The 122,973-nt window shown below is 39.1% G+C and overlaps 4 protein-coding genes across 6 annotated transcripts; 2 read left to right on the plus strand and 2 right to left on the minus strand.

Moving 5' to 3' along the window:
* Positions 1 to 5,761: 5,761 nt before the first annotated feature.
* Cd80 (CD80 molecule) lies at positions 5,762 to 36,730 on the plus strand. The gene is made up of 7 exons (XM_078044166.1): positions 5,762 to 5,855; positions 6,936 to 7,267; positions 19,305 to 19,622; positions 23,400 to 23,681; positions 27,624 to 27,722; positions 29,342 to 29,451; positions 33,481 to 36,730. The coding sequence occupies exons 2-6, from the start codon at positions 7,183 to 7,185 to the stop codon at positions 29,407 to 29,409; spliced, it is 852 nt and encodes a 283-aa protein (XP_077900292.1). The 5' UTR covers positions 5,762 to 5,855; positions 6,936 to 7,182; the 3' UTR covers positions 29,410 to 29,451; positions 33,481 to 36,730.
* Positions 36,731 to 40,338: 3,608 nt separating this feature from the next.
* Timmdc1 (translocase of inner mitochondrial membrane domain containing 1) lies at positions 40,339 to 59,790 on the minus strand. The gene is made up of 7 exons (XM_078044167.1): positions 59,370 to 59,790; positions 58,203 to 58,368; positions 55,662 to 55,750; positions 54,547 to 54,614; positions 45,145 to 45,223; positions 42,610 to 42,720; positions 40,339 to 41,304 (listed from the first exon to the last, which is right to left on the minus strand). Exons 1-7 carry the CDS (start codon positions 59,561 to 59,563, stop codon positions 41,154 to 41,156), a joined length of 858 nt encoding a protein of 285 aa, XP_077900293.1. The 5' UTR covers positions 59,564 to 59,790; the 3' UTR covers positions 40,339 to 41,153.
* Positions 59,791 to 65,217: 5,427 nt separating this feature from the next.
* On the minus strand, positions 65,218 to 85,264 carry Poglut1 (protein O-glucosyltransferase 1). Of its 3 annotated transcripts, none has more exons than XM_005327620.3 (11): positions 84,833 to 85,264; positions 84,004 to 84,094; positions 82,374 to 82,517; positions 78,836 to 78,971; positions 76,426 to 76,547; positions 72,463 to 72,522; positions 71,044 to 71,143; positions 68,724 to 68,782; positions 67,391 to 67,558; positions 66,433 to 66,489; positions 65,218 to 65,758 (listed from the first exon to the last, which is right to left on the minus strand). In XM_005327620.3, the coding sequence occupies exons 1-11, from the start codon at positions 85,119 to 85,121 to the stop codon at positions 65,602 to 65,604; spliced, it is 1,383 nt and encodes a 460-aa protein (XP_005327677.2). In that variant the 5' UTR covers positions 85,122 to 85,264; the 3' UTR covers positions 65,218 to 65,601. The 3 variants fall into 3 exon arrangements, with proteins under 3 accessions (XP_005327677.2, XP_077900294.1, XP_040126243.2); XM_078044168.1 differs by having other exon boundaries at positions 85,097 to 85,260; XM_040270309.2 differs by lacking the exon at positions 84,833 to 85,264 and adding an exon at positions 84,579 to 84,768.
* A 185-nt stretch (positions 85,265 to 85,449) lies between these two features.
* On the plus strand, positions 85,450 to 116,364 carry Tmem39a (transmembrane protein 39A). The gene is made up of 9 exons (XM_078041174.1): positions 85,450 to 86,919; positions 90,743 to 90,885; positions 98,616 to 98,838; positions 101,725 to 101,766; positions 107,167 to 107,348; positions 109,505 to 109,853; positions 110,666 to 110,853; positions 112,798 to 112,918; positions 115,882 to 116,364. The coding sequence occupies exons 1-9, from the start codon at positions 86,908 to 86,910 to the stop codon at positions 116,113 to 116,115; spliced, it is 1,494 nt and encodes a 497-aa protein (XP_077897300.1). The 5' UTR covers positions 85,450 to 86,907; the 3' UTR covers positions 116,116 to 116,364.
* The last annotated feature ends 6,609 nt before the right edge of the window (positions 116,365 to 122,973 follow it).

Below are 122,973 nucleotides of genomic sequence, written 5' to 3' on the forward strand. Positions count from 1 at the left end.
TGCCTTTGAACTTGCCATCCTCCTGCCTCAGCCTCCGGAGCCACTGGGATTATAGAAGTGAACCACCATCTTCTTTTTTAAAAGCACCAAGGCAATAAAACTGCAACCTTCTTCTAAACATTGCCCTTTCCAGTTTCACTACAGAAAAAAAAAAAAAAAAAAAAGTCTTCCTTAAACTCAACGAAAATTTCTCCTGCTTGAATTTCGGCTGATTTTCTCCTGTTTGGTTGTCTGTTGCATTCTGAAAACAAAGCTCAAAAACAAACATCATCAGGCAATGGAGGCTCAATAGTAAACCATCTGGCAGGTCTAAAACATCTCAGCTCTCCTTTCCTCTATTCCCTGTCCGTTTTAGCATCCTCTTTGTTATTACTTGTTACTTTTCTCTGGAACCTCTCCATTTTCTACATATAGTTTGAAACTGGATGTAATATTTCATTAAGGATCTGGGCTCACACAGAAAGAACTGAACCCATAAAGATAATCCCTGGCCCTGCTAGGTCATATTTCCATTCATATTTCACGATGTTCTGTTGGCATTTTCGCCTTCACAGCAGACTCACATTCGGCTTATTGCCCTGGCCTTCATCTGCTGTTGCTCGGCCCCACAGCCCTTGGGATCCGTCCACCTGTGCTCATCTCTCCGGGTCTAGTCATCTTTGCATCAATACTGAGCACAGTTCCAGGCACACAGTAGGCACTCAACAGATTGGGGTGGAGGAGGAATGGATTGATATGCTAAATGAGTAGTAGTACAGACTTTAGGAGTTCAGAGAAGGGAAAGAGCACACAGGAAGGAGAGACTAGGAAAACTTCTTGAGGGTAGAGCATTTGGTCTGGTCCTTTAAGGAAGGAAGGTGTTTGGATGGGCAGAGAGCCAGGGAAAAGCCTGTCTAGAAAGTGGAAGGACAGTGTGTGGAGATTTACAGGCAGAGAGAGGGCAGATCCAAGTGGAGGAGGGGGAGTGAGCAGTGAGCCGTGTGAAGAGAGCCCTGATTTAAACAGGGTAGGCTCTGAATGTTCACTTCTTTTTTCACTTTAAGCATTTCGGTGATTTCCGTCTCAAAGAACCAGAAAGAGTGTGACAGTGTTTAAGAGGAAAAAGAGGTGACCAGTCTCACTGTCCACCAACTTCAGCCCACTGTGGCACTACTTGGAAGCACTGTGGACTTAAAGCCCAGGTCTGGCCGCCATGAGTTGGGTGAAGACTTTGTAGACATGGTTCTGAGAAGCTGAAGGTCATTGTGGTCATATTACACGGCAGAAATCAGGGTGCCGGTTGCCAGGCGTGTCTTGAAACAGTACCCAGAGAGCTTCTTGTGACTCTTCACCGCCAAGACTCTTCATACCCCCAAATGAACTTCTAGACCCCCTGGGAAGATCATGTTGAAAATGAAAAACAAAACTTCCCTGAAAATTTTTGTCACTGTAATAATGAGTTTTGTTTCCTTGGCAGCAGAGAACCTACAGTGGGAAAGGGGTTTTCCCCGGGCATCTAGTGGGACCCAGGATCTTAGACCCTGGGTAGTCAATATGCAAATAGTTGAAATTCACAGGAATTCCAAAGCCTCCCTGCCCCGGGAACTCTAGAAGGAAGAGTAAGAGGTCTGAGCTCAGCCTGGCATTATCAGTTGGAGGCAGTGAAACAGCTCTAAGGCCAAGAGAGGAAAGAGTGAATATCATTTCTAGAGAATTCATGTCATTCAGGGGACAGAGCCAGGATGAGGCTTGCCCACACATACCATCAGGTGTTTTCTAAATGGCAGGGCTGCATCTCCCTTCTAATTGTCCTTTCCTGGAGGGCTCTCTATCACACACCCAGTCTGTAACTGTCTTAATTTCTTTCTTTTTTTTTTTTTTTCCTTTTTTGGTATTAGGGATTGAACCCAGGAGTTATTAACAACTGAGCCACATCCCCAGCCCATTTTTATTTTTTATTTTAAGACAGAGGCTCACTAAGTTGCTGAAGCTGGCTTTGAACTTGTGATCCTCCTGCCCCAGCCTTTGGAAACCGTTGGGATTACAGGAGTGTGCCACCACATGCTGTGTAATTTCATTCTTGATATTTTTCATTGTATAAATATTTGTACTAGGATGAATTTTAATTTATATGCCTTTCTTTTTTCATGGCTTCTAGGTTTTGTGTCTTGCTCTTTCAACCCAGGATTATAAAAAAATACTTTCACAAATTTATACTTTAATTTTTTTCCTTAACAATTTAAAACATAATTTCTTTTGCTTTTTGCAAAGTAAAACTATGAATGGATTGAATATCAGTGGGGCTGAAGAACTTAACTGAGCAGCAACTGCAGGCCTGCTCCTAGAACAAACTCCTTTGAACTCTTTCAACTGATTTTTCCTTTTGATCATCCAGGAGCTCAGACTTTGGTTTTCTTTGTGTTGTCTCATACTCACCTCCATCCACTTTGCAGTCTCCAAAAATTTACTCTAGAAATCTTTGGTCCATAGATTATTCTATTCTCATTGTGATTATGGACATACTCTTTCTTGCTCAAATATTGTCAAATGAAATTTATAAAACTGTGAATTTCCTTACTCATTTAAAAGACATCTATAATTTTATATTATTTTAAATATCTACAAAAGATATAATTTCCCACGTGTTATGCCATTTTCCTTTTAGAGAAAAGTTTCATCGTTCTTAAACATAATGTGCAAAATCGAAAGTGGCACAAATTTGGCAAAAATCAGCAAAAAAAAAAAAAAGATCTGGATAAATGTTCAAGAGAATATAAAACACACACTTACCTCTGATATATACCCTTTACTTGAAAATGTACTGTTGCTCTCCTAGAGGTAAGGAAGAAGCTGTTACATCCTTCCTCCTGGTAATTATTCAAATATGCATCTGAGACACAGGCCAAGACCTGGGTGAATGAGAGTGCTCATCAGGCCCCGTCTTATAGAGAAGATGAATAATGCAGTGTGGTCCTTGCACCACAAGGTGTGCGGCCTTCTTTCCATAGCTTCAATATGCCAAACTGGAGGCAAATAGAGCAGTAGTCCTCAAAGTCCTGCCACACCCCCCCCTTTTTTTTTCTCTCTCCCTTCTCTCTGGGGGGTGGGGGGTGGGGGGTGGGGTGTTAGTTTCTGTGACTGTGCACAGGAAGTAGGAGAGATAAAGTTCATTGAATAAAAGCTGCCATTATCCTGCTATCCCAGTCTACAATACATCTATTTCCAATGCCATTTTCTACTTAGTAAAAATATGGACAAAACAGGAGGGACACAAAACCCTAACTTGGGCACATGCTATCTTGATTTAAGGAGACCAGATTGATTAAAACACTACATTTCAAATTGTGCCTTTACTTGACACACCCTGAAGTATTTTGTATTTTTTTCCCCCGAACATTTTACCACAATCAAATTCAAATTGGGTAAAGGATAAGCGTTTCTTTTTAAATAGGGAGAAGGCCAAAAAATCCTTCTTGCCGTAGGAAAATTTTAGGAAGGAATACATAAAGAAAGTGAAAATGTGGAAACTGGTTCTTTAAAAATTATTGAAACCCTATACCCTTTGAAAATGGTCAGGTGCCCCACAGGGTAGCAGTAACTCAGTTTGAAGACCCAGCCTTCCTTAACTCAAGTGAATGCCTCTTCTGGCAGGGAAGCACATGCACTGGTGGCTGCCAGCAGAAGGGATTCTTGGGAAGTGGACCTGTCAGATCACATCATATGAGCTGCCACTCATTCTGCAAAAGATTTGCCTTACATGCGGACAATGATTTGCAGAGGTGTGGGATGTATCCTTTTTAGAGAAGGTCCATGCTGGCCATCCCCAGGCCTGAACAGAGCCTAAGCCCAATCCCCATGTGGAAAAATCTTTATTCTTCCATCTTGAGGATATTTTCACATCTCCCTACCCTAGGCACATCTGTAGGCCTTACACCCCTGTTTTTTACTTAAAGAGATCTCAGTGCCTACGAAAATGCTGAAAACATAGAATGCATAACAGCTCAAACTGAATTTTTTTTTAAAAAAAGCTTGTTTTCTAATAGTTTTAAGTCAATAGTTCAGATGTTTCTGTATTATATTACCATGTTTGCCACATTTATGCACCATATCTACTATCATTTTCTTTTTTTCTTTCTCTAAATTCACCTTACTACATTTTTTTTTTTTTTTTTGGTACCAGGATTGAACCCAGGGGTGCTTAACCACTGAGCCACATCCCTGGCCATTTTTTAAATTCTTACATTTTTGAGATAGGGTCTCACTAAGTTGCTTCACTAAATTGCTTCACTCAGTTTTCTCACTAAATTCCTAAGGCTGGCTTTGAACTTTTTTTTTTAATAGTTTTCACTGTGGATGTGAAAACTATTAATTTATAGATTTCTTTTATTTATTTATATGTGGTGCAGAGAGTCGAATCCAATGCCTCACACACACTAGGCAATAGCTCTACCACTGAGCCACAACCCCAGCCTTGGCTTTGAACTTTTGATCCTCTTGCCTTAGCCTCCTGAGTCGCTGGGATCACAGATATGCACCACCACGCCCAGCTCACCAACACATCATACTACTTTTGCAATTTTACTTTAGAAGGAAAATTATGTTTCTCTAACATACCAAGTACCTGGTCTTAGCCTGGATTCTCTGGAAAGCAAAGCTAGAGAGAAAGTCCTGAGTAAAACAGTTTTTTTTTTTTTTTTTTTAAATTGAGCCCAGTGATGGAGGACAGAGAGCAAGACAGGGAAGGAGGGAAAGCCAGCAGAAGAAGCCTTGCCAGGTTGACCACCCTCAAAGCAACGGGTATTCAACCCACCTGGGCCTTCTGGGGAGTCTCATGAAACGTCTCTCAGATGCTCCACCTGGGAGCAGCTACTATCTGTTTCCAGCCCCCTTTGGTCAAGTGAAGGCCCTGGGCACTGACTTCCTCACGTTGGGTCCACATGCTTGAATGCAGAACCCCCAAGGGTCTCTCCATGCCAAGGCAACAGAGAAGGTCTTGGTGGAGCCAGAAATAGATTGAGAAAAAAGAACAGGCCCCTGCTGGGGGCTGTCAGGTTCTACCTGCAAAGAGGTTTGTGGTCCAGAATGATCAGCTGCTTGGTCCTGAATCCTCCAGAATCCTACATAGAGGGGCACAGGAGTAGTGGGCAGATGGAAATTGTGGTGGGGGCCGGGACGGGGGCTGGATAGGAACTGAAATCTTCCTCACCCCATCCCTTGGTGCTATCACTTTGCTCACCTGAGGCGCACTTAACCACGGTAAGAATAAATGGAAACACTGTCCAACTGGCTGCCAGGAGCCAACTCTGTGAAGATAGAAGGGACATGGGGGCAGAGGGCTGCAGTTAAGGGGGGGGTCTTGTGAGCTGAGCACTCTCCCCAAAGTGGCCACTGTGTATTGGGTAGATGACCATTCCTGCAGCGACCTAACACTAGTGACTAGGAAAGAGCAATTCTGACCATGGAAACAAAACTGGAGACCAGCACAGCCTTGTCCAGGCAAGTCTAGGCTGCTCCCTTCCTCAAAATGGTGCCTCTCCTCTCCTCATCCTCAAGCGCCCAGAACCTTTGGTGCTTAGGTTTGCTAGTTGGTGGTGGGGAGGGCAGCTGGGTGTCTTGCCCAGGCCACACCCTCCCAGGAGGCTGCTGAGAGAGCAGCAAAGCAGAGGAACCTTCCTAAAACACCCTCTCTAGCCCCAGCTTGACTTACGTAGTTATGAGTGAACTCAGTCCTCTTCAAATAAAGGGAAGTTGGGAGGGGGAAATGCCACCTCTGGTGACTTGCCATTACTTGTGAGACAGCAAGAAGAGAACTTCGCTGAAGCTGAGTGTCATCCTTTGACTTTTAACACAAAAGAGGATTTTTTTTCCTTCAGCAAGTAAGTACCTTTACTATTATCTTACTACAGGGTTAGCTTGGTAGAATAGGTTACCAACAACTTGACTGTTTCTGGAACAAACACACCACCATGACAGCCTCCAGGGCCCACGTTTGTCCCCAGAAGAGGCTTCTGGAGTCTCTCAGTCCCCAAAGAGTCTGTGGCTTCTCACCGCCTTTAGAGAATCACCTTCAGCAGTGTGGCCCATGACTCTTAAATTTCTTAGGTGGTAGCAAATATTTTTGTAAACTGGATTTGAGTTTTGCATATCAACAAAATCCTGGTGACTAAGTTCCTCCAGGCGGATCCTGGATAACATGGACTGTGGCTAATGAGACAATCTGGGATGGCGGGAATGCAAGAGGAAAGCCACATGCCCTCCGGTCCACAGGGGAGTGAGTTTCTGGGAAGAGACTGAGGGGTGACCGAGGAGCAGAGTAGACATTTTCATTTCTCAATTTTGATGCATTTACTGGGGGAAAAAAAAAAACCACCCCAGCCTGTTCAAGTTACACCACATGATACAAATAAGCAATGTTTGCACTGTGTCTCTTCTTTCCTCCCTTTTTACTGGTAGAGGTTTCTGTTGATGGCTTTTCTGCCCCTGCAGGAAACATTATCTGAGTGGTGTTCGAGAATCGAGACGCTCGCTTTTCTGTTAACATGTTGAGAAAGTAGTTTCAGGACTTATGACCGACCCCCTTGGATACACGCAGCCCTGCCGGTGGCTCTGTGTTCCTGGGTATGTCTGGAAGATGAGCTGAGCTTTCCAGGGTTGGTTAACAGCTTTTGAAGGTCCTTAGGGTGCTCTGGTGGGAACAAAGTTAACCACACCTAATAACTAGAAAGCCATTTCACAGAAGAGCTGTGGTTGGTTCTTAAAACCGTCAGGGTGACCGATTAAGGTCGCCTCCTCACAGAGTTCTCTCAACCTTTGTTTTCCCTTCATGCTCACGCCCAGGTTTTAGGGGTCACTCAAGTTAAGAGCTCTGACTTATTGTAGGTAGGCGACTGGAGGGTTTTCAAGCCACAGTAGACAGACTTTCTTCCCTGGGTGACTTGTACTATTTTCTGTTTCAGCTTCTGGAAATAAATCCACAATCTCTGGAGACTCAAGAGCACTATCCATCCTTGTCACTGTGTGTTAGAACCATCACCCTTGAACCCTCTAAGTGGAACAATTGAATCACCTTCTGCCTCTGCCTGGTGTGCACCACCCCGCCCGCTCTGCTGCCTTGTTTAACTCCCTTTTGTGTGCTAGGAGGTGCCCCAAACCTCTTGGTTCTGGATCACTGGCTTTGGTGGTCCATCCCGAGCCTCTGCAATCATGGATCCCATATTGATGTGGAAGACACTCCCCAAGCTCTCTTGGCTCATGGTGCTGCTGGCTGCTCTTTTCCACTTCTCTTCGGGTAAGCAACGTTCAGGAACTTAACTAAGTCTTCACTTAATACCTCTGGGGTTAAGAGAAAAGTAGAGCTCTTCTCTGTGCCACCGCTTCTGTCACCTTTGTGAGCTAAAATGGACACATTCAGGGTGTTCCACAATGATTTAGAGCTAAGAAACTGGTCCAGAGAGGTTGTTGGATTTATCTACGACCACACAGCAAGTGAGAGGCCAGATTAACTCAAGATTCCAGGCTTTCAAGAAAGAGGTGGGGAGTATGTGTTTTGTTGTTATTGTTGTTGTTTTTTAGGGGTTTTTTGGTGCCAGGAATTTAAACCAGGGGCACGTTCCACTGAGCCACATTTCACCGAGCCACATCCCCACCTCTTTTTTACACTTTATTTTGAGGTAGAGTCTCTCTAAGTTGCTTAGGGCCTCGCTAAATTGCAGAGGCTGGTTTTGAACCTGAGATCCTCCTGCCTCCCAAGATGTGTGGATTACAGGCATGCGCCACTGATTCCAAAGACTAGCTTAGAGCTGTGGCCTTTTCAATGAATACTAGGTATTCATTTGCATGTTGGGATGCTCCAAGGTGTTGGCCTTGACATTTGGTTTCCAAACTACATCTCTATGCTATAGCTCAGCTGATACGTTCTGCCTCAAAAATTGAACAATAATGATCCCTTCAACTGGCAGGGGGCAGGGAGAATGGTTGAGGAATATAATCTTCTTAAAATTCAATCTTTCTCTTAATATTTATTATTGTGCCTTGTGGGTTAATTGGCCTATGACATTAAGTAGTTTCTGAATTAGAACAAAATTATATTTTAGTTATTTTTATTTAAATTTTATTTTTATTTTGATACCAGAGATAGACCCCAGGACTCTTAACCAAGGAGCCACATCCCCAGCTTTTTTTAAATTTTTTTTATTTTGAAACAGGGTCTCACTAGGCTACTTTAGGCCTTGCTAAGTGGCTGAGGCTGAATTTGAACTTCTGATCCTCCAGCCTCAGCCTCCCAAGACGCTGGGATTAAAGGCATGGACCGCTGCATCTGGCTTTAGTTATTTTTAGTTGATGATATAAGTGCGGGGGAGGCTACGCCCTATTTCTCAAAAACAGAGAAGACCTGGGTGCCCTCATGGTTTGCCAGTCTGCAGAGCTCTATCAAAGGTCTTTGTCAGTTAAAGTCCTGCCAAGAATCCCTAAATTTGAAGGGTAGGGAGGGAAGAGGAGCCGGGCACACAGATGACCTGACTGCATTGGTGGTCATTTTAGGTTTTCTTCTCTGAGTTGCAAGTCTTGCTGTTTCATACCATCGCAAAACCAAGAAAACCATGTAAACATTTCACGGTTTACACATCAGATTTTGTATATATTTGATGGTTATATCATTTTTCCAAGAGGTGTAAAGTTACAGTTTTCTTCTGGGAAATTGGGGATGCATTCCCAATCTAGAATCTTAAACCCAGAAATAGGTGTGAGGAGGGAGAACATTAAAAAAGAGAAAGAGGATGGGAGTTCATAACCCACTGAATCAAATGTATGAAATATGATAAGTCAGGAGCTATGAAATGTTTTGAACAACTAATAAAAAAAAAAAAGAGAGAAAGAGGGTAGGGCTGGGACTCAGTGGTAGAGTTCTCGCCCAGCGCGTGTGAGGCCCTGGATTCAATCCTCAGCACCACATAAAAATAAATAAAATAAAACTATTGTGTCCAACTACAACTAAAAAATAATTTATTAAAAAGAGAGAGAGAAACACACAAGCAAAGCTATAAACCAAGTCTTTAGTAATTGTCTCAGAAAAATGAGTCAGAAGCAAACAAAAGAAGAGCTTTGAGTTTAAGAAGGTGCTCAGGAAAGTACCTTGTTCTCTACTTAACATCCAGATTTCGCGGTTGCCAAGTCAACAAACCAATCCGCTAGCATCTTAGGCCTGAACGCACACTTTGGGCCAGGTAGGCCATAAAAGATGAGCCTGGAATTCCTGTTCTCAAAGAGCTTTGCATATAATTGGGGAAAGCAAAACTAACCACAAAAAGCAAGCAAAGATCAGTGAGGTCCTGAGTCTTGACGGTGAAAATCTGGGAAGGAGGGTCCAGGGTGGCCTAGAGCAGCGGGAGCAGGCTTGTGTTGATGAAGGATGGTTGTTGGAGAGAGGATTCTGGGCAGCACAATAGCCTGATCAAAGCCATCAAGGTGAAGGGCACTGGTAGTACTATTCATTATTTTGTTTAATTATTTAATTCAGTAAACAGTGGGCATTTCCTATGTACAGGATTATTATCTTGGTCCTCCCAAGTCCTCCTCATATTGTGAGCAAAATGGTCATGACCCTTGCCATGACCATTTATGGCCATTGGGAAGAAGAAGAGGAGAAATGCACTGAATCACTGCACTCAATGTGTGACCACACAGAGATGAGTGCTTTGAAGGCAAGGTACAGGGCACTCTCAGAGGAAGTGCTGGTTTCCCCTGTGAAGGGAACTGCAGAGTGAGCAAGGACCTGCAAAGGGTTAGTGATGGAGCATGTCACAACTGGGAGGAGGTCAAGCCCAGGGCCCTTCAGGACTTGCAGACCACAATCAGGAATCAGAGTGTTATTTGCACAGCACCGGGAAACCATGGGAGAGTTTTAGGCAAGAGACTGGCATGGTCTATGTTGGTGCTGTTACTTGATTCATGCATATCAATCACCAGGGGGTCTTGTTAAAAGTGCAGTTTCTAGCACAGGGAATTTTTTAGAGAAGTGAAACTGATTTGCAAAATACTACAATGATGGTTATAAGTCGTTATACATTTTTTTTAAACCCATGACATAAATCACCAAGAATGAATTCTGAAATTAACTGTGGACTTTGGTGATAGTGATGGGTCAGCACAGCTTCTTTGACTCTACCTACTATTCCACTCTGGTCTAGGATGTCAATGGTAGGGGAGGCTATGAATGTATGGGGAGGGAGTCCATGGGAAACCTCTGTATTTTTCCACTCACTTTTTCTACGAACCTAAAACTGCTCTGAAATATGACATCCATTTTAAAATTTTATTCTAAGTGGTGTTTCTTTTTAGATGGATCTGGGAGGGGGGCCTGAGATTCTGTATTTCTGATAAGCACTCAGGTCATGCTACTGGATCATATATCTCTAATTCCAGTAGTAAGTCTGAAAATGACATTTTAAAAAAATAACCAGAATTTCTGAAGCATTAAAAAAAAAAAAAAGATGTGTCGGACAGCCAGAGTGATTGTGAAAACACGACTGGGCGGCTTTTTGAGTAGCACCCTTTAGTAGCTGACAGTACCTGATGATGATTTGGGGCATGGAGTCAGGGAAATGGATGGATGGATTGTGTACGATGTGAATTTGGTGAAGATTTACCCAACTGGAGCTTGGGTGTAAGTTGTCCACAGTCTGTGGCGATGAGATTAACTAGAGATGGTGTCAGTACAGGCCATGTCCACACTGGGCTTTCCTCTCCTGTCCTGGACAGAAGGCTACATTGTGGAAGGAGAGATCCCCCTCGAGACTGCCACCGTAGCCATCGACACTGAGGGCGAGTGAGCCTCTTTTCTGTACATGAGAGGACCTGGCTGGGCTCCTCTCCACCTCCAGGTTGTAGGCAAGCACTGTCTCTGGAGGCAGAAACATCTGACGGTGCACTCTGGAGACCGGGGGCTGTAAGGCAGAGGGTGCAGGATTAGGGCCACTATCAGAGGGGCCAACATGGGCAGCTTTCCCTTCAGAGCTGGGTCGCTTAGGGGAGGCTCAACTCCTTTAAGAGGTGGGGAAGGGCCTCCTCCAGGTGCAAGCCATGGATACAAGAAAAGCATTAGCCTGGAAATCAGTGCCATGAAGAACACTGTGCTACAGAAAAAGAGAATGACCCCAGGTGCCACCACTAATAGAATACCCTCACACCCATGTTGCTCTCACAGTGCTGCTGGCCAAGGGGTCCATGAGGAATGATTTTTGCCTTCTTTACCCTGATAATAATTGTTCAAGTTCCTGAGTATGTTAAGAAATATAAATATTATTTAGAGAGAGGAGGATTAAGGATTGGATTTTTACAGAGTGTATGAGCTGGGTCTAAGCAGGAGGGAAGGTCGGAGCAATGTAAAAATCAGGTGGAAAGTCTCAAATCTGCCAGGTTCTGGAGGCCAGATACAATTTGTCTTCCTTGTTGCTTGCACCCAGCCTAGGGATCACTCCAGCTCTGCTGATGCTCATTCACATAATCAGAAGCTTTGAAGTATCCAAAAATGTCATTTCCATAGGAAAGGGTCTACACAGAACCTCTTGAGTTGGTAGATAATGGGTTTCATCTATGTTTTCTGTTTCTTTCATTCTTTCTAAATTTAATGTGTGGCTTTTTTTTTAATAGACAGGGAAAATGTTTACTTAATAAGTACCCTTAAGTCTCAGTGAGATAATGTACATTACATCACTTGGTGAATTTAAAGATGCTATGTCGGGCTCTTGTTCCTCTTCTCTGTTAGGAGATGTGGTGAAATGGCACTCAGATCCCTGTCCAGGGGGTTGGCACTCAGACCCCTATCCAGAGGGTTGGGGCCAAGGCAGGCTTTCGATCTGCTGCTTTGCTTGAACTCCCAGAGGGGCACTGTGGTCCAGCCACAGAATCAGTCCTGTATTGAGGGGCTAAAGAAGACACAGATCTTTCTAGATTGGGTTCTTTATTCCTTCCTCTCTCTTTCGTTCTCTCTTTTTTTAAAGATATGCATTAATTATTTTATTATTATTATATCCCCTAATTTTCCCTGAAATTTTCTTGAGGACAAAATTCACCATTTTAAGATGAATGAGTCAGTGGATTTTAGCAATTCACAGTCTTATGACACCGTGACCACTATCTAATTCCAGAGCGTTTCTATTATCCTCAAAAGAAACCCTTTTCCCATCAGCAGCCATTCCCCATATCTGCCCTCCCTCATTTCCCGAAGATCACTAATCTACTTTCTATCTCAATGAATTTGCCTGTTCTGAATATTTCTTAGAAATGGAATCATATAGTATGTGGTGTCTGGCTTTTTTCACTTAACATTATGTCTTCAAATTTCATCCACGCTGTAGTCTATATCTGAACACTTGTTCTGATAGTTAATAATATTCTGTGGAAGACTAAATTTTAGAGGTGCATTATTTGTCTAAAACTGATGGTCTTTGAGTTTATTGGCCAACAGCTTTCTCACCTGGGGGATTAGAGGTCAGGAGTTGAAGTGTTCATCTCAGGAAGGTGACAAAAACAGGGACTGGAGGCTAACACTGTTGAGTGTCCCCAGGGTACCATACAGGAAGGCACTTTGCACACATTCACCAGGAAAGATGATCAGAGCTGCCTTCTATGTCTGCCTTCTCTCCCCTCACAGCCTCTGTTCCCATCTGACTGCTGCTGAGTACAAGTAATCAGATGGGTACCCCATGCCAGTCAGTTACCATGGGTCTGTCCTGGGTGTGGTTCAACAAAGCCAGCCCCTGTGCATGAGGAGAATGGACATCAATGCAGCATAGCTGGGCCTGTAATCCCAGCAGCTTGGGAGGCTGAGGCAGGAAGATCACAGGTTTGAAGCCGGCCTCAGCAACTTAGTGAGGACCTAGGCAACTTGGCAAGACCCTGTTTCAGAATAAAAAAATAAGAAGGGTTGGGCATGTGGTTCACTGGTTGAGCACCCTTGGGTTCAATTCCTGGTTCACAAAAACATAAACAAATAAACAAACAAACAAATGAATAAATAATAAGGTCTATGTAGCATCATCTTACAGCAGACAGAGTGCTTGCCATCTGGTGCCATGATCACTGTGATGATTATGTGAGGTGGGGAAGATAGTGTGCCCATTTTACAGAAAGAATACCCAAGACCCAAAGAGTTTAACAGCCTTGTTCATTGCCTAGCCATGCATTCGGGAAGTATTCTTGGAGCACATGGTAGGCCAGGCCCTGTTGTTAACATGACAGTTAATGACAATGAATGAAGCAAAGCCCCTGCTTTCATGGCCCATAGGTACTTACATGTCACATGTATATATACCTGTAAATAGATAGTCCTCATGCAAATAGACATCAGCTGGAGACAAACTTGAAAAGAAATCATTCAGAGCAGGAGACTAAAGAGTGGCAGGACTGATGGAGCCAGGGAGTACAGAGTTGTTAGGAAGACTCAGAGAAGGCCTCTCCCACAAGGGGACACCAGGGAAGATCTGAATACCGTCACCCCTGAGCCTTACGGATCTCAGGACAAGACTCTGTGTCCTAGAACATCTTGGGCACTATGAGAAGTTTTCCACCGAATGTTTCATTTAAATCCTCAGCCTGCTGTGTGGGGCGATGTTGAACACCTGATCGTGTACAATGACGTCCATGACATAGCGAGGTTTCAGTTACCTGACTTCCCTTCAGAGTCACCGATGCAAGCAAAACCCTTCGGAAACGTCTCAACCATTTTCTCATGACTCTGCGTGTATGTGGAGTGGAGCCCCTGAGCACAGGGTGCCAGGCTCCCGTGGGAATTTCCAAATTGCCCAGAAGATTTTCTTTGTTCCTCTTTTTAGTCTGGTTCTTCCTCAGACCGATGCTGGTGAGCAGAGGCCCTCGGCTGGGAATGTGGAGCTGCCCATTGAGGGTGCACCATGACCTTTTCATACCCACGCTTCTCCTCTGACGGCTGGACAAAAACTTCTTACAAACTATCATTGAAAGATGAAGGATTCACTTTCAGTTATGATTTCTCTTTTGCTCACGTTATCACATGAGAATTAGTTAGAAATACTGGATTCTTTGGGGGTGGGAACAAGAAGTTCAACGGGGAAAGATCCCATTATTGGGGGCCCAAATTGACTGAGCTGCTTTTCTGTTATGGTGTCAGTCTGACTCATAGCAAGACCAGAATCCTTTATATCTGACATGACCCCTGAGTGACAAAAAGAACCAGATGATTGAACTGGTTAAGAAGAGGGGGAGATTAAAAAAAAAAAAAAAAAAAGGAAACTCTTACAGAAGACCTTCTCTAAATGTCCTTGGGACTTTTCTATTTATAGCATTGAATCGAGTTAGATTTTACCATGATCCTGAGGGGTGGGTATCATGCCCACTTTCCACTTAAACAAGCAGATCAATCAGGAAGTGGCTGAGCTGGGACTAGTCAATGAGAATGCATAGCCCATACCCCTTCTACATGCTGTTTTGCTTCCCTTATGTCCCTAAGGGTGTCCGGGTATGTACCTTGACCTTTAACTATTACATCCTCATTATGAAATTGCTCCCCTTAAGTTTATCTCTTCATTTCCTCCCCTTTCAGTTATATTCCCTAAAGCAGGGACTGGCAGTGTTCAGGGAGTCACCAAAGTGGGGAGCCTTAGCTCCTTTTGAGTCACCTCACTTCCCTATGAAAATACCCACTGTCATAAAACCCTCTTCCTGTGATGGAGCCACATCCATCCAATCTGGTAGACGCCTGAGAGTGGCAGTGGTATGGAAAGGGGATAGGGCCCCACCGTCCTACTTCCTAAGGAAAAAGAAGAGCTGAAGATGCAGCCCCAAATGGCCTTCACACAAGCATCTGGGTGGCTCCGGGGCTCTAGGGCAAGGAAGGCCCCGAAAGACCCAAGACTATGTGACCGCTCTGGGTCAAGGGGGCTTGTTCCAAGAGCTTGGGCTCTAGAAGGACACTTTAGGTACTGCACAGTACAGGAAGAGTGATCATGTTTTCTGAACCAAAAATCAAAAACATAGACTGATAGGGAATTTTGTGCTATCCATGAGGGCCAGGAGCTAATGAGAGGATGGAGTTGGGACACTGGCATGTTGGTATTTCTAGCATATGCTAATGGGGAAGTGAGCAGAATATTTAAAATGGAGCCCTCAGAGCAAATGCAAGCTATAGGGTAACTGAATGCATGGATTGTAGACAGCCGAGAGCAGTAGCAACAGGAGAGGACCCGCTTAGGGTAGCTGAAGGGGGAAGAAACAGTCCCATGGGGGACTGGATCGTGTCTGGTGATGAGGACAGTCATCTCAGTCCAGAGCCATGGGGCCAACCTAAGCATGGAAAGAAAAGGGCTTTTTCTTAAAGCAAAACAGCTACAGCTAGGTGGCAGTGCCAGGGCAGGGTGGGGACAGTGTCAACTTACTCATTTTGAAACTCGGGCCTAAAACCGGGGAAATCAATAAAAAAGAGAGTGCCTTGAAAGGCTGGGGCCAGAAAGAAATAGATGTGTACATCCAGAGCCGTTTCATTTCCTGAGCTTCATTTTCTCATCTGTAAAACAGGGTCACCAGAATGAATAACTGTGGAAGTCCCTTCCAGATCTTGCATTGCTAATGGTGACTTCCCTGTCCCCTGGACAGAGCACGTTATTCAGTCCTTGTTGCACTTCTGTCCAGGTCTCCTAAAGTCTGTCTTCCTTCTAATAGGACCAGTAGACTACCTGCCTCACTGTGTGTTCCTGCTCCTGTCCCACACTCCTGCCATAGGTGGTCCTCTACGTACTTGAGAAGATGCCTTTCTATATTTCCGAATGCTCAAGATATGTCATCACATGGAGAGATAGGGAAAGGGAAGATTCTGGATAATTCTTTGCAGGTGACATCCCTGGAAAAGAGCTACCAGTTTGGTGGGATATTGGATTAGATGGCATGTACGGGTGGAAAAATAGGCAATTTATTTGTCCATATAGTCAATAGTATATCGAAGTTAGGAGGTGACTGCTAAAGTATTGAATTCAACTTTAAGCTGAATAAATAGGAGATAAGGGAGATGACAGCTCAGCTCTCCTAAACCAGTCACACAGCAGATGTCAGGTGCAGTCGCATTTCCTGTCTCAACCCCAACTGTATAAGGAGGAAAGTGAAAATACTCAACAACCAGGTCAGTATTGGACAGGTAGAGGAACTTGCAGGAGAACTGAGAGAGGAAATAACTATCCTCAGATATCTACAGTCTCATTACATAAGAAGAATGAGGTGTGTTTTGTAAACAGACTTCAACTCAGAGCAAAGCAAAGCCTCCTGGGTCCAACTGCCAAAGATGGAACTAGGATGAGAAGTTAGTAAATTCCCCTTGCCATGGAGAAAGGAAACAGGATTCATATTTGGTGATTGCCTAGGCACTGAATTGCTATTAAACCATCTCATCTAATCCTTGTGATTATGATTGAGAAAATTGAAATTCAGAGAGGTTAAGTAAATTGCTTAAGGTCACATAGCTACTGTAAAGTTTATTGAACACCAAAAAGCCCATGTCTTTTTCATACCTACTTACTTACGGACCTCTCTATGAGGATTATATTTATATCTACACTTAGGATTATATTTAAGCTCTTGCTCAGTCCTGAGAGCTTCAGATTCTAAATCAGGGTGACGTGTGGTGGTACACACTTGTAATGCCAGTGACTAGGGAGGCTGAAGCAGGAGGATCACAAGTTCAAAGCCAGCCTGAGCAACTTAGCAAGGCCCTAAGCAACTTAGTAAGACCCTTGTCTCAGCATAAAAAAATAAAATGGGCTGGGGGATGTAGTTCAGTGGTTAGGCACCCCCTAGGTTCAGTCCCTGGTATCATAAATAAATAAATAAATAAAACCAGTCAAGTGAAAAGAGGAAGAATCAAGGTGTGTGATAAGGTGACAGATGAAGGCTTTATTCCTAGATAAGACAATGAAGTCACATGAGACAGAGTCTTTAGCTCACCTAATCTGCATAAAAACTCTATCCTTGTTAGCTGGGTGACACACACCTGTAATCCCAGCAGCTCAGGAGGCTGAGACAGGAGCATCTTGAGTTCAAAGGCAGTTCTTAGCAAAAGGCGAGGCACTAAACAACCTCAGTGAGACCCTGTCTTTAAACAAAATACAAAATAGGGCTGGGGATGTGGCTCAGTGGTCAAGTGCCCCTCAGTTCAGTTCCAGGTACCCGCCCCCCCAAAAATCCTCCATCCTTGGATTCTCCCTTGGTTACAAGATTAAAAGATTGTGTGTTTATGTGTAAATGTGTGTGCAGCACTGTACCACATACAGTGGGAGGAGAGGGCGTGTAAAAGAAATGAGAGGGGAAAAGCAGGGACTCCAATGGTTCCGTTTTTAACAGAAAGAATATTCCTTGCTTCTCAGGGCAGTGGCATTTCAAAATTACCTAAGCAAGTGACCAGGGAACAGAGACAAGAAGAAGACCTTCTGCAAGTGGGCTTCTTGGTGTTTTATGTCTGGGTGCCGTGGCACACACCTGTAATCCCAGACACTTAGGAGCCTGAAACAGAAAGATCACAAGTTCAAGACTAGCCAGCCTCAGCAACTTAGTGAGACCCTGACTCATCAAAAAAAACTGAAAGGACAAAGGACTGGGAATACACCTCAGTGGTAAAGTTTCCCTGGGTTCAATCCCCAGTACCAAGAAGGAAAAGATAAAAGGATATCATTTATTCTAAAAAGATATGCTCCTTTGGCCCATAAAGAATGCTTTTTGTTATTATTTTCTGTGCTGGTGATTGAATCCAGGGCCTTTGCTTGATAATTGTGCATTCTACTACGAGTTATACCCCTAGCCCTCAAGAGTATACTTCTCTTCCTCCTCTCCCTCCTCCTCCTCCTCTCCCTCCTCCTCCTCCTCTCCCTCCTCCTCCTCCTCCTCCTCCTTCTCTTCCTCCTCCTCCTCCTTCTTCTTATTCAACTTAGGGTCTCACTATTTGGCCCATGCTGGCCTTAAACTCCTGGACTCAAGGGGGCCTCCTGGCTCAGCCTCATGAGTAGCTGGGACTGCAGGCACATGTCATCACACCTAGCAGATAGTATAAAGTAGGTAACGTGAATACCGTTGGTTCTCATTTTTTGCAGTAGTTATGTTCTACAAATTGCCATACCAGTGTGGGGATGTGGCTTAGTGGTAAGGTGTATTCCTAGCAAGCGCAAGGCCCTGGGTTCAATCTCTAGCACCAAAAAAAAAAAAAAAAAAAAAAAAAAAAAAAATTCCATGACCACTGCATTAGCAAATACTGACCTGAACCACTGCTCCCAGGGAAAATGCAGGGAGCCTATAGTAACAGCACAAGCATCAACTCATCAGCTCTTGTGTTATATGTGTTTCTTTGGAAGACCCCTTATTGAACAGATGCTGTTGGTTTACTAACACTGGACTCCCAGCCAACAGCGTTATTACCCAAGTCCAAGAGAAGCTTACTTCACATTTATTTTCTCTGTAAGGTGCAACACAGCCTCTTGGGCTTAGGAATACCAGATTGCACTTCCACACTGTTTTGGGACCATTTGGGGGAAAAGTGGAATTGGGGGTTGAACCCAGGGTGCTTTACCACTGAGCTACATCCCTAGCCCTTTTTGTTTTTTAATTTTGAGACAGAGTCTTGCTAAGTTACTGAGGGCCTGGCCAAGTATCTGAGGCTGATGACGGGGGATGTAGCTTTAGTGGTAAATCATCCCTGGGTTCAATCTCCAGTAAGGAAAAAAAAATAAAACTACTATATGATCCAGCAATTCTACTTTGGGTATGTATCCAAAAGAATTGGAAACAGGGTCTTGAAGAGACATTTGCACGCCCATTTTCATAATAGCACTATTCACAATAAATAGCCAAGAGGTGAAAGAAACTAGGTGTCCATTGACAGATAAATGGATTGAAAAAATGTGGTTTGTATATTTAGTGAGATATTATCTTCATTCCTTACAAGGGAATGAAGTCTTGTCATATGACATGACATGGATGAACCTTGAGGGCATTAGGCCAGCCAAAAGGACAAGCATTGTATGGTCCCACTTATATGAGCACATTAGTCAAATCCATAGAAACAACAGGAGAATGCTGGTTACCAGGGCCAAGGGAAAGGGGAAAGGATGATGGTGTTTAAGGGGGACAGAGATTACGATCTGCAAGATGAAACACTCTGCAAACAAACAACCAAACAAACAAACAAAAATCCCAAACTGGATTCTCTCATCATGTTTTCTCTTTAGATAACAATGATCTAAGTTCTGTTGCTGTCTGCCCCTGTAAGAATCTATATTTAGTAAAAATAAAACCTTGTTGTCTTTGTCTCTCCTTAGGCATTAGCCAGGTGACTAAGACAGTTCAAGGAATGGCAAAACTGTCCTGTAACTACAACATCTCTGTTGACGAGCTATCAAGAGTTCGCATTTACTGGCAAAAGGAAAACAAAATGGTGCTGAGTGTCATATCTGGGAGAGTACAGGTGTGGTCCCAGTACCAGAACCGGACCATCCCTGAAATCACTAACAACCTCTCCCTGGTGATCTTGGCCCTGCGCCTGTCAGACAGGGGCACATATACCTGTGTGGTTCAGAAGACTAAAAAAGGATCTTTCCAAGTGGAACACTTGACTTCTGTGATGCTGTCTATCAAAGGTAGGTGATTTGTTTTCTAATCTGATAGATCCTCCCCCGCCCCTGGTTTTTGTTTTGTTTTGTTTTTGTTTTTGTTTTTTAATTGGTACTCAACCAGATTCTTTTACAGTCTTTAAAAAAAAAAAAAAAAAGATTGATTGATTCTTAATGCCCTAAAAGACACTATGTCTATTGTTTCAATCGGAAATTTTACCCAAAAGGGATGTATCTTATTTCATTTTCTTCTTAGGGTCGGTCTGCAGTGTTCCAGTGCATCCTCACTGATTTCTCAAAATGGAAATATCTGTTAGTGTGCATTTCTTGTACTCTGACAACCCAAAGTCATGGCAATCATCCTGGGCAGTGTAATGGCTTGAGACGCCTTCTGAGTCTCAGGAGGGCGTCTTTGTTCTCCTGTAGCTGTGCTATTAACTCCACCTGAGCAGGCCATATGTGCCTGTAGTGCCTCATTGGAAAAGAGAAAAGAGCAATGCAGGCATGGTTTTCAGATTGTATCTGAACACCTCGTACAATGGCTATCTTACTATTATAATCTAACGTTTCCAGAATGATAACTTACTGAATATTTGAAACTCCCATCTAACAGCCCCTCCTGTGAAGTTAGAGAATTGGTTTGATGAGTCACTCCTGCCCCAGAAAGAAGCCCTATTTATACCCTTAGTGTGAAGGGCTAATATGGCTTATATTGGATAGGAAGGAATGTTCCTTGGTCACAGTTTCTACAAGACACTGATGCAGCCCACGTCCTTGTTGAGAAATGACAGCCTCAGCTATTTCCTCGCACTTGAAATTCAAACAATTCTTTTGCTTTCTGGGCACTTAAAGCTTTTGTGAAAACCAAACCTTATATTTACTAAAATGTAATGATGAATCTTGATCATAGATGACTTTGGCAGATTCTTAGTGAATTCCTCACTGTTCTTCCCCACTTCAGTCATTAGCTATGAATCTTTTTCTGTGGCAATCAGATTACACCTAAAGCTTAGGGGGTAAGCCAAAGGACATGGAATTATTTTACACCTCACTCTGTTTTTTCTGCTTGTTGTTGGAGTAAATGATTATATGATGATGTGGGCTGAGAAGGACTAAGAAGCTCTCCTCTTCCAAAATGCATTAATTCCTGAAATACTCATCTTTATAGTGCTCCTGAGAGTTTCACCATTTCTCCCAGAAAAGCTCAGTTAAAAGTGAAACTGTGTGACCTGTGGGAGGTGGCACCACAAACATATTAGCCTGCACTCTAGTTAATTACATTAGGCATAGGGTCCTCTAACAGAATGCTCAGAGAGAAGCAGAGTCGAAGAAAAGACAAAGAAGTCCGGGTGCAGTAGCTCACACCTGTAATCCCAGCTGCTCAGAAGGCAGAGGCATGAGGATCGTGAGTTCAAAGCCAGCCTCAGCAACTTAGCAAGACCCTCTTTCAAAAAAAAAAAAAAAAAAAGAACTAAGGATGTAGTGGATGTTGCACAGCAGTTAAGTGCCCATGGGTTCAATCTCTTGTACAAAAACAAAGACAAAAAAAAAAAAAAAAAAAGGAAAGAAAGCTGAGCATGGTGGTGCACACCTGTAATTCCAGCTACTGGGAGGCTGAGGCAGGAGGATGACAAGTTCCTGGCCAGCCTTGGCAACTTGAATTGGGACCCTGTCTCAAGATAAAATAAATTCTTGGAATGGAACCACCCTTTGACCCAGCTATCCCATTCCTCAGTTCATACCCAAAGGACTTAAAATCAGCATACTAGACCTGGTCGTGGTGGCGCACGTCTATAATCCCAGCAGCTCTGGAGACTGAGAGAAGAGGGTCATGAGTTCAAAGCCAGCTTTAGAAAAAAGTGAGGCACAAAACAATTCAGCAAGATCCTGTCTCTAAATAAAAAAATACAAAATTGAACTAGGGATGTGGCTCAGTGGTCGAGTATCCCTGAGTTCAGTCCCTGATACCAAAAGTAAAATAAAAAATCACCATACTACAGTGACTCAGCCACATCAATGTTTATAGCAGCTTAATTCACAATAGATAAATTATGGAACCAACCTAGATGCTCTTCAACAGATGAATGGATAAAGAAAATGTGATGTATATATATATACACACACACACACAATGGAATAGTATTTAGCTTTAAAGAAGAATGAAATTATGGCATTTGCAGGTAAATGGAGCTGGAGAATATTATGCTAAGTGAGATAAACCAAACTCCCAAAACCAAAGGCCAAATGTTCTCTCTGATAAGCAGATGCTGATCCATAATGTGGGGGCCGGGCAGAGTGGTGAAAGTAGGGAAGAATGGAGGAACTTTGGACTGGGGGAGGGGAGTGAGGGAAGGGGAAGACTGTGGGGGTGGGAAGGGTGGTGGAATGAGATGGACATTATTACCCTATACACATGTATGATTACACAACTGTTGTGACTCTGTACCATGTACAGCCAGAGGAATGAGAAGTTGTGCTCCATTCATGTATAATGTGTCAAAATGCATTCTACTGTCATGTACAACTAATTAGAACATTCTTTTTAAAGTAGAAAAAATAAAATTAAAAAGGCTGGGGATGTAGTTCAGTCCTTGCCTAGCATGTGAGAGGTCCTGGGTTCAATTACCAGCATCACATACACACATACAAAAAAAAAAAATCCAAGAAGAGGAAGAGAAAACCTTTTAGGGAGGGCTGGCTCTGGTGGCAGATTACAGTAGAAGACCAAGGACAGCTAAACATGAAATTAGTGGTGTCCTGGAATAGGGGATGGAGAGACATCAGTTAAAAGAAAACAAAAAGAGAAAAGTGACCTACTTCACCCAGAACCATTCTGAATTTTCTAAATTGTGTCCATTGAAGTGGTATTTCGCAAATGTTTATGTGTCTGTAAGCCATCTGACTTCGAATAATTTAGAATATGATTTATTTGATTTGTTATTCCAGGTTATAACCCATGTCATAATGATGTGAAAAGAAACAAATGTATGAAAGTAATGATTTGGTCTTATGGATAGATTAACAAGTAGGAAATAATAATAATGCCAACTAAAAATGGCTCAGGAGGGTGGTGGCTTTACCAAATAAACAGATCAAATAGAAGAGAGGTACTTTTTTACTTCAAGTGACAGCAAGGACAAAGCTCTGGTGTCAGGAAACCTGAATGCAGACCCCAGTTGTTACCTACCAGTTTTGATTTCTCCAGATCTCAGTTTATTATTTATAACATGGAAATTATATTAGGTTACATCTTATAAAGTTACTGACATTCAACCTTTTAATTATATATTTTTTAAGGGACAAGGTCTTGCTGCTTTGCCCAAGCTGGCTTCCAACTCCTGGGCTCAAGTGATCCCTCTGCCTCAGTTTCCAGGAACTGGGACTATAGGTGTGCACCACTGTGTATTTATTGCTTGATATCTGACCTTTTTTAATCTATATGTACCTTTTAGTGTTGCTGTGAAGACAAAATAAGATAATGTCCAGACCTAAGTGAATAGAGCTCAATAAATGTTTGCTATTTTTTCTGTTTGCCTCTAACAATCACAAGTACTCTGTCAACGTTTAGTCACATGAACCTATTTCTTTCTCTAAGTGCTTTCTGATCTCCATCAAAAGTGGTGAAAAAATGGATACAACCAATTCAAATTGAAGTCTTTGGATTATACACAGCTATTAATGACTTATGAGGAGTTGCAAATTATATCTCACTTTATCATTCTTAATAAAATGAAATAATTGACCAAGAATATAAAGCCATATGCCTAGATATCTGACTCTAGTTCTATCCTATTCTTTCTTTAGCTGACTTCCCTACCCCCAGCATAACAGACTCTGAACATCCATCTCCTGACCTTAGAAGGATAACATGCTCCACCTCTGGAGGATTTCCTAAGCCTTATCTCTTCTGGTTGGAAAATGGAGAAGAAGTAAAAGCTGTCAACACTACAGTTTACCAAGATCCTGAAACTGAGTTGTACACTGTTTACAGCAACCTGGATTTCAATGTCACCAGCAACCACAGCTTTGTGTGTCGCGTCAAGTATGGAGACTTATCAGTGTCACAGATATTCAACTGGGAAAAACGTAAGCCACCTTTTCCTGGGGATATTTTACTGCATGGAATCTGAAAAGAACTCAGCCAGATATGCTTTTAGATCAAACTTACTGATAGTAATTTTACAGTCATTTTGGACACACAAGTTAGGCTATTATGTCTTGTTAAGTTTATTGCACAAATGTGATGATAATGTTCCTAGAATAAATATTCTAAAATTTATATACTTAATAAGTGCTATTTATCAGGTAGTCATTGTAGGTGAGTTATTGTAATAATATTGTTTTTATTAAAAGCACTAAAATTTGCCTCAGCATGGTGGCACACACCTGTAATCCTATGACTGTGAGCCAAGAGGATCACAAGTTCAAGGCCAGCCTCAGCAACTTAGTGAGACCCTATGTCAAAATAAAAAAATAAAAAGGGCTGGGGAGTTAGCTTAGTGGTAAAGAGGCTTTGGGTTTAATACCCAGAACCAGAAATAAATAAATAAAGCAGTAACATTTGTATTTCTTTGGAATTTCCTTCAGGGTTCTGGCACTTTCTTTTAGAGCAGCCTACCTCAATGGGCCATGGTAAAAATCTTTGTCTTTTGTGACTGAATGTGCTTAATAGGAACTACTGGTTCATTCAGAACCAAGTCTGGTAAAAAAATGTGAATGATCAAAAATTTTGTGGGCAATACTATAGAATTCTCTTTCCCTAAGAAATGAGATCATCTGAAATTATAAAATGAAAAAATTGGGTTTAGAGGTATGTTAAACCCATGTAGGCTATCACAGGAGAACTCAGATACTTGAAATTCATTTTCTAACTCATATGGCTAACCATAACAGAGGACCATTGGGATCCTCCCCCAACCCCCAGCTCCACTCCCAAAGATACATTTTGTTGTCTGCTTAATAAGAAAGACTGTACCAAGCAAGATATTCAGTGGTTTGTAAATATGGAGCATAATACATGGTATGGCTTATGCCTTCTTGTTGTTGAGATATTTTAGATGGCATACTACTTCATTCTAGTGTATCTATTCTGGAGTTTTCAGTCTTGGGGTAGATTCTTAAACTATTTTCCTCAGTAGGTAATGAGATAAAATTTCCTGGGAAAATTAGTCCAATATAAACCAAAATTTGACATGGTTTCTTTCATCAATACTCCAAACTCCTCTTTCTCAATCATATTTATATATATTCTAAAAATTTATAAAAATAAGATTTGAATCATACAGTAATGAAGGTTTATTAATTCAGGGGTTTTTTTACTTTAGATATTTATCATTAGTCAGCCAATTTTAGATTATCCTGTATGTGGGAATTAGTAAGGGATTAATCAGTAACAATAGCTTGAATCCTGTTTTCCTTTGGACATTATTTATGTTTGGAAGATGGGTATATGTGACATTTTAGGACAAAGGTTGCCAAAAATTTTTATGAAAAGAGTCAGATAGTAAATATTTCAGACTTTACAGGTCACACAGTATCTTCTGCAATAGCTCAGTTCTGCTGCTGTACATGAAGCAGCATTGACATGTCAATGAGTGACATGTCTGCATTTGAATAAAACCTTTTTTAAAATAGGTGGTAGTCCAGATTTGGCCCAGGCACTGTTGCTAGCTAATGTGTAGGCTTTGTCTTTGAGGTTGGAGAACTGTAGAGTATAAACACTTCAAATCTCACTAACTGGGCTGCAGGCATCATTTAGAGTTGAGTCGAAAGTAAATAATGCATTTGTATGTGGTCAAGGGTGACCATATAAATATACATAGGTTAGGTGTGTATAGTTCATAAAAATGTTATGGGTTAATGTGAGTAAACCTTTGCTATAAGAATACCTGATCTGGCATACTGCATCGATGCAGCCAATTCAATGTTTATAGCAGCTCAATTCATAATAGCTAAACTGAGGAAACAGCCTAGATGCCCTTCACTAGATGGATGGATAAAGAAACTGTGGTATATATACACACCATGAAACACCACTCAGCCTTAAAGAAGAGTGAAATTATGGCATTTATGGGTAAATGGACAGAGTTGAAGAATATCATGCTAAGTGATATAAGCCAATCCCCAAAACCAAAGGCCAAATGTTTTATCTGATCAGTGGATGCTGATCAACAATGGGCAGGGGGCATGGAAAGAATGGAGGAACTTTGGATTGAGCAGAAGGGAGGGAAGGGAGGGAGAGGAGAGGAGAGGCGGAGTGTGTGGGGGAAGATGGTAGAATGAGATGAACATTATCGCCCCTATGAATGCGTATGATTGCAAGAATGGTATGACTCTATACCATGTACAATCAGAGAAATGAAAAGTTGTGCTCCATTTGGGTAAAAACATAATAATCAAAGTAATTAAAAAATATCTGATCTGGAAAAAAATCCAATAATTAATTAAACAGATTGGGTATATGATTTTTGTAGTCTAGACCTGCCAAATTTGTTAAACCTTGATAAATTGGAAAGAGGTAAACAGGGGACCCCCACTCATGGTGTCTAAGAAGCTTTAGGCTCAGGTGTCCCAGCTCAGTGTGCTCTGGCTTCTGAGTCTGCCCCTGTGGTGTGTCCTAGCATCCAGGCAGGGCCAGTAGACTGCTGGCAGGTATGGTTCCTTCTTTCCTTCACTCCCACAAGGTTCCTCAGGCTAAATGAAGCTCCCAGGTGGGTGTGAATGGCTTCTGAGAGGACTCCAGGTGTGAGCCAGAGGCTGTGAAATTCCAGAATCCCAGGATAACCGGATGGGCAGGTGAAGGCCTCTTTGTTATTTTGTGTGTCATTCTGGATGACGGAGGCCTACCTTGGTAATACCATGATGTCTCCTTGTAATGTGGTATTTAACCAAAAAAAAAAAAAAAAAAAAAGAGCCAACTTTCCCTAATCTGTCATTAGTAGGTACACTGTCATCAGAAACACATTCTAGAATAATGACTGTAGCAGCAATACGTAGGAATTGTTACAGCCTAACACACCTGAGGCAGAGACCAGTTTGGAGGATACTAAGTAGGAAATGAGAAAAGTCCAAACTAAAGCAGTCCCTGAGAAAGATTTGGGAAAAAGCAATCAGCACCAGAGGTACTGTGTATACAAAAGCCCATGGTAGGCTACTGGGAAGTGAATACCAAGAAAACATATCATGCATGGGGGTAACTAATGGTGGCACTCACTGCCCTGGTGAATACAGGTGGCAGATGTGCTTTTGGAAAGAATATAGTGAGTTCCGTTTTAATCAGGTGGAGAAGCCAACCTCCAACTATCTCGTCAGGCCCCAAAACTACAAAATCTGGAGCTTGGAAATCAGATCAGAAATATGATAACACATGGCATTTCAAGCCTTGGGAATGGATGAGATCATCCAGGAAGACTGCCATCCCAGACAGTAGTATGTGTGGGGAGAGAACATGCTAAGAGAAAGGTAGAAAGCAGGACAGAACTAGAGAAGGAAAAATAAAGTATATGTAGAATGGGACATCAGCTAAGTATTAGTAGGAAGACGTAGTGATGAAGACAAAATGCCTTTTACAGTATCTCCTCAGACTCTTTCCTTTTTTGTGGGGGATGGGGTACTAGGGATTGAAGCCAGGGGCACTTTATCACTGAGCTGCAAACTCAGCCCTTCTTACTTTTTATTTTTGAGACAGGATATCTCTAATGCCAAGGTTGGCTTCAAACTTGCCAACCTCCTGCCTCAGCCTCCCAAGTCGCTGGGATTACGGGAGTACGCCGCACCAGGCATTAGACTCTTTTGCTCAGCTCAGTAAATGCAAAAGTTCAAACGGTCCTTCTCATATTCAGTGACTGAGATCTGAAGATTAGTTGCCCTCAGTATGTGTCTGATTGAAGAATTATACAAGAAAGTTGTTAGCAGCTGTGTCTTGGTGAGGTGACGAGGCACAGAAGTGAATAATTCTCCTCATGTGTATATAGAAGAGGACAGGATGGAAATCAAGCTGTAGCTGACATTTTTCTTTTCCCTCCACAGCCAAGGAAGATCCTCCTGATGATCAGCTCTGGAAGAGAAAGATCCTAATCCCCGTGTGTGTAGGCATCGCTATAATACTTGGGACCTGTTTCATTTGCAGTAAGTACTACCTTTATATCATCGTGATGTCAATTCCTGGAAGCCCAAACTCTATTAGTGTGTTTCAGCATCTCTCTGTCATTTTAGCTTATTCTCTTCTTGTTATGGTTTGGATGTGAGGTTTCCCCCAGAAGCTCATATGTGAAAACATGCAAGAAGGTTCAGAGGAGAAATGATTGGGTTGTAAGAGTCTTAACTCAATCAGTCATTTAGTCCCTTGATAGGGATTAACTGAGTGGTAACTAAAGTGGTAGGGTGTGGCTGGAGGGGGTGGGAATTGGAGCGTGGCTTGGGGAGTCTGTCTCTGTTTCCTGAACATCACATGAGCTGCTTCCCTCTGCCACACTGTTCCTCCATGATGTTCTACTTCCTCTTGAGCCGCAAGGAATTGAGCCAGCCTTCTATGAACTAAGACCTCTGAAACCTTGAGCCCTCAAATAAACCTTTCCTCCTCTACAGTTGTTCTAGTCAGACCTTTTTAATCACAGCAGTGAAAAAGCTGACTAAAACACTTCTCATGTTTGAGCAAGTCTATGATAACTTCAATGTCTTTTTTAACTTGTCTCAATAAGTTCTTTTCATTCTCTGCACAAATATTTTTGATACCTACTATGTGCCTGGCACTTTCCTAGGTGCTGGAAGTTAACAAAGACAAGAAGTCAGTACCCTTAATATGCATTCTACCGTGGCCCTTTTATTTTCCCTAATTTTGTATTTTCTTGGAGATACTGAGGCTTGCTAACTAATTTGAAAACATCTCCAGTGCTAATTGATATTTTTAATGTTTGGTTTGGAGTTAGAGGAAAGGCAGAAAGAACATCAAGATTTCAAGGGCAAGAGTTATTTTCTTGAAGGACAACAAGATGCACTAATGAAGTTGAGAAACTACGTGGTCACAGTTGCTCACTGATGCTCAAGTCCTCAGAACACATTTTTGGATAAAAGATGAGGAAAAGTGGTTGATGAAAATACATTTAGGATATTTTACTCTAGGAATTTAAACTTGTGGCCTTTGACACATTCTGCCTTAGATCTCTGTGACTAAATGAAGAGGAACTGCTAGGCCAAAGCTATAGCTGTAATTACCAGGAAGGGTAATTCCTGGAGTTGAAATCACACACACTGAGGGCAGAAAATTAGAAGACCACCTTCTGCTGATTTTTCTAGCTTTCAGCACACTCACAAAAATGTCAGAGAAAGTCAAAAGTGACTGTTTTATGAGCAAATTACTCTATGGGTGGGACTCAAGAGTATTTCAAATACAAACTATTCAATCTTACCCTCTAATTCAGGGATCCTCATTCTGAGCACTATTAATATCCACATTTTGGGCCGAATAATTCTTTGTTTTAGAGTGCTGTTCTGTATCCTATAGGATGCTTAGAAACTTGCCTAGCCTCTACTCACTAGGTGCCAGGAGCACCTTTGCCCGGGGTTGTGACAACCAAATGTCTTTTTTGAAGTATTACCAAATGTCCTCTGGTGGGAGAGGATGGAAGTTCCCCCTGGTCTAAGAACCACTGCTCTAGATCTAAGGCAGTCTGAAGTCTTGCTGAAACACACAGCCATGATTTAAGGTAGACTTAATATCATTTTTATTGTTCATGTTTATCTCCAAGTTCTACACATGCGCATGCAGAGAAGGAATGAGGAAGGAGTAGAGATGAGGACGACCGCCCACATTTAAAGAGGACCTGCAGAAGCCTGAGGCTGAACATCATATGAAAAGGTAGCCTTCTCTAGCTCTTCTCTACCCCTGTGGGACATATGGGATGGTGCTGATCTGAGGCACTCTTTCTTCCTCTTAGGATCAAAAGTGAGCTCTTTTACTTACTACCTCACCTCAAAAACTTTATTCATATTACTCTAAACAGATTTCATTTAAAATGAAAAATAAAAGCCCCTCTCTCTTCCTTTGAAGGTGCTATTCTGCCATCTTGAATTTTTTTTTGTGTGTGTGTGTGGTGTTGAGGATTGAACCCAGGTGGGCCTTGTGCATGCAAGGAAAGCACCCTACCCACTGAGCTACATCTCCAGCCTGAAATCTTCTCCTCTTGTCAGCCAACTCAGTATCTTTATTTATAAAACTCCTGAGCTAACTTCTTATTCCAATCATTCATTTTCCCTATTTCTCTCACTTTTCGTGGACACAGATTGGGATCAGTTCATACTGACGTGATCACATCTTCCTTGATTTCTCTGCCTCTTCCTGACAGACTCATCCTTCTGAACAATCACTCAGCCAAATTACATCAAGAATTATTCTGCCATGTCCTTTGCTCACTTAAAAACTCAGAAGAGACCCCAATGCCTACAGGAAAAGTTTTGAAACTTTTAACTCTACATGCCAGCTGATCTCTTCAGTCTAAACATCCTCAGTCCTTACCAGTGTTCACATAGCCTCATTTCCAGGCACTAGATGCTAGTGAATGGAGTTCAAGACTTTTAGATCTGTCTTAGTGACTCTACACACAGGAGGAAATCACTGTCTAGGATCTGGAATATTTTTTTCTTTTAAAGGAAATTTAGCTTTTGTGAGAGTTACACTGTTGACTATCAATTTGCTATTCTCCTAAAAGACAATGGTCTTTATGTAAGAGAAACATTGGAACATTGAAATCTTTACTGATATCAGGTGTAAGGTATTTATAACACTCATGTTTAGCTTTAACTTATGAAGTTTCAGGTAACCCCTGCATGAGAAATGAGAACTTGTAGAATTTCCCTTAAAAATAAAGGAAAATGAAAAAAACCCTTAGGTTTTTCAAAAACACCATTTCTTTTTTTGGGGGGGCGGTGGGGCGGTAGTAGGGATTGAACCCAGAGGTGCTTTACCACTGAGCTACATCCCCACCTCTGCCCTGCACTTTTTTTTGAGAAGGGTCTTGCTAAGTTGCTCTGGGCCTCTCTAAATTGCTGAGGCTGACCTTGAACTTGCTATCCTCCTGCCTCAGCCTCTGGAGACATTGGGATTGCAGATGTGTGTTAACATGCCCAGCCTACCATGTCATCCTAGTCTTATAAAAATCTCTATGAGCTACTCAGGAGGCTGAGGCAGGAGGATCACAAGTTTGAGGCCAGCTTTAGCAACTTTGTGAGACTCTGTCTCAAAATGAAAAATAAAAATGACTAGGGATTCTTGTCCATGTCCCACATGGGCTGTGAAATTTGGGTTTTCTCTGTGTGGAGCAGGCTGGCTGCGAAATAATGCTAAGAAAAGAATTCGGCAAAAAAATCACCCTACACAGAAAGTAGTTTTGAAAAGTGAGGATATGATGGCTCTGCAACCCTAGGGGTCCTGCCTCCACACTGGAGAGAGAGAGAGAGAAGAGCCTACATTTGCTTTATTTATACAAGAGGGCTTCTTCAAAGGTTTTCCATGGAATGTTCTTTTGCCAAATAAGGTAGGAGGTGAGCTGTCCAAGCCCAGTGGGCATGCCAACTCCAGAGCTACAGAGCAACCTCCCTAGCCAACCAAAGACTGAGGTCACAAAGTGCTTTGCATGATCCATTAAGTGGGGGAAGCCTGTTGCAATGGGCAAAGGTGTGACATACGCAGTCGAGGGGAGAAATAAAGAATGTCTTTGTGCTAATGCCCTTTTCGATGCTTTTTTCACTCAAATTATTCAATACCATTTCACTCTATAGGTTCTTAATCAAGAAAACAACAATCCTTAATGCTGAGCCCTGCAATAGACATAATCAATCCAAAACAAATAATTCTAAGTCCATTCTAAGCACTGCAAACACTCTTAATCAGACAGACTCATGACACACATTCCCTCTGCATGCTAAGCTCAAGTGCCAGATCTAAAGTCTCAAGTCTTAGGCCTTAAGTCCAGCAGATGCACATTCGCTCAGAGCACTGTGATCAGGTCAGGAACCAATGGAGGCTCCTCCTGGGGTGGAGAGGATGACCCACTGAGGAGAGGGTTGTAAGGAGAAGTCTCTGTTCTCACCAGGGTCAAGATATGGCTGTAGAGTTTGAGAGTGGTGAGGATGATGCAGAGGATCAAGCAGATGATGAGAAGAGTTGGGATGTCAGTCCAGGTCCTCATCTGGCTCTCCAACATGTGGGCATCAGCGTTGGCTGACTAAATGTCTGTCCATTTGCTCCATCATTAATGCTAAATTTTGGGGCTTCTACCTGCCCTTTCATTCCATATCAGCCATTACCAGGTTTCTTAGTGATGTCTTTTATTCTAGGGTCAGGACATCTGATCTGGTGGTTTCTGCCCTGATCTCTCACCTCTCACTTTATCAGGGCGAAAGTAAATGACAGTGACTTCACTCTGAGTTTTATCAGGGTTGTGGAAGGTGACTTATCAGGCTATGCCTGATGACAACATTGGAGGGCTCTGAGGCTTGTGTAGTGGGGACTGCTGTTTTATTTTAAAATGGAGTTACTTAGGCTAAGGCCCTTCTTAGGTTAAGGTCATCCTTACAAAGCCACAAAATGACTTGCCATGCCAGACCAAAATCTCCTTGGTTCCAAGGCTGAGTGGAGGCTTTTCAAATAGCTCTGGGTGGCCCTACACAGGGGATTGTCACCAGCCGTTCTTATAGTCAGAGAAGTAGTTAGATTCAATCAAATCCATTTTATTAATGCTCATCACACTTCAACACACACATCCTAATTCTTAAGTCCTAACTGAGTCTATACCCAAGGGTCCCAGATGCTCACCTATGCTAGAACTCGACCCAGGCCAGAGGAATCTGGTGCAGGTGAGGTGGCGAAAGCAATGGAGGTATCTCAGTCCTGTCAGCCCCACCAGCTCACAGAATTCTAGGTTTTTAAAGCCCTCATTCAGCTGTGTCTCCAGATGTTAGCTGGGTGGCGTCTGGGGCGTACCTGGTTACACCCTGGGTGTATCCTCTTACATCACTAACTTAAGTCTAAGTTCTGCAGTTCACATTACATCATTGGCACACTGCTTACATCACTCAATATTTAATCAATAATCAGTATAGTTAATAATCAATTCTCATAATATTTCTGGTACTCATATCAGGGATAAAACTCAGTGGTAGAGCACTCCTGGGTTTTGTCTTCTGTATCACAAAATAAATAAATAAAATAAAATGTCTTTTAGCAATATCTTTCTATTTCTATTTTATGGGGAGAAACCCAAGACTCCCAGAGGTGAGTGATTTGGCTGAGATTATACAGAGAAGGAGCTAAAGCAGGGCTCAAACTGGACTTTAAGCTCCTTTCACTACACATTTCTTCAATCTTCCAAACACTTACCCTGTTTTCTTTTTATTTCAGTGTATTGCTCATTTCTTGATACTGAAATCTGTCCTTTCCCCCCAAGAAGACCCAATAACTACCACATGGTTTTGAGAATTTGGCCTCTGAAATTCTGTATAGCCCAGAATTTATTTTCATGTCTTATACCCTTTACAGACTTCTACCTATGGAAAAGGGCAACCATGTCTAATGCCTCTTTGCCCCCCACACAGGAGAGTCTTGATCAATAGCATTTGATTGTTTAGTGTAACTGCTTTAATAAACACTTGCTTGACCATATATTTCATGTGGAGAAAATTAGTCTAGTTATAAATTCTCTCATACTTCCAAACTTCCTTCATATTCTTTAGCTATTAAGATTTATATCTATAATATTACCTCAAGCTACCTTTGAGATTAAAATTAATAGTAATAATTACCTTGAGATTAAAAATGCACAATTTATTTTTTTTTCTCCCTTGCAAATTTAGGGCTTAGAAAACTCATTTATTTATTTTGTTTCCTCAGGTTCCACCTCCGTTTGGGTGAGGTAGCTCTGGTGATCTGGATGAGCTCAGCCTGAATTTTTTTTTTTTTTTTTTTTAATATTGAAGGCTGTACCACAAAACCTCGTCCCCAGAACACAGACATGTCATCTTTTTCTGTTTTCATTTTTGGGACAGAGTGCTGCTGAGTTGCCCAGGCTAAACTTGAACTTGTGATCTTCCTGTGTCAGCCTCCTGGGTAGCTGGGTACAGACAATAAGCCAATGAGGCTGGCTCATTTAATATTATTATTTTTTTTCCTTTTTGCTCTCCAACTTCCTCATCAGATTCAGAGAAAACAGAAATATCCAAAATTAATTTCCTCTGATGTATGAGTGCATATCTTTTGTACCTCAAAGCAATAACGAAGTTGGAGAGGGACAGTTTTAAGTCATAGTTTACTGGTTCATATTGGACTGATAAGGTTGGTAAATGACAATAGATGAGTTTGACCTCATTTATAAAATGTTTTTAGAAAGTTCTCATTTAAAATGAGATTTTTTAAAAAATAATAAGCTATCTTCTGAGGTAATAATAATAGCCTTAAAAGTTGTGTTCCTTCTTGGTGTTCCTGGAGCCTACAAACAATTGAAAAGAAGAAAGTAGTCAACTGTGTTCCTGTGTTACTTATAAGTCCTCTTTCCCTGAAACTGCCTTCCACTGGACCAGGAGTGGACCCAGCTAACACCGGGCCAGATATTCTCATCTGAAAACGGAACTGGAGAGCAAGATGACCAAGTTTCTCAAATGTGACTGGATTTAAGATGTTTCATCTTGGCAGCATTCTAATGGGGCCAGATTCTAGGAAACATGGGTACGCTTTTAAGTGGTTGCTTTCAGAACAATTCATTGAAAAAAATAAAGGTAGTGGGCTGACAAGAACTTAAGGTAAAGACTCAAACATCAAAAAATAAACAGTAAAACTAAAAACACCAGGAGCTGCTGCTGCATTTAAGGTTTATAATCCTTAAACAATACCTTAAGGAAACCTCAAGAAGAAATTTGTAATATTTCAAATATAAATAATATATAAGTTATATTAAATTATTATTGTTATACTTGATAACTGTATTAGCTCTGAAGGGTTATGGGAAATAATATGCCTACAAGACCAAGCTACACTGTCTTTCTGTTTTTCCCAGGGGCTGTCATGAAGGAATATTATTTTCCATAACTCTTCAAGCTCTAATTTTAAAAAGTTTTGCTTTACTTGTATTATTGTGATGTTTTTGTGATATGAATAAAAATATTTTTAAAAACAACTCTTTCCTTTTATAATTTCTACTTGAAAGATTTGATTTATATGTGACTGTGAATAAAACCACAACAGCTGGGAGCAGTGGTGCAGATCTATATTCCCAGCACCTCGGGAAGGCTGAGGCAGGAGAATCACAAATTCAAGGCCAGCTGCAGCAACTTAGCAGGACACTGCCTCAAAATAAAAAATAAAAAGGACTAGAATGTAGTTCAGTGATAAAACACCCCTGGGACCAATCCCCACGACTAAATAATAAGGATAATAATAAAATTAAACAATGAACAGATTGGCTAACTGCCCCTTTGTCAGCAATTTATAAATGGGATAATTAAGCATCAGATCCCACAGCTTAATGGCTGACCCTTCAAAACAAATAGGTTCCAGAACAGGGAATAAAATGGATAAACTGTCCGGCCTTAATTCATGATCTGTTACTAAATGTTTTCCTCCTCCTCCACTTTTTTTTTCTTTCTTTCTTTTCTCTTTTCTTTTTGCAATACAAAGTGTTTGAACCCGGGGGATCTCTACCACTGAGCTATATCCTCAACCTTTTGTATTTTTTTATTTTGAGACAGGGTCTCCCTAAATTGCTGAGGCTGGGATTGAAATGTTAATGCCTTTAGAGCTCTTCCTCCACCCTTATCAAAATAACCTGCCCCCTCCCAACCTGTTGCTAAGATAACCTGTCCTTGGAATTGTCCCTCTCCTACAGGGAGTTATGAAGTTGTTGATTAATACCTCCAGGGCTGCTTCCTGCCTGGATCACTCCATTTGGCTCTTACCACTGGGCCCATCTGCTTCTCACCCTTTGGCCATTCCACCTGGGCCATCTCCTGAGCCTAGTCTTATATGTAGAAAAAGAGAACTAAGAGGGAAGAGGCGGGAAGATAGGGATATAGCTCAGTTGCAGTGCTTGCAGTTGGTAGAGTGCTTGCACAAGGCTGTGGGCTCAATCCCCAGCACCACCACCAAAAAAAAAAAAAAAAAAAAAAAAGAAGGGAAGAAGGTAGGAGAACAAAGAAAGTCTAGGGTGTATAAAAGGGGCAGGACACCCTCATTTCTTGGTATACCAGGATACCAGCTCCCTCCTGGGAGAAACTGTGTTGCTCTCTTTTAAATAAACCCTGCTTTATATGCTTGCCTTGGTGTCTTCTCTAATATTCAAACTTCAACATGTGAGGAAGCAGTTTTGTCACCAATGCTGCGCCCCTCCCCTGACTCAGGCAATGGCAAGGCCCTACTGAGGTGGATGGCGCAAGGCGTCCATCCTCTGGAGGAGCGCAGTATGTTTCTGGGAATGGGCTGATTTGTTTTTGTATTCCTTTAATAAGAATAGTTTTGATTTCTCATATGACCATTAAGTATAAAGGAAAAATCATGACTTTCCCAATTAGTGTAACTACTTCTAAAGCATAGATCTGTTTGCTCTAAATGCAATGATTCAGCTGTGGAGTGTAAATTGTTAATGTCTAAAGAAAAACTCCCTGTATTCCTGTCAGGGAAGTTTTTGAGAAATTAAATTAAAATCTAGAGAAGAAAAATTAATGTTAAGAAGATAGATTAGTGCTTAGTACTGGGCAACTTGTTCTTGTTCCTGTGCACAATGGTTTGTGCTCTTACTTTTGTTTGATTAAAAGTAATAACAAGTCAACCCCTTGCCGTAACCATGGCACCGGTTCCAGTCAGTAAGTCAAGAAAGAATAGTCAAGGTATAGGCCAATAGTTTGGGACATTTGTAACTATTATTAAAAGTTAACTAAGCAGAAACTGCTCAAAGCAAAACGCGAACTGAAAGTACAAATGCTTGCTTATGCATAAGCCAAGATACATTCTTCTATTCTAATTGTAGCTATGTAATATTTTGTTTTGTTTGAATAATGATTCCTGTTTTGTAACCACAAAGTACTGTAAGCCTGCCAAAATTAAAAGTATATATGATCAACTTCACAAGTAAAGATTGGGATCAACACCTTCACTTTGGTGTCTGTGTTGTTTCTCCACCCCCTCTTTCGCCGACTCCTCACCATCCGTTCGTCTCCTGAGACCCCCTGTTGGAGCTGGTCTCCGACACACCAAAAACCGGCGCTATCAACATTACTATATCTGAGGTAATAATAGACTTCCATAGGGCTTCCTTAGATCCCTAAAGGTGGCTCTGCCTCCATGGTATTTCTGGACCCTTCTGAAATCAGCACAGAATTAAAAAGAAGGAAGTAGTCAACTTGTGTTCCTATGTTATTTATGACTCCTGTTCCACAAGTCTCTTCCACAAGAAAGAAACTTCTCAAGTAAGTTATCATAAAAGGATCAGACCCTAGTTGGGTGAGAGAGCACAAGCCTGTAATCCCAGCTATTTGGGAAGCTGAGGCAGGATGATTATGAGTTCAAGGCCAGCCTGGCCTCAAAATAAAAGGGCCAGGATGTAGATCAATGGAAGAAAGATTAACCCCCCACACTTCTCCCTCATTCAATCCACTGTACCACAAGACAAGAACAACAACAACAACAACAAAAAACCAAAAAACCCTGACTCTCCCAGCCCTAGTCACTCAATAAAAGGCTGGGCCATTCTTGTGTTCACAGGCAGTTTTGACTTCCCTTTCAATCTTGGCTGCGGGTTTCTGTTCTCGAGACTAAAAGGCTCAGGGGTCACTCTAGTTTAACTGGGCTGTATGAAATAACCACACAAGAGACACAAATACTTTTTTCTTTGGCCACACAAGAGACATAAATACCTTTTTCTTTGGGGTCGCTGTGACGGCTCCTCTGCCCTTAAGGGTCCACAGAAAGAGAGAGATCGAGAGCACGTGCTGACCCCTTTTATTGAGGAGAAGCTATTCAAATGAGGCAAGGGGTCAGGTTTCAGGGGGCTGAGTCTATCTTCATGATGTCCACTGTCAGCAGGTTGATTGACACCTGGGTAGGCCACACCCAAGGGCACAGTAAGAGGAGGGGACACACACAAGGCACTTCCATGGAAGATTCTATCCTAAACAGGCAAGGGGTTATATTACAAAGGAACAGGTGAGCACAGCTTCACCCATGAGGCTGTAGCAAGACACACCCATTTCTGTGACTGAGCGCCTCAGCACCCAGCTGGGGAGTGTAACTCAGTCACCCTTAAGGTTGGCCTCCCACACTTGGCTGTTCCCTTCAGCTGGAGGCAAAGGCCCTTCCTTCTCTGCCCCTGCCCCCAACGTTTTGCCTATATACTCCTGCTCACTTGAAATAATAAGATTGTGCCATTAATATAGACTGGACATATTTGTGACTTCCCACAGGGTCACAATTTATTGAATAACAACAAATTCACAAGCTGTATCACTTTTATAGGTTACAATTCTTCAAGTACTGAATGGGTCCCTTGGTAGGAACAAGTCAGGTTCCTTCATTCCAATCTTAATTACTAAGATCTAGAACATTCAAGTCACACATTGCACCTTACACACTGATAAGGTATATAGCTTGCAGAAAAGTGAAGAAGGGTTAAGGTGGTTAGAGTTCTAGGGGGCTGCTCTGAGAGTAAAGATAGACAGCAAATACAAATTCAAGAGATACTGCAAGTGGTCAGATTGGAATTACTAAACATCCCCAGAACTTCAGGATCCAGAGCAAGGAACTTATTCTAGGCCAGGGTCCAGACAGCAGGCAAGCAGTTTCAAAGTGGGCTGCATCAAACAGGAAGATCAAGCTGAGTGGAAACCTGGGGATTCTGATGGTCTGTTGGCAGGTTGGTAGGTGCCCCGTGGGCCCCCATAACCAGTCTTGGGATGCTTTTCCTTTTGTGAATTTCAGGTAAGGGGGTTGTATCTGGTGAGATAATAAGCTCATGGGTCTCAATTTCTTGATAAGCTCATGCATCCATGTGCTTCTGATTTAAATCAATACATTCACAGGTAGTCATTTTTATTAGCACTATTAATTTATCAGTTTGTGCCTTATGGTTATGCTGTGCAGATGGTGGGTTTTTTTTTTGTACACATCAGGTACGAACAAGGGATATTGTCATTCTATTTTAGCCCATTTACACTCAAAACAGAGCAATCCTGGCAAATTACTGCTTTCCAAAATGGAGTAGTTCAGAGGTAGGCAGGTCCTGAAAACTGCTGTTCTAGTCATCGTGGAGTAACTTAAGGCAGGGCACAGCCTGCTCTCCACATTACTTCACTCAGATTCCATTCTTACTAGCTGGCACTAAGACAAAAGTTCCCATCTCTGGTATCACCTTACAAGGGCTCCTACTTTAGATGCCAGTCGCCAGCCCTAGGTTGTTGCACCTGTGCTTCCTACTGACCAGCTATATAGTTGGGTTCCCATGACATCTCCTTAGGTTTAATTTACTAAAATAGCTTATAGAACACAAACACTTTACTGGTTTATTATAAATAGTATTACAAAGGAAACAGATGAAGAGATGCATAGAGTTCAGCAGGGAGAAGGGGCACAGACGTTCGGGCAGGCTACTCTCTAGGAACCTTCTCAGGTTCAGCTATCTGGAAGCTTTCCAATCCCTGTCCTTTGGGGATTTTATGGAGGATTTATTACATATGCCTGATTGATTAAATCCTTGGCCATTGGTGATCAACCTTAACCTTTGGTTCTTTTCCCCTTAACCAGAGTTTGTGGGGTGGGACTAAAAATGCTTGCCTCCACTTCTGCTTGGGTCTTTTGGGTGAACAGCCACATCCCCTCTGGAGATGGATGCTAGCCATCACTCAACTAATTCACATACAAAAAGACATGATCTCTTTGGAGATTCCAAGGATTTTAGGAGTTGTATGTCAAGGATAAAGACCAAATATATATTTCACAATATTATACTTGACCTAAATAATTTCACTTAGTATCCAATCTCAAGAAGATGCTATTTCTTGACAGGTTGAGAAATCTGAGAGGTAAAGTAAAATGGCTTTGCTGTGGTTCACATGGCTGAAATGGAGAGCCAGTGTTCTGCTTCTGGAGCCCATGACTGTAGCTACTATTTACCCAGCTCCGTAGACCTAACTCTTGGGGAACAACAGTATTCTTAAAGTAGGAGCAGAGAGGCCCAACACTAAAACAAAATACTAGCAGCTTTCCCCCCTTTATATAGTAGTTTCCCCCAGTTTGAGGGAGATACATTTCAAAACCCCCAATGGATGCTTGAAACTGTAGACAATTCAGAACTTTATATAGGTGTAGCTACTAGTGATGAATAAATGGGTAGAACATAGACATGCTGGAAAAAGGAATGATTCCTGTCCTGGGAGGCAAGGCATGAGAGTTTATCACTCTACTCAGGAAGGCACACAACTCAAAACTTATTGCTTATTTATTTCTGGAATTTTTCATTTAATATTTTCAGACCATAGTCTGAAAGTGGAACTTCCAAGGTGGGGAATGCTGAACACCTAGTCCAGTTTTGTTTCCTTCTCATTTACTAACTGCTGAAATCTGCAAGACAGCTTTCTTAGGCAGCAGCTCCAAGTGTAGGTATGGTGTCTCTCTTCTACACAGCTCCTGCAACAATACGCAACACTTTTTATCAGCAAGACTGAGAGGAAACAAAGTCAGACTGTTTCTTCAATAATGTGACTTACTTCCTTTTTAACTTTGTATTTTATTTCAAATGGCATAGAAGTCATCTTTGATTCTTATTAGAACAAAGCAAAACACTACTATACATTAGCCCACAATGGTTCAAGGGCCCAAGAGTTTTACAGACCACCTTCAATTACAGCCTGGTCCTGCTGGCTGGTTGTTTCTTTTCCTGCTGATACCTAGTTTTTGTTTGTTTGTTTGTTTGTTTTGTTTTGTTTTTTTGGTGGGAGGTGGTAACTGGGAATAGAATCTAGGAGTGCTTTACTATTGAGTTACATTCTAGCCACACACACCCCCACCCTCCCCCCCCTTTTTTTTTTTTTTAATTTTGAGACAGGATCTCAGTAAGTTGCTTAGGGCCTTGCTATGTTGCTGAGACTGGCCTCAAATTTGCAATCCTCCTGCCTTGGCCTCCCAAGTTGCTGGGATTATAGATGTGCACCAGCACACCAGGTTAAGGTACCCATCAAAGGACTACATGAGCAAATATACAGCCTATAGAATTCAACTTTAATATTTTGGGAATTTTTTTTTTTTACTTATATTTATAAAATCCAGGGTAAAGAAATATAAGCATACAAATGGGTCAAAAGATCAATACAGATATAAGTATGTATTTAAATTTAAGGATAAATAAAATGAGAATTGAGCAGCTCAATTCTTGATTTAAAAAAACAGAAAGAGAGGAGCAAGTCACTGCCACCACAGGAGCCAGTGGGTACATGTGTCAGCAGGCTGGTCCAATGCCAGAGGAGACGGGCACTGGCATTCATGGCTACAACAACATAGCTCCCATGAGTTTCAAGTCTGGAACATTCTCAATCCTTATCTTGTTTTTCTGGTGATGAAGGGTTTCTAGGAAGGTTTAGCAGGACTTCAATTTTCTTAGCATCCTCCTCAGACTGATTTTTCTGTAGGCTGTTTTCAATTTCCTGAGGGAGGAGCTCAGTAAGTTGCAGTCTGGCTTTCCTGTAATCAAAGAGTAAAAAGGATGTAAGTTATCCATTTCTTAGGTCTTACAGAGATTTAAAACAAAAATTATTTGTCTTACTTTCCTTGCTTTGGTAGGCAACTTATGAGCAAACACTATTCCTTGTGTTTCATATACAATGACTTTTCTCTCTCCTGACCTGAAACTCACAAGTCAATCACGCATGATTCCTACATTATCAAAACAGATGGTGTCATGGTGAAGGAAGCCATATGTACTCAGGAGTACTAGACAGCAGCTCATTATGCTCATCTTACATAGAATCTGCACAGAGTTTGCACTAAGTCTGAATACCCTACCTAGTAAATAGAGATTAGTGTACCCCAGGAAATGGCCAGGTGGGATACACAAAAATTTTCATGCTCCTTCCTCAGTGACATCCCATTCATTAACAGCCACTATATCTATTCAATTCCTCTGTGCCTACTGCAAGAAGGAAAAAAAAATTTTTTTTGGTACTGGAGATTGAACTCAGGGGCACTTGGCCAATGAGCCACATCCTTAGCCCTATTTTAGTATTTTATTTGGAGACAGGGTCTCACTGAATTGCTTAGTGCCTCGCTTTTGCTGAGGCTGGCTTTGAACTGGTGATCCTCCTGCCTCAGCTCCCAAGCTGCTTGGATTACAGGCATGCGTCACCATGCCTGGCTGATGTATAATTTTTCAATGTAGGAATTTAACATGTTTTGTATTCCTATAGATATAAACAACATAGGGGCTACCACTTTTTAAACAAGCCAAGTAAAGCCCCTTGATGTGTATTACTTTTAAGTAATTTCGTATGTAGTCAAGAACATAGGAAAAGAAAAATATGCAACCAAATGAAACTTTAGATTACAAAGTATCTAAAGAAAGATCCTCACCAAATTGAAATTAAAGTTAGTGCCTTTCATGTTTCTTTTCTTCTTAATTAAAGAGAATAAGACCAAGAAGAGTAAACTTTTCTTACCCGGGTATAATGACATGACATGCCTGTCATCCCAGCAACTTGGGAGGCTGAGGCAGGAGGACTGCAAGTTCAAAGCAAGCCTCAGCAAATTAGCAAGGCCCTAAGCAACTTAGTGAGACCCTGTTTTGAAATAAAAATAAAAATTGCTGGGGAAGTGGCTCAATAGTTAAGAGCCCCTGGGTTCAATCCCTAGTACCAACCCCACCCCCGCAAAAAACCAAAAAAAACCTTTTTTGTGTTGGGTGGCAAGTTAGAGTACTTGGGTCAGCAGAGCATCACCCACCAAACAGCTGCAATTGGAAAGCCAGATCCTCTAGTCTTAACATCTCCTTACCATTCTTCCTGTTTCAGCTCATAGAATGCCTTTCGATCCTTCTGTTTTCTCTCCTGAACAGTCTCACCATAGTACTTCTGAAGTGCCATCATCAGGCCTCCTACAGGAGTGCTGAGGGAAAGTGGAGAGAAAGCTTAGGGAAAGAGTCCTCAGACCCCATGACATGTGAGCAACTCTACTAAGTAATAGCACTGATCCACTTGTTCACTATCAGATAAAAGAACTTTGATAATTAAAGCATCTTTGTTAATGTACTTAACATCACTGAACAGTACACTTAAAAATGGTTAAGATTAGGCTGGGGTTGTGGCTCAGTGGTAGAGCATTTGCCTAGCACGCATGAGACACTGTGTTCGATTCCCAGCACCACATTAAAAAAAAAAAAAAAAAAAAAAACTAAATAAACAAAGGCATTGTGTCTATCTACAACTAAGAATATTTTTAGAAAATCGTTAAGATGGTAAAAACTATGTAATATGATTTTATAATAAAAAATTTGCAGTTAACTTCAATACTTTGCCCCTATAAGTCAAGCTGGTATATTACCACTACAACAAAAATAATGTCAACAGTGGATGTGGCATGTTGAATTTTTTTAATTAAAATTTTTAAAAAGAACTAAAAAATCTATAGTATTACCCTCCCTCCTGAAAAAGGGGTGGGAAAAGGAAGTAGATAGGAAGAGAAAAAGAGAGAAAGGAGAATGTTTTTTATTCATATGAATGTCAACTAATGAAAACAGAAGGATTAATAGAATTATCATAACAATAGTTTGTAAACATAGTCAATTACAGCATGGATCATTAATGGATCATAAAAGCCACTAGAGGAAAAAGTTGGACAGTAGGATATTAACATAGTCTTATTCTACAGACACTTAGTATTCATGACTGGAAGGGAATACCTTTGCAATGGATAAATTCAGTAGATACTGCCTTAGCAGAATTCTAAAATAGTCTCCCCAAATTTGCTTTCTTAATTCCTTCACTGTGAACAGGATGAGATATTATGCCTATAACTGCATTAAGTTACATGGCAAAATGGATTTTACAAATATAATTAAGGTGACTATTCAGTTAAATTTGAGTTCATCTGGCAGACAGAAGCAGAAGATTCAAAGTACAAGGAGTACAAGAAGGTTTCAAGGTGCTGCTGCTGTTTCAAACTGGAGGGGACCTGTGGAAGGAATGTGGGTGGCCTCAAGGAACAGAAAGCAGCATCTGCTTCATGGGAAGCAAGGAAACAGGGACCTTGGGCCTATCGACATGAAGAGCTGGATTCTTTCAACAGCTTGTATGAGCTTGAAAGCAGATTCTTCTCCAGAACCCTGAGATAAGAGCACAGCCTGGCTAACACCTTGATTTTTACCTTGTGAAACCCTAAGCAAATAAGCTCACCCAGGGCTGGGTTGTGGCTCAGTGATAGACCGCTTGCCTAGCATGCTTGAGGTATGATTCCCAGCACCACATTAAAAAACAAACAAACGAAAAACCTAAACAAAATAAAGGGTATTGTGTCCATCTACAACTAAAATAAATAAATAAATAAATAAATAAATAAGCAAGCTCACCGGGACTTCTGTTCTGTGGGATGATACGTGAGTATTGTTTTAAGGAGTTAGTTTGTGGTAATTTGTTACACAGCAATATAAAACCAATGCATCAAGTAATTAAAGTTAATATTACTTAAAGTGGGTGACATGTCTCTTGATGTGATACAAAGAGGGTACTGCTTTACCTATGCTGTATTCCCAAAAACATAACCTAAATCTAATCATAAGGGGACAATCAAATTTATTTGAGAAATAATCTGAGCATTATAGTGATAACTGAGGAATTTTGAATATGGATCCTATCTTAGTAGTATTAGAACAATGTTTATTGTAATAATTGTATTTTGATTTCATCCTAGGAGACACTGGTATATTTAGGGGTAAAGTATCATGAGGTCTCAAAAGCTTTATTCAAGGGAAAAAAAAAAGGAAATGAAAAAACATATCCCACACATATACAGAGATACAGAAAACAAATGTGGCAAGATGTTAAAAATTGGTGAAACTGGGTGAAAGGAATATACTAATTCATTCAACTTTTCTGCAGGTTTGAAATTGTTCAAAATTAAATGTTGGGAAAAAAATTAATCTATTAAGTTAAACCAAACCTAACCAAAAAAATTTCATAAAATGTGCTTATTAACTGTTTTATTCTTCCAGCTCCTTCTAACTACCTTCATTTAAGTTACAAATAATCTCAGGTATTAGTGATATATAAATAGTTTTTGTTCAGTGAAAAGGAATTTTGAATATAGACTCTATCTTAGATAGCTGTATTAAATCAATCTTAAATTATTTATTGTGATATGTAAAAACAATTAGGGTAGAATTAGAATTGGACAAAGTCACTGCCAATACAAAACTAACAATCCTTTATAGGCTCTCATTATTAAATATGTCCTTTGAAAATGAATGATAATTTTAATAGGCAAGGCATTAATAAAAGATGTACAAATTTAAAATACGATCATTTTAACACTTACCCCAACAAGCCTCCAATTATACCACCAGCCACCAGGCCTCGAATGCCTAAATTCATTCTGAAAAGACCTCCAGTGACAGCTATTTAAAAAGAATAAAGTTAACATTAAATAATCTTTGAATACAATAATTCCATTTTAAATTTTTCCTTCTATAATACAGTCCCCTAAGTGAGCTTCCTGAGCCTACTATTAACATACCACTATAAGAAAATATCCCATACATAACTTTCCATCTACTTTGCAGATTCAAAAGAAGAAATCTCTTTTACAAAAATAAACGCTAGGGACTAGGGTTGTGGCTCAGTGGAAGAGTGCTCGCCTGGCATGCATGAGGCACCGGGTTCGATCCTCAGAACCACATAAACGTAAAATAAAGATATTATGTCCACCTAAAATTAAAAAAATAAATATTTAAATAATAAATAAATAAATAAACGCTATTTTAATGGATCCAATCTCTTCTCATTTTGCTCGGTGTTGGTCTATTTACATTTTAAAATCTGCATTTTATTCACTTCCACCTCTTCTATTTCTTCCTTTTTCAGGGAAAGTTCACCCCCAATAAAAACAAAATCTTCAAGTAGCCCCAGTGGCTAATGCCTTTTCCCAGCCTCACCCAGTCTGCAGCTGCACTGCAGCTTAAATAGGCCTGCAAAGCAATGGCCTACAGTGCCCCCTGGTGGACGATGGAATGGTATGCACCTCTTTAATTTCCACTGGGATTGCATACATCTTATGTTCATTAATTTTCCTCTTTCAAGAAGCACAATGCAACTAATACCATTACGAATGGCAATATTTGAGGCTTATAATTTTATTTGAATATTCTATATTTATTCTTTACATTTCCTAAGTGAACAAGAACAAAAATCATCATTACCCAGAGATAGTAATTTGGTCTTATTTCCCTAGTCTCACAAACAAAATCTTTTTATAATGGGGCCACACTGTACATACTACACCTTTTATTTTCTTTGAACACATTATTAAATTTCATATCACTAAATTTTCTTCCACAATTCTATTCCATGGATGTACTACAAAGTATTGTCCATCATAGGTATTCTATTTATGGATGTTTTAAATAAAGGTGCAATAATTCCTGTACATAAATCTTTGTACATTAGAATAAACTCATAGAAATGGAATTCCTAGGACAAAAGACACAAATATTTTAAAGGCTCTTTTCTGGGGGAGGGTACCAGAGATTGAACTCAGGGGCACTCAACCACTGAGCCAGTCCTATTTTGTATTTTATTTAGAGACAGGGACTCACTGAATTGCTTAGCACCTTGCTGTTGCTGAGACTGGCTTTGAACTCTAGATCCTCCTGCTTCAGCCTCCCAAGCCACTGGGATTACAGGTGTGCACCACCATTCCCCACAAAGGCTTTTGACTTAAATTACTAGACTGCTATTCAAAAAAGTTGCACTGTTACTTCCCCATTAAAAATATGCAAATACCCTGTTTTGTGTTCTCTTATCTTTCCTACTTTAATAGACCAAAAGTGGTATCTAATTTAAGTCACATTTCCCAAGTAGCAGAGAAAGATAGTTGTTCTACCACAGGTTTACAAGTTATCTGTGTCATGTATTTGAAAGAACAAATTCATGTTCTTTTTCCTATTTCCAACTGAGATATCATTCTCTTTGATGTGTAAGAGATTTTACTGATTACCTGCTTACGTTATTTTGGGATTGTTTACATACTTTTGTAGTACTTGACATAGATAAGTTTAAAATTTTTATGTGGCTAAGTCTGCTAATAATTTCCTACTTAAATATGTATACATACACATATGTATATACATACATACATTAACATATATTCCCACTTAGAAATCAGACATACATCTACTTCTATTTGTCTCCAAATATTTTGTGCATTTTTTACATAACCATTTTAATGAATTTTAATTTGTTTTGTTGTAACGAATAGTTACAATTTTATTCCCTTCTAAACAGCTAATAATTGTTTCAGTCCATGATTCTTTCACCATCAGTCTGAACAATCACCTTTGCTCTAGTTTAGATGTTTGGGTGTGCTTCGTTTGTTCCTGATCTTTAAATTCTGTTTCACAGATCTGCCAATACTCCACTGTTTTTGTTGTAATTTTATTCACATTTTAATTTATGATAGTTGCAAGATCCCCTAATTATTCATGGAAATTTTTTGCTATGCTCACAGAATCTGAATTTTAAAGGCTTTAACACTGTATGAAGTTCTTTTTTAAAAAAAAATCTAATTTTGATTTAAATTATTTTCAATGAATACTGGGTTAACTGTATTAAATGTAACTCCATATTTATTATTATTTTATGATTTGTAATTTTCTTCATAGAGGTTGTACATTTATTAAATTTATTCCTTACGTTACACTTCTGTTACTATTATAAATATAATTATTTTTCAAAGCATCACTCTAGGAATCTATATTGTTTCTTCCTTTCTAAAGCATTGCCTTTGTCCCTTCGGTTAATATATTTTTGAATTTTACTGAGGCATAATTTGCATACCACAAAATTAATCTAAATGAACAATTCAATGATTTTTTAGTAAAAATATTTAATGGATTCAGTGTGCAAAGGTCAGCATATTTTAGAACATTTCCGTCCTCACAAAAAGATTTCTTGCGTCTGCTTGCAGTACTCCTGTTCCCAACTTCTTCTTAGGCAATCTATTCACTTGCTAGCTGATTGATTTTCCTGTTCTGGGCATGTCTCTTTTTCTTTTCTTTCCTTTTCTTTCCTTTTCTTCCCTTCCTTCCTTCCCTTCCTCCCCTTCCCCTTCCCTCCTTCCCTCCTTCCTTCCTTCCTTCCTTCCTTCCTTATTTATTTTTTAATGTGGTGTTGAGGATCGAACCCAGAGCCTCATGCGTGTAAGGCAAACGCTCTACCACTGAGCTACAACCCAGCCCCCTTTCTTTTTTTTGATACTGGGGATTAAACCCCGGTGTACCTATCCTCAGCCATATTTAATTTTTATTTTTGAAATAGGGTCTCATTAAGTTGCTCAGATTGGCCTCAAACTTGTGATCCTCCTGCCTCAACCTTCTGAATTGCTGGAATTATAAAGGTGTGCCTCCAGACCCAGTTCCATTTTCTTAATAATGCCTTCTTTTGAAATATAAAATTTTGATGAAATCCAATTTACATCAACTTTTTCTTAATTATGCTATCATATTTAAGTCTTTGCCTAATAAAATGTCACAAAGTTTTATTCTTGCATGTTCTTTCTAGTTTTATAGTTTTAGCTCCTACATTGAAGTCTTTGATCTCTTGAGTTAATTTTTGTGTATGGTATGAAGGAGCAAAGTTCACCCCTTGTACAAGGGACTATGCAATACTCCAACACTCCACATGCCTGCCACCATTGAATTAGTCTGGCATCTCTGGAAGCCAACTGACCAGAAATATAAGATACAGATTTCTGGACTCTCCATTCTGTTTCACTTACCTATCCTTAGGCCAATATAGTGCCTTGATTACTATAGTTTTATAGTAAGTTTTGAAATTGGAAAGTATACATCCTCCAGCTTTATTTTTTTCTTTTTCAAAATTGTTTTGCTTACTCTGTGTTCTTTGACTCTCCAAATAAATAAATAAATCAGCTTGTTAATTTCTGCAAAAGATATTTTAAGCTTATTGGGATTCTGACAGGGTTTTAACTTTAGATCAATCTGGGGAGAATCACCTTCTTAATAATCTTTAATCTTCACACCTAAAATCTGGATCAGATACCAAAATGCTAAAATTGCACTAATAGGATATTAAAAGGTTTATTACATACACAACGAAACTTAAGGAAGAAACCAAGGTAGGTTTCTAATTATAAAAATGATCCAAAAATGGCCTTAAAGAGGTAGCAGGGTGACTGGCCTGGGTTTTTATAGTGGTCGAAGGTAGGATTAGAGTGAAAGCTTTGTACAGACTGGAGCTTGCATGGTTTAAACCACCTGCTGGTACCAATAAAGGTGGCCCATAGTACTTGGGCTTTTTTATGGGAGGAGGAGGAGACAGTATTGGGATTTGAACCCAGTGGCACTCTATCACTGAGCTATAATCCCAATTCTTATTTATATTGAGACAGGGTCTCACTAAATTGCCCAGGCTGGCCTTGAACTTGTGATCCTCTTGCCTCATTCTCCAGAGATGCTGGGATTACCATGCCTGCTAGCACTTGGGCTTTCTTGTCTTTAATTTTTTTTTTTTTTTTTTTTTGGTCTTTTTTAAGAAGAGGAAAAGTTGGGCTGGGGCTGGGGTTCAGCAGTAGCACACTTGCCTGGCACTGGGTTTGATTCTCAGCACCACATATAAATAAATAAATAAAAAATAAAGATCTAGTGACAACCAAAAAAATTTTAAAAATTTTTAAAAAGAGGAAAAGTTTATTTTTGCTCATGGTTTTAGAAGTTTAGTCCGTGAATGGCCCAGTCCACTGCTTTGGGCCCAAGGTAAGGAAGAATAACATGGTGGAAGGTTGTAGTGGAAGAACTGTGTTCACTTCATGGTGGCCAGGAAGCAGAGAGCACTTGGGCTTTCTTATTGTCTTGTTAAGATGTGGGACACAAAGAAAGGGGACTTCCAGTTTTTGATGTGGTATAAGATTAGAATTTATCACTCCATTCTAATAAGTAAAAAGCTAAATAAATTGAAAACAACTACAACTCTTTTCTTAGATCTATCATAGATGTGAGGGGGGACCTCCAAGTATCCAAGAACTGTGGGAAAACTTCAAAAGGTTTAACATGAGTAGATGGAATGGAAGAAGAAAGAAAGAAACTCGGTAAATGTTTGAAACAAATGGAATCCCTCTACATTAATGTCAGAAAACAAACCAAATTTAGGAAGCTCAAGAAACACCAAGCAGGATAACTGGCCCCCAAATTACACATGGGCATACCATTTTCAAACTGTAGAAAATCCCAAGATAAAGAAAGGAATACTAGGCTGGAGATATAGTTCAATGGTAGGGTAACTTGCTTAGCATGTGTAAGACCCTGAGTTTAATCCTACACACATACTTTCTTAAGAAGCCAGAGAGGAATAGGGGGACACCTTCTTTACCTGCAAAGATATCTACATAAGACTTCTAGAAACCACACATGCAAAGTGAGAGTAGGGGGAAATATTTAGTGTTAAGAGAAAAAAAAAAATCACCGACAATGTTCAATCCATTCATGTAATATTATTACTGATATGGTTGGATTAAGGCCTGCCATTTTACAATTTCTTTTCTGTTTCTTCTTTAATTCCATTTTGATCTTTCTGATTTAAGCTTCACCCCCAGTCATTGTTATTTTCCGTTTTCAGACAGGGTCTTTTTTGAGTTGCCCAGGCTGGTCTCAAACTTGATGATCCTCCTGCTTCAGCTTCCTGGAGATTACAGGTGCTCAGGATGCCCATACTTCTAAAGTTACTGTCTTATTACTTTGTTCCAATGAAACACTACTCTTTTACCACTTTTGTGCTCTTGTTGTCCTATCTGTGGTGTATGTAGTTAAATTCAACAATACAATGTTACAATTATTGTTTCATACAACTTTATGTATTTTTAAGGTTAAGGATCAAATTAGTTTTACAATGTTTTATAATAACCTACCCATTTACCATTTCTAGTATTTCCATCTCCTCCTGTGGACTCAGGTGATAATTTGGTGTCATTCCCTTATTACAATATAACTGCACTCCTTCCCTCTCCTTTTTGCTACTATTGTTCCAGATATCATTAAATGTTATGTACCTGATGCTTTATTTTTATTAGTTTTGTCTGTTTTTTTTTAGAATCTCCATGTTGCCTTTAATAGTTACTTACATAACCACCTTTATCAATACTCTTAACTAACTCTTCATGTAAATTTAAGTTAATCTCTGATATCACTTCCATTTTTAAAGGCAGATTTGCAAGCAATGAATTGTCTTTATTTATCTGGCAATGTCTTTATTCTGCCTTTTTTGGGGGGCAGGGAGGGGTACTGTGGATTTAACCCAGGAGTGCTTAACCACTGAGTTATCAGCAGAACTTTTTCTGAGACAGGAGAGTCTTGCAAAGTTGCTCAGGGTGTCACTAAATTGCTGAGATTGGCCTCAAACTTGCAATTCTGCCTCAGTCTTCAGAGTTGCTGGCATTACGAGTGAGTGCCACCATTTCATTTTTTATTTTTTTACTTTTTAGTATTGGGGATTGAACTCAGGGGCGCTTAACAACTGAGCCACATCCCCATCCCTTTTTCTTTTTTGAGACAGGGTCTCATTAAATTGCTTAGGCCTCACTAAATTGCTGAGGCTGGCCTTGAGCTTGCCATCTTCCTGTCTTCAGAGTTGCTAGAATGCCTTGAGCCCAGGGAAGAATTGTTTTTCTTGCTGCTTTTAAGATTTTCCTTGTTTTTCAATAGTTTAAGTATGACATATCTAGGTACAAATCTGTTTTATGTTTTTCTTAGAGTTTGTTACATTTCTTGGATATGTAGATTAACGTTTCTCATCAAATTTGGGAGTCTGTGGCTATTATTTCTTCAAATACTTTTCCTATTTCCTTTCTCTCTTTCCATACTCCATCTGGTATTCCCATTCCGTATGTGTTGGAATGCTTGATGGCGTCCCATAGACCTCTGATGTTCCATTTGTCTATGTTCACTTTTTAAATCCTGTCCTTCAGAAGAGATCATCTATCTTCAAGTTCACTGAACTTTCTTCTGCTACCTCAAATCTATTGCTGAATTTTTCCTCTTCAGTAAATTTTAAATTTCTATTATTGTACTTATTACCTCCAGAATTTCTATTTAATTACTTTTATGATTTCTTTCTTTACCGATATCTATATGTTAACTCACTGTCCTCATACTTTTAAGAGCCATCATGTGAAGTCTTTTGTTAGTTATGTACACAGACAGGCCCCATCAGAGGAAATTCCCATTGCTTTTTTCCTAGTGTTTCAATGTGACTTTGTTGTGATTGTTGAAAACTGGGACATTTTAAGTTATATGCCATAGCAACTCTGGAGTTAGAACATGTCCCCTTTAGGGGCATGGCTGTGGTTCTTTATTTATGTGATAACTTGTCTAGACCAGATTTGTGGAGTCTATTTTGCTACAGAGTATAGCCACTGATTTCTGCTCTCAGTTTTTATTTTTATGTCTCCCATCCTAGGAATTGCACCAGCTTAGTTGTCAATGATTCATTAAAACAATAAGACTTGTATCCTATACAAGTGAATTTGTCTGTGGCTTAGGGAATACATTTAAAAGTTATTCAGTTTACATATCTTTTTTTTTTGGTTTTTACTTTTTGTGTTCACAAGGACTCGCATCTACCCAAAAAGTAGCTTGTTAGACCCCTAACCTGAGTATACTTGGAACCTTATCCATGTGCACAAGCTTCCAGGGCATATGGGGTAAATATGATCTCATTATGGCTCTTTTTGGCTTTCTCTCTTGAAGACAGGATCTCACTATATTTCCCAGGCTGGTCTTGAATTCCTGAGCTCAAGTGATCCCTCTGTCTCTGCCTCCCACACAAGGACTACAGGCATATCAATGCAACGCACCAAGCTGTTTCTTTGGTTTTACTGTTCCTAAGATCCTCATTAAAATTCTGCCTCATCCGCTGGTCTATGGCTTTTCCTGAAACAGTATCAAAATCTCAGGCTAGCTGTGTGATGTTTGAATTCCTTGATTGAAACTGCTTTCAGCAACCTCCCTACATTTTCTGTGCTCTGCTCCAAATGTCAGTAACAAAAACCCTCGAGTAACAAAACCCTCTCAGCCTACCCTTCCTTTGTGGGACTTTTGCACCACAGAGCTGGAGGCTCAGGATAAATCACCACAGACTCTTATTGCTCTTACCAAGATTCAGTAGACATTCTTGAATAAATGCTTCTCAATTTGTCAGGTGCCTTAGATCAATTTCCAGTATCTTTAAAAAGTTGTTTTTTTGATAATGTTGTTCAGTGTATTGGTTCTTTTTGGGAAGAGGGTTTTCCAAGATCCTCACTAAGATTTTGAGATAAGATCTTTTGAAGCTGCTGAGGCTAGGCTCAAAGATGGCAATGCCCCTGCCTTAGTCTCCAAGTCACTGAGATTACAGGCGTGTGCCACAATGCCCAGCTAATTTTGCAACTTTATGTAAGCTTGAAATTATTTCCAAATTAAAAAAGAAAATAGATCTATCTTTTAAAAAAAATTTTAGTTGCAGATGGACACAATACCTTTATTTTATTTACTTACTTTTATGTGGTGCTGAGGCTCACAGTGCTCTACCACTGAACTACAATCCCAGCCCCCAAATAAAAAAGTTTTAAATGTGGCATATGTATTTGTGTTTTTTTATGCGAGAGAATGTACGTGAGTTAGTGGACAATTGAGTGTATAAGACGTTTAGCTTCATTTATCATTCTGAAAACATTTTGATTTTTTTTCTTTTTTAATGTTTATTTTATACACACACACACACACACACACACACACATATACTTACACCTATGTATGTATAATATACATATATGTATTTTGAATTGACAAATAGAAATTATGTGTGTGTATGGTGTATGACATGATGTTCTGAAATATGAAGACACTAATAATGGCTAAATCAAGCTAATTAACATAAACATTGCCTCCCATATTCATTTTGTTTGCTAGTAAAAATACTTAAAAAAATCTTCTCTCTTATTAACTGTGAAATATACAATAGATCAATGTTAACTAGTCACTATGTTGTACAACAAATATCTTAAAACTTATTCCTCCTAACTGAAATTTTGTATCCTTTGACCAACATCTTTCCAATTCTCCCAAACTCCAATCCCTGGTAATCAACATTCTATTCTCCATTTTTAATGAACACTTAAAAGAGGTCTAGTAGAGGAAGAAGCTTTAAAAGAAAATCATAACTCTTACCACGAAAATATGGTTCTTGCTACTTCATATGACCAGTCTCATCCTAAGCTACTCTTCCCTTCACTATGTTTGAACCACATTAACCTGTTTCTAAGGAACTTTATTGCCATAGAGTCCTCCCCTTGATACTTCTGCTGCTCTTTTTTGCATTCTTCAGATGTCAGCTTAAATGTTAACTTTCTCAGAAAGGCATTCTCTGACCACCTACTTCACTTTAAATCCCCTTGTCCTATGTATTTGTTGCTTCCTATCACAGGAACCTGTTTTTTCCCATCCTCATGAGACTTTAAAATTCAATGAAAAAGAAAAGGATCTTATCTGTTTATTCATTAAGCATACCAAGGGCCAAACCCAAAGCTGTCCATAAACACGTTTGTATTGAATGTTGAATGAAGTACAATATGAAGCCAACCAAAGAACTCAGTACTTCTGATTTGAAAGTCCTTACATATTTTCTAAGCCATATTTAAGGTTGAAAAATGTAAGCAAGAACAAAAATGTCTTACCTCCTGCAATGACAAAATGGCTCATAGCATTTTTATTTCGGTACACAGTTAATCCAGTGTTCACTGAGCTGGGATGGAAGAAAAACATACAATTCAAAGCATATCCCATTTACCTTCTTGACTGCTGTTCTCATTAAAATGATAGGTATGACAAAACTGAATCTTTTTTTTTTTTTTTTTTTGAGGAAAAAAAAGCGTTCTGGTCTATTCAGCTAGAAATTAGCCATACTAAACTACTGTCACATCAAAAGAGATAAGGCCAAAAGGAAAAAGACAAAGAAATTTAAAACTTAAGCAGGTCAGAATAAATTATATTGAAATTCAAAAGAAAAATCACTGTCTTTCTTCAGTGATATTCTTCCTCCCTCAAACTCTTCCTGCCTCCAGAACAGATGTACCTATAGTTGTTAGATTAAGAAACATTTATTGCTGGGTGTGGTGGTGCACACCTATAATCTCAGTGGCTTGGGAGGCTGAGTTCAAAGTCAGCTCAGCAAAAGCAAGGAGCTAAGCAACTCAGTGAGACCCTTTCTCTAAGTAAAATACAAAATACGGCTGGGGATGTAGCTCAGTGGTAAAGTGCCTCTGAGTACAACATTAAAGGTGATTGTCTCATTTTTCAAACCATCCCTTTTTCTAAAAAATAAAATTCCATTTGATTTTAATAGTCTTATAGCCACCATCATCATCAATAAATGATGAAAATTTTTTCTTGAATATTCAGAAATAAAAACATAAAAAATTGAAACATAAAGGTTTTGAAATTTCTCTTTCTTAGGAACATTGTATTTTTTTTTAATATTCATTTTTTTAGTTTTCGGTGGACACAACATCTTTGTTTGTATGTGGTGCAGAGAATCGAACCTGGTCCTCACGCATGCCAGGTGAGCACGCTACCGCTTGAGCCACGTCCCCAGCCCCCTTGTATGTATTTTGATACTAGTTGGTAGACCTCTATCAGTTATACCCAAAACTACAATTAGTTAGACCAACCTCTTAGATAAACAAAAGTTCTTGAGAAAAAGGCATTATGAATCACTTCAACATGTTTTTATAATCTCAAAAGATGCACTACAAAAATATCAAGACTCTCTCTCAAAACTTAGATAACTTACTTGAATATAGTCACAAACACTGCAGTTCTCCAACTCCAGCGCCAGCCATATCGAATGAAGCCTCGTGTGGCAGCACGATGCGCACATTGCTAAAGTTTATAAAAAAGCTGTGAGATTCCAAAACACCTTGATGCTTTCCTTATTCTAAAAATTATGGGGCAGGAGGAATGCCAGCTATAAATTAGTCAGATAGAAATTGTTATGAGCCAGGCTATATGGGCAATGACCAAACAGACTCCATTTTACCCTGAGACTCCAAGACATATAAGAAATGCTTCTCCCATGGGAACACTCTGCCTCTAACAAGAGTTGCTTAGCAGAGCATGTTTGGCAACACAAAATGGCAATTCTCATACAATGTAAAATTGTTCTTTCTTTGGTTCCCATTTTTCTTGGGCAACGTACCCTGTCAGAGATTGATTGTCTAGATACCAGTAACCATTCTCTAACTCGTACTCAAGTAGGGTCATTTCGACCCATGTCCGTTGTGCTTGCTTGCTGCTATGCCAACCTAAAAGTCTCATGGGAAATACCAATGTACCCATTGCATTGTTATGCTAACTGCTGAATTCAGATTCTGTACCCCTGCTTGCTTGCAGTTTTTGCCTTTAAAGAATCTGAAATGCTCAGGCTTGATGCTGTTCCTTGAACAGATAGTTATGGGTCCTTCGGGGAGCAGTTGCAGGCCAGCCAGCTAAATAACGACTCTCCGATTCGGACAAAATGGACTTGATACATTTTCTGAGAGGTCTGTCCCATAACAGAAATAACATAAAAGTCTCTAGAATTATCATTCTTTAAGTACTAAGGTTTAAACAAGTCTCTTGTGCATCCTGTTTTATCAGGAGATGGAAAAGAAACAGAATTGCCAATGTCAATTGCAAGTAATCCATCAACTAAGAATCTAAAGCGAATCTATCTGGCAACCACCATGACAGACATAAATCAGTATTAGACATGTTCTTCATTAAAACAAAACAAAACAAAACAAATACTCCCAGTGGCACACACCAGTAATCCCAGCGGCTCGGGAAGCTGAGACAGGAGAATCTTGAGTTCAAAGCCAGCCTCAGCAAGAGCGAGGTGCTAAGCAACTCACTGAGATCCTAAAGTACAAAAAAAGGGCTGGGGATGTGGTTCAGTGGTCAAGTGCCCCTGAGTTCAATCCTTGGAACCAAAAAAAAAAAAAAAAAAAAAATCAACTAGGGGTTCATACACCCTTCACATCCTGAGTTCAAACCCCTAGCACCACACACACACACACACACACACACACACACACACACACAAAAAAAAGGATGATGAGATTAGAAAATGGTCATTTGGCAACCACCACAATAATAACTAGTTCAAGCAAGAATCATAATTGAATGCCAAAATTAGATTTAAAAAATTGGATATTTACTAATCTCAAAAAGTCTAACAAGTATCTATAAAATACTTTCTATTAGAGAGAGGAAAAAACAGTAATTTTATGGTGGCTAAACTTGGCAGATATCATCTTAAGCAAAGTAACTAAAGTAAAAATCACCAGTAAAAGGACAAATTGATATCATATGCTTCTGATCAACTGTGCTGAGAATACAGTATCAATTAATAATAAGTATCAATAGGGTAACCTGCCAAAAAAGTATAGCATGAGTCAAATTGAAGGGCATTCTACAAAATATATGGTCCACAGTCTTCAAAACTGTCAAGGTCAGAAAAGGCAAAGAGAGAGAAATAATTCCAGACTAAAAGAAACTAAAAAGTGGCATAAAAGACAAATTTAACATGTAATCTATAGCTCCTAGATCAAGTAAAAGTTTTTATTTATTTTTTAAATAAATGAGATAAGCTGAAGAGCTAGCAAAATTTACATAAGGTCCACATACAATAGTGGACCTTATGTAAATAGTGGTCCACCACAACAATATTAATTTCCTGAACTTGATCATTATAACTGTATTTGGTTTTATAAGAAATGGCCTTGGCTTTTGGAAATACACACTAAATTATTTATCATGTCTATAACTTACTTTCAAACAGTCTAGAAAAAAAATAGTATTTATTATACAGAGAGAATGACAAAACAAACATGGTAAAACATTAAATTTTACAGAATCTGGAAGAAAGGTATGTAGGGAATCTTGTGCTATTTTTTTGCAACTTTTCCTTAAGCCTGATGACTTCAAAATAAAAAGTTAAAAAAAGAAACTTTTCTTGGGACACAGTGATACATGCTTATGACAGCAACTATGGAGGCTGAGGCAGGAGGAATCAAGTCCAACGCCAGCCTCAGCAATCAAGCAATACCCTGTCTACAAATAAAAAATAAAAAGGGCTGGAGAAGTCAATCCCAGTCATAGTTGTGATCCTATATGCCTATTTTGAAGAAGTCTAATAAACAATGTATACACATTACACATCAGCATGAGGACTTCTGTTGTTATTTAGATTAATTTTTTAAAAACCCTCCTAAACTACAACCTAACAGAATGACTATGTGTAAATAGCTAAGTTTGTATGCCCCTAAATACTATTTAAATCACCAGTACTTACCACAGCATCAAACCGGTTATGATAAATTTCTGCTTGGCTCTGCTCAATGTAGCGTTGTTTAGCATGAACAAAAGCTGGTATTCCACCATATGCCCAGCCAATGATGCCTGCTGAAGCTGCTGCCCTATAGATATTCTCAAGTTCCTTTGAAATTCTCTGTTGTTCACTAAAACATCAAAAAGAAAACATGTTGAAACATTATCCAAAACACTATGAAGAACTATCCAAAATGCTACCAAGCCCAGTGGTGCATGCCTGTAATCCCAGCAACTCAGGGGGCTGAGGCAGGAGGATCACAAGTTGAGAGACAGCCTCAGCAACTCAGCAAGGCCCCAAGATGAAGCCTAAATAAAATAATTAAACACAAGTCTGTCAGTTCCCTTGCTACAACTATCTCAGCAATATTATAAAGCTTCAATTTTAATTTAACCCCTTGATAACAGCGTAGTGTAGTAAATTACTTCATGATAGGGTAATCTTTTCACAAGTGATTAATAAGTTAATGAATTAAGTGTTTTGAATTATTATAAATAAATTCAATCTAAAGGGTTATCTTCTATTTTAAAATCTAGTTATGATGAGAAATGGCAGAGGGTATAGCTAAACACTACGCTGGTATAGCTCAGTGTTACAATGCTTGCCTAGCAAGAATAAGGCTCTGAGCTCATTCCAAGCACAGAACAAAAACAACAACCCAATAGTTGATACTGTTTAATTCTTCCTTGGGCAAAATAAAAAACTGACAACCTTCTCTGGCCCTCTTCAATCTCCACTTGAGGGGCGGTGAAGGAACATTATTGGTCATGAAATACCAACAAGTCTGGGATCAAAAGAAATACAAAAAAGAATATTGGAGTAGATTTCTGCAGACATGGATGTCAGTGGTTTCTAGCTTGGCCCAAATTTTCTTACCTGTAAAATTAGGGCACTGATTTCAATAGGAATACATCCCTATGTACCTAAGTATCCATCCCTAGGAGCTCTTTCAGTGACCCTTAACATTAAAAACCTATCAATCAACTATCAAATGGCAAAATCAGGATACAACCTTCTTCCACAAATATTAGAACCTCTAACCTCACTTAAAAATAAACCACCACCCCTGGGTTCTTGGCCCCAGGCTAATTCTTTCGTGGCCCCTCCCCACAGACCCTGGGCATTTTTTACTCTCTGACAAACAGCTCCCGGAGGCGATCCCAACCGGATTCCGGGTAATAGGGTTCTTGGACTAAGGAAGGCAACTTCTGATTCTCCACCAGAGATTCCGAGTCGGCAGCCACAGCTCCGGCAGCAAAGACTCGGGAGGAAGGACGCCGTGCCCTGCAAAAGAAGCTCGGGGGAGCCGGTGGCGGCTCCTCCATGCCCTTTCTCCACCTGCGGACACACACTCTTGCGCACTCAGAACACCAAGGCCGCCTGAAAGCGCCTTTGGAGAGAGTGTGGATAACTGCACGAATCAGTGAGAACTACGGAAGCAGGCCCGAACTAATGCACTGCTTGATCCGCTGCCACAGGACGTAGACATTCTCCCTCTCAGCCCCAGTATCCCTTTGGAGGTCCCAGGGAACACGAAACAGGAAGTCCCGCCTCCGTCAGGACAGAGGCAAAAGACGGGGCTACTGCAGAGACTGCGCAGAAAATACTTCCTGTCGGGGCAGGACGGGCGGCCGAGGTGTTGGACCGCCCCGGAAGTGAGTTGGCAGTCAGTGGCTGCGTCCGCTTTCTGGGCTGCCTAGGCTTACGTACGTGGGTTTGGGGCAGGTTTTGGGTATTTGAAGGTGGTCACTTACTGAAGTAGGTTATCGTATTTAAAATACCAGAGCCGGGCACGGTGTCGCAGGCCTGGAATCCCAACCGCTCGGGAGGATAAGGCTGGAGAAACACAACTTTAAGACCAGCCTCTGCATCTGAGGTCCTAAGCAACTTAGTGACACCCTGTCTCAAAACATAAAAGGGGGCTGGGTTGATAGAGCGCTCGGCTAGCATGTGTGAGGCCCCGGGTTCGCTCCCCAGCACCACGTAAAAGTAAATATAAACAAAATAAAGGTGTAGTATCCATCTACAACTAAGATATTAAAAAATAAAAACATGAGTGTAGCTCAGTGGTTTTGGACCCCTGGGTTCAATCTCCAGTTTAAAAAAAAAAAAAAAAAGGTAAAAAATGCCAAAAATTCCATGTAAAAGAATCAAGTGCAATTTTGAGTGCAAGTGGAAAGGAGAGATTTGTTTAAAAACAAGTCATCTACACACACACCACCCCCGCATGGAGTCAAGAAACCACATGGACTGAGCATGATCCATTTCTACCCAGTCTGTTCTTTGTGTAAAGGATCCAGGAGCTGGGGGGTGGGTCCAATATTTGTTTGGAACTAGGAACTGAACTAACATCCCCAACCTTTTTTTTGAAAATTTGAGACAGGTCTCACTAAATTGCTGAGGCTGGCCTCAAACTTGCAATTTTGCCTCAAGGACCCGAGTTACAGGTGGGTGTGTGCTACTACTACCAGGGTCCAAGATTTTGAGATCGCTTTTTTTTTTTTTTCTTTCTTTCTTGAGTCAGCTTTGGGCATTTCTTCACAACGTGGATTTCATTCCCCTTAGTTCATAAGCTTCTCAGAGGGCAGGAGAATTTCTGGAACTTTTAGCAAGTGTTTTGAGAATCTGATTTCCTGTCACTATAGCCTCTGGGAACTTGTTCTTTTGAGGTATAGTTGTTATTAAAATGTATTAATTTTGTTGTGTGCCTGTAATCCCAGCTACTTGGAGGTTGAGGCAGGAGGACATAAGTGTGAGGCCATCCTGGCAACTGATCAAAATAAAAAGGGCTGAGGATAGGACTTGGTGATAAAGTACCCCTGGGTTAAAGTCCTATATTGCTAAATAAATAAAATTACTATACTTTTTAGTATGAATATGGTAAGTAGAATTCTAGGATTTGCTAGCTGGAATTCTATATATAAGACCCAGAGAAGTGTCTGGCTAGAGTGACTAGCTGAATTATGACAGTGCTATTAGGGGACAGACAGATGCAAATGGAACATGAAGTTATGGGAATAATTCTTTGAAACAAGCCCACTCTGTTGACTCCCCCACATCCTCCCATGCTTTCTTTTTACCTGACTTAAGCGGACAGGCACAACAAACTACCTGTTAACCGCAGGAGAAATGCAGACCCAAAATAATGTTGATGAGAGGAACCCAAGCTACTTGAAGGGGGAGACTTGTGTGCTTTTTCACAGACCAGATCCTGAAATTTAGGGAAATAAGGACAATTCCTCCTAATCATAAAATTTGTAAGAATTTAAAATTAAGAATCCAATTAGAATCAATCATCAGGGGCCAAAGTGACCTAGAGTTGTCATGGCAGTGGGGACTTGAAAGTGATGTCATTTTGCTGTCAGTCAAAAATCATGTTGGTGGGACTGCCTGGAAACTTCTCTGGGATCCCCAACAAAATTGGAATGCAGAAAGAGGCACACTGTCCCTTATCGTCTCTAAGAGGACCCACTCTCTCTCTTGACTGAGTGCTGCTTTCCCTTTTCCTATCTCTTCAATAAATTGATGCCTGTTACCCTGAAATCTTTCTGACTTGATTGTAAAGACAGTTTCCCAGAAGGCCCCAGCTCTATAACAGTGTTATGAAGATTCCTCTGGTGTTTTAAGAAAAAAAGTAGATTCATTGCTCATCATAGCACTTACTCCATTATGCCATTATTTTCTATTTGCTGATCTCTCTCAGTAAACTACTTTGGAGCTCAGAGACCATAGATACTTATCTCCATCTCCAGGACCTACCAGTATCTGACACGAAGTAGGTGTTCAGTAAATATTTGTTGAAGAATTCAGATTCCCTTACTCCTGGCACCAGGTTTCTGTTTATCCCTTGTTAAGTAGAGGTAGAAGTGGTACCAGCATAAGGTCCTGAGGTCTGAAAGTCCAAAAACAATGGCTGTGCAGCCTGTCTGCCTTCATGTAAAAAACAAAACTAAACTAAATGCTTAAAATAAACCCAGAATCATCCTGGAATGAAGATGGGGAATGGGGATAGGGTGGAGGTTGGGCAAATGCTGAAATCATTTACATATAACTCAAATATCCACAGGGGTCTCTAGCCTGTAACTACAAATGAGGTCATATTAACAGGCAAATTTCACTAATTCCATAGGTGCTTCCTTGCGTGGATAACTAGAGACCCTTGTAAGTCTCCCTTTGCCACCCAGTAACTTGCAAAAGTCCCCTGTCTATTGGCTACTGCTCACGCTAATGTTGTTCCACCTCAGCTCTCAGACTGTCACACTCCAGCATTTCCTATTTCCCCAAGCCCTTAGGGCTTACCTTCTTTTTAGTACTAGGGAAAATACTCTCCCTCCTCTGAGCTTATCTTTTTGAAAGGTCTCAGGGCAACTCTGTCCAAGCCAATAGATGTTAGAGGTTTAATTGGACCACACTGTAACACATAACTCTCTCATCAGAATATATATCTGCCAGCAGAAAAACTTATCAGGGAAGGATTTTAGTAGTCACCATTCTGTGTCTGGAACCATTGTCCTAATCCTCAGCCCTTGTTTCTGAGATCTGCTCATAGAACTCAGTAACTTCAGTGAATTTTCTCCCAGGGGTCAATAGGTTCCCTTTCTCAGCAAGGTTCATAGTCCTTGCCAGACACAGTAATCCCAGGAACTTGGGATGCTGAGGCAAGAGGATCACAAATCTGAGGCCAGCCCCAGAAATTTAGCAAGACTCTGTTTCAAAAAAAAGGATTGGGAATGAAACTCAATGGTAAAGTGCCCCTGGTTTCAATCCCAGTACTGCCCCTGAAATAAATAAATAAATAAACACACAGACACACACACACACACACACACACACACACACACACACACACACACACACACTCTCTCTCTCTCTCTCTCTCACACACACACACACACACATACACACACAATATATATATATATATATATATAATAAAATCCTTGCTACATATATTACATTTAGTTATATTACACACAACATAAGCCTTTTCCACAAATAGAGAAAATGAATTTTTGAAGAGGAAGAGGTAAGTTTGGGTCTGAGCTAGTATTAATGTCAACAAACTTTAAAAGTTGTGGGGATACAAATTATTTTCAAAACATACACTTTACACATTGTTATACATCATCCTTATACAATCAACACTGAGGTAAACAGATGAACAAGTATAAAATATGAGTAATTTGCTGTATGTAAAGACAAAGATGCCCTAGTTGACTCTTTGGAGGGCAAGTGAGGATTCATATGATCTAACTTTTAACAAATTTTATTCAATCCCCCTTGGAGCCAATGGCTGGGCAATCTATAAATAGAATCTAGTAAAGCCAAATGTCTCCATATCCACCATCCATCCATCCTTCAAACACTTCAGTATTTACTCTGTGTGAGGCACTGTGCTAGACAGTAGAGACATCAGGATGAGTAAAACATGATTTCCACCCATCAGTATCTCAGAACAAAAGGAGAAATAGTCAAGTAATTATAATACAATGTGATGTCATATAACACAGGCATAAGCAAAATATTATGGTAATCCTTGCCTAGAAGAATGAAAGGAAGGATTCAAAGAGAAGGTGTTTGAGCTGCAACTTGAAACAAAATGGAAGTGTTCCCAGAGAAATGAAGCTTTAGTTCCTATTCTAAAAGACAACAAGGCAGGTGTGGTGGCATACAACTGTAATTCCAACAAAACAGGAAGCTGAGACAGGTGTATCGTAAGTTCGAGGCCAGACTCAGCAACTTAGCAACTCTGTTTCAAAAATAAAATAAAAAGGGCTGGGGATATAGCTCAGAGGTAGACTGCCCCTGGGTTCAATCTCCAGTACCACAATAAATAAATAAAAACAGAAGAAAAATTTCTTCCTATTTTACTTATCTATTTTTGTGCGGTACTACAAATTGAAACCAGGCCACTCTACCACTGAGCTATATCCCTAACCCTTTAGTTTTTGAGACAGAGTCTCACAGAGTTGCTGATGCTGGCCTTGCATTTGTGTCCCTCCTGCTTTAGCCTACTGATTTGCTGGGATTATAGGCATTGTACCTGGCCCAAATGTCTTTTTCAAAAAAGGAAAAAAATAAGAATGGACTCCAACAATGATCTGCAGAACAAATATCTCCTATATAAGTAAATGTAAAAGGTGAATGCTCTGAATTACCAACATAATGATGTATTCCCATATGGAAACTCCTTGTAGTCTCTGCACAATGTTGATCAATAACCCTGATGCTGTCAATTTAAGAAGGAAAAACACTAAAGTGTGCAAAGGGTAAGATAAAAGTTGTTCAACTAAGCACATTTCCTTAAAGTGTGAGGACTACTTCCTAAATTTATTAGGAATTTTTTGTCTTTTTTTGTTCTTGTTGCTCTTTATTTTTTTTTTAATATTTATTTTTTAGTTTTCAGCAGACACAACATCTTTCTTTGTACGTGGTGCTGAGGATCGAACCTGGGCCGCACGCATGCCAGGCGAGCATGCTACCGCTTGAGCCACATCCCCAGCCCTCTTGTTGCTCTTTAAAGAGACAGTTAAGGGGGCTGGGGATGTGGCTCAAGCGGTAGCGCGCTCGCCTGGCATGCGTGTGGCCCGGGTTCGATCCTCAGCACCACATACCAACAAAGATGTTGTGTCTGCCGAGAACTAAAAAAAAATAAATAAATAAAAAAGAATTAAAAAAAAAAAAGAGACAGTTAAAAGGGATTAAAGGCACAAGATGGGAACTTAAAATCCAATTGCAATAATTACTCATGTGATTAGCCCCTTTTTATGTGGCATTATAGAAACCTCCTGAGTACCAGTTTATGCTTTTACAAAACAGAACTCCTATATCATTGCACAGCACAACTGCTGCTTCCTTGAACTTTCAGAAAATAATCCCCAGGTATTTCTCACAAATCCCATAGGGTTTCTACATTAAAATAAAGCAACAGTTATCAAGTCTAGAATAATATCAGAACTGCAGAAATGAGTTGTACTAGTTCCAAGTACTGAATTTTATGTTCCAAAAAAGTGGAACAAAGTGCATCTCTCCTGGACACAGTCATTTTCACAGTGATGAACATATACATGTAGATGATCTGAGGCACACGCTGTGATTGATCATAAGAAAATGAAAGTAGAATCAGATTCAAAATCCACATTCTGGGTCCTTATTCAGCCAGAGTTGAACTACTTCACATCTCTGTATTACACATATTTTAGATCTTTCTTAAGAGTAGCTCTGAGTGCAGCATGATAAGGAAAATCAGATGTTTGGCTTGATAAAAGGTGTTCAAGGTATAGGTGCCACACTCATAGTAAGCTTCTTACCACAGGATAGCAGATCTGCTGCCATAGGGAGGATTCTTGTCCTATGATGAGTACTACAGTTCAGTTTTCAAAATTTTGGGAACAATCTGGTCATAGCCTTTCCTTCTTGTTACATTATAGGACAGGAATTTAGAGTATTCAGTTAAGAGGTTTTCCCAGTAACAGGTGATGTCTTCCATCTGCAAGTGGTCCATAATAAACTGGCTTCCCCTAGAGGAAAGATTAACAAGAATATTTTGAAACACAGAACTTAACTTAATAATAGCCTACATGTTAATAAGCTATCTTATGCCAAAACTTATTCAGAGTACTTTACATGAATTTAATTAATTTGATCCTCAGAATCAACCCTTATAGCCATCATATCTATATATATTTGCATTTATCAATACAACATAACATTTCCCCCCCTAAAAACAAACACATTAATAGCTGGTGATCACAGCTAGGCAAAATGGTTCATGCCTATAATTCCAGCAACTCAGGAGGCCAAGGCAGGATCTAAAAGTTTGAGGCCAGCCTCAGCAGCTTGGTGAGACCCTGCCTCAAAAAAGAAAAAAAGAGCTGGGAATGTAGCTTGGTGATAAATTGTCCCTGGGTTCAATTTCCAGGACTGGGGAAAAAAAAGAAAGAAAAAGAAAAAGTCACTGGTCATAAAAAGTACTTATTGAAATATCTTAAAGATTCCAATCTATTTCTATAAAGTTTGGGGCATATTAGTGTGTGGATATGTTTTCCCCCTCCTCTGGAGAGTTTTAACTCTGCATTATCTCTGTACCATAGGGCTGACAGACAGACATCATATGGCGATAGTATTCGGATAACATTAGCTATGGCAAAATGGGGATGATAAAGTAAGAGAAGGGAAAATGAAAAGAATTTACCTTTCAGCAATTTCTTGAGCTATATCATCATTTGCTTTTACAAATTGCAACAGCTCCCTAAAAGGAAAATAATTATTTGAACTCAAAATGTACAGCAAACTTATTAGTACCCAGTCAGAAAAATCATAGCTTGATCTCTAGATATGTGGTTAGTGGAATATTTCTTTAAAGCAAGCCCACATACATATAAAAGGCAGCCTATTATAGATTTGGAACATAATAGAGAAAAAACAGAAATGTTCACAGATATAAATAAGAAATCAAAAGTGAAAACTTCCAACCTGTCTCCAAATTCTTCTTCTAGTCCCTAGGAGATAGAAGTGGGTCCACATTTCTGGCCCTTCTCCAATCTCATCCCATCAAGAGAAAATTTGCCTAAGCTTCACTGGGGTCAATTTTCATGCTATATCTGAAACAATGTTGATAATATAACAAGATCAAATATCCCTATCTTTAGCTTTTGAGAGATTAGAGCTTTTTTTACTTTGTACTGTCTACATGTTATACACTGGAACCAGGATTAAAGCACTTTTCAAATTTAAATCCCACTTACAGCATTCTTAGACACTATAACCACTATACAATATATGCAAACTAAATAAGAGGTGGGAAAAAGCTTTTACTGGAAAAATTCATCAAGGGTAAATTCCTTATGCCAAGCATAGTGATGCACACCTGTAATCCCAGTGACTCAGAAGGTTAAGACAGGAGGATTGCAAGTTTGAGATAGCCCCAGTAACTTAGTGACACCCTGTCTCAAAATAAATAAATTTTAAAAAGGGGCTAGGGATATAACTCAGTGGTGAAGTACCCCTGGGTTCAATTCCCAGCACCAAGAGATAAAAATAGAAGAGTAAATGCCTTGTAATCCCAGTGACTTGGGAGTCTGAGAGAGGAGGATCACAAGTTTGAGGCCAGCCTTGGCAACTTAGAAGCAAATGATAGGATAGCTGCTTACTGGACATTGGAGAGATCTGTTTTGACTGGGATATAGTGAACCCACGGCTTCAGTTGTGGATAGAAGAATTCTAGCCACTCATCACCAACATGGAAAACAAGTGAACCACAGAGGAAGAGGTGTTTGAACCGGAAACTTGCAGCTACGCCTCGAAAATTAAACAGATACCTACAGGGGAAAAAAAAAGCAAAATATATTTGATACTCTTTATGCTTGCTACCACAAATATGACCTTTTTCTTGTTCCCTCCTTCCCTTTTCTCCTTTTATGATTCTCTCCTTTCCCTTTTCATTTTCAGTTTTCAAGAACACATTATTAGTATGTTTCTGTAAGGTTTCCACAAACAGCCTGCTTTTCAGGCTTGGGACTACAGGTTGCTCTGAGAATATCAGGGTACAGGAAAAGGGAAAAATACCTTCTCCAGACAGAGCTAGATAGGTTCAGAAGCTTGGCTGATGGGTGGAAAGAATATAGGTTCAGAAGGAATTTTGAATACCTTTGAATGTAGATTTTGGACATATCTAAGAAAATACAGAAATGTTCAATGATACAATCAAAAATCAAGAGTGAAAAAAAAAAATCACATGCTTCTCTGTATGGGTATAATATCTCTATAGTCATGACCCCAAAGCCCTGTTTTTCCTTCAGTATACCCCCTCTGGTCAAAGGCACTCCCTGTTTCCTGGATGGTATCCTGAAGTTTAGGGAGAAGAACAAGTCTACCCTAATCCATCTTCAAAGAAACACTCCTTGGAAAACTGCTGTCACAGACTACAACACTTTTTTCTCAGCACTTTTCACATCTGCACTCCTGTCTCCAACCAGAGTTGCTCTTACACTATAGTTATCCTTGAGCATATAACCAGCATTTTTAACTTTGAGTACCCCAGTTATCCTCCTCTGAGCCTTTACTTGTTCAACTAATATCTAGTCCTAGAATTTCATTATATTAGTGATTGTTTAGTTGGTTGATTGTAGTGCTGGGAACCCAGGGCCTCACGCATGATAAGTACATACTCTATCACTGAGCTTCATCGCCAACCCCTCAATATTTATTACCCTGATAAATATTCAATCTAATGTCAACTATTGGGTCAGAGGGATATGGAGAGGTAAACCCATCACTTTAACTAACAGCAAGTTCTCTGGAAGCAGGAAACATGTTTCATTCCTCTCTACAGTCCCTGTAGAACTCAGGTCAGTGCACATAGGCCCTCAGGAAAAGGCAGCTAAATGAATCAATGCTAGATAGTAGTATTAAAATTCTTACCCAAAGTAAAGCTGTTTCAAAAGAAAAATGGAAACCAAGAGTCAGGAGTTTTAGAAGTCTTACTTGTATTTGCAGTGATCCACAAGATGGACATCCTTAGCAGCTGGCTTTCCCAAGGTATCCTTTATGTGAAAGGGAAGTTATTTGTATTAGTACGAATAGCATTTATGGGCAACCAATGTGCAGCAATCATTGTAAAACATTTCTTCAACATAATCTCACTTAAGCCTCATAATAAACATACTCAGGAGGTATTATTATCTCATTAAACAGATGAGGAAGCTAAGGTTTAAAGGAGTTGGGAGACTTGCTCAGGATCACTGGCCCTAAATAGAAATGCTAAGGTTTTAATCATGGCCTGTAGCACATTTCACTCTGTGTAAATTACACACACAGAAGATCACAAGCAATGGCTAGTAGACTTAGGGATATAGTCCATTCACAAATATTTTGGAGCATGGAATATATTTTTAAATAAATATTCAAACTGACTGGACATGGCAGTGCATGCCTATAATCTCAGCTATTCAGGAGGCAGAGGCAGAAACATCCCAAGTTTGAGCTCAGCCTGGGCAACTTTGTGATCATTTGTCTCAAAATAAAATTTTAAAAAGGCTTGAGGAATTAGCTCAGTGGCAGAGTGCCCCTAGAATCAATCCCAAATACCACAAAAATAATTTTTAAAAAATTGACACCATTTATAGTGGTAGGATACTTTTCACAAAAATCCAGATCTCCAACTTCTCTTAGAAAAAAATAAATAAAAAGGAGTATCTGGCAAACTGGACTCCCACTTCCACTTGGCAGCAATCAAATGGAGCTGTTAGTGCTCTCTCTGACTTCTTTACATCACCTGCTGGCCTTTCAGGGAATTTGATTTAGGACCCCCAATGTACATTCCATCCTTCTTAAAAGATAGTAAAATGAACGAGGGGAATAAGTCTGTGTGCTTTTGCTGCCCCCCACAGTAGATGCTAACAAACTGTGTTCGGAATACATTCTTTCATATTTTTATTATTTGACCAGATTTCTTAAATCTAATATTTCCTATTAATTGAAACTATATCAGATTGCCAGAGGTGGTAACCTATTCCTGTAATCCCAGCTATTAAGGAGATAGAAGCAAGAGGATTGCAAATTGGAGGCCATTATGGGTAATTTAGCAAGACTCAATACCAAAAAAAAAAAGGGGGGCAGGGGGTAGACTGGGGATGTAGTTCAATGGTACAACATTCCTGGGTTCAATTCCCAGTACTGAAAGAGAGAGAGAGAGAAAAAAACTGTGTCAAAAAATATATAACATCTTGAATACATTTGATTTTTTCTTAAGAAGTTTCAATTTTATTTATTTATTTTTGGTATTAGGGATTTAACCAGGAGGCAATTAACCTCTGAGCCACATCTCCAGCCTTTTTATTTTTTATTTTGAGACAGGGGTTCAAAAAGTTGCTGAGGCTGACTTCAAACTTGCAATCTTCCTGCCTTAGCCTCTGAGTCACTGGGATTACAGGTGTATGCCCATTCAATCTTTTTCTCAGAGCATCTTCATATAGTATGTGGAAATTTCAAGTGAGAAAATAATAGGATTTTCAGATCTTTAATTAAGGCAAGAAGTCATAGTTAAGAGGACACAGATGGACTCTAAACTAATAAAGTTCCAATGTCTGGCTTTGCCTTAGAATTATTTAAGAAATTTTAAAGAAATGAAGATTCCTAGACTCCCAAAGATTTTGATTCATTTGACTCATTGTTTAGGCCCTCTGGTTATACTATATAGTCACAGTAGCTAATCACTGGTTTAAACCAAGGGTTGGGAAACCTCAGCTGACAGCCCAAATCCAACCCACTACTTGGCTTTGTAGAACCCAGGGACAAAACATTTTTACATTTCAAGTGGTTGGAAAAAAACAAAAGAAAAATATTTTATGTGTCAGCTGTAGTGTTACACATCTATAATCCCAGCAATTTGGGAGGCTGAGGCAGAAGGATCATAATTTTGAGTTCAGTCTCAGCAATTTAGCAAGACTTTATCTCATTATAAAAAATAAAAAAGGTTGGGAATGTAGCTCAGTGGTAGAGAACAGAAACCATATGATCTATGAAGCTCAAAATATTTGCTATCTGGCCTTTTTCATAAGAAACTTCCAAACTCTGGTTTAAACCTTTAAAGTAGTGTAATATAATTATGCTATAATTTGGCCAGAAAAGCAAGGTGGGTTTGAAAAAGAAGAATTTATAGATATGCTAATATTGGTTCATGAAAGTTTCTCTACATTCATCTCACCACTGAGAGGAAACCTAATCTCAAATTCTACCCAGTTGACAATGTTCTTTAGGTGAGCACATTCACTGCTATAGTTTTATTCAGATGATTGCTGATTACTTTCATAGATTTCCAGGCCTGGTTTTTGGTATACTCTGCATCAACAAGTTTTGGATTTTTCCGAGATAGAAGGATAAGAGGATCCCGTTCTGGATTTGTCCTGTAAAAGAAACACAAGACATAAAACTATGTGCCATGGACCATAATACTGTCCCCAATATCTCAAAGGTAAGCAATATTAGAACCCATGCAAACAGTGTCTGCACAGATGGATAATTCACTGGTTTCTGTGACAGTAGGGAAGGGCATTCTGAGTACTGCAGCACCTATGTGGTCCAGGCTGTCCCCACTTTTTCCTTTAGGGATAGGAGGTATTTGGCCCTTCTTTGCTTACATCTGGTCTTTAAAGACATTCTGTTCTGGTCACTACAGCTACTTCCCAGGGAATGACTTCCCTTTCAGGAAGGTTCTCATAGCCTCTATAATTACTAGTATTCAGAGCTGTGTAACTAAGTAATCACCACTCACCAAAATAGCTACATGACTTTTGTTCTGTAGGCTCTATAAAGTCCAGGGCTTATGTAGTTTTTTGTATGTAGACTGTATGTAGAAAAAGTGTTAGTTGTGGTACAGGTAGCAGAGGGGCTTGACATATGAGGGGTCATGGATTCCCTGAGAATCTGAAAAATCACATATCTTTATATAATTTTAAGGAAGTCCTAAAATTCTTGGAGCCCAGATACAGTCTCCAAGTGAAGATTCTGTGTTCTTAAGAGCTGAGAACCAGAGAAATTGGTAAGAGACAGTAAGCAGTGAATAGTGGGCCCATCTGCGTACTGAAGTCCACTTCCAAAGCAAGGAGGAGAGTGGCTAAAGAACGATCTCTGATACACACCACATACACTACAAAACCTTTCTCCCTTCATGGTCTTCCCTATCGTCTGCATCACAGATATTTACTGTGTATCTATGAGCCAATTACTGTTCTTGGCACTGGAGATATGGAGCTGAACAAAGCTCCCTTTTCCATTTCTTTCTTCTCTCTACTTCCTTCTCCATTTTCTCCAGCCTCAGTCTATGATAGTAAACACTGTTTGGCAGCCACATGGTCTGACAAAAAGTAGGGAGACTTGACTCCTGCTCTTCATTAACCAGCAGAGTGATAGTGGCTACTCCCAGGAAACTGCAAACAAGAAGACATTCATCTTCTGTTCAATATCATATAATCAGTGTCCAACACAGCCTTAGCACTCTAAAAATATCTGTTGAATGACTACTGGAAGAACTTTACTTCTTTGAATTTCAGTTAAATGAAGAGTGATTTGGGCAAAAAATTCTCAATCTAAGATTCTAGGCTTGTACATTTATTTTTTAGTTATTTTAGCTTTCCCCTTTCCCTTGGGATCATGCCCTCAAGATTACTTAAATATCACACACTGCTAGGAGCAATTTTTATAAGAGATTAGAAAATATAATCACCTTGATCCTCGAAAATATGCTGTGGAATTTTTCTTTCTCCATGGCCACTGTGCTGCTGACCTAAAAACACAGTTTTTGATTAGTTTCTGTGCTTTTTTTCTCAACTCTATAAGAATATGTTTTAACCACGTCTAAAAATTAGTTCAGGGCTTTACATTTTTAAATAAATCTGATCAAGGGTACTCAAAAGAAAAATCTCACTGGACATGGTAGCACACATCTGTAATTCCAGCAGTTCAGGAGGCTAAGGCAGGGGGATCACAAGTTCAAGGACAGCCTCAGCAACTTATGGAGGCCCTAAGCAACTTAGCAAGACCCTGTCTCAAAATAAAAAATTTAAAAAAGGGCTGGAGATGTAGCTTAGGAGTTAAGCACCCTGAGTTCAATCCCTGGTAACAAAAATAAAACAAAAACAAAAAATAAAACAGAAGATAAAGAAAAAAGAAAAACTCCTGAATGATATTACCATCCCTTTTTTTATCATTTCACTCTTCTGGAGGGGCTCGCCAGGAATATCTACATGTCTACTGCCCTGTTAATAAGTAACAACATTAACTTGGTGGGAAAAAAAAGCTTCCAAACTCTGAATGGCATGTTGGGGGCTGTTTGACACAATGAGGATTTACTCTCTACTTTAACAATGCTATTGATAGAATTAACGTGAAGAAAACTGAGAAGAACATTCAAAACTGAATGAAAGGGAATTTACTCCCTGACTTCATGTTTTTTTTTTTTTAAATTGTTTTTTTTTTTTTAAGAGAGAGTGAGAGAGGACAGAGAGAGAGAGAGAGAGAGAGAGAATTTTTTAATATTTATTTTTTAGTTCTCGGTGGACACAACATCTTTGTTGGTATGTGGTGCTGAGGATCGAACCCGGGCCGCACGCATGCCAGGCGAGCGCGCTACCGCTTGAGCCACATCCCCAGCCCTGACTTCATGTTTTGGAGGTGTAGGTGTCAACAGATTTACTGACATTTGCAAAGCACCCTGGTATTATTACAGCTGTATGAAATGCTCTAGAAAGATAAAGTTCCTGAAACTCAGGTTTCAGTACACATTAGCATGACCAGCCTTCCTTGCTGAAATTGCTACTCAGCTGCATCATTTCTGACTTTGTTCATAGGAACTGTCCTTGCACAGAAGACTGCAGTACTTATCTCTGAAAAAGGAAAGGAAGGCTGAGTGAATGAGGGATTGGTGAACTATATTACTGGAATGGAGGAACACAGGATGTAGGTTCTTTTCTGATACCTAGTATCATGGAATTCACTTTTGCTCAGCTGAGAGCATTTCTCATTATTTCCCAGGTCCTCAGACCTCTAACCTCAGCTAATCTGGCTCATTTTCTAACCCTTTCTTTTTTCTTTTCTTCCTTTTCTTGGGGGGGGGAGTGGATGGGGGGGCATTAGCAGTTGAGCCCAGGGACACTCTACTACTAAGTAATATTCCCAAATCCCCAATCCTTTTCTTTTCTTTTGACACCAGGATTTAATCCAGGGGTGCTTAACCTCCCCAGTCCTTTTTTTCTTTCTTTTTATTTTGAGACAGGATCTTGCTAAATTGCTTAAGTTACTGTGGCTGGCCTCAAACCTGTGATGCTCCTGCTTCACCCTCCTGAGTCACATGGTGGTGTGTGCCACCATGTCCAGCTTCTCCTCTAGCTCTTTCTTGCTAGATCACCTTTATCTGATCCTCCAGTTCAATGCCAGAACTATCTCTTGTTTCTCCTCATACTTCTTCCCATCAAAATATGAACATCATAGCACTAGATTTTTTTTTATTGTGGAAAAATGACAGGTTCATTATATTAAATTCTAACTGAAAAAGATAAAAGTAAAAATTCATTTGGACTCTCTCTACCCACAGGTAAGAATATAAAGTTCTAGTGAAGAATTTCTTTTCAATCACACTTCTCTATATCAATGCTTTTCTTTCTCTTGCAGAGCTGCGGATTGAATCCAGGATCTTGTATGTTAGGTAAACCCTCAACCACTGAGCCACACCTGTTATTTGGAGTGATTTTATTTCTCCATCCTTACTCAGGGCCCACAGACATTTCTGATTATTACAACTGGAAGATTACTAGTGGCATTTAGTGAGTAGAGGCAAGAGATGCTGCTGAACATCCTATAAGGAATAGGACAGCTTCTCATAACAAAGAATTAAATTATCAAGTCCAAAATGTGAATAGTGACAAGACTGATAAACCTTACTTTGTATAACAAGTCATTTCATATATGATAAAATAATTATATAACCAAATTGCAGTTTTTTATTCTGTAATTTCTTTAGACATGTATATATATTTATATATAAAAATATATGATCAATAATTATATAACCAACACCTATTCTTCCTATGTCCTGGATACTGTTTTATGTATATGCTTTATGTATATCAAATCATTCCCACAACCTTATAACATGAGTTTAATTAACTAATTGTAGTACTGAGGATCCAACCCAGGGGCACTCTACCACTGTGCTACAACCTTTTTGTTTTTTATTTTGAAACAAGTTCTCCCTAAATTGCCCAAGCTGGCCTTGAATTAAACTGGGATTATAAACTGGGTGCAACTGCACCCAGTTAAAGTGGGTTTTATTACCCCTTTTTTACAGGCGAGCACCTTGAGAGGAACAACTTGACCAGAGTCACACAGCTAATCAGGACCAAGATTTGAATCCAGAGTCCTGGTTTTTAACTCCTTTTTCTACTCTGCCTTTCCATTCATTCATAGTATTCCATTTTAGAATCATGACATAATTCATGTCATCCCTTATTTATAGGTTTGAAAAGTTTCCAACTTTTTTTTTTTTTTTTGTATCAGGGATTGAATTCAGGAGTGCTTAATTACTGAGCCACATCCCCAGCCCTTTTTAATATTTTATTTAGAGACAGGGTCTCACTGAGTTGTTGAGGACCTCACTAAATTGCTGAGGCCGGCTTTGAACTTGCTATCCTCCTGCCTCAGCATCCCCAGCTGCTGGGATTATAGGCATGTGCAACCATACCCAGCGGTAGTTTCCAACTTTTTGCTCTAAGAAATATATGAGTAAACATCCTAGTATGTACATCTTTGCACACTTGTCATATTAGTTCCTCAGGAACTTATGCTAGCTGGGCATGGTGGTACACGCCCGTAATCCCTAGGACTTGAGAGGCTGAGGCAGAATGATTGCAAGTTCAAAGCCAGCCTGGGCAATTAAATGAGACCCTGTCTCAAAATTTTTAAAAAGGGCCAGGGATGTAGATTAGTGGTATAGTATCCCTTTGTTCAATCCTCAGTACTGCAAAAATAAATAAATAAAACATAATAAAATAAAAAACAAAGAAAAGGAAAAAAGCACCAACATTGAATCATTATTACTGTGAAATATAGCTGGGTAAGGAATAAAGGAATACCTATGGCTTGGATGATGAGATCATCTAAAAACCAAAACCATGGAAGGAAGATATCAACAGGCCAAAGTATGTTTAAGTCATGAACAGAGAGGATCTAGAATAAGCTTGCACTTGAGATACCTACAGGATAACTATGCTCCCACATACCTGCCTAAATTATCAAGTACATTTATACTCTTCCAAATATTTTCTGTGTTCTCCCATTACAATATGTTTATTCACTCTCTCTTATTATGAAAGTAATTTGCTCTTGAGATCTTTAAAGTACAGAAATATTTTAAAAGAAAATAAAAGGGTCCTGTAATCTCTCCCACAGAAGCACTGCTGACAGTTTAGGATAGATTCTTCTGAAATTTCTTTAGACATATATATTTTTATATGTACACAAAATTGCTTTTGCTATGAACAGTCTTATTTTTAACTTAAAAGTCAATCTTTTTAAAGTAAAAAACTTAGTTATACTATATTGTTTATAGCCATGTGCCACTACACTCTGCTCTACTGCTTATTTCAACAAAACCCACAAAGAGAAAAATACAAAACCTTTCTAAAGGACCTACCTTACTAGATCTTCTCTGAAGAGGTCCCACCGTCCAAGACCAGTAGGATAAATTGGCCAAACAGCAGGTCCCCCTTCCCAAAATGTCCAAGCGGGATACATGATATCATGGTACTCGGATGTCTTCAACAGAAACAGAAAGGCCATTCTAAGTAAGTCTTGGAACAGAGCAAGAAGAAGCAAACTGCATTCATGACATGAGATACAGACAAAGGCCCTGCTGTAGTGTCCACTTGCCAAAGATACATTTCCCCTAGTCTGCAAGGTCCACACTCTAGACATTACAAGGCAAAAGTGACCATGGGTTAAAATCCACAGGATCACCATAGCCCAGAATTTAGAATAATATTAAAGGTCAACTTCTTCAGTTCCCCAAACTTCTGTTTTTTGTAGAGGAGATATACATACTGTTAAGATTTTATTTTAAGGAAATAATCTACCCACTTCTGTCATCATTTTACTGCTATTACATTTGGAGTTTTCACGGCCTTACCAGTTCTTTGTTATTTTCCAGTGGGTCCTTTGAGAGTAAGAACCAGGAAATACAGTACAATGATTAAGAGTGTGGGCTCTTGGGACAGATTGTGAGAGTTTGCAGCCTCAACCGCTTTACAACTCTAGGCAAATTACTTAATCTCTCTCTGACTCAGTTTTATTTATCATTGTATTATGAAAATATTATCAATAATACTATTTTTAGGCTGATTTTGAATACAAAGTGTCTTAATACAAGCTTAGGGCAGTGTCCAGCACTTAGAAAGAATTTAATAAGTGTTGGCTAGTGGTTCCTGACACAGTTAAGCTCATATGGTTGGACAGTAAATCCTTAGCTATTTACTCACTGATCAGGGTGAGAAGTACCAATGGGCAGATAAGAGTATAATCACACATCTTTTGAAGAAAGTTTGAAACCACCTATTATTTTTCTTAACAATAATTTTTTTAGTTGTAGATGGACACATACCTTTATTTATTTATTTTTTATGTAATGTTGAGGATCAAAGCCAGTATTTCACACATGCTAGGCAAGTGGTCTACTACTTAGCTATAACTCCAGCCCTTCATTTGTTACTTCTTACGATTTCTCTGTTAATATCTGGTCACTGATAAACCTCTAATAACTATTTCTGCATTGGGATTACATGTGCAATATGCTGTTTAACTTCTCTTAAATACTTAAAAATATTAAGTAATTCATCAAGCATTTCCACATAACAGCTATTCAATGAAAGCTACATAATTAACTACAAAGTTAACATATTAAAATCCCTCCCTTTGAAACTACGAATCGGTTTTTAAAAAATAGAAGGGAGGAAAGATAAAAGGAAAGTTAGTATACTGATGGTCATACTTTATTATCCACAGAAATAACAGATAAAAATAATAGACACCAAGTCCTTACTGACTTACATGGGAGCCTCTATCTGTTCTTCTTGAAGAGTTTCACGACAAACAATGAGACCAAGCACTTTTGAGAAATGAGGCTAAACCATGGACAATGCAATACAAAATGTGGCCTCAGCCCACTTGCAACACAGGAAATAAATAAGTCTAGAGAGAAAGTAAACTGTGATAAAGAAAAAAAAGTGAGAATAAAAGGTCCTTCTGCTTTGGAAAAACCAAGTCAGAGATGATGTTCCTTTTTAAAAATCCATGGGGTTTTCCTAAATCCACTTTCCACTCTTCTCCCATACTATTATTTATTTATTTTGTACTGGGGATTCAACACAGGGGATACTTTACCTGTGAGCTACATCTGCAGTCCTTTTTTGTTTTTTATTTTGAGATAGAGTCTCACTAAATTGCTGAGGATCTCGCTACAGTGCTGAGGCTGGTCTCAAACCTATGGTTCTCCTACTTTAGCCTCCCAAGTGCTGGAATTATAAGCATGTGCCACTGTGCCCTGCTTTTTTTTTGGTGGGGGTGGGAGGTGGGGGCAGGAGGTGGTGGCACTAGAGATTGAACCCAAAGTCACTCTACCATTGAACTACATCCTCAACTCTTCTTTGCTTTTGAGACAGGATGTCACAAAGTTGCCAAGGCTGGCCTTGATCTTGAGATTCTCCTGCCTCAGCTTCCCATGTCACTGGGATTACAGGGTTGTGCCACCACGCCTGGCTCTCTGAGCCCTACTTCCAAAACCCTGTAGTTTCCTCAGGCCTCTTACTCCCTAGCCTCCATCCCTAGCACACAGACATGTAAGCAATCTTACATTATTTATGGATCCTCAACTCCATCTTCTCTGTCTTATTGCTCAACCACTGTGAACTTATGGGGACAGAGAACCCACTCCTGGACCTCAGAGGTCATCTTTACTATTACCCACTAGACTCTGCCACAAGACGATGATCTTTTCTCATATTCTAAAGGAACACCCTCCACCCTTCCCTTATGGCTCTTTTTGCGCTTACCTTACTGAAGGAGAAGACTGGGATGACAGGCTCCATCCATTTAGGAACCTGAGGATAGTCTCGTACATTGATTACCATCTCCATGTCAGGGAGGTGCCCAATAACTTCCAAAATAAAGTGCTCAACACCACTACATCTGTCAATGAGAAAAACTACAGTCACCAGAGTAGTGTCTGCAGAGTCTAGGATAAAGGGTCCCAGTCATACTTCAAAATGAGACAAGTCAGTGTTCAGATCATTAGCCTACTGCAAAGTGTCCTGAAAACAATGCTGCTGCTTCTTTTTTTTTTTTTTTAATATTTTTAAAGTTATTGACAGACTTTATTTTATTTATTTACATGCAGTACTGAGAATCAAACTCAGTGCCTCAAACATGCTAGGCAAGTGCTCTACCGCTGAGCAACAACCCCAGCCTGCTGAAAGCAATGCTTCTGAAGTACTTTACAAAGTTATATTGTGTAAATTATCATCCCTAGCTAAGCTATTCCAGCTTACAACATGTAATAAAATTTTCCAAATAAATAATATCTTTGAAGGGAATATGATTGCAACTTCTACTACTTTTACTCTATTTGTTCCCAGATTTTTCTTTATTTCCTTTTTATGGATTAGTTAAATATTAACTAAAGTTACAGATTCTGATAGGAACTAGAAGAGCTAATTTTCTAATTGTGTTCCTGAACTTTGCTTTTCACAAAGGCACTGCTATAGTTTGAATCTGGAAGGCCTCATGTGCTAAGCGCTTGGTCCTCAACTTGGCTCTATTGGGAGTTAGTGGAAAATTAAGAGAATTATAAGAAGTGGGGTACAGTGAGAGGTTTTAGGTCTTTGGGAGGTGTGCTCTTAAAAGAAACTGGAACACCATATCCATCTCTTTCTCTCTCTCTTTGCTTCCCAGACACATTAAGGCAAACTATTTGCTCCACTACACACTCTCTGCCATGATATACTGTCTTGCTACAGGCCCAAATGCATTGGGGCCAACTGATCATGGACTGAAATCTCTGAAATATAATATATTTAAGAGAGAGCAGCTTCCATTAAAGAAAGGGACACGCCATTCTTTCCTCTTTTTAAGTTAATTTTCTCAGGTATTCTATTACAGTCATGTAAAACTAACACGGACACCATGTTATTTCCACAATTGTCATAGTTTATGGGGAGAGAAAATCTCTCCTCATTATCTTCAACTTAAATACAGAACACTATTAAAATTAGTTTTTTAAATCAGAAAGATGTGTTTACATAATCACAAAGGCTGTAACATTACTTCCTGACTGAACTGTCTCAGGAAATCACAGAGGATTTCTTTAAAGAAAGAGAAGACACACAGACAGTTTAGTTTGTTTCCGCCCTATCCTTCAAGGTCCTGAACAGCACCACACTAGGGTAGCACTCCAAGCATTGGTCAAAATTTTCTGGCCACATGGAAATGACTGATTTAAGATAATTTTATATATAAGGAGATGACTACAAAAAAATACCAATAGTTCAAAAACAGAGGTAAAGATGCTCAATAGTACTAAAAATAAAATGCCATCCCCCCACTATGTACAACTATAATGCACCAATTTTAAAAAGTGAGGAAAGAAAATAAAATGTGACCTGGATGCAATGGCATATGCTTGTAATTCCAGTGAATTGTAAATTGAGGCAAGAGGATGACAAATTTGAGGCTAACCTCAGCAAGTTGGTGAGACCCTGTCCCAAAATAAAAAATAAAAAGGGTTGGGGATGTGACTCAGTAGTAGAGTGCCTCTGGGTTCAATACCTAGTACTGCAAAATAAAAGAAAGAAATGTCAAAAAATACATGCTGATTTTACCAATCAGATTGGCAAAGATCAAAAAGTCTAGTACACAATGTTGGTAAGGCTACAAGGTCTATTCAGAGCATGTGAAACAAGGACGGCAGAAATATGAACAGGTATCGCCATCTATCTATGCTGGCAACCTAACCCGGGTTCACAAAAATCTGACTATTCCAATAACTTAAGAAAATGGTGAAGGAAGCATGCAAACACACAGAAGCCCCTTTTCAAAATCCAGGGACGGCTCTGTGACCTTAGGAGTCCTGAAAGCAATGCTTCTAAAGTACTTTACAAAGTTAGGATAAAGTACTATCCTAACCTTTATATTGTGTAAATTATTATCCCTACAGAGCCAATGGAAGTCTTTATTCTTATAAATATATAAGATCAAAAATAAGATATGTATCTTATATAGGGTACATAAAAGGCGATGTTCCATGGAACATTCTATCCACAAAAGGGCAAAGAGGTAGGATTAGAAGGAACAGGTGGGTGTAATACAGTCCAATTGGATGACACCCACTCCTGGAGCAACATCTTCCTTATCTGAGTGGAGATAAAGCCCAATGTATTGCAGGATGCAATAACTGTTCAGTACCCCTTTACTCAGGACTTAAAGGTGTGCACATAGCTTCTGTTCAGAGTGACTCCTGACAATCAAGAACAACCTCTCTGAAGGACAATTTATTTTTTTATTTTTCATGATTTTAAAAACATATTAATTGACTTAGTTATTCCACTTCTAAAAACTTAGCTTACATATATATTTATAGAAATGCTCCAAGGTATAAGTACAAGAATATTCACTGCAGTGCTATTTCTGGTAGCCAAATATCACAGGGACAGGAGTATGATGAGAAATAATTTAAATGCTCTCTAGCAGAGGTCCCAATAAAGAAATCCATATATTAGATCATTATACAGCAGTGAAATGGTGAGCTGTTCTCTCTGTACCTGGTCCATAATAGACATTCAGTTAAATACCTATATTTTTCTTCCTCCTTCAGCCAAGCTCACCCCTGTTAGGTTCCATCAGCCTGTGTCCTGCAGCTACTCTAGCCAGGGACAGAAGAGACGAAAGGGCAAGGACAGTTTAGCCAATATATCCAGTGATGTGCCCAAACCTCATAAAGAGAAAGGAGATAGACTTCAATAGAGGAGCTGGAAGCTGAGCATGGTAATGTATGCCTGTAATCCCAATGATTCAGGAGGCTGAGGCAGGAGGATCCCAAGTTTGAGGCCAGCCTCAGCAACTTAGCAAGGCCCTAAGCATCTTAGCAAAGCTCTGTCTCAAAATAATATATAAATAAAAAAGGCTGGGGCTGGGATGTGGCTCAAGCGGTAGCGCACTCGCCTGGCATGTGTGCGGCTCGGGTTCGATCCTCAGCACCACATACAAATAAAGATGTTGTGTCCACCGAGAACTAAAAATAAATAAATAAATATTAAAATTCTCTCTCTCTCAAAAAAAAAGGCTGAGGATGTAGCTCAGTGGTAAAATACCCTGAGTTCAATCCCTAGTACAAATAAGGAAAAAAAAAAAAAAAAGGAGCTGGCAAGAAAAATTCCCAGACATGTGAAAGAGCTTATCAACTCACCCATGGTAGCAGTCTTCTGGAAATGTAAGGAGGGATTCACTTGTCAGGACCCTGAATGGGCTTCTAAAAGCAGTATCAAGTAGGCCTATGTGTAATAAGGTCAGAAGATGCATCTACCTCATAACTCTTACCTTGAGGGAAACATGCAGTCATATTCTCGGTATAATTTGTTCTTAATGATCTGATAATGGGTCCCTAGCTTTCGTCTGACTACTTCCGCCATCATCTTCTTGGAGATTCCTCCTCGGAAAGGAATCAGATCCTCTTCTATAACACTGGAAAGGAGTAAGAATTATGAAGGAAGGCAGGCTAGAAGCAGTACCATTCCATGAACTTCCCAAATGCATTTACATTTAGTACTAGAGAACACAGTAAACTGAGGCAAAGAGGGGTCAGGGACCGGAGAGTAGTTCAGAGGTAGTGCACTTGCTTAGCAAGTATGAGGCTCTGCATTTCATTCCTAAGCACCTTTAAAAAAAAAAAAAAAAAAAAAAGCAAAGAGCAAGAATGAGCAACTCTCTTCTCCAGAAGTACGATGGGTAATCAAAAAACATCAAACCTGCAGGGTATGGTGGCACAGCAATCTGGGAAGGCTGAGGCAGGAGGATCACAAGTTTAAGACCACCCTCAGCAACTTAATAAAACCCTGTCTCAAAATAAAACTTTTAAAAAGGCAGGGGGTGGGGGAAGGGCATTGGGGATGTAGAAGTAAATTGCTTCTGGATTCAATCGTCAGTTGAGGGCAGGCATCAAACACAACAAAAGTACAAAAAGTTAATAGTCAAGTAAATGTCTCTTCTTCTTTCCTCTATCTGGACTGCTTCTTCCTTGTTAAATTCACAGTCCTCTGTTTATGTCATGTCCAAGTCCAGACCTACTGACATATATCCCTTTGTCTGGACACCCACAAAAATTACAGTTCATGTTTCACAGTCTAGCAGTCTATCCCCCACTCTGCCCATACACATGCTCTAAAAACCTGACAGAAAATAAACTATTTTGTATCTCCCTGGAAGCTCAGTACATAGTAAATTTGCAATAAGTATCAGGTGAATATTTGAGGAGGTCAGAATAATACAATGAGAAGTCGCCCTGCTGATGACCAATCTGAGATCCAAAGAAATTAAATGTCTCTTTTAATGTAGTTATCTTTCTACCATACCAAGTTCCAGTCCTAATTTGCACACATTAAAGGTAACCAACAGGAAATTAATGATTGGATTCATTGATAAATATGTGCATTCTTTCAACAGTTTTTATCGAGTGTACTTACTGAGGTGCAACAAAAAATAAGACATAGACCCAGACATAAAGAAATTTTCAATCCATGGGATGAAATCATGATTCATGATTTCCACAGGATGTTCCACAGGATGAAGTAATGCTGAGACCACAGGGCCCATTCCAGAGCAAGGGCATTTGCATTCCTTAGAATTAAGAGAACCACCTCAGTCATCCTTTCTGCTCTGACTATAGGTTTGGCTCTCTGACTATTGCAACCAAAGTCTCTCAAGGATTATTCTTTTGTTCCTTACCAGGGATTGAACCCAGCGGTGCTCAACCACTAAGCTACATCCCCAGCCGTTTTTATTTTTTAAATTTTGAGACAAGAGTCTGGCTAAGTTGGTCTGGAATAAGTTCTCCTTCTGTCTCACCTACCAAGTCGCTGGGAATACAGGTATAAACCACTCCAGCTCAGCTCTCAGTAGGGTACAACCTTCGGACAAGAATTCAACTCAAAAGTCACATCAAAAAACTCACCCATGGTAGCAGCTGCAGTTTTGACTTGAACATGGTTCATAATTCTCCAAAGACCTGTTAATTTGGTCAATAAATATTTTCCACTTTGAACCTTCAAAAAGTGAAATGAGAGTCAACTAAATATCTCTGAGCTTTTTTTTTTTTTTTGCTTGCTGTATGCAGATAGGGCCAACAAAAGATCAACACTTTCAGAAATCCCCTTCCTATCCCACTCTTTGAAACAAAGCACCAGGAAGGATTCTGTAACTCGCCAGCGCTTTAGTCAGATCTGCTCCTTTATGGGGCCATTAGGAGTCCAAGAAATTGGAAAATCCACGAGGTTATAATGCTCAGCCTTCATTCAGAAGGCTATGGATAAACTGGATGGGACAGAGACTCTCATCTTCTAATCAAATTGAGTCCGATAAAAAAGGCTCAATCAAAAGTCATGGACATTAACCATCCCTTCTGACAACACACACACACACACACACACACACACACACACACACACACACACACACTCACACAGCCCACCCACCCGCTTCTCCCAGTGGGTTCTAAGGAGGTACAGAACAGCCGAGCGCGGGCGATACCTCCTGCGCGGGAAGAGGGGTTTCCCTCTCCTCGCTATCACCGAGCATTCCGGGGATGGGTTGCCCGCCAGGGTCCTGGGCAGAAGCAGAGCCCCAGACACCCTCTCTCTGCACTTCAAGACGCCGGTGGCCGCTGCCCAACTCTGCGCTACAGCGGCCATAGCATCCTCCAGGACGCCTGCCACGGGGGGGGGGGGGGGGGAGCGCCTCCAGGCCCGAGCCCAGCCGCAGACTCGGCCCTGCCGGGAGCCCACCTGACTCCTTCTGGCGGCCCTGCACTGGGAGCAGGAGTAGCAACAGCAGCCAGAGCCGAAGCCGAGCGCTGATCCGCCGCTCCATCGCCGGGCGACCCGCTGCTGACTCCCTGCCGCCCCGCCCCGCACAAAGATGGCGACCGGCTCCGCAACCCGGAGACGCGCGGGCTGCACCGCACAGAGGGGGCCCCCGCGCGCGCCCGGGCGCAGGCCTGCGGAGATGCCAGCTGGAAACCAGGAGCCCGCACCCCGGCGGGCAAGTACCTCCAACAACGTCAATTCCTTCCATTCTACAGCATATTACAAATATTCTTTACAGCCAGAAAGCTGAAGATCAGAGAGTACTTTGCTCCTACAGCTTCACAGTCAGTGGCACAACCAAGTCTTGTCGTTGAGCCTAGGCTTGATCTTTCCACAATATCAAACTGCTTCTTATTAAATAGCCTAGATTTGTTGAGCATGTGAATGTGCATAGCACAGTTTGCATGGCTGCAATCCCAGTGACCAGGGAGGCTGATGCAGGAGAATCCAAAGTTCAAGGCCAGCCTCAGCAATTTAGCAAGATCCTGTTTCAAAATAAAAAATAATAAAGGGCTGGGAAGGTAGCTCAGAGGCAGAATGCTCCTGGGTTCTAGTCCCCAAACTGCAAAAACAAAACAAGATCTCCAAATATTGCAAATAGTTTATTACGGGTCCCTTTGTAATAGGAATTTATAACAGGTGGGTGACTTAGGCATAGAAAAAAATCAGTGGTGTTAAATAAAATTCACAAAAAGCCATTATTTGAACTGACCTCCTGCAGTGTGCACTGACCAGACCAAATCAGAATGAAGTCACTTGACCTAGATGCCAGTAATCAAACTGGTCTTTAAATGGTCTCCTTTAAAAAACAAAACAAAACAAAACAGGAGATTCACAGCAACCAATCAGAAAGAGCTCAGTCTAGTGGGCCAGCATAATAAAGAAGTTCCTATTTTAACCCTCTAAGGAAAGTTAACTTTCATCCTGCTTTTCATTCTTTATTTCTTCATCCTTTTTCTGCCTATTTAGCTAACCACCTCTGCTCAGATCTTGGAACAACTATTTTCATAGATGAGATGCCACCAGAACAACTATTTTCATAGATAAGATGCCACCAGAACAACCATAGATGAGATGCTGCCAGATTCATAGCTCACTAATGAAAGCCAATTAGATCTTTATTTTTTGACAGGTGACAACATAAAACTGGATATTATACTTAATATTAACCAGATATAGGTTATGTATGCATGTATTAGTGATCATATAGTTCTTTATCCTTGTATAAATAACCTTAGGCTTTGCAGAACTACATGGAAGTACCAAAATCAAATTTGTGCCCTGGAATTTAGAACTATTAGAGAAAACAAATGCTTCCCTGGAGATAGTTTACCTTTATTTTTTGGTTGGGTCGGGGTGAGTACTGCAGATTGAGCCCATGGATGCTCTACCACTGAGCTACATGCTCAGACATTTTTTGAGACTGGTTCTCACTAAGTTGCCCAAGCTGGCCTCAAACGTGGGGATGTAGCTCAGTGGAATAGCGCTCCTGGGTTCAATTCCCAGTGCCCCCTTCTCCCCAAAAGCAAATACTGTGGTTTATTTACTTTTTTTCTTGAGTTAGGGTCTCACTAAGTTGTGGAGGCTGGCCTCAAATTTGTAATTCTCCTGCCTCACCCTCCCCAGTAGCTGGGATTGCAAGTTTGTATGTAATAGGGGTTCACTTGATGCTTTGACTATATATATTCCTTGTGGCTGTGAAACTTACATGTTTTCTTCTTTTCCCCCAATCTTCTTTTTCCTAAAACTTCTGCTCCCTGATCTTCTTTTCCTTAAACTTCTTGCTTATTTCTCCTTCCTAATCTCATTTTCTCTGAATCACCTCTATAAAAGCCCCCTTTCATACTTTTATGACAGAATCACAGCTGTTGGGATAGGAATCCCCTGCATTTCTCCTTTGCTAGCAAAGTAATAAATCTTCTTTTTCCTTTTTCACAAAACCATGTCCTCGCTATTGGATTGGCATCGGAGACAAGGAGCAAGCTTTCAGCAATATGTACTACAAGGTCAGGCTCAAATATTGTTGTTTAAAAATACTTGCCTGAGTCTTCAAATTCATTTCATGTTACATTGCCTTTGATTATCATGATTTAGTCATACAGTAGGTTGCTTTACAAAAGTGCTCAGATCTCTGCATAAATTTTGTTTCTATTTCTATTTGGACTGCTTTTCCTTTTCGTGTGTGTGTGTGTATGTGTGTGTGTGTGTGTGTGTGAGAGAGAGAGAGAGAGAGAGAGAGAGAGTGTGTTAGGGGGTATAGAGATGGTACCACTCACTACATTCTCAGTCTTTAATTTTTTTTTTTTTAATTTTGAGGTCGATTCTTACTAAGTTGCCCCAGCTGGCCTCAAACTTGTGATCTTTCTGCTTCCTCCTCCTGAGACACTGGGATTACAAATGTGTACCACCGCTCTGAGCTAGACAGCTTTCTCTTCCATTGTTGCATTACTGGTTCCTTCCAAACCTTCAGGTTTTTACTGAATATCTTTGCCTCAAAAAGACATCCCCCCTCAGCCCCTTGTTTGTCTCTTTCATAATACCTATAATTTCTAATTGTTTTATATATTAAATATTTTCCTCTTTAGAATATAAGCTACAGGAGGGAAGGGATGTACCTGTCTTGATCACTAACAGTGTCTGGTACACAGTAGGCACTAAATAACTAATTGCTGAATGAAGGAAGGATGCTGGTGAACCAACAGAAAAGATCAAAGGAGTTTCAATGTAGCAAGTTAGGAAGCAGTTAACAGCAAATGTACAAAATTCCTTATGGCAAGAAGTGAATATAATGAAAATATGTAATAATCTATGTTGGGTTTTATATATTCATGAATGAAGGCCCTGTGATACATTAGGATACTATAAATATTGGGGAATATTACTATCTTTAGTGGTTTTGATTAGTAGTCATTCTGGCTCTGTTAGCTGGGTTATTTTTAACAGAATACTTCTTTTCCTCTGAAATGGAAACCATGGTAGCAACTACCAAAGCTTTGTGAGACTTCTCTCTCTCACCTCCTCCCTACTGAAAGTTCAACCCACGGGTTCACAGATGCTAGGCAAGTATTGTACTGTTTAGCTACATCCCCAGCCCAGCCCTACGAGATTTAAATGAAACCTGTAAAGTTACTTGTCTAGTGTCTGACACAGCAACAACCTTCAATAAAAGTTAAGTAATTATATGATCAATATAAGGAGATCCCCACCCCACCCAGTGCTGAGAATTGAACACAGGGATGCTTTACCGCTCAGGTACATCTCCAGCCCTTTTTATTTTTTGAGACAGGGTCTCACTAAATTGCCTAGTCTGACCTAGAATTTGCGATCCTCCAAGTAGCTGGGATTACAGGCTTGTGCCACTGCGCCAGGCAGAGGCTTTCTCTTAAAAGATTATGTTTGTGGAGTAGGTAAGTCTTACATAAATGCTCCTTTTATTACTCTTACTCTTCTAATACCAAACTATTGGCTCATCAGGATTGAGCCTAAGGCCTGATGCAAGCTAAGCCCAACCTGTATCATTGAGTCTTTCTTACCTCTTTATCTGCCACTTCCTCCCCATTCTCCTGCAAAACTGCCTACTCATTCATGGAGTCTTGGCTTAAACCCCAAGTTCTCTACGAAGCTCTGTTTGGCACTCAGTCCACCACCATCTCCAAGTTCATTACTAGAGATAGTTCATTTTACTATATCTGGACCTTGAATATAATAACGTTGCATTTATTGTAATAAACCCAAATTATTGTGTTTTCTCGCTATCTGGTCCTTTCCTCTAGACTCGGAGCTTCTGTGGTATACACTTTTTAATCCTAGCATAATCTAGTCCTTTACAGTAAGCACGAGGTTGGCTGCTGAAGAGTTACTGAGCCCCTGAAATATTAAATAGGATAGTGATGACGTCTCCCAGTCCTTATTTGAATGGGACAACAACTCGTACAGAGCTAGTGGTTGTACAACGTGAGATAAGAACAACTAGGCGGCCGAAGCCAGAGTAGGAAATACACCCGCCAGCTCGCGCAGGGAAGGTGGGATGACTGCGCAAGCGCATACCGGAGGCTGGAGGTCCATTCCTCCTGCTGCGAGTGCAGTTCCGGGGCTCGCTGTAACTGGGGCGGGCAGCAGTCGCGGAGCTGACGTCATCACCGTGCGCTGCCACGTCTGCTCAGCTCCGCGGTAATGGAGGCTGAGGATGAGTGCTGACGGGGCTGGGTTCTGGTTCTAGTTTTAGCTCTGCCACTGACTCGGGGTCTAGGTCTGGGTCTGGGTCTAGCGGCCTGAAACCTGGACGCCCTGCTTCAGCCCTCCAGGCGGGGACAGCCTGCATACAGGCAGCTGGCTTGGAGAGCTTTAACGCCGGGAGCTAGTTATCTTGCCTGGGGTCCAGTCTTTAAAGCCACCTCCTCCGCCCAGGGATCCCGCCCCACTGGCCGGGCCTCCTCCATGCGTGAGTATTACCTCGCTGCCGTGTCTGACTGTCCCGGGTCTGCTTTCGTCCTCTCGGGTGGGCGACGGGGACCGCTTTGTCGTCTTCTTTTAGGGGCTGGTCTCTTGAAGTTTGTGGTTTCTCGCCATCTACCTCCCCACATCTCATATTCTCTCTTCTCTCCCAGTGTTCCCCTCATTTTTCTTTCCCTTTTTTTGGTGAGCAAGAACCAGCGACCCCTACACCCAACAGTTTGAATGCTGTTTCTCCCTTGGGTTTGTTAGTGTGCAGCCGAAGGCTGTTAGGAATAGGGAACATCAAATCAATCTGCAGTAGTGTTTTGAAGATCAGGGTTTTTCCAGCGTGTGATTCTTCAGTTTTTGGTTGTACTGTTTTAGGAAACATTTGGTGTTCATATTGGCGGAACTATGATTTTTGCCTTAGTTTGGTGAGGACACCAATTCTTTTCAGTGAGGATCTTTGTTACTTGCCTTATAATCTTGTAATTTCAAAATGACGTTACCCGTTTTCCTGAAGTAGGCATCCACTTGAGTTCATTTTGGTACTTTTGCTCTAACATGTGGAGGAGATACCACTTGAACAATTTACTTTTTTAAAGAGTTTAAGGGCCTATAGGTCCCCTTTTTCCCATCTTCAGCAGTCCTGACAAAACACCATAGAACAGGGAACCCTTTTTTTCCTGATGAAGAAACTAATTTAGACTTTAAATCAATCAAGGTCAGATTACATGTGGTACATGTTAACTCAGAACAGGATCACTTGATAACAAAATCTAATTTTGAGTATGGGTGCTGTGGTGGGGATTGAATATAGGACCTCTAGGACCGCTCACATGCTGGGCTAGCGTTCAACCACTGAACTTCATCCCCAGCCCCAATTATTTTAATTTTGAGATTGGCTTTTCTTAGGTTTCAGCTTCTTGTGATTCTTCTGCCTCAGCCTCCTGAGTATCTGGGATTACAGGGGCACACTGGCTAAAGCCTAACATTATGGACAGTGATGAACTTCCTGTATTTCAAGTTACTTAACCTGAAATATTAAATAGGAAATGTTTAAATTGTGGTCTTGTAAAATTTTACCTGACTGTACTATCTTTCATATGATACAAGTCAACTGACAAAAGAGACAAATTGCAGCTTGCCCAACACTGGACAAAATTTAGGATTCTGACCCATTAGAATCTGAATAGTCTTTTCATTAGAATAAAGTAGGTAATTGACACAGAGAGTGTTTGTTTGAAAATCTGGTTTTACAAGGCCTACTTACTCAGTTTTCTGGTTATTTTGTTACATTGCCAACTTTAAAGATAGTTAACTGATATTTACATTTTTTGTTGTTGTTCAGAGTTGAAACAGGTTGACAACCATTAACGTGGGTTGCAACTACAGGTGGCACTGGAAGCAGACTGGTTCCCGGACATGCCCGGTGGAAGGAGGGGCCCTAGTCGGCAGCAGCTAAGCCGTTCAGCTTTACCTTCTTTACAGACTTTGGTTGGTGGGGGCTGTGGCAATGGAACAGGCTTGAGAAACAGGTAAAGAAGAAATAAAGCTATGCATAATCTGTACTATCCCGTGATCAGTAAGACTAACATAAACATCATCATGGTGTTCAGATACTTGCCTATCAAGCTTTATTCTTTGACACTGAGGTAGAAATTCTGCCTTTTTAAGACGGAAAGCTTAGCATTTTAGCATACTTTGGAGAGAGAGATGATATGGACTCATGAAGTAAACAAAGCCCTATTCTTATGACTGATAATCCAAATTCTAGTCATTACTTGTGTGTGTGTGTGTGTGTGTGTGTGTGTGTGTGTGTGTGTGTGTGTGTTACTGAGAATCAAACCCAAGGCCTTGCATATAAGTAGGCAAGGGCTCTGCAACTGAGTTTCATTGCCAGCCCTAATCATCACCTTTTTAGCTATTAGAAGAAGGGACAAGTGGATGAAAGTACAGGGCAAATGCGATGGTTTGGAGTCCTTTCCTTTTAGTACTAGCGTTTGAACCCAGGGGCATTCTGCCACTGAGCCCAGCCCTTTTAAAATTATTTTTTTATTTTGAGATGCTGCTTACTAAGTTGCTGAGGCTGGCCTGGAATTTATCATCTTCTGCCTTGGCCTCCTGAGTCTCTGGGATTACAGGCATGTGCCACCACATCTGGCAAATGTGATGGTTTATCTGCTTATTGTCATTATTTTTATTTTTTGAGGGCAAATTAAAATTGACAGCTAACATGAAGTTCTAAAATTATAAGTCAGGGCTGGGGCTGTAGCTCAGCGGTAGAACACTTGCCTTGAACATATTAGGTACTGGGTTTGATTCTCAGCATCACATTAAAAATAAATAAATAATAAATATTTCACTCTCCACTCCAAAATACTTAAAATAAAATAAAATAAATTATAAGTCAGATTTCTTCAAGGGTTTCAAAAATTATTTTGTCAGAAAACTGCTTAATATTAATAAACTGTTAGCTGTAGCCTAAATAAACATCTCAAGATTTGTGTCATGTTATATGAGAATAAAAAATTTGGTCTTTTAATATAAATATATTACAAAGTTCCTAATTTTCAGAAATTAGGATGAACGATTTCTTTTTTGAAGGTATTGAGTATTGACCCCAGGGCTTTGCATTTGCTTAGTTATCACTGAGTTACACCCCAGTCTAAGATGAATTTTCTTTTTTTCTTTTATTTTTTAACAGTACTAAGGATAGAACCCAAGGGTACACTATCACTGAGCTATATCCCAAACCCTTTATATTTTTATTTTGAGATAGGGTCTAGCTAAGTTGATGGGACTAGCTAGCCTTTCACATTTGATCATCTTGCCTCAACCTCTCAAGTAGCTGGAATTAACAGGTATGTGCCACCACACCTGGCAGGATGAATTATTTCTAATCTTATGTGGGGTAACACATCATCATAAGGCTTGATCATGTAGCAGTGCAGCAGTGGGTTCAATCCTGAGTACCAAAAATAAATAAATAAAATTTCAAAATTTCTTTAAACTAGAATTTCAGGGAAAGTTCCACTGAAATAAAAATAAACTAATTTTTTTTTTTTTTTTGGTATGGTGATGGGAATTGCTTGCATGTAATAGGCAAGCACTTGTCACTGAGCCACACTACCAGCCCACCAGAACAAATTTCAAAGATTGTGTAGAACTAAGGTTATAAAGTCAGGAAGTGGGAGATCAGTCCAAGAAGAAGTATACAAATATGTCAGGAGGGCTTGAAAGATGAAATGATACTAACAGCTCTGAAAATTAAATTGAGATGAAAAAAACTCTGTTTAGGGAGGAAGTAGAAAATAGCTGGCAAAAATTTCTTGTTCATACAATTGATCAGTGCATTGCTGCACTATTATATGATCAAGGTCTTAGTGAGACTCTGCCTCAAAATAAAATGAGCAGGGGGTATAACTCAGTGGTAAAGCACCCCTGGGTTTAATCCCTGGTGCCCCTTCCCTCTTCTTTAACATATAGTGTTTTAAATTATTATTATTATTTTTGGTACTGGGGATTGAACTCCTGGGCATTTAAACACTGAGCCACATTCTCAGCCCTTTTTTGTATTTTATTTAGAGTCAGGGTTGAGACCCTGAGTTGCTTTGGGCCTTGCTAAGCTGAGAGTCTGCTTTGAACTTGGGATCCTCTTACCTCAGCCTCCTGAGCTGCTAAGATAACATAATTCTTTTGCAATTAATTTGAGATTGTGTGTGTGTGTGTGTGTGTGTGTGTGTGTGTAAGAACAAATATTTCAACTGATTAAAGTGTTCATAGTTTGAAAAATTGAGACTTTTATTGAATGATTATTTTGTAACATGTTTACCTTAAGAGATTATTTTGGAAAAAAGTTTCTGTGTGGTTTTTGTTTGTTTGTTTCTGGTACTGGAGATTGAACTCAGGGCCTTAAATATGCTAGGCAGGTACTGAGCTACATTCCCAGTTTTGTTTTGTTTTTAACTTTATTTTGAGACTAGATCTTGAAATTGCCTAATCTGGCGACAGATTTTCGATCCTTCTGCCTGAATCTCTTGAGTAGTTAGATTACAGGAGTGTGCCATGCCCAATTTCTATTTCTTTTCTTTTTTGTTCTTTTTAGAATATCTTTGTTTCTTTTTGTGGATGTGTGTGGAGAGATACTAGGGATTGAACTCAGGGGCACACAACATTGAGCCACATCCTCAGCCCTTTTTTTTTTTTTTTTTTTTGTATTTTATTTATAGACAAGATCTCACTGAGTTGTTTGTGTCTTGCTTTTTGCTGAGGCTAGCTTTGAACTCAATCCTCCTGTCTCAGCCTCCCAAGCTGTTGGGATTACAGGCATGCACCACCATGCCCAACATATCTTTGTTTTTTGATGAGATGGAATTGGCTGGATTGGTTGGAATAGGTTATTGTATAAAACCTGGGGTAGAGATATAAAAATATATAAATAAAGGAAATGTTAGATAGCTTAGAATATAGCTTTAGAAAAAACGTTTACAAAGAAAGTGTGTCCATATGAGAGAAATCACTTTTGGAGTATCTGTAGGGTAGTGAAGAAAGAAATTGAGTTTCTTAAAAATGGTATAATTTTGATATATTTGATTCTGCATGACATAGCCAATTGGAGAACAAAGCATTTGCCCCTGGTTGCCTGTTTGGTAGATTTTGTGGCCTAATTGGTAAAGTGGTGAAGTTAAACTTGAGAATGTTGAGGAGCTACTTTGAAAGATTGAATTCCAAAAGTTGCCTGTTGTATTTTCTACCTTTGGGGAATAGGGCATTGTTGTTCATTTGTTTTTTTCATTCTTTTTTTTTGGGGGGGGGGTTCTATAGATTAAAGCTGGTGGCTCTCTACTACTGAGTCATACCCCCAGATTTATTTATTTGGTACTGGAGATGGAACCACAGAACTTTACCACTGAGCTATATCCCAATCTTTTTTGAGACAGGGTCTCATTAAGTTTCTGAGGCTGGCATCGAATTGGGATACGTCTGCCTCAACTTCCCTAGTTGCTGGGATTACAGGTGTGTGTCATCATGCCCAGCCAGGATTTGTTTTTGCAAATGTTCTTAGATAACATGTCTTTTTAAAAAAGAAAGGTGTAGCTGATGGTACACAATTATAATCCCAGGTATTCTGGAGGCTGAGGCTGGAGGATCATAAGTTTTGAGACCAAACTAGGTAACTTAGTGAGACCCTGTCTCAAATTAAAATAACAAGTGCTGGTGATAATAGCTCAGTTATAGAGTGCTCTTGGTTTCACTCCCCAAAGCTTAAAAAAAAAAAAAAGTACTGTGTTTGTGAGTTTCATAGAGAGTTCCTACAGGGAGATTTTTACTTGTTTGAAGTTTTGTTTGTTTAGTCCTTGCATATATTTTCTGATAATATCACCAAACATGTCCAAATACCACTGTTTTCTCTGTCTCTTCTAATTTCTCTTTATCCCTTTGAATCTTTTTTTAAAAATATTTTTATAGTAGTTGAACATAATTCCTTTATTTTATTTTTATGTGGTGCTGAGGATCAAACCCATTGTCTCAAATGTGTTAGGCAAGTACTCTACCAACTGAGCTATCACCCGGGTAAATCTTTGAATCTTTCTTGCTTTATCCATTTGCATACTTAAATTGTGCTGCTCATGACTCCATAAGGACCAGTCTAAAGCCTGCTGCAAGGATAAAGCAGATGTCCAGTATAAACCACCATTTTTTATATAGTTCATCCACAGTGACCCATTCTTCTTTTTGGGTGTCTAGTACTGGAAATTGAACTAGGGTCACTCTACTACTGAGTAACATCCCCAGCCCTATTTTGTATTTTATTTAAAGACAGAGTCTCACTGCGTTGCTTAGCACCTTGCTATTGCTGCAGTTGGCTTTGAACTTGAGATCCTCCTGCCTAAGCCTCCTGAGCTGCTGGGATTATAGGTGTGCACCACCATGCCCTGTTGACCTGTTCTTATTTTAAGGAAAATTTTATATCAATGGAAGGAACTGTTCCCAGATGCAAGCCTTGTAAGCAGGGCTTTTTAAGGAAAGCTACACTGAATACCTTCCTTCTTTGGGGAGTCTAGAATTTGTATTGGTAGGAAAGGATGCCTATGTAATCAGCCTTCACAATAAAAACCTTCTAATGAGCTTTCCTGGTGGACAACATTTCAAATGTGTAGTCACAACTTGTTGCTGTTTGAATTAAGTGCATCCTGAATAGATTCTTGGATCTATTTTTATAACATGTTAGAAAAATAATATTTTTTCTAAATAATACTTCTGTAACTATTTTTTTGAGATATATATTGGTCAACTCTGTTTAAAAGTTTAATTTTTTATTGACTCAGTAATTATACCTAAATGGAATATAGTATGATATTTTAATACATGTAGGCATTGTGTATTTATTCACTTATTTGTTTATTTAAAGAACTTTGATATTTTCCCTCTCCAGCTTTGAACTTTATCAGTTAGATGGAGAACACTTAATCTCATCAGTTATCTTTACATAGGCATGATTTCTTTTTTTCCAACTGGTGCTTTGAATCACTTTGTTTGACCTATGTCTGTTTGGTCTTCTGGCTTCAAGTTTAATAGCCAAATTTATAGAGTGTATTACAAGTGTAGAGCTTTTGTACATTTGTTTTGATTATATTTTTTTAATTCCAGTATTTTGTTGAGTTTGTTAATGGCAGAAGCATGTATGTTCCAGAAAGCAAGTCTGCTTTACGTGGAAACATTTTTATAATCTTTTTTTAAACTCTTAAATCATAACAGAGAGCCAGGTATGCTGGCGTATGCCTATAATCCCAGCTACTCAGGAGGCTGAGGCAGGAGGATCACAAGTTTGAGGCCAACCTGGGCAACTTAAAGAGACCCTGTCTCAAAATTTTAAAGTGGGCTGGGGTGTTGCTCAGCGGCAGAGCTTGCCTAGCATATGCGAAGCCCTGAGTTCAAAAATTATGACAGTTTATCATACTTTCCTTATTTTTTCCCTATTTTTTTCCTTATTTTTTGACTGAAGTTGAATAAGATTTTTAGTTTGTTTAGATTGGAGGCTTTTAACATTGTAACATCTCATCAGAAATTTTTATTTCAGTATCTTACAGTTAACTGGAGTGAGGCAGTAGATTGGCTGCTGGCATTAATCCTGTGCATTCAAGTCATAGTATTCTTAACTATTCAGAATGAGCAGAGCTCATATTCCCATGAGTTGCTTAAAGTACTATAAGTCCCACATACCCACGCTAGAATTCTATATTTGGAAATTTTAGAGAAGAAAGTAATGCTACTATTGTTCCTTATCTTAAATATGTTTTTTTAGAGTCGGGTTTACTGGAGATTGAACCTCGGGGCACTTTACTACTGAGCTGCATCCCAAGTCCTTTTTATTTTTTTCTTTTGAGACAGGGTCTCAGTTGTTGAGACTGACTTTAAACTTACAATCTTATCTCAGCTTCCTGAGTCACTGGGAATTGAGTCTACTTTCCTTGTTGTATAAACAATAGTAGACCTTAGATCTCTGAAACTATCCTGTGCATATAAACAATAGAAAGTTTATTCTTTATCCCTATCTGTCACTTCAAATAGTCTAGCTGTTTCTGGCCTATAAGTGAGCTTAGAAGAAAGAACAAAATAGGGATTAATACTTCTATATGTTTGTTTTTGTGTTAAGAGTTGTCTGTTTTTCATGAGTGCATTGGTCTTTTGCTGTCTCAACCTAAAAGTATATATTTGCAGTGAACTAAGAAAAGTAGTTTCTGGCCTTAGGTTTATGGTCTGATAGCCAAGTTATAGATGTGTACAAAAATTATGTTATAGTATGAAAAGCGCAATAATAAAGACTTTACACATATATGATGGTGGCACAAAGGAGAGATGAATAAGTTTGAGGGAGTCGGAGTAAGCTTCACAGAGGATGTGTTTGAAGAGCTGAAGAGCCATTTATTTATTTAGTTTTTGTGTGTGTGCTCATGGTACTGGGAATTGAACCCAGAGCCTCATACATGCAAGCATTCTACCACTAAGCTGTACCCCCAAACCCCTTAAAAGTTTTGAATAATGAGTGAAAAAAGGTTTGGAGTGATTTTTTCAGTAAATGTGTGTGTGAGAAGTTAAGGAAAGTATAATTATGGGGGATATTTCATTTCAAGGGAATAAAAGTGCACAGTAAAATAGAACATATGTTCTAGACAGCACGTAGCATGAGTATCGTAGGTGCATGTGGAGGAGTGATATGTGGGGAGACTACTATGTTAAACAGAGGGCTTCATAGAACATACTCAAAAGTTTTTTGATATTATCCTAATTGCAGTAAAGAGAGGAGGAGAGTAACACTGTTATGCCAGGCGAGCACTCTACCACTGAGGCTCTGAGTTTAATCCCCAGCACAACAACAAAAAACAAACAAAAACAGTAAGAATAAGACAGTAACACTACCAGTTTCACTTTAGAAAGATCCCTAAGGGCAGCTTGGTGGGTTTGGTGAAGATAGAGTTGAATTTAGGAGGATTACTGCCAGTAATTTAGATGAAAATTGGTGAATGCTTGAACTGAAACAGTGGATTGAGAAGGGAGGATACAGTTGAAGAAAATTTTGTGAAATAGGATTCAATTCTTTATTTTTCTTTTTGCAGTAGTGAGGATTGAACTCAAGGGTAATTTACCACTGAGCTACATTCCCAGTTTTTGTTTGTTTTGTTTTTCATACCAGGGATTGAACCCAAGAGCCTTAACAACTGAACCACATCCCCAACCCTTTTTTATATTTTATTTAGAGGCAGGGTGTCACTGAGTTGCTAAGTGCCTCTCTAAATGGCTGAGCATGGCTTTGAACTTGCAATCATCCTGCCTTAGACTCCTGAGTAACTGGGATTTTAGGCAAATGCCACTACGCCTGAGTTGAATCCAGTTCTTTAGAAAGTGATTGGATATGGAGTGGAAGAAGAAATGTTCTAGGATCCTGATTTGGGCTGCTAACAGGGTGGGCCACGAACTAGGGTTAGGACTGTCGGAGGAGGAACACAGATGTCTCGAAGGTAGTTGCATAATAGGGGTCTAAAACTCTGCTGTGATATAAAGATAAATTTTATTTTTCAGTATGCCTAAGATAATGAAAATCATGGTTGCATCTTAGATCATTGAGACAATATGTAGAGGAAGGATCCCAGAGTAGAGTCTTGGAGAGGCCATCAGTTAAGGTTAGGTAGTGGAGATAGAAGGGGCTCTTTGCTCTGACATGAAGGATATCACCATTTGAGTTTACCATAGTTTTCTCTTTCAGGAATGGTAGCACTATTGGCCTTCCAGTTCCACCTATCACAGCCTTAATCACCCCAGGTCCTGTGCGTCATTGCCAAATTCCTGACTTGCCTGTGGATGGGAGCCTGCTTTTTGAATTTCTTTTCTTCATCTACCTTTTGGTTGCTCTGTTCATTCAGTACATCAACATCTATAAAACCGTGTGGTGGTATCCTTACAATCATCCTGCCTCTTGTACTTCACTGGTAAGTCGTCATAGGCCTCTAAATTTTTTATGTCACTCAGGTAAATTTTGTTCTTAATAATTTTTTTTCTAAAAACTGGTTTTCTAATAAACATCAGATTACTTTTTAGAAATAAAACTTCATGATAAGATTGTTGAAGTATAAATCAAAATGCAGAAAACATTTAAATAATTTATTGTAATAATATTGCAGAAAAGTTTCCATATCTAGCTTTCTCTATCCCATGTTAAATTTGAACTATATACTTTATCCATCCTTGGCTAGAAGTTAAATTTGTTTAACATGGGATAGAGAAAGTGTAACATGTAATGTTAACTTGTCATTATGATTAAATTCTAGCAGCTTTACCTTTTAAATGACTGAATTAGGATAATGGTAGCTTCTATAACAAATAAGCCAAAAATTGTATAATGTTTCTAACATATAACAGTCTAGACAGTTGTCCTGGTTGGTAGGAATTCTTCCATGTGGTCAGTCACGGGACCCAGGGTGGTAAAGACTGCTATTTTCTAACATATGGCCTTTAAGGTGGCTGTAGTTCATTACTATCAGCCATAAAGGTAAAAGAGCATAGGGCATTTATAAAGGAGAGTTTCTTACAGTTCAGGCTCCCATCATTTCCATATGTCCACTCATAACTATAAGAGAAGCAAGAAAATATTGTACTTTAACTGGGTGCATTGTTAACTTGAATGAAATTGAATTCTTTTACAAAATAAAATTGAGATGGAAACTAGCTATTTCTGAAGAACTTAAAAAACATGTTGTAGGTTTCTTCTGGTTTCTCTTCATTTATATAGGAGAGCCCTGGTAATCTTTTTTTTTTAAATATTTTTAATCAGTTTTTCTATAACTTTATTTTACTTATTTATTTTTTAATGTGGCACTGAGGATTGAATCCAGGGCCTCGCACGTGCTAGGCGAATGCTCTACCACTGAGCCACTACCTCAGCCCTGGCCCTGATTATCTTGATACAAAGAAGGTTCTCCATAGATGAGCATATAAAATATCTAAAAGGCTAGTCAGATGACTTACATGTATGTGATTGGCAATGGCAGATTTGGATGGGTGATAGAGATATTCTTTGGGGCAAAGAGTACTTTTGTTCTGAACATTTTGTATGTGTGTTTGGGACTCACAAAAAATCTGAAAACCTTTCTAATGTGATAGACATAGAAAAGGAAATGTGGTCCCAAATCTTCAAGATAATATGAGAAAGGAGTTGGGCATGGTGGTGCATTCCTGTAATTCTGGCAACTCAGGAGACCAAGGCAGAAGGATTGTAAATTCAAGGCCAGCCTCAGCAACTGTCTTAAAATAAGAAATAAAAAGGGCTGGAGATGTAGTTGTAGTAGAGCACTCCTGAGTTCAATACTTGTGTCACTTGATTGTTCCTAGGATTAGCTATTAAGACTTTTCTTTCTGCTGAAATACATAAAAATATGTTGTAGGTTTTTTTTTTTTTCTTTTAATGTACTTTAAAAAGAAAAGTGTTAAGTTAATTTCAGGAACAACCAAGTGATATTAAGTATTGATCACATATATACTTAATATGTGATTAGAGTCTCTGTTTCTTTAAGAATTGTAATGACTTAGTGCCAGATTTATTTTTATTTACATATATATATATATATATATTTATGTATTTTTCCCCCTACCTGGATTGTAAGTTTATTGAGTATAGAAACTATATACTTCATTCATCCTTGACTAGAAGTAGTTTTTTGCAAGGGAGTTTGGGCAAGGAACCCAAGGAGGCAGTGCCTTGTTAAATTCTACTATGATGGTAGAAGAAACAAGTAATAATCTCTACCATTTCCATTGCCAAGAGAAAAATAACCTTGATTTTTGTTTGAGACTAGTACCTGGCTGGGCCCATAATATCAGCAACTGGGGAGGCTGAGATAGGAGGATCATGAGTTCAAAGCCACCCTCAGCAAAAGGAAGGCACTAAGCAAGTTAGTGAGACCCTGTCTCTAAATACAATAGAAAATAGGGCTGGGAATGTGGCTCAGTGGCCAAGTGCCCCTGAGTTCAATCCCTGGTACCCCCCCACCCCCCCAAAAAAAAGAAGAGTACCTGGCATATTTAGTTTATTGAATTAATTAATTGAAAAATTCAGGTTTTCATTTGGGAAGAAAATGTAGAAACCTGCAAGCCCTTTGACCATCAAGAGGAAAATATATCTCGATTTCATTGGTTTCTAAGATATTATTACTAACGATTTTGTTTGCTATTATCACAGTTTTATATATATGTATGTGTATACATATATTTATATGTGTATATATATGTATATATGTATACACACACGTATGTATAACAAAGGAACTATATATGACATCTAAGTAATGGTTTAATTTTATAGAGGAGATCAAATGTAAGGCATATTTTTAAATAATTATAAAGATTAAATAAATATAATTGATGTACCAACTAGTAGTTTAGTTGATGCACAGTTAGACTAACATAAGTTTGAATAAAGAAACAACCACAGTAACTCCTAAAAACTATGAATCCTGACTGATTTAATTTGACACATAATAAATCAGTTAGTTTAGATGAATTATTATTGTCATAATACTTTGGGTTATGACTTGTTAACTCAAATCTATCTTTTTCTTTTAATATAGTAGAGTTTCAAAAAAAAGGATAGTAATACTTTCTAGATAGTCTAAAACAGTGTTTGGAAAGTCTAAGCAATAAGTCACAAAAGGAGAGGTGCAAGGTAGGCAGTCTCTTTATGATCTCTCAAATTTCTGTGTTCTGTAAGGGTAGGATGAACTAAGGAAGATCTTTTGAGGGAGCAAACCTCTGTTTGTGTAGTAGTTCAGCTTGATAAACATTGTATTTCTTTTTGATGACATTCTTTGTTTCTTTTATAGAATTTTCATCTCATTGATTATCACCTGGCAGCGTTCACTCCAGTGGGTTTTAACAGAACCAGAGTCTCATAGCATGTTATTCAAAATATCCATAATACAAACCAAAGTTATTCAACACATGAAGAACCAGGAAAATCAGATCAATTGTAAAGGAAAAAAAAGAATCAATACGTGCTAACCCCAAGATGGTTCAGAAGTAGGAATTATCAAAGAGTCTAACACAGCTATCATAATAAGAGAGAGTGAGAGAGGGAGAGAGAGAAAGAGAGAGAATTTTAATATTTATTTTTTAGTTATTGGCGGACACAACATCTTTGTATGTGGTGCTGAGAATCGAACCCGGGCCGCACGCATGCCAGGCGAACGCACTACCGCTTGAGCCACATCCCCAGCCCTGTGTGCCAATACTTTAAAAAAAATGGTTTCCTGCAATATATTTAAAATTCAAAGGTGCAATAACTCAAGAACTATTAGATATTGAATTTGTAGGAGTTTAATTTAAATTTCTGGATTTTGGGGCATAATTTTTTTAATTTTAATAGTTCTAGGGAAATAGGATAAATTCAATTTTAGATAACATTCACTTGAAATGGTTTAAATGTCATTTGTGAAATTTCCTAAAAAAAAAACATTTGTAGCCAAGTGAGGTGGTGCACACCTGTAATCCCAGCAACTTGGGAGGCTGAGGCAGGATGATCACAAGTTTGAGACCAGCCTCAACAATTTAGTGAAGCCCTAAGCAACTTGGTGAGATCTTGCCTGAAAATAAAAAATAAAATGGGCTGGGGATGTGGCTCAGTGAAAGTGCCCCAGGTTGATTGGTTTGTATTTATTAAAACTTAGAATTTAAATTTATTAAAAGTTAAAATTTTTAAAAGGCAATGTTAAAATTTGCCTAGGAGTAATCACAAGATTAGAAAATAAGTTTACTGGACAGAGGAGGAAAGATTTGGAACATTAAATTATTTTATTAATTTAAAAGTTGCTGGTAGATTTGGCTTTGGGTATCATTTTTCATATAAACTCCAGCGAGAGAGAAAAATGTACTTTCATAAGATTTTATATATTGTACCCTATAAGTGTTTATGAAAACAAAAATGTTAACTTAGCTAAAGCAGCTAATAATTTGAATCTTGGAAATTATATTTCAGTTTGAAATTTTTAAATGAATAGTTACTGTAATGAAAATCGAGAGTTTACTTTTTCTTCCAAAACATACACAGAAGCCTTTGTGAGTATAAGCTCTGATTCCTGTGATTACAGATAATTGAAGATGTTAAGTCATGATCTAAAAGCCATTAAGATAACTGGAAAATAGTGGTAGTATTGGTAGAGAACTGTTTCTCCTGGTAGGAAAGGATGTAACTCAGCCTTTCTCTCAGGTTCAGTATTTAGGTGATGAAAACAGGTACTTATTTTTGGATATATTGAGAAAGAACTTTCTTTAGAAGAATAGAATGGATTTGTTGTTTACATCTGTTAAAACAGGCAGGAAATTATTATGTTTCATCTCTTCAGTTGCTTAGAAATGGTATTGGCATAAGTCAGTTTAGTTGCTTCATGTTAATGTGTAAACCCTTCATAACTATAGTTTCTACCTTGTTGCTACAAAGTCTATAACTTGAAGCATTTTATTGCCTTTGAGTGTGTGTATGGTACTAAGGATTGAACCCAGGGCCTAGTGCATGCTAGGCAGGTACTCTACCATTGAGCTACATCCCCGGCCTTTTTTATTCTATTTTGAGATAAGATTTCATCAAGTCACTCGAGCTGGTCTCAAACTGTGAATTTCTTGACTCAGCCTCCCAAATTGCAGGAATTACAGGTGTGCATCACTGCACCTAGCTTCCTACTTTATTTTAAACACTGTTTAAAAAGCATTTTGTTTGCTGGATGTGGTGGTGTACACCTTTAATCCCAGCAGCTCAGGAGGCTGAGGCAGAAAGATAAATTTGCTAGCTTCAGCAACTTAGTGGTACTCTCAGTAACTTAGTGAGATCTTATCTCAAATTTAAAAATAAGAACTAGGTATGTAGCTTAATGGTAAAGTGTCCCTGGGTTCAATCCCCAGTACCCCCCCCTCCATAAAAAGGCAGATAGAGGGAGCAAAATGTATTTGTTTATATACAAATAACTTGTCCCTGGAAAGAGATATGGAGTAATAATGGACTGCTGGTGGCTGGGAGACAGGAGCAGCATGAATCACTACTAGCACTCTAGGATTTGTCTTTTGAGTGATGTGGTTATATTATCTATTTGAAAATTTAAAATCAGCTATATAGTGATTCTTTCCTAATATATCTAAATTAAATTATTAAACCCGTCATAATCTTTTTTTTCCTTCCATTAAAATATGTTTGCATTCTTATATCACAGAAAAGATTGTGACCCTGAGAAAGACCTTTTTTTGGGGGAGGGTACCAGGGATTGAACTTAGGGGCACTTGACCACTGAGCCACATCCCACCCCTATTTTGTAGTTTATTTAGAGACAGAGTCTCACTTTGTTGCTTATGCCTTGCTATTGTTGAGGCTGGCTTTGAACTCACAATTTTCCTTTCTTAGCCTCTAAAGCCGCTGGGATATTATAGGCATGTGCCACCATGCCTGATTGAGAAAGACCATGTTTTAAGGAGAGCTGGAGGTAATTAATTTGAAAGATAAATATTCAGCTGGAGAATTCAGCTGGACAACCACCTCTCTGCCTAGCTAGACTTTTGTTTATTCACCTCCTAGCTAACACTGCTTCTGTGTACTTTCTACACAAGACTAAAAATAAATCCAACTATTTTACCAACTTGAGGCAACTCTCTTAAAAAAAAAAGTTTTTATTTTATTTTATTTTTATTTGTTTGTTTGGTATGGGGTGCTTTACCCCAGCTACATTCCCAGTCCTTTTTTCTTTTGAGATAGTGCCTCACTAAGTTGCTGAGGCTGGCCTTGAACTTAAGAACCTTCTACCTTAGCCTCCTGAGTTGATGGGAATACAAGTGTTCCCTAGCACACCTTTTGTATTGTTTTTCTAATACAAAAACAGTATATTTTATTGAAAAGATTAAGATTGTTAGACACTAGAATGTAAAGCAGAAAATTGAAAATTACAACTTCATTACTGAGAATCACATTTTTGGTTTTATTTCCTTCTAATGTGTGTGTGTATATATATATATGTGTGTGTGTATATATATATATATATATATATATATATATATATATATATATATATATGATTTATGTACATATATATTTAAATGTATTTATTATAGTATTATGAATAATTTTCTAACCTGACTAGCTCTTATTTGTCTTTTAGGTTTCAAAACAAATATTGCTTTCTAAAGAAAGCCTTCCCAAGTAGGGTCTCCTATTACTTATTCTCCTGATAACTTACGCTTTTCCTGTAACACTCATCACATTATAAAAATAATTGTCCAAATTTAAGTTTAGTATGTGTTTTTCTTGGCTGGGTAGCTTCATAAAGATAAGTTCTTATTTGTCTTGGTTACCACTGTATCGCCAGGGTCTGTCACATATAGCACAGTGAGTGGTTAAAGAATGTAGGTTCTAGAATAAGACAAAATCAAACTCTGCTGCTCTGCTGGCATGGAGCAGAAACAGTCTTTTATTTCTAACCTTGTACTTTTGAGAATAGAAGTAATAGAATAACTCCAGGGCTTACGTAACTTCCCTAGACTTTAAAATACAAGGTACATTGGTATGAGGTACCTATCAGGGGAGTGATATAGAACTATTTGCCATGCTGTGACTGAGAACAGCTTGGGTCTTTTTCATAGTTTGAGGCTTAAGCAGTTTATTATGGTATTTGTTTAACTGCTTCACATTTTGAAGTACCCATATATACTATGTGTCTCTATAGTTTGTATTATCCCCCCCCACACACAAACAGTCATGTGTCACCTAACTATAGAGACAAGAAAGACATCACTAGGTGATATCCTCATTGTGCAAACATCATAGAGCATATTGACACAAACCTGGATATCATAACTTAATCATTCCTTGTGGCCTCTTGATGTGATCAAGAGCTGTGGTAAATGCAAGCTGTGTAAATTTGCTGCCAGAGTTACACAGTATGGTGTTTTATAGTAAACTTTTTTTTTTTTTTTTTAGTGTATTAAAAATATAGTAAGTACATAAACAAGTAATAGTAATAGGCAACTATAGTTGTTTGTTTCATTATCAAGTATTAAGTACTTACTATATAGGACTGGAAACACAGTAGGTTTGTTTACACCAGCATTACCACAAACACATCAGTAATAGTATGTGCTTTGATGTTATGGCAGCTGTGATGTCACTAGGCAAGAAGAATTTCCAGCTTTATTTAATCATTATTTATTTTTATTTATTTATTTATTTTTTTGAGATGTGGTGTTACTTATGTTGTCCAGGCTGGCCTCTGACTCCTGGGCTTGAATGATCCTCCTGCCTTAGCCTCTGAGTAGCTGGGATTGCAGGCATGTGCTGTGCAACAGGCTCTCCCTGTAGTTTTATGGGACCACAAGTTTTATGGTGGATTTTTTTTTAATATTTTTATTCTAATTTGTAAGTTTTATGTTTTGACAAATATATTTTCTTACTATATTTGGTCGGTTTTAAAGATTTAGGATTTAAGAAGAATATTTGAGAGATGATATAAAGAATTAGAAGTATTTATACATTATTTTATTTTTAATTTTTTTAGTTATAGATGGACACAATATTTTATTTTTATTTATTTATTTTCAATGTGGTGCCGAGGATTGAACCCAGGGCCTCACACATGCGAGGCAAGCACTTTACCACTGAGCTACAACCCCAGCCCTACACATTATTTTTGTATGTGCAAAAGTTAAACATATAGAGGTCTGTCAAAGAAGATGTGATTATTTTGTAAAATTTTTGTAATATTTTAAACGTCAACTCAGCAAGCAGATTAGAGGTGAGAATTCAAAGAAAAATAGAAGTACTCTTGCTGCTATTGAGGCCCTTGGCATTCTGGTAGGAAGTAAGGTAGATAAATTATTGGCTCTCCATCTGTATATACATACAAATGGCCTGAGAGATTGTTAAAATATAGATTCCTTGACTCAAATTTTTTTCCCCTCCATTCAAAGAGAAAAGTTGTTAGGGACTTACATGTTCATAAGCAACTCAAGTGATTCTGATGACTGGTCCATGGACCATACTTTGATGAGAAACCCTAGTGAAAACAAATTAGATGATAATGATGAAAAGTTAAAGCAGGTCTGTGTGGGTACAAGGAGGAGATGACTAATTGCCTGGAGAAAGTTGAATTTTCAAGAATTAGGAAGATAAGGTGGGATGAAACAGTTTTCTTTTTCTTTTCTTTCTTTTTTTTTTTTGATATAGTTTAGCTTCCATTTAAACCTACTACCCTTATTTATGTTACATTGCTTTTAAATAAGATAATTTATAAAATTTACCTTTGGTGCTTCTAAACTTTCAGGCCACCAAGGCGGGTGCAGCATCTATGATTCACTACATGGTTCTGATATCAGCTCGCTTGGTGCTTCTCACTTTGTGTGGATGGGTACTTTGTTGGACCCTAGTCAATCTCTTTCGAAGCCATTCAGTACTTAATCTCCTCTTCCTTGGCTATCCGTGAGTACTCCTGTTTTGCAATTAACAAAACTTTAGAAGTTATTTGGGTCATGCAAATAATACTATATAAAAAAAAGGGAAAATTAAATTCTTCAAATATAAATTAAGAGTTTAAAAAATTTGAAAACTAGTGGATATGATAGCCATATAATTTGTTTTCTAAACTAGATTAGTTGAGACAACAGACATAAACTAGAACTATCCTAGGGAAACTGAGAAGTATGGCTGTCCTACCAGTGGAGAGGTTGTGATACTGGGGATTGAACCCAATAGTGCTTTACCACCAAGATACATATCTGGCCCTTTTTTAATTTTAAATTTACAGGGGCTGGGGTTATGGCTCAGCGTAGAGCACTCACCTAGCACGTGCGCGGCCCTGGGTTCGATCCTCAGCACCACATAAAAATAAACAAAATAAAGGTATTGTGTACAACTAAGAAATAAATATTAAAAAAAATTAAAATTTACAGTGCCTCACTAAGTGGCCTAGGCTGACCTTGAATTTGTAATCCTCTTAGACTCCCGAGTCCTTGAGATTACAGGTGTGCTATAGGTGTGTACATTTGTGTCATCTAGTGGAAAGTATTTATTTATTTTATAGTACTGGGGATGGACTCAGGGCCTCATGCATGCTTGCCAAGCACTCTGCAGAGTTACATACCATGTCCTTTTGAAATTTTGAGACAAGGTCTTGCCAAATTGCCCACGTTGGCCTTGAATTTGGGATTGGACTGCCTCATCCTCCTGAGTAGTAGGATTATAGGTGGACACTAACACACCTATCGAGAATATTTTAATTGAGCTCTAATTAAGTTTAATAGGATTACCATCATCAAAATGGCTAGCAGTCTTTTTCAATTTAAGTATATAAAGAAATAAATTATTATTATTATTATTATTTGGTACTGGGGATTGAACCCAGGAATACTTAACCACTGAACCACATCCCTAGACTTTTTTATTTTTTACTTTGAGATATGGTTTCATTAAGTTGCTGAGACTGGTTTTGAACTTGGAATCCTCCTGCCTCAGCCTCCCAAGTTTCTGGGATTACAGGCATGCCTCACTGTGCCCAGCATTTATAGTTTAAATTGTAATGAGGGTCCAGGCACAGTGGTGCACACTTGTGTTTTCATTGACTTGGAAGGCTGAGGCAGGAGGATCACAAGTTCTGGGCCAGCATACATACCTTAGCAAGATCCTATCTCCAAAAATAGAGCTGATGATGTTGCTCCGTGGTAAAACACCCCTGAGTTAAATTCTTAATACCAAAATAATAATAATAAGGGAAGGTAGAACAAGAAAAAATAATAATCCCAGAATAAAAAACCTAATAAACATGTATGGAGTGGTAAAATCTGTGGAGAAAAATAACTGCAAAAGGAGAGTGCTTTGAGGAGTGGGGTAAGTGATACACAGTTTGCAGGCAGGAGAGCCCCTCACTATGGAGACATTTAAGTTGAAGGGCAAGCCATATCAAAAATTTCTAAAAATACACAAAGATCCACATTAGGAGAATACTTGTCATGTTATTTATGCTAGTGGAAAATAAGAAACAACTTTTTTTTTTCTGGGCTGAGATGTAGCTCAGTGATATAATACTTATCTAGCATGTGCAAGGCCTTGGGTTTGCTCTCCATAAAAAATGTCATGTGAAACCCACAGAAACAGAATGTTTCTATCAAGTGAGAAATGGATAAATTATGTATGTCAATATATGAATCCTATAATGTTTTTAAAAGTTCTTACAGAAAAATATTTAGACATAAGAAAATACCCATTGTATACACACAAGGTGAAATAGCAAGATGCAAAACAGTTTGTACTATATGAGATCAAATACATAAAAGACGAAAGCATACATGACTATATATAAAGTTTATATGTTGGACAAATGTGTACCCACTAATAAAAATGATTATTTCTAGGTAGTTTATATTTTGTAATTGAAACTTTTTTATTTTCCTCTTTTGCAATGAATATGTACTGCTTTTGTTGTAAGAAATGGAAGACTTTCCTTCTCAGACAAGGAATTTACCCTCGGAAAGTTCCTATTATGTTTACTCTGGTGCATCAAGACTATTATATTGACATAATTATACAGTGTTCTTAGGTGTTTTCTGTGGTATTATTTTCATATTTACCTTGTCTTACAGGTTTGGTGTTTATGTTCCTCTCTGTTGTTTCCACCAAGATAGTAGAGCTCATCTTCTTCTCACAGACTATAACTATGTGGTACAGCATCAGGCGGTAGAGGAAAGCGCCTCAACTGTGGGTGGCTTGGCCAAATCCAAAGACTTCCTCTCCTTATTGCTGGAGTCTTTAAAAGAACAGTTTAATAATGCGACACCCATCCCCACCCACAGCTGCCCCCTATCTCCAGATCTCATTCGAAATGAGGTAGAATGTCTGAAAGCCGATTTCAACCACAGAATCAAAGAAGTTCTCTTCAACTCCCTCTTCAGTGCCTACTATGTTGCATTTCTCCCTCTGTGTTTTGTGAAGGTAAGCAGATATTTTGCTTTGTGTGCTCCCTGGATTGTGTGTGAATTAAATAAACTGGGTATTTCTTGTTTAATCCCCCTTTTCTCTGTCTCCCCTTTGGCAGCCTGGATGGTGGAGTTCGGCTGCATCTGGAGTGCACTAAAACCGCTCCTGGTTGGCGGATAGGTATTTCCGTATATGTGATGCACCCCGTGGTGGTCCCCTCTTTCTTTTTTTCCTTTTTTTCCAATTTTTTTTCTTATTTTCTTTTCTTTCTTTCTTTCTTTTTTTTTCTTTTTAGTTTCCGGGGAGAGTAAAGATTATAATTATTATAGGAAAAAATATGTAGAAGCTTAAGAGAACCAAGGATTCAATAAAATCCAGGTTATTGTGATTGATCTAACAGGGTTATGAGGAATTTCTTGAATTTAATCTAACCTTTATTTATCTAAACTTCTATTTACTTCTGTGGAAAAGAAAAATGGTCTGGATGTCACTTGGGCCCATAATCTTTTGGGACATTTTAATGTCCTTCCTTCACCCATTCAGAAGCACTTCTGCAGCCGGAGTGGTCCTTCAGAAGCACTCAGTTCTTCTAGAAAGGAAACACTTAAAATATAATTGCCTCTCCCTCCCAGCCCTAATTCATACAGCCAGAAAGTCAGGTTGAAGGATTTTGGAGGACTCTGCTCTTGAACTTTCTGCACGGACATCAGGACAACCAGTGCATGTTGACTAAGTGTGGCATTTGTCTGCAGGGCATATATACACGTACCCATCCTGTGTCTGATGCTGGTGCATGGATCATTTCTGTCTCTTTTGATCTCTTTCAGAGTACCCAGTACTATGACATGCGCTGGTCATGTGAACACCTCATTATGGTGTGGATCAATGCTTTTGTCATGCTTACCACACAGTTGCTGCCATCAAAATACTGTGATTTGCTACATAAATCAGCTGCTCACCTCGGCAAATGGCAGAAGCTAGAACATGGGTCCTACAGCAATGCTCCACAGCACATGTGAGTAGCTAGAGGGTAAAACCATGTAACACGTTTCTACATGCTGCTGATCATGTTTATTTGCTTTGTATGTCATTCTGTTCTTGGCTTTGAACATTTTTTAGTTTTTGTCTACATGGATGCTTGTCATCATTGCTAAACTGAATACAGGATACATTAACTCATTTCTACCACCATACCCAGCCCCTTCTCAAATGCGTCCTACCTTTCAGCTGCCCAGTCACTCTAGAGTGTATAATTTGTGCCCCAAGCAGTACTTCAGAGTTGTCTTTCAGTCTTAACTGTTTGCCCAAATTCAAAGAGTCATGATATATTTTAAATTCTTTTTATAAGATTTTTAAGGTTTATCTTCTCATTTTCATTGCCACAGCTAAGTTTATAGCTACTCATCTCACACCTAAGACAGCTGGACTTTGCTTTTCTCATCTTTTCTAATACATGCAGATTTGGATTAGTAATTTTTCCTGCCTGTAATTTTTTCTGTTTCTTTTTCTTTTTTTTTTTTTTCCTTCCTAATCTCTCTACTATTTCCCTGTCTCTCCTGTATTTCAGTGAAAACTGTCCCTGGCTGTGAGTTCTAAGTATTATTCTTATTGTGTCCCCTTATCAGACATTTCTCTGCATGGCCCCTGTGATCCAAAGTGGCTAACTTCAGAACTTTTTTTCTTTCACTTTTGAGTCCATCATCATGCCTATCTCTCAGACCCGGACCATCTGCATCTTCCTCCCTTGTGTAATTTGAACATTTCACAAATTTCATCCCCTACCAGTTTTTTCCTAATTAAGTGGGACAGATTGAGGTGACCTTCCCTTCCCCTCTCCCCCTCAGAGTTCTCCCTTCAATTATCTGCCTTGATGTCTGATACAGATTAGCACAGGCCTTCAAGCCCAGGAACTGAAAGAGATTGGGCCAGGCTGAAAAGAAACCCGACTGTGGGCAAAGGACAGATTTCAATAAAAATTGAAAATACAATCCACAGTACTAGTACTGTACATCTTCAGGCTACTGATGGCACATGGCCATGAGGTGTATCATCACTTTAATGCTGGTAAGTGTGAGCAAGGCTGGCGGAACATTTTCTGAACTGGGGAAGCTTCAGGGTGCTAGAATATATTTTTTAACATATCTAAACTGCTGCCCCAGTTCCAGTTCTTACTCTAGGAAACTAACCTTTCGAAAATCAGGAAGAAATGAATTAACTTAGGTTTGTTTTTTGTTTTTTTTTTTAATAAAGCTTAACCTGAAGATCCCCATCCCCATCCCAACTCCATTACATTGATGCTGAAAAGACTGAAGCTTTTTCTTCCCTAACTTCTTTTCCCTAGAGAAACCTCTGTAAAAATGAGTCCAGAAAGCAGTAAAAAGAAAACTCTGTGTCAGTACCTTGTGTGTGTCTTTGTTCTACTGTATAGCTTCTCACATCTTTGAGGTATTTGAATTATCTGATGAGCAAACTGATTTTCAGTAAGTTTTAGGGATGTAATTCTGGAGTGAATATCACATTAGTTTGACAGTGTGTTAATTTCTTCTCTGTTCTTGTTGCCATTGGCTTTCTCCTCTTGTTTGTTCCCTCTATCATGTCAACCAGTAGACTGTTCACTTGGGATGGAGACAGAAGTCCGCCTGCTTACATTCTATTTTCTGGCCCATGGATGCCTTACTGAAACAATTTTATCTGCTCATTCTGCTAAGCCTCTTAAGTCCTTCAACACTGAGTTAACTGTATTACTTTACAGTCTCTCTGACTACATAGCAATGAAGTTTACCATAACAGATCCTTTCTAACTCCTTCAAGTTTGACCATGGAATTACTATATTTTCAGAATTCAGACAGATGAAGCCTTGAAAATTTAATTCCTTTCATAGAAATATAATTGGCCTTGCTAGACACAGTCTTATTTGTAATTGTCAATATGCTAACATTGCATTTCTTTCTCCTTTAGTTGGTCAGAAAATACAATATGGCCTCAAGGGGTGCTGGTGCGGCATAGCAGATGTTTATATAGAGCCATGGGGCCTTACAACGTGGCAGTGCCTTCAGATGTATCCCATGCCCGTTTTTATGCAAGTACCATTTATTTATTTTTAAGCATAAGTTTAGGAGTAAGTGTTAGAAGGCCATTCTGTATGTATGCACATAGCACAGTGAGTAACACATACTAGGAATTTGAGGCATGATAATTTTTGCTGTAACTATAACAATGGCCCTGGGCCCATGGAGGTGTCTTCTGAAAAGCAGTTTGGAGGTCATATATCATTATTGTAGTCTCAATAGCTTGGGTGGTTTCTCTAGTTACATTGGAATTTATTAAATGTAATTTTGTGTCAAATAAGCTGTCCATTATATAAGACTTCCTTTTTCATCTTACAATTTTATTTTGTAATAGTTGGGTTTAGTGATGTCCTTAAGATATATTGTATCTGTGTGTATCTTTAAGTAATATTTAATATAGTAATAATGTAGTTTTTATTAATTTTTTTATTTGTCAGATATTTGTGTGTGTTATTTTTACTTTTTCTTCTCTTTAAAATACCTTAACTTACCCCTGTGGAAGTCAGACAAATGTTATGATCTATAGCCTTTTATCTTTACATGGATTCAAAAGAGAAAAGCTTCAAAGTTAGAAAAGGAAAAAGCAATCTATATCCACTGAACCCTGCTTCTTTCTCACTTGCACTTATGCATTGGATTATGTTTTATGTGGTCTTTAGTTTTCCAGAAATTCTGACTCTAGGAAGCAGCACTTACTTTTAAAGGAAAGGCCAGCTGGTGGCCAGTGGGAGTAGGGAAAAGAAGAGACCTGCTCAGGACTATTCTTAGTAAAAATGTCCGTAGTGCAGTGCATTGCCTTTAAGTAGAGATCATATCCTAAAATAGAATTGGAGATTTAAAAAAAAAAATTATACTTTTCTCCCTCAGTTCCTTGTGAGGATACATGGACTTTTTAGTTCTGCAGGTGTTTGTTACCAAGGGACCTTTCAATTACATACTGAGAACTTGCATGAGGGCAGGATATCTGTAAATATATGATGGGGAAAGAGGGCAGGTTCTTAGTTGGGAGGAGCATGGGGAAGTTAAAGTTCCTTGGATGAGGAGACCACAGTGGCTCCTTCTGAACTCCCATGAGCTTGTCTTAAGATGGGAACAGACTCAAGTCACAACTACATAAGTATTTGATTTCTCCACAGGATACTTATTTAATTTAGATGGCTGAGTTCCTTGGGGCATTAATGGCTTCTGTTCATCCTTGTTGTCCTCTTGAAAACTATAACAACAAAATATTTTTGTTAGAATTTTCTGCTTGAAAAATAAGTATTTTTCTTGCTAGTGTTGGACAGCTGAAGAATCAAGTAGAATCTATGGAAGAAAGATTAGGCAAGTTAATTAATTGCTGATTTTGACCAAATAGTGCTTCTAAAAGCAGTTGTTGAGCCACCTGTATATAAATGACCTGGCCGCTCTTGTTCCCGTCTCCTTTTCCCCCCAATACTAGGGGTAAAATCCAGGGCCTCATGCATGCTAGGCAAACACTGTATCACCAAGCTAATCCACAGACCCCCTTTTTTATTGTATTTCGTGAGAGGGTCTCACAGATTTATCCAGGCTGGCCTTAAACTTGTGATCCTCCTGCCTCAGCCTCCCAAGTAGCTGAGATTACAGGCTTGTACCACTGTGCTTGGCACCTGACTCACTCTTTTAAAGTAGTATTCAGTGCCTGTATCCCAGTCTTCTAAAGGATCTTAGGAATCTATAGCATTTTCATATTTGGAAATGGTTCTTAAGCAGATTGAAGTTTAAGAACACTCACTTTAAATGTGTCTATTACCAATAGCCTTTACCCTTTAAAACCTGTCTACCTTTCTCCTTATTCAGTTTGTAGGTTACTGGCATGTTTAATGACACACTTTGCTATGGAATCTGAAAATGTTTTTCTGAATCCTTATAGAAAATTATTGAGCCAGTTTTACGTATGATACTACTGAAGTATCATGTAGTAAACCCCAAGCTAAAGATTTTCTTTTTCCTGAAGAAGGGCCCTGAGACACTATGTACCTTTCAGAGGAGTCATGATAGTTTGGTCTTCATTCTCAGGTTTAAGTTCTTGAGGTCCAACTTCCTTCTAAATTAATTCTTTTAGATCTGAAATTAACTACCATTAATACAGTCTCTCCTCATCTAATAGGACTTGACTGGCTGAGCTGAATTGTTAGATAATGTTCCTTTGCAACCTGTGACCTAATGCCTTTTTATTAGTAAACCTGGATTTAGCTCCTTAGAGTGAAGAATTTGATGAGAGTGAAAATAGTAAGCCCAATGTGTAATCTTAACTCTGGTTCCAACTCATTTTTCCTTCCTTCCTCTTTGCTTTGTCTTTTTGCACTCTATTTCTCAAAATTGAGAAAAAAATAAATAGTAGAAGCATATGTTTTATAAAAGATTTCAGTAAGTGACCATCGTGAGTAAAGAGTTTAAGGAAAAATAAAAAAACTATGGTGTTGATATTATAATACTTTCCTAAACTTATAATACTTCCCTCTTTCTAGGTACTTGTCTAGTGTGAGTATTTGGTCTTAGATTATCCCACAAGCTAAGAATAGCTTTTATATATTTATCTATTTTATTTAAAAATTTCTTGTAGTACTGAGGATTGAACCCAGGGCCTTACACATGCTAGGCAAGCACTCTACTACCAAGCTACATACATCCTTAACCCTAGTTTTCACATTTTTAAATGGTTACATTTTAATCAGTTATAATCCTACATTATATCCTCAATATCTTCATTACATATTGATTTTCAAAGTGTGAAATATTTCCCATTTGTTGCTTTATTCCACCCTGTCTTGGATAAATATACTTGTTCTTTTGGACATACATATCCCTCTTTTTATGTCCCAGGGCAAACAGATGTATTTTTTATTGTGTGTAAGAACTCATAAATACGAAATTACTTTGGAAAAATGAATTCAAGAATAACTTGAGTCTTTCCTATGAAATAACATTGTGTTTTTTAACTTCCTTACAGTTCCTGTTTCATCGTCCATTAAGGCTGTTAAATCTACTAATCCTTATTGAGGGCAGTGTTGTCTTCTACCAGCTCTATTCCTTGCTGCGGTCGGAGAAGTGGAATCACACACTTTCCATGGCTCTCATCCTCTTCTGCAACTACTATGTTTTATTTAAGCTCCTTCGGGACAGAATAGTATTAGGCAGGGCGTACTCCTACCCACTCAGCAGTTATGAACTTAAGGCAAACTAAGCTGTCTCTCAACAGCGAGGGAGAACTCAGATAAAAATATTTTCATACGTTCTATTTTTTTCTTGCGATTTTTATAAATATTTAAGATATTTTATATTTTGTATACTATTATGTTTTGAAAGTCGGGAAGGGTAAGGGATATTAAATGTATCCATAAACAAGGTGATGTGATCTTTCATGTGTTAGTACATTTGAATAATACACGTGTGAGAGGTATGCCTCTCTAGTAAAAAGATTGATTTGTTTGTATGACTCTTGAATAACTCTTTCATTTTGAACAATTTCATGTATCACTTGGTGTGATATGGTACCTTTGTGTGTCTGCTTTCCTTCCAGTCCTTTTCATTATCTTTAGTTCTCAGCTGGCCAGTAATTACTACAGAAAGGGGGATGAGTAGAGTTGCCTTCTAGCACCAATTTCTTTAAATTTAGATGGTTAATATTACTAGAAAAACTACAAAAGAGAGTAGGTTCAGGTCTTGGGTGGGGTTCTCTTTGTTGCCCTTCTGAGATGGGGTTTTAGCTGATTTATTCTAACCTGCGATATTTCAAGATATTTTTGAATCAGCTATTCCAAGACTCAGGGTTTTGCTGTCACTTTTCCTGTTTTTTCACTTCTTTTGCTTCCAAAGATTTTCCTTTTACTTGTTTGAAATAATACTTTTAAAATCTAGATTTTATAGAGTGTCCATATTCATGAAGGAGATGATAAATGTAAATGTCATGTATTCTAGAGTATGGGCAAATTGAAAATACCAGGTGATTGGAAGAATGGGCTAGTCCTCAGCTAAACAGTCTTGGATGTTTGGAGTTATGAAGGGAAGTGAAATACAAGAAGTTACTAATTTGTCCTCAGAGAATTTGATCTATATCCAAAATATATATTTTGAATTTCGTACTCCAAAGTTGGGGATGTAGCTCAGTGGTGGAGTTCTTGTCTAGCATGCATAAGGCCCTGGGTTCAATCCCACACTGCAAAATTAAAAAAAAAAAAAAAAAAAAAAAAAGAATGAATGAATAAATTAATAAATAAATGTACTGCAGAACTTTCATGTTTGTGCGCATTAACCCTTTAAGTTAATACCTCCCACATTTTTTGGCAGGTGATATGCTTAGTCCATTGATATTTTCACTAGACATTTAAACTTCTGAGGCCTTGTTTTGGAAACCTAAAATAGCATGTCATGTGTTTTCTGTGTTGGTTTTTTTTTTTTCCACACTGATGCTTTTTGTGATACAAAATAAGTCAAAGTAAAAATATCAATCATGAGTTCATAATCTGGCTCTAAAAACAATCCTTGCAGCGTTCTCAAAAGATTTTCAGCAAAGGAAATAATTTAAGGAGTAATTTATCTATATAACTACTCAAGGTAACTTTTATGTCTAACCATGTCTTCCTTAAACATTTTGGTCTGCTTTTTAAAGTTAAAATTATTTGGCATTTAGTCTGAGTCTGTTCAACCATTCAACAAATATTTATTAAACACCAGACACTCTTATTTGGCATTTGGGCTATAACAGTGAATAAGAAATACAAAGGCCCTACCCTCACAGAAGTCACAGGGTATGCGGAGTAGATCATTTGGTAAGTTTATGTGCAGTGTTTCCTGGTAGCAGTGATAAGTATAGTAAAGAGAAAACAATCAGGCAAGGAAATAGGAAGTGATAGGAATGGTACTATAAGAAAGCATCTTTGAGATGATTTTTGAGCAAATGTTGGACAAAGCAAGACATATAAATAGTTTCGGTGACAATTTCATGTTATAGTAGCAGTTAGGGCAGTGGCCTCAGGTAGGAATGTTAGTACATTGGAAGAATAAGAAGAAAACCATTGTATTAGGTTGTTTGCTGTTTAAATTGATTCAGCCTAAATGCGATTCAAGGGGCAGGAAAAGAAGGGCAGGAAAGCTACCATTTCAATGTGCTTTCCTTAGGATCTTGAGGATGTGTTTCTCTTGGTTTACAATTTGATGAAGTTAGTTCATAAAAGCAAAATGGGTGGTATGGGCAGATATATATCATGGAAAAGGCCCCATCTTGGTTCTAGCATTTACGATTTAGCCAGATAACACTAGTTAGAGACAGTAAACAAGTCTTGTAAATTAACATGATTGCCCCTCTGGCTTGATCTGTCTTTCTCAAATCCTAAAGGAGTAGCCCAAGAGGACCAGATGCTAGGCTGGCTGAGTGAGTAGATATAAGAAGTAAATTAGCTTTGGCTAATGGAATTGAAAAATCCACCTTGCTCTCACCTCCAGATATGTCAGCATCAGGGGAATAAAAATCCTTTAGTTCAGTGTGCTCTTACACATTCCAACTGTTCTTTGTAGGTATCTTATTACAATACAGATCACGTGAGACAAGGGACACCATTTTTTGCTCAGTGATGGTAGAAAATTAAATAATGCCTTTTAAAAATATATGTTTGTACATTAAAAGATGTATGGAAGGAAATGTGTGGCAAATAATCAGTTGGGTAAATTTGGGGTACGAGAATGGGAAAGAAAATGCTGGCCAGTTTTCTTTGTAGCCTAAGGTGGATAAACGTCTTGGGAGTAGAGGAGGGTAGTACACAGGAATGAGCATGATAGAAATGTTCCTGGATGTCCTCTTTGCTCTGATTCTGTTTATATTCCCTAAGCCACTTTCCCCTCCCTATTAGTTGCCTCCACCACTGCTGCCTTTCCCCCTCATTTCTATTTACTGGACAGTTTTGTGCCAGACTATACTGATTCTTAGTCACAGTGGTGTTCAAAGTTTATTAACTAATAGAAGGCAGGCATTAATCAGTTGTCACACAAGGGTGTTCCATAGTAGAAGTAACTATGAGATAATAGTGGTGCTACAGAGAAGGGAGTGAGTATCCTTTTCTTGTGCAGGTGAGAGCCATTTGCAGTTTCAGGCAGGGCTTTCAAAGTGGCACACAGGTGCTTTTTGGAAAAAGCATAAGGAGTGTACCACAGATGAAAAAGGGAGAGGTGAAAACAGTGAGCACAGAATATACAAAGGTCTAAGGTGTGGGCCAGAACTAGGTATTTAACTAGTTCAGTAATGCTAGGCACAAAATAAATTACAGAAGGACTTGAATTCCACATTAAAGAGTTTGAATTGTTATTATTTTGTAGGCTGCCAATTCTCAAAGAGATTCCCTGGACACTGCATCAGATCTGCTAAGTCAGAATCTTGAGAGTAAAGTCCAGTAATATTGACTTTTTACAAGCACTGCAAGTAATTCTTAGGCAGACAGAATCTGGTACCGTTTTTTAAAACTGTTTTTAAGTTATACATGGAAACAATATATTTATTTTTATGTGGTACTGAGGATCAAACCCAGTGCTTCACATGTGTGAAGCAAGCGCTCTGCCACTGAGCCACAACCCCAGCCCGCTGGTGAGCTTTATAGCCAGAAGACACCTAATGCAAGATTTTAAGTTAAGGAATAACATAAGGTCCAAATGGTTCTCAAATTAGGGGTCTCAAAGTGTAATCAATCTCCAAACCAGAAGTATCAGCATCACCTAATTGGGATTTGATTGGAATGGAAAATTTCAACCTCTAAATCAACTTGAGTTGGAATTTCTAGGTAGAGCCTAGTGGTCTTTCTAGGTGATTTTGAATTGTACTAAGGTTTGAAAATCACTATCTTTAGATGACTTTGGCATTAGTATATATGATAGATTTGGAGAATGGGGTCAATGTCACTGAGACTTAACTCAGGAAGAACAGTTAGCCAGCCATTTCAGAAGTCCATGAAAGAGAAAAGGACGAGAATGGCTCATCAGTGTGTTGAGTGGTGGAAGCAGCCTTAGGCCTAAATAAGATGGTCTAGAGAAAGAATATGAAGTGAAGAGAAGGAAGGACAGATTTCTGATGAATAATATTTAAGGATAGAAGAAGACTTCAAGTGAACAAGAATAAAAAATAGATGGCCAAGAAAGGAGGCAAATTAGGAAGAGCTTCAAAAAAGGAATGATCAACAATATCAAGTAACAGGGAAGTTGAGAACTTGAGAAGTGACTGTTGGATTTGGTTATTAGACTATTGGTGACTTTAGCAAGATAAACTTTAATAGAATAAGATGTGGATGCAGCTCAGTGGTAGAGCACTTGTCTAGCTAAGTGCAAGGCCCTGAGTTCAATCTTCAGTAGCACACACAGATTTAGTAGAGAAATGAATGTGAAAGTCATGTTTGTATTGGTCTAGAGGAATAAATGAGAATGAAGCAGATGCTGAAGGTTGAGGAAGTTTCAAGGAACATGGATACAGGTGATAAAATTGAGGAAGATATTTAAGATAGAAGAGACTTTAGTATGTGTATGTGTTGAAGGACATAAGTCCAAAGGAGAGGCTGAATATATAGGAGAGAATAATGGGAGGATACTGAGGCATAGGAGCTTTGGGAAGAGGGACAGCACTTCCTCTTAAGTAAAGAGAGCTTAGGTGCATACATATATGACTAAGGGGAAATAACAGTGGGAAATTGAAGAAAGACATCTGATATCATGAACTTGTGAAGGAATCCTTTGGAGGGACAAGTCATGTAGGAGAGGGTAAGAATAGAGGGTTTGGGGAATTAGGTCATTCCTGGGGTAGGGGACCATAAATATTGAAAGGCTTTCACACTGTGATTTCATTATTTTCTCTGCTCTAATCCACAGACACAGTAAAGAGCAGAGAAGGTGGGTGGTAAAATCCCAGATCCCTCATGGGAAGTTTTCCAAGCAGGTATAGCTAAAGGACTTTTTAAGAGAGTTGATGGTCTTGGCGGGAAGAGTTGAGATGATGCACCTGGAGATCTAGAAAGGTTAAGGGAAGAAATATGAAGTCTGATGAGTGTGCTGTCAGAGTAGGAGTGGGCAAGGCATTGGTAAGTTGTATAAATGGAAGGAATAAAGTAGCAAGATTTTTTTTTTTTTTGGTTTCTTGTTTGTTTTTGTGGTGCTGGGGATGGAACTCGGCCTCTCATGTGCTAGGTAAATGCTCTGCCGCTGAACTAAACCCTTGGTGGGAAGTGAGAATTTAGGATCACAAAGTTCTGGGCTGTGAAACAATCTGATGTAATTTTTGTGTTGGTCTAGAGGAATGAATGAGAATGAAGCAGATGCTGAAGGTTGAGGAATTTTCTCCCTGCTCCCTGAATACCACCTTTTCTGTGACAACATATGCCAGGAGATTATATTTGCTTCCTGTCCCCTAAGCATCATTAACATCATTCAAATAAAAGAATAGTCCTTCTTGACTTGTTCAAGTAATAGGAAGATTGAGTTCATGAAGCAAAAGGTCAAAACAGTAGATGTAAAAAGTTGTAAAAAAAAATTGTAGCAAGGGTATTAAGTAGGTTTTTTTTTAGTACATCAAAGTCATCCAGGATGATGGTGGGATACAAGGTAGAAGGAAAAGGGGAGCCTGGTATTAAAGATTGAGAAAGCTAGGGGGCTGGGTCGTGGCTCAGTGATAGAGCACTTGCCTGGCATACATGAGGCACTGGGTTCAATTCTCAGCACCACATACAAATAAATAAGATAAAGATTCATCAACAACTTTAAAATATTTTTTAAAAATTCGATTAAAAGGGGCTGGGGATGTGGCTCAAGCGGTGGCCCGGGTTCGATCCTCAGCACCACATACAAACAAAGATGTTGTGTCTGCCGAGAACTAAAACAAATATTTTTTTTAAAAATTCGATTAAAAAAAAAAAAGATTGAGAAAACTAGAACATGGACTGCATCATGGCCACAAAGAATGTAAAAGTGAAAATAGGTGGATCCATAAATTTGGTAACACGGGTTTGTTTTCGTTTGTATGAGATGGAAGAAGCAAAGGTGCAGAAGCAATAGTGAGAAATTGGGTAAACTTTCAAACGTTTGTATTAGTTTGTTGATGTGGAAAATGTAGCCTTTTGTGCAGGGAAAGAAGTGTCCTCAAAGAGTTTTATTGAAGACCAGGAAGTGACACTGACATTCAGTGAAGAAACTAGGTTGTGTGATTATTCTCCCTGCTCCCTGAATACCACCTTTTCTGTGATAACATATGCTAAGAGAACATACTTGCTTCCTGTCCCCTAAGCATCATTAACATCATTGAAATAAAAGAACAGTCCTCCTTGACTTATTCAAGTAATAGGAAAATTGAGTTCATGTCTGTGCCATGACCCATGTGACTCTTTAAACTCTGAAGTTTTGAGAAGCAATAAGCTTTTCTGCTTCTATCTTTCATTATATCATCAACTGTATTGGATATTTGGGTGATGTGACTGTGAACGCAAGAGTAAGAGTGTGAAATTGTAAACATTTGATAATTATTAAATTAAAATAGTAAAAACAAGAAAAATCTACTGAAGCAACTCATCAGGACTTTGGCTGTTAAGGCCAGACCTTGAAATAACAAAAAATGACATCAAACACAACAAACCGGAGCAATGAGTCTGATGGGTAGAATTTACTTTTCTGATTATTGATTTTTGGTGACTCAGGTCTTCCTCTAGCTCATAGTTCCATCATAAGCATTATATCATTTATTAGAGTACATTTTAAAGCATAACAAAACTCTTAATTACACTTAAAAGTCTATGAATAGGTTTAATATTTATACTTTTTAATGAATAGAAACACATTTTGATTATATCTTTGGAAACATTTGTAGAGCTCAAAAAACAGCTGCGCTCATGTAGCTTTCTAATGGACTCTTTTGGAAAAGTGCTTTACTTTGCAGAATTATAAGCCAGAAAGTACAATGGCATTAAGTTAATGCAAAGCAATGTGATTCGTCCAGTGAAACATGGCGATGGACTTGGTGAACTTCTTCCACTTAGCTGTGTTCTTCTTCACTGAGTTAGAAAAGTCAGCCCTGCATTGCTCA

This window comes from Ictidomys tridecemlineatus, chromosome 3 (genome assembly GCF_052094955.1).
Source record: "Ictidomys tridecemlineatus isolate mIctTri1 chromosome 3, mIctTri1.hap1, whole genome shotgun sequence".
Classification (NCBI taxonomy): domain Eukaryota; kingdom Metazoa; phylum Chordata; class Mammalia; order Rodentia; family Sciuridae; genus Ictidomys; species Ictidomys tridecemlineatus.

Bases quoted from the DNA above. Each gene is read 5' to 3' on its own strand.
- Cd80 (XM_078044166.1), top strand. From the start codon at position 7,183: ATGGATCCCATATTGATGTGGAAGACACTCCCCAAGCTCTCTTGGCTC. The intron at 7,268-19,304 runs GTAAGCAACGTT...GTCTCTCCTTAG, and splicing joins TCTTTTCCACTTCTCTTCGG to GCATTAGCCAGGTGACTAAG. The intron at 27,723-29,341 runs GTAAGTACTACC...TTTATCTCCAAG, and splicing joins TGGGACCTGTTTCATTTGCA to TTCTACACATGCGCATGCAG.
- Tmem39a (XM_078041174.1), top strand. The intron at 90,886-98,615 runs GTAAAGAAGAAA...TTTCTCTTTCAG, and splicing joins GGAACAGGCTTGAGAAACAG to GAATGGTAGCACTATTGGCC. The intron at 101,767-107,166 runs GTGGGTTTTAAC...AATTTATAAAAT, and splicing joins ACCTGGCAGCGTTCACTCCA to TTACCTTTGGTGCTTCTAAA.
- Timmdc1 (XM_078044167.1), bottom strand. From the start codon at position 59,563: ATGGAGGAGCCGCCACCGGCTCCCCCGAGCTTCTTTTGCAGGGCACGG. The intron at 55,751-58,202 runs GTAAGTACTGGT...TATAAACTTTAG, and splicing joins ATAACCGGTTTGATGCTGTG to CAATGTGCGCATCGTGCTGC. The intron at 54,615-55,661 runs GTAAGTTATCTA...CTTCCATCCCAG, and splicing joins GTGTTTGTGACTATATTCAA to CTCAGTGAACACTGGATTAA.
- Poglut1 (XM_005327620.3), bottom strand. From the start codon at position 85,121: ATGGAAGGAATTGACGTTGTTGGAGGTACTTGCCCGCCGGGGTGCGGG. The intron at 76,548-78,835 runs GTAAGCGCAAAA...TTTCTGTTGAAG, and splicing joins CAGTCTTCTCCTTCAGTAAG to ACATCCGAGTACCATGATAT. The intron at 66,490-67,390 runs GTAAGCAGCTAT...TTTTCCTTTTAG, and splicing joins ACAGATCTCTCCAATGTCCA to GGAGCTGTTGCAATTTGTAA.